This window comes from Python bivittatus, unplaced genomic scaffold, assembly GCF_059951505.1.
Source record: "Python bivittatus isolate LINGU-HERP-01145 unplaced genomic scaffold, Pbiv_v1 ctg000430_np1212, whole genome shotgun sequence".
Classification (NCBI taxonomy): Eukaryota; Metazoa; Chordata; class Lepidosauria; order Squamata; family Pythonidae; genus Python; species Python bivittatus.
This window is the reverse complement of record NW_028277071.1, coordinates 4275863-4420041: the sequence shown is the minus strand read 5'-3', so window position 1 is coordinate 4420041 and position 144179 is coordinate 4275863. Positions and strand designations below refer to the sequence as shown.

At 37.8% G+C, this 144179-nt stretch overlaps 9 protein-coding genes across 9 annotated transcripts; 1 reads left to right on the top strand and 8 right to left on the bottom strand.

Moving 5' to 3' along the window:
- The first annotated feature begins 1197 nt into the window (after positions 1-1197).
- Positions 1198-10698, top strand: LOC148215301 (vomeronasal type-2 receptor 26-like). The gene is made up of 5 exons (XM_088144095.1): positions 1198-1467; positions 3511-4365; positions 5727-5954; positions 8371-8497; positions 9803-10698. Exons 1-5 carry the CDS (start codon positions 1432-1434, stop codon positions 10696-10698), a joined length of 2142 nt encoding a protein of 713 aa, XP_088000221.1. The 5' UTR covers positions 1198-1431.
- A 2770-nt stretch (positions 10699-13468) lies between these two features.
- On the bottom strand, positions 13469-25820 carry LOC103066874 (vomeronasal type-2 receptor 26-like). The gene is made up of 3 exons (XM_088144055.1): positions 25533-25820; positions 21360-22208; positions 13469-13540 (listed from the first exon to the last, which is right to left on the bottom strand). The coding sequence occupies exons 1-3, from the start codon at positions 25818-25820 to the stop codon at positions 13469-13471; spliced, it is 1209 nt and encodes a 402-aa protein (XP_088000181.1).
- Positions 25821-33128: 7308 nt separating this feature from the next.
- Positions 33129-41340, bottom strand: LOC112543069 (vomeronasal type-2 receptor 26-like). Its single transcript, XM_088144054.1, has 5 exons — positions 41150-41340; positions 38482-38773; positions 36652-37500; positions 34766-34892; positions 33129-34024 (listed from the first exon to the last, which is right to left on the bottom strand). The coding sequence occupies exons 1-5, from the start codon at positions 41338-41340 to the stop codon at positions 33129-33131; spliced, it is 2355 nt and encodes a 784-aa protein (XP_088000180.1).
- A 1351-nt stretch (positions 41341-42691) lies between these two features.
- LOC112543068 (vomeronasal type-2 receptor 26-like) lies at positions 42692-50777 on the bottom strand. The gene is made up of 5 exons (XM_088144094.1): positions 50508-50777; positions 47004-47858; positions 45173-45400; positions 44524-44650; positions 42692-43587 (listed from the first exon to the last, which is right to left on the bottom strand). The coding sequence occupies exons 1-5, from the start codon at positions 50541-50543 to the stop codon at positions 42692-42694; spliced, it is 2142 nt and encodes a 713-aa protein (XP_088000220.1). The 5' UTR covers positions 50544-50777.
- Positions 50778-56029: 5252 nt separating this feature from the next.
- Positions 56030-71831, bottom strand: LOC148215300 (vomeronasal type-2 receptor 26-like). Its single transcript, XM_088144052.1, has 5 exons — positions 71614-71831; positions 70548-70839; positions 68544-69284; positions 67154-67381; positions 56030-56197 (listed from the first exon to the last, which is right to left on the bottom strand). The coding sequence occupies exons 1-5, from the start codon at positions 71829-71831 to the stop codon at positions 56030-56032; spliced, it is 1647 nt and encodes a 548-aa protein (XP_088000178.1).
- A 4668-nt stretch (positions 71832-76499) lies between these two features.
- LOC148215299 (vomeronasal type-2 receptor 26-like) lies at positions 76500-78606 on the bottom strand. The gene is made up of 2 exons (XM_088144051.1): positions 78516-78606; positions 76500-77410 (listed from the first exon to the last, which is right to left on the bottom strand). Exons 1-2 carry the CDS (start codon positions 78529-78531, stop codon positions 76500-76502), a joined length of 927 nt encoding a protein of 308 aa, XP_088000177.1. The 5' UTR covers positions 78532-78606.
- Positions 78607-81264: 2658 nt separating this feature from the next.
- LOC148215298 (vomeronasal type-2 receptor 26-like) lies at positions 81265-83594 on the bottom strand. The gene is made up of 2 exons (XM_088144050.1): positions 83307-83594; positions 81265-82137 (listed from the first exon to the last, which is right to left on the bottom strand). The coding sequence occupies exons 1-2, from the start codon at positions 83592-83594 to the stop codon at positions 81265-81267; spliced, it is 1161 nt and encodes a 386-aa protein (XP_088000176.1).
- Positions 83595-115705: 32111 nt separating this feature from the next.
- On the bottom strand, positions 115706-129901 carry LOC107326774 (vomeronasal type-2 receptor 26-like). The gene is made up of 10 exons (XM_088144049.1): positions 129690-129901; positions 127999-128290; positions 124349-125209; positions 123300-123527; positions 122640-122766; positions 120313-121231; positions 119164-119182; positions 118489-118601; positions 117417-117708; positions 115706-116263 (listed from the first exon to the last, which is right to left on the bottom strand). Exons 1-10 carry the CDS (start codon positions 129899-129901, stop codon positions 115706-115708), a joined length of 3621 nt encoding a protein of 1206 aa, XP_088000175.1.
- Positions 129902-132663: 2762 nt separating this feature from the next.
- On the bottom strand, positions 132664-140821 carry LOC148215297 (vomeronasal type-2 receptor 26-like). Its single transcript, XM_088144048.1, has 5 exons — positions 140477-140821; positions 136210-137076; positions 135260-135487; positions 134097-134223; positions 132664-133583 (listed from the first exon to the last, which is right to left on the bottom strand). The coding sequence occupies exons 1-5, from the start codon at positions 140819-140821 to the stop codon at positions 132664-132666; spliced, it is 2487 nt and encodes an 828-aa protein (XP_088000174.1).
- Between the last annotated feature and the right edge of the window lie 3358 nt (positions 140822-144179).

Here is a 144179-nt window from a genome sequence, read left to right as displayed (position 1 = left end):
CTGTTTAAAAGACTTATGTACATGTGTATCTATTACAACGTCTTAACTGGCTATGCTAAAGTTACAGGGTTTCACTAATCTAATGTGAATATTTCCATATTTTCTATACTAGGGCTTTCTAGTTAATCTCTAACAAAGTATTGGATTTCTATATCTTAACTCTTGATAGAATATCCTGGAGCAATTTAGGTTTTGCACAATGGAGTTTGGTTCTATTTTCTCCATCACTCATTTTTAAACCCCTTGATTACAGGGAGGTGAGAACTTCTGAAATTTTATCACTAAATTTATATCTAGATTATCACTAGCAGCAACCCCAGCAGCCAACTGTATTAGTAATAGGAACAGTAAAACACATTCATCTAGTGTCTGTTTGTATGCTGCCCATCTCCCCCAGAGAGATACTTCCTGGTCATTAAATAAATGTCATTTTATTTTTAAAAATCCTCTTATAGAAGTCTTTTAGAACAGTCTGCAAAAGAAGAATTTTGAGATAGTTGTCTACAAAATTACTGCATTATAAAGTATACTAAAATCACCCTCGTTTAAAGCTTTGTCTTTCCAGTGATTCTCCTCCAAATCCCCGTATGGACAATTTTTCCTCTTCCTGGAAAACTAGAATCCTAAGAGAACTTCCTAAGAGAAGTTCCACCTGTTCTGAAGATGATTTTATTTTCTGTGTATTATTGGAGTCGAACCTTAACATCTCCAGAAGACTTGCCAAATTTCTTATAGTAGCCACTTCTTTCTGCAAGAAATCATCATGCTTTTAGGTTTGTAACTTTGAAAAAAAAAAGGTCTTATGTTCCTTTGTCACATGTGACTGGTCACTGATCAAAATAGAGTTCTAGATACACTCTAGGTACACACTATACACTCTTCTTTAAGATTCATTCAAGACATTTGAAAATAAACATCAATACAGTTACAAATGTTTAAAATTGATTTGGATAAAAACTATGCCACTGTGTAGATGACCAAGAGTTCTTTCAAAAAGTGATAGCACTGAGAGTATATTCAAACATTTAGAAATTCATAGCAAGTTTTCTTCTCTCTTTCCCTTGCAGCATGGAAGTACAATCTAGCTAATTCATGTCTTTTATTCATTTCTGGAATTGAAATGTGGTTCCTGTGTTATATTTTGAAGAAGCATATACCTTTTATTCTTATTGCAGTGTATTAACTCAGAACTACCAACATATTCTGGCCTTGCAATTTGCAGTACAAACCATTAATGAAAATCCAAGGATCTTACCTAATGCCACACTGGGGTTCCATGTGTTGAACAGCAATTTCCGGGCAAGGTGGACTTATCGTGCCTCAGTGGAACTGCTCTCCACACGGGGCAAGTTTATCCCTAACTACAAGTGTGATGTCCAGGCTAACATAGCCACTGTTATTGGTGGTCCTAACACCAATGTGTGCCTTTTTATGGCAACCATTCTATGTATCTACAAAGTTCCACAAGTAAGTTCCCCTCATTCAAATAAGAGTTGAAAAGAGTGGTGTTTTTTTTTTTTTTTAATTTTATGTATGGTTTTTCCATCATTTAGAAAATAAGTTAAAAAAAAAAAAAAGCAGAAGAGAAAGGGATGTCTCCTGAAGGGAAAACATTTACAATTCTGTCTCCTCATTCAAAATAACCAATGGGTCTTCTATCTTTTGACTTGATGATTTATCTATATATTTGAGCTGGTCAGAAGCTACATGGCACATTTTCATGTGCTGAACCAAATCTCAGAATCTTAATACACATAGTTTAAAACCAAAGCAATCCAATTATCCTCAAAGGAAAAAAAAAAATGGCAGAGACTATCCTAATGCTCTTCTAAATGACAGGGACGACAATGATCAGTCTTTAAGCTGCTCCTTATCACCTATCCTAAGTAGTTTAAGGCTTTTCAGTCTCTGCCTACTGAGGAACGAAGTTACACTATGTCACTTATGACACCCCTTCTGATTGATTATGTACCATCAACTTGCTGTTGACTCATTAAGACCACAGAGAGAGACCTTTTCCAGGATGATGGGTCCCCAACCTGACTCTACATGTCTTCCAAAGGTGCATCCATCCATCCTTCATCATTTCCATCATTATAGGCTTTATAAGACAGCACAATGTATCCCAAATATGATGATTTAAAACCTGAGTGAGAAGTCTGGATTGATTTGTTCTGTGATCCATTTTTGGGTGGGGAGGGGGTGCTATCAATGATATTCTCAGAAATTCTCTGACACCAAAGTTCAAAACTGTCAATTACACTTTCTATCCGTCTTCTTTAATGTCCAACTGTAACTTCCATGAAGTGTTACAGGGAAGTCCATTGCCTGATTTTAATCAATAGAAAATAATATAAGTAGCTCAGAGTTGAACTGTGGAGTCCTTGCTGCTTGTTGAGCTTGGTTGTTTGCTTCCAGATGTTTCATTAACTGACTAAGTAACATCATCAGTGCTAGTGAATGTGGGGTTTGCTCCCTGTTTAAATAAAATAGCTTGCCCTGCCAGTGTTGGTGGGGGTGTGGTTTTCTCCGTAGTAGTTCCTTTATTAGGGTTTTTTTTTTTCCTGACTGTTCCTCTGGTTTTAATCCCTGCTTATCTGGGTGTAGGCTGCTGGAGAGGATGTGTTCTGGTCTTTTTGTTTCGTTCTTAGCCTTTTTTATCGCCTCTTTTGAATAGTGTGTAAATGTGGCTTATCTCTATGTGTTTATTGATGGCTGATTTGTCTATGTGCCAAGCTTCCAGGAATTCCCTAGCATTTTTGGATTTAACTTGGTCTAGGATGCTCACAGTTTCCCAGTGGAAACTATGGTTGAGTCTGCCCATGTGGGTTTGAGATTAAGCAGTTTTCATTCTGTCTTTTGACTGCTAGCAGTAGTTGGTGTTCATGAATGTACTCTGCTAGTCTTCTGCCTGTCTTTCCTACATAGTGGCTGTTACACTCTTTACACTTTATGCTGTGGATGACTCCTGTTTTTTTCTTCTTGGGCTACTGGGTCTTTTAGTTTACTTAAGATGTTTTGGAGGGCTTTAGTTGATTTGTGTCCTATCATGGTGCTACTGTACAGTATGTGGTTGTAATAGTCTATTGAGATGTTCTGAGATGTTTTTGATGTATGGTAGCCTTATCTTTTTCAGATAAAGACTCACTAGTAGAAGACAGGGATTATCACAGGGAGATTCCTTCTCCTGATCTCGCCTACCTGAATTCAGAATACTTGGGAATCACAAACATTTTTACCTGCTATGTTCAGACAGGATGGTTGATTCTAGTTGAAGAAAGTGGTCCTGATTAGATCTCAAGACCAGGCCATATAAGTTTATGCACAAGATATCACATTCTATACTTTAAAGTAATCCCATAATATGCATTATTATTGTTGGTCACACAGTCAGCCAGATATTTAGACTAGATTTGGCATTTTTATCCACCCATTGAGTTGCTGCTGCTGCTGCTGCTGCTGCTATTATTATTATTATTATTATTATTATTATTATTATTATTTCTTTAGTTTGCATATGGTTCAGCTCCGGTGATGAATGACAAATCCCAAGGAGTTTTCCTTCATCAGCTATTCCCAAATCTTGACCATCACTACAAGGGGATTCTCCAGCTATTGCTGTATTTCCAGTGGACATGGATAGGTGTTATATATGTAATTGATGACACTGGAGAGAGCTTTGTGGAAAATGTGCTGCCCATTTTTGCCCAGGAAAGTATCTGCTTTGATTTTGTGGAAACATTTCCACAAATAGGTTTTTCCTCAGAAATTAACCCAATAGCATTGGAAGGACTGAAGACAATAAGCATTGTTATGGGAAGGAAGGCCAATGTAGTGGTTGTGCATGGTGAAATTCAAAGTATTATGGTTTTAAGAATTATGCTTCAGTTCTCAGAATTTCATGAAATACCAATGAAGGCCAAAGTATGGATTTTCACAGCCCAAATGGATTTCACTTCACTTCCATTACTACGGAGCTGGGACATGGGCTTCATCCATGGCGCTCTCTCTCTTGCAGTTCACACCAAAGAAGTATTCAGCTTCCACCAATTCCTTCGATTCAGAAAGCTTCCATCAGAAAAAGAAGATGGTTTTTTCAGGGATTTCTGGGAAGAGGCATTTCAGTGCTCTTTCTCCAATTCCAATGTAGAAATGAAGTCAGGGGAAATCTGCACTGGAGAGGAGAAGTTAGAAACTCTTCCTGGGTCTGTGTTTGAAATGAGCATGACCAGCCACAGCTATAGCCTCTATAATGCAGTTCATGCAGTGGCAAATGGCTTGCATGCTGTGCGTTCCTTGACAGTGAACAAAAGAACAGTAAGGGATGAAGGAAGAAGGGAGCTTCTCAATCGGCAACCATGGAAGGTAACTTCTTATGAATATCAATACAAGAAACCCCAATTCTTCTCAAGCTACAGTAATATTCCCCGACTGAGACATACCACTCCAGGCTGTTACAGCAATGTAAAGCTGCTGACTATTATCAGGGTACTGATTATGTTGCACTCCAGACTGACAATCTCCTCTAGGAGCTTCATATAAATTTTAAAGACTAGAAATGAGAGAACAAAACCTTGGAGCACCCCACAAAGTATGGAAAATGGGGCCAAAGCTTCCTCCTTTTTATTACAAAAGGAACCAATCCTCCGTAAAACAGTTCCTCCAATCCCCAGCTTTCACAGTCAGGCCCAAAGGACAAATTATCAATATTAGCACAGGCTGTCAAGGTGTCCAACAGGACCAGGAGGAGCATCCTCCTCCATTCAGGTCTGCAAAAAATTTATAGACTACAGTGCCTAATGCCAGATATGTCCACCATCCAGACCATAACTCTGACTATAAAGTGGAATGACAGATTTGGGATTTCAACTGTGACTTGACTAGAGGCAACTTTCATTAGTAATACTGCTCTGAGCTGCTTCAAGTCTTGATGACTGAAGTGGCATAAAAATACTTGTAGTAAACAAATGAGATCCAGTTTGGTGTAGTGGTTAAGACACCAGGCTAGAAACAAGGAGACCATGAGTTGTAACCCTGCCTTAGGTATAAAGTCAGTCACTTGGACCAGTTTCTCTCAGACCTAGGTACTAGGCAATGGCAAACCATTTCCAAAATCATGCCAAGAAAACTGCAGGGATTTGTCCAGCCAGTTGCCAGAAGGCAACCTGACTTGCAGGCAGACACATGCAAACTAAACAGACAGACAGACATTTCCCCCAAGTGTATCTTCAATTGGGTTCAGGATCAGAGAGGAAAAGGGAAGTGGCAGAAACCACAATCCTACCAAAGACATAGGAGCATGCTGCAAATGATCCAAGTCATGGCAAATCCATGACTGGCATATTAATCTAATGTTAGATGCATCAATAAGTTATTGTTGCTTGAATTGATCTAATTCATCATTTTGTGAAGGGTCTTTCCATAGGATTGTGTTGTGTTCTCATCTCTTTCATTACATCTCTGTAGGTACAGTTTCCCCCAGGGATTTAACTGAGCTAATGAGATAAAAGATGTTATATGTCAGCCCCCTAAAAATCCTCAAGGCACATCAGAAGTTAAAGGGAAAGATCCCAGAAGGAACAGAGTAAACTCTTAACATGATATGTTAATAATACTTCAATTTTATATATGTAAAATGATATCACTCTTAAAAGTATGATTGGACTGTTATTCCTGGAGTTCTTGTCCTTCTTACTATTACTCCTTTTCTTCCTATTCCAATTTAGCTTCACCACTATCTGGAAAGCAACTCATTTAACAACAGTGTTGGAGAATCCTTCTCCTTTGGTTCAAATGGAGAATTAATAGCTGGATTTGATATTATCAATTGGGTCACATTTCCCAATCAGTCCTTCCAGAGAGTAAAGGTTGGAAGAGTAGCATCACCGAGTTCCCCTGGGAAAGTATTCACCATCTCTGAGGATGCCATTATATGGCCCAACTATTTCAACCAGGTGATGTTCATAGCAGGATAGATTATTTATTAATGAATAATAAATTCATTATTTATTAATAATGAAATAAATTTATTATTTATTCATAATAAATAATAAATTTATTATTTATGACTGAGCCTTCAAAATGTAGAGAGGAATAGAAGTATCAAAGATAGAGAATTTCCCTGCAAATGAAGGGGTGGGGAGGTAAAACCCACCATCCCTCCTAAACCAATATCTTTTTGAATGTTATATTCATTCATTCATTCATTCATTCATTCATTCATTCATTCATTCATTTATTTTTATGGCCACCTACCTCACAAGAAGTAACTCTGGGCAGCATGCAGCAAAAAATATAAAAACAAACATGTCAAAAGCAGTCAAATTAAAAAGGGTTTTTTTAAAAAAAAAAGAAGAAGAAGAAGAAGCATAGAACACACAAGAGATTAGATTAGCAAGGGAGCAACCTCAAGATTTCACCAGTCCCTTCAGATCCCCAGACCAAATGACAACCCTAACCCGGAAAATTAATAGAGATGGAGATGACCTCATGTTAGTGGGGGGATTGTTCCATAAGGCAGGCACCACAGCAGAGAAGGCCTGGCTCCTTGGGCCTGCCACATGTAGTATCCTGATTGACAGAACCTGTAGCATGTCTCTCTTGTGGGACCTGATGGGACAGGCAGAAGTAACTGGGGAAAGGCAGTCCCTGAAATAACCGAGCCCCATGCCATAAAGGGCTTTAAAGGTCAAAGCCAGCACCCTGAATTTGACCTGGAAGCAGACTGGCAACAAGACGCTTTGCGGAGCAGAAGTATAACATGAGCTGTTTTGGAAGCACACATAACTGCCCACACTGCTGCATTCTGCAACACTTGAAGCTTCTGGATACTCTTCAAGGGCAGCCCCATGTAGAGCATATTATAATAGTCTGATCAAGGGGTGGCTAGGGCAAGAGTGACTGTGAGCAGAGCCTCCCAATCCAGGAACAGGCGCAACTGGCACACGACATGAAGCTGTGCAAAGGTCCTTGTAGCCACGACTGCCACCTCCTCTTTGTTTGTGCATTGGGTCTGTCTAGGGCAGTACAACCCCATCTAGCACCAAAGAAGGCATAGTCCTGGAACCAGCAGGCCCCAAAACCCAAAGCCCCTCAGTCTTGCCAGGCTTCAGTTGAAGCCTGTTTTCCCCATCCAGACCCTCACAGCCTCTGTACACTTGGATAAGACATCCATGGCATCACTTAATTCACCAGGGGCAGAGATATATAATTGGCTATCATCAGTATACCGATGACACCTCACCCCATGGTGACAGATGATCTCACCCAGCTGCCTCATTTAGATGTCAAATAGGAGCAGAGAGAGCACTGAACCCAGTGGCACCCCATATAGTCGGGGCCAGGAAAGAGATTTCTCCTCCCCATTCACCACTGACTGGAACTGACCCTGGAGAAAGGAGATGAACCAGCACAATACAGTGTTGCCCACACCAAATCCCCTAAGCCAATCCATGGTCGATGGTATTGAAAGCTGCAGAGAAGTCATGTAGGTGTAATGGAAAGTAAGAATGACCTTGGAAGATGGGGAAGAGAAGCTGCTTAGGGAATGGTCAGATTAAAGGGGGAAAAGCCTGCAACTGAGTAATGGGCAGAGCAAGAAACTTAGAAAGAACCTGCCCTAACTGATCAGGCAGTCAATAGGGCCAATGGGAGATTTGTACTTTCAGACTTGCAAGATTCTGTTAGGGTAGCCTATCAATAAAGCAGAAATAGCTTGTCTAGTTGTGCTTCCTATCTGGTTAACCTGGGAGGGCTGACAGTAGGGCAAGAATGGATGGACGATCCCTATCCCACCCTTGCCCAAGATCATCCAAAAGTGCAACTAGTGCCATTTCCATCCCATACCCAGGTCTGAATCCTGACTGAAAGGGATCCAGATAATCCACTTCATCCACTGTTATTTTTTATTTTATTGGAATTGTTGCAGCCACACTTACACACTTGTGCCAAACCCTCATCAATTTATAACCTGTGGAGACCATGAGTTCTAGTCCTGTTTTGGGCATGAAGCCATCTGGGTGACTTTGGGAAGGAAGGAAGGAAGGAAGGAAGGAAGGAAGGAAGGAAGGAAGGAAGGAAGGAAGGAAGGAAGGAAGGAAGGAAGGAAGGAAGGAAGGAAGGAAGGAAGGAAGGAAGGAAGGAAGGAAGGGAAGGGAAGGGAAGGGAAGGGAAGGGAAGGGAAGGGAAAGGAAGGAAAGGAAAGGAAAGGAAAGGAAAGGAAAGGAAAGGAAAGGAAAGGAAAGGAAAGGAAAGGAAAGGAAAGGAAAGGAAAGGAAAGGAAAGGAAAGGAAAGGAAAAAGTAGACCACCCAAATTGCAAAGTGAATCTTCTAAATAATGATACATTCTCATCTGTCCCATTTCTGAACAGGTTTGCCCCATTTCTCTGTGTAATGACCATTGCCATTCTGGTTATAGTAAAACCAAGATTGAGGGGAAACCATTTTGTTGTTACGACTGCCACTCATGTCCAGAAGGGAAGATTTCAAACCGAAATGGTAAGAGTTTCTACATGGAAAATGTTGATGCATTCAAAGTACAGTACAAATATTGAGGTAGTGGTTAGAGGTTGTGGGGGAAATGGATGGGATGGGAAGAATGTGATGCTAATTTTAAAAAATAATTTGTTTACTTATGTTGTATTAGAAGATCCTTATGTTCTATTTTCTTTTGGTATCTTTATTCTTGTATGATTTTTGTTTCCATAACCTGTCTAGGTATATGCAATAAAAGAAAAGGATTAAACAAATATTTTATTAGTCTCTCAGGGCTGCTTTGGCCAATCTATAAATTGTGGCTAATCATTAGTTTTAATGCAGTTGAAGGAATGGTTGGATGATTTGACTCTGCAATTACAGATCAAACATTTATTATATTGTTGTTGCGTGTTATGATATTCCACTGGTTGACTTACTATTAGTCTTATACGCATCACTCTTTTTGATACTGAAGTGAATCACCAGTTGTATAAATAAATAAAAAGAAAATTTATGCAGTCAAATACCAGTATTAATAAAACCAACATAAGTAACAAGCATCATAACAAAGGGAATAAAAAGTGATTTAAATAATCTACAAAACAATTCTGAACATTGACTGTATTGGTAGAAATTCTTCTTCCATGTTCCTTGTTCAGAAAAAGCCTTATTGAAATGTCAAACAACAAATCAACATTTATTGCAAATAAGATGTAGATATTGCCTTCAAAATTCTAACCATTATAAGATGTGAGAGAAAGAGAGAGAGAGAGAGAGAATATTGTATACTGTAGTTAGATTTCCTTGCAAATCATAGGCATTAAAATTTATACAAGTATTTTGGCTTGGAGTTTCTGAAAATATATGTCCTGTCCAGCCAGATGGTTGGGGGAAGGCAATAGAATATAAGATTCAGCTTTGTGTGCATGGCATTTACTGTATGAATCTATTTTTCCTGTACCCACCATCATATTCAACCTAAACAATTGCAGCTAACAGGTAAAAGTACAAGCAAATATAAAGAAACCATTTTGGGGAAAAAAGACAATAAAATATATTCTGGTTTCCATATCCCCCCACATAGCAAAGAAAAGAAATGCAATTAGAAATAAAGATGCTATTTGCTGTCGCTATATGGAAGGAAGGAAGCAGAGGAAAGCATATTGTTGCTACAGAGAGGCCAGCTTCCCTTAAATGCTTCATCCAAACCATGGAAAAACTCCTGTTCATCTGGCAATCCCTCTCGCATTTTATGATTCCAACTCAGTTAAGAGAAGCTATTACTCAAAGAGTGACTTTGTTTCATAAAGCATGTTTCCTTCATAGATATGGATGACTGTTTTGAATGTCCAGAAGATCATTATCCCAACAAGGAGAAGAATCTGTGCCTTCCAAAAGATATTGCCTTCCTCTCATTTGAAGAACCTTTGGGAATCACACTAGTTGGTTTTGCGCTCCTCTTTTCTTTCCTCACAGCTTTGGTGCTTCACCTCTTCATTAAGCACAGGGAGACTCCCATTGTCAAAGCCAACAACCAGAACCTCAGCTATGTTCTCCTCATTTCCCTCTTGCTTTCTTTCCTTTGTACTTTGCTCTTCATCGGACAACCCACAGAGCTTATGTGTCTCCTTCGACAAATAGCTTTCGGCATCATCTTCTCAGTAGCCGTTTCTTCAGTTTTGGCCAAAACCATCATTGTGGTCCTTGCCTTCATGGTCACCACACCAGGAGCTGGGATGAGAAAATGGTCTGGGAAGCAACTGGCTAGCTCCATTGTCCTTTCCTGCTCCTTTACTCAAGCCTTGATTATTACTGTATGGTTGGTAACTGCTCCTCCCTTTCCAGATGTGGACATGCACACAATGTTGGAAAAAATTATCCTGGAGTGTAACGAAGGATCTGTTACCATGTTTTACTTTGTCCTGGGTTTTCTGGGCTTCCTGGCAACCATCAGCTTCACGGTGGCCTTCCTGGCCAGAAAGTTGCCTGACAGTTTCAATGAAGCCAAGTTTATCACCTTCAGCATGTTGGTGTTCTGCAGTGTCTGGGTGTCCTTTGTTCCCACTTATTTAAGCACAAGAGGCAAATACATGGTGGCTGTGGAGATCTTTTCCATCTTGACCTCCAGTGCTGGCTTACTGTTCTGCATCTTTTCCCCAAAATGCTATATTATTGTTGTTAGGCCTGTACTGAATAGTAAGGAACAACTGAGAAGAAAATAATATTAAAAATTGCAAAAGATAAAGCACTATGCAGGAAAACCAGGTCACTATTTCATAGAAAGGGAAGTGGTGAGAAATCCATCTGGAGTGTCATAATCCAGAGTTTATCTTTTGTCCATAATGATACATCCTCATTCTTTTCCATCTTAGCCTCCAATGCTCGCTCATTGGTTTGGCTCTGTTCCTCTAAATGCTATATGATTGCAATAAGGCCTGAACTGAATAACAGGGAACAGCTAAGAAGATGAAATCAATAACCAAAGGGCCACTTACTTTTTAATATCATGATGTATTTAACATGTTGTCCTGGTGAATATTGAAGTTTCTAAGCTATTTACAATGAAAAACAAATTTCAGATTGCTATTAAAACAATTGTATTAACAAATGAAATAAATGAAAAATAAAGTATGCAAATGTTATATTTCACAATTAAATTTAAGTATTAAAAGCCTTTTCAGAAAGACGTGTTGGGAGAGTCTTTTCACAACCTAAGGAAAATATGACTTCCAGGGAACTCTTTCAAAAGAACGTTCATTCTACTATTATGTTAGGATTTACCAAATACTTATACTGACTTTTAAGATATTAATAAGTTTGAGGGAGTATTTAGCAATGGGGATTCCTCTCACACTCATAAACAGCTTACAGTTTTATTTCCATCCAAGCGTCTCTATTTGGACAAGCTTACTATCTTTGGGGGTTTTCAAATTTCTTGCACTCAGAGCTTTTTGCAAAGGGCTTCATATATGACTATTTGCTTAAAAGACTTGTTACAGAAGAAAAAAAATTCAATCATTTTGCTAAAGAGACAATTAATGAAAGTCCAAGGATCTTATCTAATGCCACACTGGGGTTCCATGTGTTGAACAGCAACTTCCAGGCCAAGTGGACTTTTCGTGCCTCAGTGGAACTTATCTCCACAGAGGCAAATTTATCCCTAACTACAAGCGTGATGTGCAGGCTAATACAGTAGTGGTTATTGGGGGACCTAATGTTGATGTGTGCCACTTCATGGCAAATGTCTTGTGCATCTGCAAGATTCCATAGGTGAGTTGTCCTCATGCAATACAGTTAAGCAAGCAATACTTTTGAGATATGGTTTTGATACTGTTAGGAAGATAGGATGGAACTAAAAGGGACAGATCTTGTTTAAAAAGCAAAGCTCCATTCAAGGGACAGCTCTCTCTCTGTCTTTCTTCTGATGGTGCTGGCTTATGAGCCAAAATAATCAACCAATCATTCATATTTTTTTCATTAGCAATAGAAGTATGACCAAGAGCTGGGTAATTCATATTTCACGTGCCACTGAGCCCCCATTTTCCTGCTCACATAGCTAAAATTCAAAAGCAAATTGTGTGTTTGGTCTTTCAGAGACTTTTCACTCCCAAAGGTTAACACACATGCGTAAATATTAAGAAACCCTACACACTTCTGAATCAGAATGGAGCAGAACATTTTGGCCACACTCCCAGTCCTTGGTAGCACTCAGAAGTGGATGCAGGCTTTGTCCAAGAAGAGGTGATTTCTAATCCTCTAGGCAGTGAATCAAGATTCTGTTGGTTTTTATGTAGCTTCAGTAATCTGTTATATTACAAAGTGCCTAAACTGGACAGTATGGTCTTCAGAATGTATGGGAACATTAATATAGGTGGATATTGTGGGAGAGAATTTCAATGCTTCCATTCCTAGGGAAGCTTTATGCTTATGGATGGATGGATAGAGAAAGATGATATAGATAGATATAGATATAGACAATTACTTGGGGTTTGTGTTACTGATCACCTACTGAGAAAAGTTTCTTCTGTTTATTTCTGAGTAAGTAAATACATGGCCATTAGACTCATAAACACCAAATTAAATTAACAGTCTCAACAGCAAATTGCAAGGCCAGCATATGCTGATAGTTCTGAGTAATTACACTGAATGAGAAGATTGCCTTATTAATAATTAGATCTTGCAATCTAAACAAATCATTGGCTTTGCCCCTTCCATAGATGTAACCAAGCCATGAAGGGATACCGTCCACTCTGAGATCCATAATAAGCAGTTATCATTGTAATAAAATTTAATGCTTGGATCTGCTAATCCACCTTGCTCTTTCGAGTCTTTAAATTTAATCCTGCTCTTTTATTAGACCACACATAGTTCATTACCTCTTTTTACCAATCATTTAATACCTTGTTATCAAAATATATTGGAATCTTTTGAAAAAGAAAATTGAGCTTTTGGCATCATCTACTTTTTTTATTTTATTCAATAAACACATACACATACATACAAACATAACTTGTTTCCAAGTTCTATTACTTTTACATATAAATCTAGTTTTGGCCAAGACTATCATTTTGATCCTTGCTTTCATGGCCACCACACCTGGAGGTGGGGTGAGAATATGGTCTGGGAAGCAACTGGCCAGCTCTGTTGTTCTTTCCTGTTCCTTTACTCAAGCCTTGATCTACAGTGTGTGGTTGGTAACTACTCCCCCTTCTCCAGATATGGGCATGCACTCAGTGATGGAAGAAATTATCCTGGAGTGTACTGAAGGGGCTTTCACCATGCTTTACTGTATCGTGGGCTTCCTGGTTACCATCAGCTTCATGGTGGCCTTCCTGGAATTTGCCTGGCAGTTTCAATGAAGCCAGGTTTATCACCTTCAGAGTGTTGGTCTTCTGCAGTGTCTGGGTGTCCTTTGTTCCAATTTATTTAAGCATAAAGGGCAAATACATGGTGGCCATGGAGATCTTTTCCATCTTGACCTCCAGTGCTAGCTTATTGGTCTGCATCTTTCCCCCCAAAATGTATATTCTTGTACTGAGGCCTGAGCTGAACAGCAGGAAGCACCTAAGGAGAAAATAACATTAAAAACTATCTTAGTAAGTACTTTATCCCAATGGAGTTTACCATCCTGTTAGATGCTATCAGCAGAAGAAGTAGTGTCATGTACCAGGAGAAAGATCTTTGATGCCTTTGTGGCTTAGCATTGTGGGGGTGAGTATGGCATCCTTTTACTATAGAGGTTTTATTATTTTTGTTATGCATAGGTTATTGTAAGATTCCTTTTTAAAAAAATGTACACCAAGCAGGGTGGTGAGATGTATGAAAGTATAAATGTATATTTATAAAGTATAAATGTATGAAAGTATAAAGTATAAATGTGTGGCACCATTCACTCAATGGATTGAAGACCTGATTGCCCTTGGCACTTATGAGCAGATTGACTATAGATGGAGATTTTGTATGGAGAAGTATAATGAAATATGGGACTCATTTGTACAAATACACTGGGTTAAAAAAAAAATGACAGTTACATAAATGGAAATATATATGCATGGGAATAATATTTGCATTAGATAAATATATATAGATGTCTGTTTACTATATAATGGTATACTACAGGGTTTTTTTTGTTCTTGTATTTTTTTCACTATTTTGTAATGCCACCTTTTAATGGTTTCTTTCTCCTTATGTATTATTATTATTATTATTGTTGTTGTTGTTGTTGTTGTGTTTTTTCTTTTTTGTTATTAATTAAAAAGCAATAAAACAATAAAAAAACAGGATGGTGAAATAGAGTCAGTATGGAAATTATGTCAATAAATGAATAAATAAGTATTAAGAAAGTAACTGTCAATTAACTAAGCATCTACTGTTCAAATGAAACTTGCCATTGTAAGGGCACATGCTAGAAGATGTTATACCTGTATGTCAGTTCAACATCAAACCTTTTATTAGCATATAGGAAGAAGGAGAAGGAGAAGGAGAAGGAGAAGGAGAAGGAGAAGGAGAAGGAGAAGGAGAAGGAGAAGGAGAAGGAGAAGGAGAAGGAGAAGGAGAAGGAGAAGGAGAAGGAGAAGGAGAAGAGTTGCCTGCAATGCCAACACCTAGGTAAAGAAGGCATGTTGTACTACATTGATGGTGACCTAGTGTTTTTCTTCAGATGCAATTTCACAACTTGAAGGGGAATCTGGCTGTCCAGCACACTCTGATAGGAAGGATTCACTCTGGTTTCCTTCCCTGAAACAATGCCATCTTGTGAGCTTTCTCATTGGCAGCAACTGCCCTTTGGAATAATCTCCAAGATATGGTTGGTCCTGATGTTGCAGGCCTTTAGAAAGGCAGTAAAGACCTATCCTTTTCCTCAGAAGCTTGGGTCAGGATGAGCCATTTCATTGATTTGATTTGTTTTACTTGCAAGTGCAGATTTCTTTGGTACATTTTTTTATTAATGTCTGTACACTTTCCCGAGTCATACTGTTGACTTGGATGGCCTCAATAAATGTAATAAATAAGTTATTAATATTAAATAAAGTATCCCCAACCCTTTTTTTTTCAGTGGACTCCAAAGTGGCCACTTCATCTGACTTCAGTATTTCTATGCTCCTTCAATAGGTAGCATTTCACCTAGAAGAGCTAATAAGATGAGATTAGTATTTATATAATAGGCAGGTAGTTTAATGAGTTTGTAGACTCATTAAATGTACTTTACTGGCTTCAGTTCTTGCTTCATAAAATCAAAGAATCAGAGCTTCAGACAGGAATCATTTTTTGAACAGAAGCATCCTTCAAAGGTACCCAAAGGCCAACTTTACACAAAAGATATAACTTTGGGCAGCCAAAAGGAGCTTTGAAAGATATCACATATAAACTCTGCTAAATTAGCAAAACCTGATCTGGTCAATTCAAAGTGTGTGGGGAAAGGAATGAGAAATACTGCTGAACCATCTTAATCCATTTTCCAATCCAGTCCATTTCTTTGACTTATTTCCTCTTTTTTTGGCATGATTAGAAAGGGAAGAGATCTTACAGTATCACTTTAAGACATAGATTTACTACATGTTACCCTCTAAGTCAAAATTTCATCAGCCCATCAGGGACAGATGCTGGGAGATGCAGTTAAGCAATATCATAAATTATTCTGCTGCTTACAGGACATAGGAGAATTGAAGCAAGTAGAAAGATACCTAGTTCAGTTCTGACAGAAGATGCACAGTGAATTTAAGAACTGGTACAAACACAGATTTGGGACGTATCTCTCCATTTTCTATCTAGCAGCTTTGTTCAGTGTGACCAAGACCTTTAGGGGAAGGAGGAGAGCAATAAAGCAAGTTTTTGGTGGGTTCCTTCACATATAAAATCAGGCCTCTTTACTCTATTACAGATACCAATAGGGCGAAGAGGCACAGAAGGTGAGTAGGGTGATGTCTTGTAATATGAGCTGGAATTCTTTAGAGCAATGAGATCTGCCACCTCAAGGATGGATTCCTGCCCAACGTGGTGCTTATAAGCAATCAGGTGTGTCACTACATAGCTGGATCTGGAGATGGATAATATCTCTTGAGGAAAAATGAGATCCTATCTGCTTTGAAAGAGGCAAAGGTACACTTTCTTCTGAAGAAGCTCTCTCTTAGCCTGAACATCTTGAACAATTTTGCCAAGTCTTGGACCTGCACTTCTGGGGGAAGATTTTGAGAACGTAATGGGGTATAATTACAGAGCTTCCTGGGGGAGAAGCCAACATGGCAACAACACTGGCCATATCCCAACAGGATGGGAACTCTCCATCATTTTTCTCATACACAATAAAGGAGACAAGGAAGACCCTAAAAATTACAGAGCCATAAGCTTTATTGATATAACAGGTAAGACGTATGCAAAACATCTCTTGAGCAAAATAGAGGACTGGATAATTGAGAAGAACATATTAGTGGAAGAAGAGGCCAGGATCAGACCTGGGCATTCCACAAGAACATTCCTGCTTCATTCTACACCATCTTATTACTAAATATGTAACAGATGGTAAAAAAAGATCTATATTTTATAGAATTTAGTGTGGCATTCGATTCTTTGAACAGAGAAACCATTTTTGGAAGAAACTGGCCAACCTAAAGATGGAACCATTGACTACATGTAAAAGTGATGAATTTACTTAAATACATATTGTTTTGTATTTTAATATTTATTTTAGTTCTCTGCATTCCATTTCATCTAATGCTATTTTTTCTCACTCTTTTATCCTTACTTTATCTTACCTTACAATATTTTATTTTATTCATCTTGCCTTACTTATATGTTACCTAATTTTACTGTATCTTACCTTATTTCATTTTCTATTGAACAATAGCTCATGCCCATTGTTTTGATATGGTAAACTGATTAATCAATGAAGTTATACTACAACTATACTACAGAGCATCTAGACAATATAGTTCATCTAGATAGCTTTCTGTCTGGATTCAGGCCTTGATATAGGATGAAAACAACTAGGTGTTCTCTTATGATTGGGCAATGTTGGGACCTGGATGGGGGAATACATCCCTCCTGATCCTTTCAGACCATGTTTTTTTGATCAAATGCCTAAAAGTGTTTGTGGTTTGAGTTCCTCTTTTACAGTAATTCAACTCCAAACTGAGTTGACAGTTTCATTCTGTAGTCACGAAGCAGGAAGAAATGACTCTCTGTCTCTCCAATGTAATAACCATGAGTAGACAGATATTACCAATATGATGGTTAGTATGCATAACTTCTCCATTAAATTTTTAGCATATTTGCATGAAATAAATAATGGGGCAGCAACAGACCTAGTTTTCAGCCCCAGTTTTAAAAGAAAGTTAAACTAAACTAAAAAATGAAGCACTGTGAAAAAAATGTAATAGATTGTTTTGCATACAAACTAGGAAGTAACCTTGAAAAATTCAGGATAGTTTACTTCTCAGTAAGCAGCATGTGACTATAGATTTGAATACTAATGCTTTCTCATACTCAATGCAAAATAATATCAAAGAATAGGATTCATATTTTTCTGTTGTTTGGTCTTCTTAGCTGCTCTTTTTTGTTCAGATCAGGCCTCCACACAATGATGTAGCATTTGGGAGAAAAGATACAAATCAGTAATCCAGCACTGGAGGCTATAATGGAGAAGATCTCCACAGCAACTGTATATTTTCCCCTTGTGCTCAGGTATGTTGGGACAAAGGACAACCAAACACTACAGAAGACCAACATGCTGAATGTGATAAACTTGGCTTCGTTGAAAGCATCAGGCAATTTCCTTGCTAGGAAAGCCACTGTAAAGTTGACAGAGGCAATAAAGCCCATAAAGCTCAAGACAGAATAGAAGAGGAAGGCAGATCCTTCATTACACACCAGAACTATTTCTTCTGCCAATGAATTCATGTCAGCATCTGGGAATGGGGGAGAGGTTGTCAGCCATATAGTGCAAATAATGCCTTGAATTAAGGTGCAGCCCAACACAATGGACATGGCTAATCTTTTCCCCACCCATTTGGTCATTCTGAACCACGGCTTGGTGGCCATGAAAGCCAGAACCACAATGATGGTTTTAGCCAACACACAAGAAATAGCCACCACAAAAATGAGACCAAATGCAGTCTGACGAAGGATACACATCACCTTCTCAGGTTGCCCAAGGAATAGCAAAGCACAAAGAAAAGATAATAGGAGGGCAACCAGGAGAACATATGTGAGGCTCTGGTTGTTGGCTTTGACTATGGGAGTATCCTGATGCTTAATAAAGATCCAAAGGACTCCAATTGTGACCCAAGAAAAGAAAAGGGCTGAACTGGTTAAAATAGCCCCCAAGGTTTCTTCATACATTAAGAATGTTATAACTTTGGAGAGACAGGAATCCTTATTCTCATTTGGATATTGATCTTCTGGACACTGAAAACAGTCATCCATGTCTAGAAAATAAAATCACATTTTAGAAATTGCAATGAAAAAGATCAAAATACGATGTTTCAATATTCATGAACAGGATTACTATTTAACATCTGAAAATCAAACACAATTGGAGAGTTGTGATAAACTTGGATGTTCCAAAGGATGCTTGAAATATTTGCAATCAATACAATTAGTCCATGTTTCATTACAGCTGTTTGCCAAGTGAAACTGTCAAACTTGCACGCTCTTCAAAATGTTTCAGTGATATTGTTAACTTTTAAGTCTGTTTTAAGAGAAATGGTGGAAAACATCTTACCCTCCTGTGGAAGGACAGACTGTCTGAGCAGATCAAAGCCCCTCTGCTCCTTCCTCCCCCTCCCTTCTCGGCCCTCCCCCATTGTCTGGACAACCCAGCTGCCAATCAACAGAAGCTGCCAAACAAACGGCAGCATCAGGCAGGAGGCAGGGAGGAGGACGAAAGACAAGATGGTGGCTAGGGAGCTTTGCAGCCACAGCCCTCAGGTAGAAGAAGCTGAATAAACAGAGCCAAAGCCCAGGACTCAAAGCAAAGAGGCAAACTGAAAGACAGATGGCCCTGTTGAGGAGGGGCAACTGGAAAGTAGGCAGGAGATGAGAAAACGGGGGAGAGAGAGGCATTTATTTCCTCTCCTCAGACTGTTGTGAGGGAAAAGTTCTTGGAGCCATTTCCCTGAGATGGAGCCAAGATTTGGAAGAGGAGAAGAGTCAAGCCCAGCCAGGAACACACAAACAGAAAAGATGAAGAAAAAGAAAAAACTTTGATAGGACAGAAATAGAAAACAGAAACTAAGATATGAGAATAGAGTGAAAATTGACTTTAAAGAATATGGTATACATGGAGAGCTTATAGAAAATATTAAAATAAACAATAGTGTTATTATTAAAGTTATTTTTCAGAATTAGTTGAAGGCAATTACAATTTACAATTCCTTTTTATTTGTAAACTTCCCTTTAGTAAAATAAAAGTCTCTCCCCACCCCAGACCCCTAGCCACTGAAGGGAGATATAAAACACCCAACTGTCCATTTGTGTCTATGGAGTCTGGGTCAATCTGCTTATGGGAGGTAGAAAGAAAGAAAGAAAGAAAGAAAGAAAGAAAGAAAGAAAGAAAGAAAGAAAGAAAGAAAGAAAGAAAGAAAGAAAGAAAGAAGGAAGGAAGGAAGGAAGGAAGGAAGGAAGGAAGGAAGGAAGGAAGGAAGGAAGGAAGAAAGAAAGAAAGAAAGAAAGAAAGAAAGAAAGAAAGAAAGAAAGAAAGAAAGAAAGAAAGAAAGAAAGAAAGAAAGAGAATCTGCAACAGACAAATGTGGAAACGACTCTTACCCTCCTTGTTGGAGATCTTCCCCTGTGGACACCGAAGGCATTGATAACAGCAAAAGGGCTTTCCTTCTACTTTCCACTTACTAAAACCTGGACGGCACTTGCTATTGCATAGAGATAGAGGTTGGGTCTGTTCATAAATGAAAGAAGAGAATATTTTGTCTTTGACAAATTAGTATTCAGAGGTTACACAATCCTTAGGAGTGTTGTTCTGCTTTGTTTCCCTACCAATACTTGTGGGTTGTCTTCTCTTTTGCTTTAATGACAAGAAAGAAGACTACTTTCAGGTGAAAGGAAATGAGCCATACAATCATTGGTATCTGGATATATTTTAGTTTTGTTTCATTTTGCTATAAGATTTGTATTGCCTGCAGTATGCTTTTTCTTGATTTATACTGTGATCTAGTATAATGCTCCTTTTATAGATTTGGATCTTTCAGTTGATCAATTTATTTGTTTTTTGTTATTGCACCTTAGAGGATATGAAGATCTCTGTATCTGGAACTAATTGCTATGTGGCATTTTGGATTTAAGAGAACTCCAGGAATGGTGGAATGAGGCCTCTCCATAAGCCAAAATGTAACTTGGACCATACCTGGTTAAACCTCCTTGGCCATACAATACCATCCTTGTCAATGGTAAATATTTTCCCTTGGGAAGCCATTGGATCTATCCTGCCCACTCTGACTCTCCAAAAAGACAGATTTGGAAATGTGATCCAATTCATTATATCAAATCCAGTCTCTAATTCACCTTTTGGGTTGAAGGAAATCTTCTGCCCAGCAGTATTATTAAAGGAGACACTTCTCACAATGTGGCTGAGCTAAATTGGGGAGGGGGGAAGCAAAGTGAAGAGTTATTTATATGGATGTACTTGCCCACTTGGAAGTATATGGATAATAAACCTTTTAAATCTGTATGAATAACAGTAGGTTATGTAATAATAGTATTACTGAATACTGCTCACCACAAGTATCATTCTAGAGACTTCAGCAAATATAAAACAAAACAAAGCAAAAATCGTATAAATAAATTAAAAAAAAACTTTCTGAATAAGAGAAAGCTAAAACCGAAAATAAATATGTACATCCTGAAAAATGTAAAAGTGACAGAGGATAAACTATTATTCACACCAATATTGTGAGGGGAAGGATGTTGCACAAGAGTTTCTCAAAACAAAAGAAAACAATGCAAACGAAGATAGAAAGCTAGAGATTCCTCATTATATAACAAAGTTGCATACAGATGTACTTAGAACTTACATTGCTGAACTAACATCTGTCTTCATGAATGTTCACTCAAATTATTTGGAAATAGTGGTGACTGAGTAATCTCTGGGGATGTGGAAACACAATGAACACCTAAGAGAACAATGTAAGGTCCCAAGAATAACTGAGTAGTATCAAAGCAATACCATTACAGATCTCTCTATACATTTTCCCTAAAGATTTTAGAGAAAGCAATTTTTAAAGGAAGTTACAGTACCTGGACTACTGGACTAGAATGAGAGAAAATAAGGTTAGGAAAACCACACAACATGAAGTTTAGAACTTACTCAGCTTTTCAATTCCTTGGCAATCTAGTTATGTTGCTCCTTCTGTAATTCGTTTGCTCAGCACCTTACCTTCCACAGCTGTTGACTCAGAAGGTTCTCATTATCTCTGTGCTGTCCTGCTCTGTATTTCATTCGGGATGCATGGAAGTCATGCAAAGCATGTGCCACCACGTAGACTGCATTATAGATGCAGTAGCTGTGACTAGTCATGTCCATTTCAAACACAGTTGTAGGAAGAGTCTCCAGTTTCTCCTCTCCAGTACAGGGAATCCCATCTTCTTCATCAATCATGGAGTCTGAGAAAGAACACTGAAAGGCATTTCTCCAGAAGAGCCTCATCAAGCTATTTTCTTTTTCCAAAACAGGATTTCTCATATTAATATAGTTCCTGAATCCCAGCACCTCCTTTGTGTGAATGGCAAAAGACAGAGCACCGTGGATAAAGTCTATGTCTTCCATTCTCTGAAAGGGGAGTGATGTGAAATCTATCTGGGCTGCCATAATCCAGACCTTACTTTGTGTCCATAAGGAGTGCAGACTTTTGGATAAAAGTCTCAGAGTAATTATGTGATCAATTTCACCATGAACTACCACCGTATCAGCAGTACTCCTCATCATCCGTTTGTACATTTTAATCCCCATTTCCACCAAGTCAAAAATGTTATTGGTATAAGTCATTACTGGAAATCTTTCAATGAAGGATGAGCAGATACCTTTCTGGACAAACATGGAAACCATATTCTGTACAAATTTTTCACCATTGTCATTATTCACAGTCAATACCCCAATCCACATCCATCTGAAATATAGCAGTAATTGAAAAATACCATTGTATTGATGGCCACTATTTGGGAACATCTGTTGGTGTAAAGCAGCCTGGTTTTTTGAATTGATTTCTGGAGGAGACCCGTATATTAGCTATAAAAAAGGCAAATTAAGCATGAGAAATAAATTTATATTGTGTAAAAAAAAAGAAAAAATGAAATGTCGGTGTGTATTGATATTCCTTCATATTTTCTCTCCCAAACTAGACATTGACATCCAATCCATATGCCAAGTTCTGAATTATCCTATATTTCTTTCATATTCCGGGTCTGTTTCTAGACAGGAAAGGTTCAGAATTTTCCCAAGATGTTATAAATTACATGGAACTAAATAGGAAGAAATTGTATGAGTGGATCTCTGCTCCAGTTATAACTGATGACTATTATGCTTTTATTTCCAGTGCTGAGCTGTATCAGCATGACACATCATTACACCACGCTTCCAAACCAGTTGCACTTGTCTGTAGTTCATGAAAATGATAAACACAATGTTATAACATATTTCCTGACTTTCAGTTTTTCAATGCAAGGCACAGTATTAATTTTGGAGAGTACAAATTGAATCACTAATGCTTTTTAGCTCTAGATTAAATTTCTTTTTATATGCTGTCAAGCTTCCATCCATGTATTTCACAGCTATTTTTATGGCCATTTAATACACCCAAAAGTAAGGGAAGGACCCATTTGTTACCCATTCTACTCTAGGAGATGATATTCTTAGATTAATCAGGATACTGGAAATGCAGATGGTTGAGATGATTAGTTTTACAGAGCTTTCAAACTTCTGTCAGAATTTAACCGACGAGCATATTTCAAATTAAGATTGACTTGTAATATGTTATCCAATAGGTAAGAATGTTACTCTGTTAACTTTAGATATCATTGATGTAATACTCCCACAAAGGTTCATCTGGATAGTCTGCCCCTATTATTACTTTTAAAAGACTCAGATTTCCCCAAAAGTCTCTTGAGTCTCTCCCATTAGATTGCCTTATAATTTAATTTAAAATATTAGTTATTGTAATATTCATCCAAATGAATAATACAGCCTAATCAACTGGATGCTGACTCTAATGAAGGACCTAAAAATCATGGAAGTATCACTGAAAAATGTATGCTGTTCTAAATAGGATAGCCTTTTGTCAAGTCCGGTAAGTTTAAAAGTAAAGAAAAAGTTATAAACTTTTCTTTATAAAGAAAAAGTTATAAACTTTTCTTTATAAAGAAAAAGTTATAAACTTTTCTTTATAAAGAAAAAGTTATAAACAAGTGGCTTCCAGTCAGTAGTTGCAAGTACCTTTGTATTTTACCTTCTCTCTCTACGGTTACAACATAATTTCCTTCTTTTCATAGTCTACCCTTTCTAATCATCAACACTATAAATCACAAGTTTGTGGGTTTTTTCCTCTTTTTTCAGGAAAAAGTCCATAAGGGTTTCCAGTCACTAATAAATGTAGTTATTGTCCTTTCTCTAATCAGCCAAGCCAATTTTGCCATCTCTGCTAATTTTTGTAAATGTTGTACCATTGGCTGATGACTCCAGAAAAATTATCTAGAATGTATAAAGGTAGTTCAAATTTATGTTGGAAATGTGGAAAAGATGAAGGAACCTTTTATGATTTTGTAGGCCTGGCGGACCTACAAAAAAGCCAGAAACTGTTGGATTCAAATACATAGAATGACACAAAGAATCTTAAAGATCAACATTCTACTCAAACCAGAACTTTTCTTGCTGGAATTATTATATGAGCAAAAATGGAAAGACTCTGAGGTACCCACAACAGAGGAATGGTTGGTGAAGATGACAGAACTAGCAGAGATGGCAAAATTAACTTGTTGGATTAGAGAAAGACCAACAACTACATTTATTAGTGACAGGAAACCTCTTATAGAATTTTTGCTGAAAAAATAGAAAAAATTAACATATGATTTATGGGTTTGAAGATTAGAAAGAGTGATTTATGGACATAAATTATGATGTAACCTTAGAGTAAGATATAAATGCATTTATAACTGTTGTCAAGAAAATAATTAGCTGTTTCTTTATAATCATTCTTTTCCTTTTCTTTCTTTCTTTTTCTTTTCTATCTTCCTTCCTCATTCTTAGCTGTTTTTCTTTATCATTTTTTATTTTTCTTATGGTTTTTACTTTGTTAAAATTTCTTTAATAAAAATTATACATATAAAACAAAGGAATCTTCTAGGCTGAGTTGCTTGATTGAATTTACTAATCTGGCTACAGAAATACTTAGTAGAATCTGTACAATAATTTTTCTTTTGCTTTCTAGGAGAATGCATGTTCCTTCACAGGAAGGAGCAATTAAAGGTGAATTAATCATGACAGAAAAATCAACTGAATCATATTGAGTTGCTCATAAACTTTTTCATCTAGTAAAATAAAAGGCAATAAGCTCTTTTTTGAAAGATACAGAGGATTTTAAACATCAATATTCAGTCAAAACCAGAACTGTTCTTGTTGGAGTAATGGATAGACAATTAGAAAGGAGTTATGGAAGATTGTTTTTATATGATAACTGCTGTGAGATTATTATATACACAAAAATGAAAAGATTGTGAAATATCCACAATGGAGGAATGGCTGGTAAAGATGATCAATTACATTTTCTTTAGTTGCTTTTATCTATTACTATTAGTGTTGCTGATATTATTATTATTATTATTATTATTATTATTATTATTATTATATCTTCTCTATCAACTTCTTTCCCCATTTGTCTCTCAGTCTTTTTCATACACTGTTCCTTTCAAAAGAGGTGACAGGAATTGTAAACTGCTGTAGTCTCCCATGTAATTGTTTCTCTCCCATAAGGAGTGAAATGGGTGTGTTTGTGCTTGGCAGACATAGCACACCCATTCATCTTCTTACCCCTCAGTCACCAAATGAATTAAAGAAGACCCCCAGCCTTTTGATATAATAACGTCACTAGGAAACTGCAGGATCCAGAAGCCTACATTTTCTAAAGAATTGTCTTTTTATGTGAATCCAGATATTTCTCATTCCTATGCCATAAATAATCCCATAAAGAATGGGCAACACCAATGTTACCTGGATGTCAGGTTCAGCCCAAGAACCACAACAAAACAGTCCAAGAACAGCTCAGTTACTTTATTGGCTTACACCTACTAGACAGAATCCCGCCAGACTAACTCTAACCCCCAATGACAGCAACTATAACCCTGAATCCCTTAGGGAGGGGCCAGTCTCCTTCTCTTCACTTTCACATGCTCTGGTTGGGCCAGTTTCCTTCTCTTCACTTTCACATGCTCTGGCTGGGGGCTGAGGAGATGCTTGGAATGTCTCTCCCCCTCCCTGTAACCTTGAAGCTCCCTTTCAGGATCCTCCTCGTTCATGTCTTCCATCACATCGGTTGTCTTATGCTTCATGGAAATCCCCTACCTGTGGCATCTTGTAGAGGGACAGGATGGTAGTCATGTGTAGACATACTTCAGAGGTAGGTCCTCCAATAACTGCTATGGGTTTGTTCTGCATATCACAGTTATAGTTAGGGATGAATTGGGCTTTTGCAGAGAAGAGTTCCAATGAAGCCCGATAGGTCCAAGTTGGATTGAAGTAGCTATTATAGATATGGAAGCCCAGAGTATGATTGGGTAAAATTTGAGGATTGCTGTTGATTTGGTTGATTGCAAATTCTAAGGCCAGGACATGCTGATATGTTGGAGTCATGACCCTAAAATGAGCATTACATATTTTATCACTATCCAGTCCAAACTGTGACAGATGGCATTTCAGCATAACATAAAGATTTATACAAGTGAACAAGCATATGATAAAATATTTTTACTATTTATTTCTATCATCAGTATGTCCCCAAATTCACTAGAACTCATAGATTTTGAAAAATATTGCTTAGGATCATGATTTTTGTTCCAACAGCAGGGTAACCTTTCCTTTCCTATTCTGGAATCTGAAGTTATTTACTGGTGGCAGTAAATTACTGGTGCAGCTGGCGATGTGAGAATAGCATTTATCTATTATATTTCAAAATAATTGCTTCTACAGACTAACATGCATGCACAAAACCCCAAGATTCCCCACTCTTTCTTTCCTTCTTCTATTCTGCTCTTCTCCATCATCATAGGACAAGCATGAAAACTGTTTCACTGGTAAAGGAACCCATCTCTCTCTCTCTCTCTCTGGTCAGAGAACAGAAGTACATCTTCCCCCATAGGAAATCTAGACAGACAGATTCAGAGACATTTCTGTGGTCTTTAAGTAAACCAGATATTAATCCTAGGCATCTAGCTATCTCTTTGAGATGAGGTTACTTACAAATACATTACTATTCTACTTAATGATTTTTTTTTCATTTTCCTGCATGTATAATTTGTACCTATACTAATCTTCATGAGAAACAGAAATAATTGGGTAATTTCTATTTCTTGGATACCACTTTGCAAAATCCAGTTCACTCTTGCATATACCTGAAAAATCATAACACGTCCATTTCCAGAGAAAGCTTTTTGATGCAAAACAAGAAAGTGAATTTCTACACTGAGCACAGGGTCAAAATCAATGATGAGAATTCAACCCAGCCCCTCCAACTCCAACACTGTATAAATACTCACAAATCTAGTATTCCTCAGATAGGATTTCCAGTTTAGGCTAAGAACATTTTATTGTCCCATTTCTCAGTTCAGATTTCCTCTTACCTTTCCAAATTTCCCATGATGTATTTTTTTGGTTTTAAGACACCAAGATCCATTTGTGCTAATGTTCTGATCATTTCACAATTTCATGTGGGAAAAAAATCCACTTTGCTAAGTTTTTGTCTCACCCCAGCTAGGTGTAATCATCATGCAGGATGAAGATTATGAGGTAAGCAAGAGGAAAAGGTGACAAAGAAGGAACAGGAGGAGGAGATGATGTTGGAGGAGATAGAGAAGCAGGAGGAAAGTTTCCATTCACCAAAGAAGAGGGGATACCAATTACATGTCATTGAATCTATGGACCTAAAATAATGTGAATGTATAAACAGATGTGCCAGTTAAATCTATCTATCTATCTATCTATCTATCTATCTATCTATCTATCTATCTATCTATCTATCTATCTATCTCCCTCCCTCCCTCCCTCCCTCCCTCCCTCCCTCCCTCCCTCCCTCTTTACCAATCTTACACAATGTCCTCAAACAGATCCTTAGAGGGATGTTTCCTGAAGTTTATCATCATATAAAAGATGTAGATTTGGGATAGAATATCCACAACAATAAGGTTGCCTGACTGATACTGCTTGTGAAGAAAAGGCAGAGGGTCACTGATGCCACATTTAATTTTGGGAACTGTGCATACCATTTGAGGCAAAAACAATAAAAGCAACATTAAAGAAGCCATCATTTTGAACAAAATAATTCTTTCAGTAAGGAGTTTGCCTAATTCAACTTTATCCTTTTTTAAGTTGCCTGGGCTGAAAGTTGCTAATGTAGTTTTAATTAGATAGAAAAAATGATTGATCCAAGACCCAACTATCTATCCCTGCAGTAAATAATGAGTGTTATTGTTTATTAATATATCAGACCATATTTCTACTTGTTCTGGTGCCTATAGAAGCTCCCTCGGGACTTTCAGGTGAAGTTGAAATAATTGAATTAGAGCTGATACTTACTATCAAGAAATGATTAGCTTACTGTCAGTTGTCCTTGGAGACCTGGAAGAAGAAAACATGTTTTTCACATCACATAACACATCATTTGGGGCTTTTTTCCCATGGGATGGAAGAGATACAGAAGCCTTTAATTATTGAAGCAAAAAAAGCCTAACTCTAATCAGAACTTCAGGGAAAAAATAAGAGGATTTTTTTTATTTGTGATGTTACACCCCCAATTAAGGAGGAAAAAATTCTCCACTATATGTGTGAGTTTTAAGTTTTAAGATTAAAAATGTGGATATCAGATTATTGCTGAATGTAGACAAAACTGAGGTGGGATGAAAAACAACACACTACAAGACTATTGCTCAAGTTTTACTGGCATAAAAGTTACTAGTGAAATACCCTTTGGATAAATGAAATATAGCAGTAGAATACTACCCTATATTTTCTCTTGCAATTTCTCAAGGTTTTTTTTTCCTATGCAAAAGAGGGTTTTTATTTTCACAATAATATTTGTATTGTTCTTTCTCCTATCTTTCCTTTCTCTATTTTATTTATATAGCCATCCACTGGTCACATATCTCTGGGTGGCTAACAATCAGTTAGAAAGAACCAGAAATAGCCACCTATATAGTGTTCAGGATGACTGAAAATATACCACCACAGTGATGGTAGTGTGATGAAATGATAGCAAAGAACCCCTTACATTGCCTAAGCTAAGACATTATAAGCCTTTTCTCACTTGCAACTCATCTTGGCAAAAACTATTTTCTACTCTGTACCCTTGATATTGCCTTCATCTTAACCCCAACCCATACCTGGCTTAAAGTTTTCCAACGTTCTTCCAGTGATAAAGCAGGCAACAACTTATAGGACTTTTAAGAAGCCTTCAGCTTATGTGCTTTTGTGACCATTTTGTCAATGACAAAGTCTGATGGTGTGTGATCAACCCAGAACCTATCGGCCATCTTAGGGTGACATAGTCACAACCTCTCCTCTCCAGTTCTAGGCATTCTCCACTTTCCCACTATGGGTCCTTATCTGAGCAGGATCATTGAATGTGTGAAGCAAAGCTTGATGGACATTGCCTTCAGTTCCTTTCTGGCAGGTCCCTGCTTCATTTTGTAAACCTTCTTCAATGGATGATTCATAGAATCATAGAATCAGAGCTTCAGATCCAGAAGATTCTCCTTGCTGAATGGAAACATCCATCAAAGGTGTCCAACACCCAACTGTCCTGAAAAGGCAGGACTCTGGGCAGCCACAAAAAGCACTGAAGGATTCAGGAAAAAAATATCCTAGATTGAAACTCCACTTAGTCCACTTAGTCCTAGAAGTATGCCCAAGGTGGCAGATCGGGGCATACCAGGTGCTGAGAAGTGCTTTGCTTCCCCAGATGTGGTGCTGATAGGCCCCTCCTCTGGCTGAATGGAGAACTCCAACCAACACAAATATCAAGAAACAGGTCAAATTGCCTAAGCCATGGCATGATTCCTCAGCACTTACTTCAGAAGAGTGAAGCCTTTCCCAGGAAAACTGGAGCTGTTTCCAAGAAGCACAGAGCATGGAGGGCTTCCAGCACCTGAGATTTGAGTGAACAGTCATGCAAAAAACAGTTAGTTTCTATTTTATTTCTTTCTGTTTTCTTGTTTGCTTTTCTCTTTTGAGAAACTCTTGTGTATCATCCTTCTCACAGTTTTGTTGTTAGTATTCTTAATAATTGTCCTGTCATCTTTACATCTTTGAGGACATACAGTTTTATTTTCTGCTTTAACTTTTTGTTACTCAGGCCCATATGGACATTCAAAGTGTTTTCTTTTACCATTGCTGAAGGCCCTAAAATGGTAATTGTAGTGAGCAGTATTTAGCAATGCTATTATTACATCACCTACTATTATTCATACAGATTTAGGTTTATTATCCATATACTTCCAAGCAGATAAGTACATCCTCATAAATAACTCTTCATTTAGTTTTCCCACACCTCCTGAATTTGATGTGCAAAAGAAAAAGTGTGCGAAGGACATTCTGTCAAACCAATCCTTGTGCCAACTGACTGTTTCCTGGGTAACAGCACGAGGACATCTGTTTATATTTTTTATTCTGTTGAGCCAGAAAGCCCTAAGAAATGATCATCAACATTTCTGTTTAATCTTCTGTTTTCTCCCATTTATACACGTCATAATTTTGTCAGTTCTGATATAAATAAATGAATAAGATAACTGAAAGATCCACATCAACCCTCCATAAAGGGAGCATTATACTAGAACCCAGTACAAATGAAGAAAAAAAAATGGCCTGAAAAGAACTATAGCCACTGGAAACAAAGCGGTACTTCAATAGAATTCAATTTTTCAGTCCCCAAAAATGGAAGGTTAAGGCACTCTCAATCTGACATAATTTGCACTCTGCACATGTAGAGACCCTCAGTGAAATCTTGATTCAAGCTCAAAGGATTGAATATGATGTGTGTGAAAGTATTGGAAAAATACTGAAGGGAAAAAAAGAAGGGGGGGGGATGCAACTCCTACCAGTTTTTGGTGGAAGCATTGTACTGTATTCTCTGTCCTCCTTCTCCCTTTGACCTTCAGTTAATGTAACAAGCAGGCAAGAGGTGAGAGCAAATCCTGTAGGGGAGGAGGGGCGCTTTGAGCCTGGATGAGGCTAAGGCAGATGGTGGGGGGGGGGAAGAAACACTTATACTTCAAACGATGAAGAATAAATGGCAGCAATAAACAACAAAAACTTCTTACTTCTAATGTGCACTCAAATATACACAAATGACAATGCACAAATATACACAAAACTTACACCCCGGAATGAATGGGGAGTGGAGGCGTGGCCAGGCCTTGCATTCACCACAGAGAGACTCAGCTTTTAAAGGGTAGAGTGACATGTATTTTAAAGTTTCTCCTTGCAACTCAAAACAGTTTCTCAGCCTGATACAAACACACAAATCCACAAAGACAAACACACAAACACACAAATCCACAAAGCACAACAGCCCACAAACCGAAAACACCGGCTCCTTAACACTGACTATGCAACACACACACACCCCCGCCTGTTCCTACCTGCAATCCATCCCAGCTCACAGGAATGCAGGAATTCCTCCTCCCCACCTCTCAATTCCTCCTCCCCACTTCCTCCCCACCTCTTGCCTCTGGGAGACAGGCAAACTAAAACAACTTTACAGTTCTGTTACGCAAATATTGTTAAATGAAAACAAAGGCTAATTATACTGAGTGCAGTGGCATGTTAGTATATTTGCTGGGCAAATCCTTCTATTTGCTTTGATGGTTTCAAATTACAGCCTTGCAATTATCACTCTAAACCTTTCAATTGGTTTATTATTCTACCCTGAGCAATAAGGAAAAAATTAATTCACAAAAAGAAAATAGCTATAGCTTTAAGGTCTTTTTCATGTTTCTTTTTGTTAACGCTAAGTTGTGCACGCTTCAAAGTTCTTTCAGTGTTTGGTGTAAAAGGCATCATGAGTTTTGCCAGAGCTCTGAAAAATTGGTTTCCTGGAATTTCTTTGGAAACTCTTAAAAGGGTCAGTTTTGCTTCTCAGCCAAATTACAAGGAGAAGGTCTAGAGACAGTCACATGATCAGCTTCATTGTACATATTTCATTCACAGATCTCATCCAAAAGTTGTGCCCAGCAATAGCACTAGTCTTTTTTTTTTTTTTTAATTTCATCTTATTCTTGACAAGTAAAAGTTCTCCATCCTGGCCAATTCTTTACCATAATTTTCAAAAGTCTGCCAGTTTCTGACAGGAAAAAAACAACCAATCAAACTTTCTTTTCCTGATCCATTTAAGTTGAACCAGGAACTTTCCAGCATCCCAAGCCTGCAGGAATTTCTTAAATAAACTTCTTGTAGAATTCTGAAAGGGAACAGTCCAGCTGCTTCTGTGATGGTGTTGGCTGTTATCAGTTGTGCTAGCTTTTCATGTTGTTGGTTGATTACAATTGCTTCTGCAATGGGTGAAGGGTTTACAGGTGAAAGCACCTGCAAGATTACAGGTTCCACATCACCACTCTGCTCCCCCACAGCTCCTCCTCAGAGGACACGAGACTGGAGTCAGGTCACCCTTGCCCCTTTGGAAGTAGGATGAGAGTAGCAGATCAAGGGAAGGGGTGGAGGGCCTAGTCTTTGGAACCATCTTCTGGGCGACTTGTTGCTCAGCCTCATCAGCCCACAGGATCCAAAAGTCCATTTGGCAGGGATGGTTCTGCTCAATTTACACTCAGACTGCTCCCAGCAGTCTTGAGTCAAAAGGAGCCCACTGACCACCTCTCCTGCTGTGAAAGGTTTCCAGTGTATTTGTCCATTCCCCTGTGCACAGTATGACCACCCTCAGCATAACTTTCCTTTTGCATAACAATTCTCTGCCAGGCAATAGGGATCCAGGCATCTTCACAAACTGACTGACAAAGTCAGTCTTCTCTCCCAAAATGCAATCCATTGATGAAAGAGAAGTTCCAATTAGCCTTTTCCCCCCTTGTTCCAACAATGAGGGTGTTTTCAGTCTTCCCCCCTTGTTTCATTTTGACCAAGAACTCGGAGGGGGAAAAGGAATTGTGGATCCTCCAGCCTCCGTTAGGTCACTCTTCTTTGTCACTGTTAACTTCTTCCTTACTCATCATTTGGGCTTCTGACTTAATTTTTCACAAGTGTGTTTGCAGATCCTCATCCAAACCTGTGCTGCATGAACCCCCTGTGGGGCTTCCTTCAAAACTTGCTTTGCTTACAAATTACCCATTTCTCCCTCTCTTTTTTCCTTCTTTTCTCTTTTCTCTCCTTTTTCTTCCCATAGATTCTAAGTTCTCATTCAGATTTACTTATCTGATTTTGTGATCTCTGCTCATGTCCGACTTCTGGAGTTTATCCTTGCCAGATTCTCTCTCTCTCCTGCGTTGATTATTTAGGTCCTTAGATTCACATAATGGGCTGCTTATTCTGACCAGGGAGGATTAGCTGTTTGATGATCCCTCACATTTTCATTCACTCTCTCTTTCATAGTCCATGGGGGGGGGGGGCACAGATGTGGTCCTAAGACTGATGCCCAGCCCTGGGGAATGGCAGGGTAACTTAAAGGGGAAGCAAACAACCACCACTCAGAGTCAGTACCAGGGTTTTAAAGAAGAATGTATCCATCACCTATGACATAACAAAAACAATAAAAGTTCTATAAATTATAAAAAATATTCCATCCTCATCACCACAGTGCAAAGGCACAAAGGCTACAAAGGTCTTGCCACTTAAACATAACCCTACATCTAGTACTGACAGCACCCAGAATGGTACCTCTTTTGAGGACCTAACAGGATGGCAGACTCCTTTGGGGTTAGGGACTCACTAAAATAATTTTTCCTATCATTTTCTCCTTAGGTGCTTCCTGCTGTTCAACTCAGGCCTCAGTACAAGAATATAAATTTTGGGAGAAAAAATGCAGAACAATAAGCCAGCACTGGAGGCCAAGATGGAAAAGATCTCCACGGCCACCATGTATTTGCCCTTTGTGCTTAAATAAGTTGGAACAAAGGACACCCAGACACTGCAGAAGACCAACATGCTGAAGGTGATAAACTTGGCTTCATTGAAACTGTCAGGCAAGTTCCTGGCCAGGAAGGCCACCATGAAGCTGATGGTAGCCAGAAAGCCCAGAAAGCCCAGGGCACAGTAAAATATGGTGACAGATCCTTCATTACACTCCAGAATAATTTCTTCCATCATGGAGTGCATGTCAGCATCTGGAAAGGGGGGTGCAGTTACCAACCACACACTGTAAATCAAGGCTTGAATAAAGGAGCAGAAAAGAACAATGAAGCTGGCCAGTTGCTTGCCAGACCATTTTCTCATCCCAACTCCTGTTCTGATGTCCATGAAAGCGAGGACCACAATGATGGTCTTGGCCAAAACTGAAGAAATGGCTGTTGAGAAGATGATGCCGAAAGCTGTTTGTTGAAGGAGACACATAAGCTTTGTGGGTTGTCCAATGAACAGCAAAGTGCAAAGGAAAGAAAGCAAGAGGGAAATGAGGAGAACATAGCTGAGGTTCCGGTTGTTGGCTTTGATGATGGGAGTCTCCCTGTGCTTAACAAAGAGGTGAAGCACCAAAGCTGTGAGGAAAGAAAAGAAAAGGGCAAAAACAGTGAGTGTGATTCCCAAAGGTTCTTCAAATTTCAAGAAGCTAATAGCTTTTGGAAAGCAAAGATTCTGGTCCTTGTTGGGATGCTGAACATCCGGACACTGAAAACAGTCATCCAAGTCTGTTAAAAAAAAAAAAAAAAAGGAAGAAGAAGCTACTTAATAGACTACAGCTGTATGTATAACAACTGTATAATAAAATTTTGTACATAAGACTCATTCATGAAAAGAAAATGAGACAATAAAGAGCAATAACACTGATCACTGGATCACATTTCGAGGAACCTGAATGTATCATTATGTTTTGGTTGTCACCAAATATTGCTATTCTTTCTTTTTTTCATTTAGGTACCTAAAATACTGTAGCTTTGCTCATTGTTTTGTTTCTTTGTATGATTATAAAAAGGTACAATAAATACAGATTCCGCATTTCATTATCCTTTATCTAATATTTTTAATGCTTGTACTATAATGTTGCTGGTTTTAACTGCCAAGATTAAAATAAAATAAAGGTGTCCCACAGTCACCAAAATGATGAAAGACACATGAGTGAAGCTCCAACCTTTGTGTCCCAATCTCTGATGCAAGTATCTAAGTTGCCATTTTGTGTCATGACAACATGGTGTAGTTTTTGTCTTTTGCCCTCTCCCACAGAAACTTATAACTTCTTTCTAAATAATATGAGAGAAATGTGAATACGGCCAATGTGAAAAGAAAATAAGACCCATAAGTTGCTGTTCAAACTCCATGAGCTGCCAAACTTCAGTCTTCTATCAACACTTTTTAATGATTCCTCAAGATATTAGGAATGACATAAAGCTCCCAGGCTGTGCATGAATACATTTTTATACAGGAATTCTTACTCTTTAGATTAGAAATCTTCCCCTCTGGGCATCGATGGCAATTGTAGCAGCAAAATGGTTTCCCTTCAATCTTGGTCCGACTGTAACCAGAACTGCAATGGGCATTACACAGAGAAGGAGGGTGTCCCTGTCCGGAAACATGAGAGGAGAATCTTTTGTCCTTCCTTAAACAGACATTGCAGGTATCTGCCTACAGATTCTACCAAGAGATCTTTTACAAAAAGATTAATTGATGGTGGCCTTGAAAAGAGTTGTGCAATGAAAGAAATTCAAAGGGCCGATAAAGTGATGAGCACAGGTGAGTGTAAACATCACATTTGTCAACAACCACTTAAGGATGCTGGACATTCCCCCTCAAGACAATAATTTGATTTAAGGAGTTGTCCAGAGATGTGACCCTTTTTTTCCCCTTCAGATCAGTACCTTAGCAGAATCCAAGGTTGGATAAAAAAATAGACTGCTTTTGGCTTTAATTTCATGGAATTGTATAAAATTATACATGTAAGGTGACTTTGACAGATTTGGAGGGAAGTTGCATCTGGTCATTAATTCTGTTCTTTCAATACAGAAATACCCCAAATATTTGTTGCTCCTCACTCTATACCCTTGCACTGCAACAAGTCTTCAATAAAGCAGAGAAACCTGGGGAAACATCAACATGCTGTAGGCAGATTGTGTAATTCAGAAATTCAATTAAGAAGATGAAATGTAATTTTAAAATGGTGGAATGGGAAGAAATGAGACAAATACATTATGGGAAAATGACTGACACATCTTAGTAGGAGCTCTACCTGATTAAAAGCCTTGGGCCATTTGATCGCATCTTCAGAAATGGTGAAAAGTTTGCCAGGGGCATTCTCTGGTGCCGTTCTTCCAACTTTGACTCTTACGAAGGACTGATTTGGAAATGTGATCCAATTGATAATATCAAATCCTGCCATTAGTTCCCCTTTTGAACTAAAGGAAAGCATTTCTCCAACACTGTTGTTAAATGAAACACTTCTCAGGTATTGGTGAAGCTACATGAAAATGAGGGCAACAAATCAGCATCAGCATCATATTAAATAAATACAGTTACAATCAAATTGAATCTTAAAGACATTCTTTTGGTAAAAAGAAATAGTCTGGCACACAGATTTATCCCAGATATTGAAAATAGCCAATTTCAATTAATTCTTTCCAGTTTTCCTTCCCAGTGTTCTATTGCTGTTGAACTAGGGAATCTTAATTTTCTTTGCAGCAATTGTACTGGATTGTATGGGATAACTTCTAGACTGGGTCACTTACTTTAAGCAAATGGAATTTCCTACTCTGGCTACAGAGATACTAAGAGAATCTTTAGAATAACTATTTCCATTGCTCTCTAGAAGAATGCATGTTCCTTCACTGGCAGGAACAATTAAGGATTCATATCAAGTTCATCATAACCTTTTCCATCCAGTTAGTTCACAATAAATATTTCATAAGAAAAATAAAGGACAAAAAAGCTCTAATACTCATTCCTCCATCCAAATGTTAGGACAGAGTTAACTATATATTCTGAAGAAGGAAACATGTCAATATTCAGTAGTTTGCTAGCAACTTTATGCAAGGTTTCCCTGTTCATCCATCTAGCCAGACCATGCAATGAAGCAAAAAGAAAAGAAAAACCTTAAAAGGAAAAACATAAAAGAAATTAAGCTGATCATTATCTTAGTTCCTGTTATCAAGAATGGCTAATCAGCTTCAATGCTGCGTTAAGGCAGTCCTATGAACTGGGTGTGAAATGGCAGCCATGATACAGCTGTTGTCTGAATGTCCAAAATTCTCCACTGGGTACCAGTGCCTGGAGGTCCCAGAACCATGTTTACATGACTTCTGCTGCATTATTCATCTCAGGAAACTACCTGCCAGGGATGTTGCTTCAGAAGCTGCTGTCTCTGTTTCTCTTGTTTTGCTCCTTGTTTCACTGAGTGCACAGCGTGCAAAGCTTCTGCCACCACATGGACAGCATTGTAGACACTGTAGCTGTGGCTGGTCATGCTCATTTCAAAAATCAACCCAGGAAGATGCTCCAGGTTCTCCTCTCCAGTGCAGAGTTCTTCTGCCATTGTTTCTCCAGCGGCATTGGAGAAAGAACACTGAAATGCCTCTTTCCAGAAATCCCTGGAAAAACCATCATCCTGTTTAGATGTGAGCTTCCAGTGCTGAAGGAACTGATGGAATCCCAGCACTTCCTCACTGTGAACTGCAAAGGAGAGTGCACCATGCATGAAGTCCAAGGGCCAGCTTCGTTGAAAGGACATTGAAGTGAAATCCATCTGGGCTACAAAAATCCATACTATGGGTTTTATTAGGTTCTCCTCAAAGTCAGCCATATAAATCATTATCCTTAAAACCACCATAGTTTGAATTTCACCATGTACAACTACTATATTAGCAGTTGCTCCCATAATAATTCTTGTAGTTGTCTCTCCTTGTGCAACCATTTCAAAGATTTCGGTTGAAAAATTTACTTGTGGAAATGTTTCTATAAAGTCAAAGCAGATACCTCTCTGAGCAAACATGGGCAGTTCATTTTCTACAAATCTCTCCCCACTCTCATCATGAATGAAAATCACTCCAATCCACATCCACTGGAAATGGAGCAGTAGTTGGAGAATGCCCTTATATTGTTGGCTGATTTCTGGAAATATCTGGTGAAGGAAACCTCTCTGGTTTATGTCATTCACCACAGGGGAGGACCCGTATGCCAACTAAAGAATACAGCAAACAGTCAAGAAGTGTGTCTCAGATACTTTCTGAATACGATTAATTTGAGTACTTTCAACATTTCTGAATTGCTAGGCATGTCCCCAAGTGTTAACTGTTTTTCAGTGCAGACTTCATTCAAACTCAGTGATGATTTGGGGTTTGTGAATGTAATGGCAATGGATTTACCTTCTCCAAAATAAACAGAAGAAACTTTCCTCAGTACATGATCAGTAACATAAACCCCAGGTAATCTCATATTCATCCACAACATTTCCCCAGGAATGGAAGGACTTAAATTCTCTCCCCCTGATGTTTGTGGGGTGTGTAGAACTTTATGCTAATTGAAAGCTTGAACGGACTTTTCTTATGATATCTGTAGAATCATCTTTATTAATGTTCCCATGCATTCTGAAGATCATACTATCTAGTTTAGGTCCTTTGTAATGTAACACATAGCTGAAGAAAAACAGCATAAGAAAACAGCAACAAACCAAGAGAATCTAGATTCACTGCCTCGAGGAGTAGCAGTCACCTATCTTTGGTTAGTGCCTGCCTCCACTTCTGAGTACTACAGGGGATAGGGAATATGGCCAAAATGTTCTGTTCTTACTCAGAAACGTCCCGGTTTCCTTAACTGTTGCACATGTGTGTTTCTCTTTGGGAATGCAAAGTCTCTGAAATGACACCCAGTTTGCTTTTGAACTTAAGCTATATGAGCGGGATAATGGGAACTCAGTTGCATGTCAAATATGCATCACTCAACTCTTGGTCATATTTCTATTGCTAAGAAGAGGCATGAATGGTTGGTTTATTATTTTGGCTCATAAGCCAGGATCAGCAGCAAAAAGAGAGAGCTGCCCTGGAATAGGGTTGCTCTTCAAATAGGATCTGCCCCTTTTAATTCCATCCTAACTCCCTAATAGTATCAAAGTCATTTCTCAAAAATATTGGGTGCTTAACAGTATTGCAAGAAGACAGCTCACCTGTGGAATCTTGTAGATGGACAAAATGGGTGCCATGAAGAGACACGCATCAGCATTAGGTCCCCCAATAACTGCTGCTATATTACTCTGCACATCACACTTGTAGTTAGGGATAAACTTGCCCCATGTGGAGAGAAGTTCCAGTGAGGCAAGGTAAGTCCACTTGGCCTGGAAATTGCTGTTCAACACATGGAAGCCCAGCGTGGCATTAGGTAAGATCCTTGGACTGTCATTAATGGTCTCTATGGCAAATTGCAAGGCTAGCAGATGCTGGTAGTTCTGAGTTATTACTCTGCAATGAGAAGATTGCCTTTTTAATCATTAGATCTTACAACCTAAACAGATCACTGGCTCTCCATGGAACAAATTTCTTGGAACTTTCCTCTTCCTGGAAATAAACATTTAATAATAATACAAGAGGGGAGAGACTTTGATCAATTATTTTTTTTCTGTATTTATCCCAGATATTCAGTACATTACTTATTATTATTAATTGATCTCATAAATTATTTGTTTCTGCTTTAGTTGACCTAGAGATATTTATTCAAACCATCTGGAAGCTTTGCCCCTTCCATAGCTGTAACCAAGCTGCGAAAGAGTGAAATCACCCCCTGGAGTGAGCAGCCAATTTTCCCCTCCTGGGATCCAGACTTTTGGTGCTACCTGGAATGGAAGGTTCAAGCAGCCCCACGCTTTCCTTCATTGGAGCGTTTCTTTTATGAAAAGGGGACTGAAAGCCAGCATGTGCGTGGGTGTGTCAAGAAAGGGGTTAAGCCAGGGAGACAGCAGAGACTCAAGAATGAGAAAACCTCTAATGCAAAGGGAAGCAACTCAGCAGTAGTCTTCAGATAGGAAGAGAACATTTCAGTTCTTGGAGATGGGGGAGGAAAGAGCCTGCCGAGAATCTGCAAGCCTGCAAACCGAGCCAGGCCCCCTCCGTGCAGCAGCCCAGGGCGGAGCTCTACAAACCAGAACCAGGGGACTATGAGTGCTGGGTGGGAGGGGGGGACATCAACGCCCATTTGCAAGTCTATAAAGAGAGAGAAGGGTTTTCACATGCAAAATGGACTGAGATTGGCTAAAGAGATGAAGACCTGGGGAAAAGGAAAGATTTAACTGTCTAAGAAATAGTTAAGATAGGGAAACATTGTATCACAAACATAGGAATAGGTACATAGAAATAGAACATACTGTAGATATAAAAATTTATAGGTTAAGTAAGAATAAAAATAGATAGTAGAATAAGACAGGAGTTTAATTTTGCACAATAAAAGAGTCTTTGTGTCTATGTTCTACACCATATTTAGAAAAACCCTAACACACAAAGGGATATCACCCACTCTGAGTTCCATAATAAGCAGCAAGCATTGGAATACAACTTAGTGCTTGGAAGGGTTAATCCACCTCGCTCATTTGAACCCTGTACAATCTTGAATTTAATCCTGCTCTTTTATTAGACCATATGTAGCCCATTACCTCTTTAGACCTAATACCTTGTTATCAAAATGTATTCAAATCATTGAAAAAAGAAAATTGAGTTTTGGTAAAATGTTCATTTCAGTGTCAGCAATTCTACCTAGCTGAGCAATTCAGGTTTATTTTTTTTTCCCATCCAGAGAAATCTGTGGTTATTTTTCTCAGTAAGAAGTTGCCTTAAGTTCTAATTATTCCCTTTATTAGCTGTCCTTTGTGGGTAACTCTTCTGATCATGACCATCTGTTCCTGATTCTTCTAATGTTCATGCCCCCTTAGTTAACACTTCAATGAAGATTCCATGTTTTGTAACAGACTGAACATTTGAATATTAAACCTACTAATTTTTACTTCCACAATGCTAGAAGAGAGAAGACTATCAAATAATTGAAGTTGCCCTTCTGTAACAAGTCCTTTAAGCAAAGATTCATACATGAACCCCTTTGCAAAAAGCTCTGAGTGCAAAACAGCCAAGAAATTTGAAAACCCCAGAGGATAGCAAGCTGGTTTAAACAGGGATGCTTGGAGGCAAAAGAAAATTGCAAGCTGTTTATCAGCATGAGAGGAATGCTTACTGCTAAACACTCCCTCAAAGTTATTAATATCTTAAAAGTCAGTATCAATCTTTGCTGAACCATAACATAACAGCAGAATGAATTAGAATGCAGATTAGAAGAGTGATTTAATTGTTTTAAGAGCTAAAAATAAAAAAGATATGCAAATTTCAATGAATAGATACATAAATATTTACTCCTGGAAATTAAAAAGAAGATGAAATCTCTTTCTCAGAGAATCAGACTGCTCTCAGGATTGAGTGTGAGCTTCTCAAAATGTTTTGAATCAATGCTGTTCACTCCAATCACTTGGGAAGCCTGGATTTAATGGGAGTTTGTTGCAGGAGGAAGTAGTTGCTCCTTTGTTTCCATTAAACTTTCCTTTACTTACCTGGCATAAAAAAAAAAGTGGATTTTGACATGGAATTGCTCTCCATGCTCTATGTTTCAGTAAAACTCCTGAGTCTTATTATGGTTTAAGTAGAATTGTTATTATCTTTCCAGTAGGCATAGAATGACAGACAATGATGCAATGATGGCCCCCATTAATTCAGAGAGAACAACATCACTTGAGCATTAGACAGGACTTGCCAGGAGATGTAACGTGCTTACAAATCAAGGGAAAAGATCAAAGGCCTTACATGATATTGTCAAAGATCTCAAAAGAGGGATTCCTTTCAAAGGTTGCTGGAGTGGAAAATAGATAGATCTGAGAGAGAATGCCACCAATGATAAAGTCACCAGGATGGTGATGCTTGTGAAGAATAGAAAGAGGGAGACTTGTAGGGCATTTCACAGGAGGACTGTTACCAGCTTCTTCAAACATCAGCATCACTAGTATTGATGCCACAAACCTCACCATCTAGAATGATGATCTTTCTTCAAGATTTCTTGTCACATATACCTATCTTGTCAAGTTGGATATGTTGGAATGAAAAAACACTTATTTGATGTCTGGCCTTAATAAGAAATATAATCAAACAGATAAAATATTTTCTGTCCCTGTCTTAGGTCAGAATGGATATTAATAGCAAGTATTAGTCTTGGTTCAGTGTTTTGCTATCAATTATTTGGATTCTCCAGGGAGTTGTACAAGTAATTGTGCTTGGGTGGAAAATTATAGAGAAGAGAATAACGAGCATAATGTTGTTGCTCTATGAAGCTCACCCTGAAGAAAGAAAGAAAGAAAGAAAGAAAGAAAGAAAGAAAGAAAGAAAGAAAGAGGGAGGGAGGGAGGGAGGGAGGGAGGAGAAAAAAGAGAAGAGAAGAGAAGAGAAGAGAAGAGAAGAGAAGAGAAGAGAAGAGAAGAGAAGAGAAGAGAAGAGAAGATTTATCTGATCTCTACAGTTGACTCTCACAGATTTCCACCACAAGTTTTAATGCTTAAGAAGTAATCTAACTTCTCTTCACCACTGCAGTTTTCCCCAACCTCATGTTTTTAATTGTTGAGATTGTTATATGGTTTATGGTTAGTCATGTAGCTGTATTTTAGTCTTCTTATTGTATCTGTCAATTATAAGTCACTCAGATGGTTACAAGGTGTACTAAAAGAAATAAATGGAAAGAGGACATATAGCATTTGAGCTGAAGCATTATGCTGGCTGAATATTCATTTCCAGATGAAATTCCAAGAGTTGGTAGTTATCTTCAAAGCCCACACAGTTGAAGTACAGGGAAGTTGGTAGAATGTCCCTTTGTATATGCACCTCAACACTTCTTGAGATAATCTTCCAACACAACTTTCTGAACAGTCTTTTAATTCTTAAATTTGTTAATTATAACAATTACCTATTTATTTTTCATTATTTCATTTGCTAATATAATAGTTCTAATAGCAATCTGAAATTTGTGGTTCATTGTAAACAGCTGAGAAACTTCAATAATCAGTAGGAGAACATGTTAAATGGATGAGGATTATAATAAATAAGCTGCCCTTTGATTGTAACTTTCGCCTTCTTAGCTGTTCCCTATTATTCACTTCAGGCCTCACTACAATAATATAGCATTTAGAAGAAAGGATGCAAACTAATAATCTAAGATGAAAAACAATGAGGATTTATCACTATGGACTTAAGGTAAAGTCTGGATTATGACATGCCAGACAGATTCCTCATCACTTCCCTTTCGATGAAATAGTGACCTAGTTTTCCTGCATAGTGCTTTATCTTTTGCAATTTTTAAAGTTACCTTCTTCTTAGCTGATTCCTACTATTCAGTTCAGGCCTAACAACAATAATATAGCATTTTGGGGAAAAAATGCAGAACAATAAGCCAGCACTGGAGGCCAAGATGGAAAAGATCTCCACGGTCACCATGTATTTCCCCTTTGTGCTTAAATAAGTGGGAACAAAGGACACCCAGACACTGCAGAACACCAACATGCTGAAGGTGATAAACTTGGCTTCATTGAAACTGTCAGGCAACTTTCTGGCCAGGAAGGCCACCGTGAAGCTGATGGTTGCCAGAAAGCCCAGAAAGCCCAAGACACAGTAAAACATGGGGACAGATCCTTCGTTACACTCCAGGATAATTTTTTCCATCATTGTATGCATGTCTGCATTTGGAAAGGGAGGGGCAGTTACCAACCATACAGTAATAATCAAGGCTTGAGTAAAGGAGCAGGAAAGGACAATGGAGCTGGCCCGTTGCTTCCTAGACCATTTTCTCATCCCAGCTCCTGGTGTGGTGACCATGAAGGCAAGGACCACAATGATGGTCTTGGCCAAAACGGATGAAACGGCTATTGAAAAGATGATGCCGAAAGCTGTTTGTCGAAGGAAACACATAAGTTTTGTGGGTTGTCCAATGAAGAGCAAAGTACAAAGGAAAGAAAGCAAGAGGGAAATGAGGAGAACATAGCTGAGGTTCCGGTTGTTGGCTTTGACGATGGGAGTCTCCCTGTGCTTAATGAAGAGGCGAAGCACCAAAGCTGTGAGGAAAGAAAAGAGGAGCGCAAAACCAACTAGTATGATTCCTAAAGGTTCTTCAAATGAGAGGAAGGTAATATCTTTTGGAAGGCACAGATTCTTCTCCTTGTTGGGATAATGATCTTCTGGACATTCAAAACAGTCATCCATATCTGTGAAGGAAACATGCTTTATGAAACACAGTCACTCTTTGAATAACTTCTTTTAACTGAGTTGGAATCATGACATCTGAGAGGAATTGCCAGATGAACAGGAGTTATTCCATGGTTTGGATGACAGCATTTAAGGAAAGCTAGCCTTTCTGCACCAATCACATGCTTTGCTCTGCTTTCTTCCCTCAATATAATGAGAGCAACTGGCATCTTTATTTCTAATTGCATTTCTTTTCTTTTCTGTGTGGGGACATATGGAAACCAGAATATATCTTATTGTCTTTCTTTTTTCACCTCAAATACAAATGCCATACACACAAAGCTGAATCTTATATTCTGCTGTCTCTCCCTGGCCACTTGGCCGGGCAGGCCATACATTCTTAGAATAGTTGGGAGCTACAAGCAAAAATATTTGTATAAATATTAATGCCCATGTTTTGCAAGGAAATTTATCTATGGTATCTATTGATCTCTCTCTCTCTCTCTCTCTCTCTTCATCCATCCATCCATCCATCCATCCATCCATCCATCCATCCATCTATCTAGTGTAACATTCTTCCCATCAATTTTTTCCTCAGTCTCTAACTACAATCTCAATATTTGTACTATACTTTGAAAGATAAACATTGGAGGTTATTGTTAGTCATTTCATCTATTTATTTGTTTTTGAGTCTCTAAAGTCTTTTTGGCTTGCTGTGTAATGTGTTTCTACTAAATAATTTCTGACCTTTAAATCTTTGTTTAGAATCTTCTTTTCAATCTTTGCAGTTGTAAATAATACTGCATAAGCATTATTTACAACTTATTTTAATTTGTTTAAAAAAAGCCCAGTAAGAGGTAAGTAAGAGGCCAGATGCCATTGGGGGACTGGTGGATCTTTGAAGTTAGATATCTTATTCTCAGGCAAATCAACAATCTCCATATAACATAGGTTACCATTCTCGTTTGAAATCTTCCCTTCTGGACATGAATGGCAATCATAACAACAAAATGGTTTCCCCTCAATCTTGGTTTTACTATAACCAGAATGGCAGTTGTCGTTACACAGGGAAATGGGGCGAACCTGTGCAGAAATGGGAGAGATGAGAATGTATCATTATTTAGAAGATTCGCTTTGCAATTTGGGGGGTCTACCGTGGTGTTTTGTTTTTTTGTTTTTTGGTTCCTTTGAGTCAGTTCTGTTGGCAAGATTTCAGAAGTGGTTTGCCCTTGCCTTTGTCTTCCTAGGGCTGAGGGAGGGGGATTGGTGCACAGTCACCCAGCTGGCTTCATGCCCAAAGCAGGACTAGAACTCATGGTCTTCCGTTTGTAGCCTGATGTCTTAACCACTACACCAAACAGGTTCTCTTCTACCATGTGTTATAGGTTATAAATTGATGATGGCTTGGCACAGGTGTGTAAGTGTGACTCCAACAATTACAATAAAATGAAAATAACATTTAGAAAGGTCTTGGTTTCAGAAGCATTGGCGATTTCACCTGCCCACCTGTTCATTTGGAGGGAAATTCTCTCTTTGATACTACTGTTCCTCTCTAAATTTTGAGGCCTCAGAAAATAGTCTAATGAATCCTGCTATGAACATCACCTGGTTGAAATAGTTGGGCCATATAATGGTATCCTCAGAGATGGTGAATAGTTTCCCTGGGGAACTCGGTGATGCTACTCTTCCAACCTTTACTCTCTGGAAGGACTGATTAGGAAATGTGACCCAATTGATAATATCAAATCCAGCTATTAATTCTCCATTTGAACCAAAGGAGAAGGATTCTCCAACACTGTTGTTAAACGAGTTGCTTTCCAGATAGTGGTGAAGCTAAATTGGAACAGGAAGAAAAGTAGTAATTGTAAGAAGGACAAGAACTCCAGGAATAACAATCCAATCATACTTTTAAGAGTTGTATCATTTTACATAAATAAAATGTGTTATTAACATATCATGTTAGGAGTTTATTCTGTTCCTTCTTGGATGTCTCCATTTAAGTTCTCATGTGCCTGGAGGATTTTTAGGGGGGTGACATATAACATCTTATATTTCAGTAGCTCAATTAAATGGCTCTGGAAAACTACCTAAAAACAGAGATGTAATGAAAGAGATGAGAACACAACACAATCTGATGGAAAGACCCTTCACAAAATGATGAATTACATCAGTTCAAGGGACAATAACTTATTGATGCATCTAAAATTAGATTTATATGCCAGTCATGGATTTTGCCATGACTTGGATCATTTGCAGCATGCTCCTATGTCTTTTGTAGGATTGTGGTTTCTGCCACTTCCCTTTTCCTCTCTGATCCTGAACCCATTTGAAGATACACTTGGGGGAAAGTTAATTTGGCCAGGGAATTATTTGTTTTTTGTTTTTTAGAAGAACCCTGCAAGGTGCGGGTTCCAATGGAAAGCTGTGAAATATATGCTGCTACATAATCAAAAGAAGAATAAGAAATGTCTGTTTGTTTAATTTGTGTGTGTGTTTATGGGTGTGTGATTGTGCCTTCAAGTCAGGTTGACTCCTGGTGACTGCTTGGACAGGTCCCTGCAGTTGTCTTGGCACGATTTTGGAATTGGTTTGCCATTGCCTGGTACCTAGGGTTGAGAGAGAGTGACCAGTACCTAACACAGGGCTGGAATTCGTGGTCTCGCTGTTTATAGCCTGGTGCATCAACCACTACACCAAACTGGATCTCATTTGTTTACTTGTTGTTGTTGTTTAGTCGTTAAGTCGTGTCCGACTCTTCGTGACCCCATGAACCATATTGCGCTAGGCCTTCCTGTCCTTTACTGCCTCCCTGAGTTTGCTCAGTTTCATGCTCAATTTGTTTACTACAAGTGTTTTTATGCCACTTCAGTCATCAAGACTTGAAGCTGCTCAGAGCAGTATTACTCATGAAAGTTGCCTCCAGTCAAGTCGCAGTTGAAATCCCAAATCTGTCATTCCACTTTATAGTCAGAGTTACGGTCTGGATGGTGGACAGATTTGGTATTAGTCACTGTAGTCTATACGTTTTTTGCAGAACTGAATGGAGGAGGATGCTCCTCCTGGTCCTGTTGGACACCTTGACAGCCTGTGCTAATATTGATAATTTGTCCTTTGGGCCTGACTGTGAAAGCTGGGGATTGGAGGAACTGTTTTATGGAGGATTGGTTCCTTTTGTAATAAAAAGGAGGAAGGTTTGGTCCCATTTTCCATATGTTGTAGGTGCTACAAGGTTTTGTCCTCTCATCTCTAGTCTTTAAAATTTATATGAAGCTCCTAGAGGAGATTGTCAGTCTGGAGTGCAACATAATCAGTACCCTGATAATAGTCAGCAGCTTTACATTGCTGTAACAGCCTGGAGTGTGTGTCTCAGTCGGGGAATATTGCTGTAGCTTGAGAAGAATTGGGGTTTCTTGTATTGATATTCATAAGAAGTTACCTTCCATGGTTGCCGATTGAGAAGCTCCCTTCTTCCTTCATCCCTTCCTGTTCTTTTGTTCACTGTCAAGGAACGCACAGCATGCAAGCCATTTGCCACTGCATGAACTGCATTATAGAGGCTATAGCTGTGGCTGGTCATGCTCATTTCAAACACAGACCCAGGAAGAGTTTCTAACTTCTCCTCTCCAGTGCAGATTTCCCCTGACTTCATTTCTACATTGGAATTGGAGAAAGAGCACTGAAATGCTTCTTCCCAGAAATCCCTGAAAAAACCATCTTCTTTTTCTGATGGAAGCTTTCTGAATCGAAGGAATTGGTGGAAGCTAAATACTTCTTTGGTGTGAACTGCAAGAGAGAGAGCGCCATGGATGAAGCCCATGTCCCAGCTCCGTAGTAATGGAAGTGAAGTGAAATCCATTTGGGCTGTGAAAATCCATACTTTGGCCTTCATTGGTATTTCATGAAATTCTGAGAACTGAAGCATCATTCTTAAAACCATAATACTTTGAATTTCACCATGTACAACCACTACATTGGCTGTCTTTCCCATAACAATGCCGATTGTCTTCAGTCCTTCCAATGCTATTGGGTTAATTTCTGAGGAAAAACCTATTTGTGGAAATGTTTCCACAAAATCAAAGCAGATACTTTCCTGGGCAAAAATGGGCAGCACATTTTTCACAAAGCTCTCTCCACTGTCATCATTTACATATATAACACCTATCCATGTCCACTGGAAATATAGCAATAGCTGGAGAATCCCCTTGTAGTGATGGTCAAGATTTGGGAATAGCTGATGAAGGAAAACGCCCTGGGATTTGTCATTCATCACCGGAGCTGAACCATATGCAAACTAAAGAAATAGTAATAGTAATAGTAATAATAATTTAATATTAATAATTCATTATTAATAATATGATTATAATTATAATAATAGCTGCTGCAAGAAGATCACACAGACTGACTACAAACAATGGCATGACATAATAGCATGGTGCATTGAAACATCTGCAAGAAATACCATTTGCCTGAAAGCAAGAACTGGTGGGACCACAAAAAACAAGAAGTAATAGAAAATGAAGAAGTTAAGGTGCTCTGGGACTTCGGAATTCAAACAGAAAAGCACCTCCCACAAAATACCCCAGACTTAACTGTTGATAAGAAAGATAAAAAAAGTCTGGAGAGTGACGTTGTAATACCTGGAGACAGCAGTATAGAAGAGAAAGAACTGGAGAAAAACACAGTATACAAAGATCTGCAAATACAAATAAAATGAGTATGGGAAAAGAAAGCAAAGATAGTACCAATAGTAATAGGCACCTTGGGTGCAATCCCCGAACATCTAGAGCACCACTTGAACACCATCGGCATTGACAAAATCACCACCAGTCAATTGCAAAGATAGCTTTACTTGGAACTGCCTACATCCTGCAATGATACCTTTAACACCATCAAACATCTGGCTATCCCAAGTCCTCAGGAAATACTCGACAGGTGGATAAAAATGCCAAATCCAGTCTAAACATCTGGCTGACTGTGCAACCAACAATAATAATTGATAATATGGAGATACTTTCTAGTATAGAATGTGTTGAAGTAGAACTGATATCTTGGGCATAAACCTGCATGGCTTGGTCTTGAGGCTACTTCAGGACCTCCTTCTTCAACTAGAATCAACCATTCTCTCTGAACATGCTAGGAAAAAATGATCATGATCTCCACCTATTCTGAATTCAGGCAGGTGAGACCAGGAGAAGGAATCTCCCTGTGATAATCCCTGTCCTATCAAACTGTATTCCTGTACTAGTGAGTCTTTCCCCAACCTTTTTGACCTTCTGGGAACAAGTTAAGATGGAGCTTTAAGTAACTGAGAAAATGCTATCATTTATTAGGTATAATTGCTCTACTTTTAAATGGAATATTATTTTTCTGATTTTACTTTTATCCATATGGTTTGCTCTATACAGTGGAAGTTTTATGGGCTTTTTACACCTCTAAGAAACTTATGATTACAGTGGTATGAAATTCTAAATATGTAAATGAATAAATAAATAAAGCTTGAACTGATTTCCAATCAGAAGTTGAAAGAGCTGAAATTGTATTCTTGATTTCTACTACATACTCAATAGATAGCCAGTAGATAGAAGAAGAATCTTAACCTCATGTTGTACTATGTGGGTGGTTTTGGTGTGTTCCTGGGAGAGATTAGCAAATACTTGGAGTGTGTGCTAAGAGGATATCCTCATAGCTGGGTCACAGAAGGTGTAAAGATCATCTCAGATGCCCAGCTAAAGCCTTAGATCTGCCAGTGAAGATACTGAAGTGGTAGATAACGTCTCCCTTTTATGATTATCAGTAGGAAAAGAACCAGCAGTCAAGAAATATGCTGCAGACTGGCACATGGTATGTTAGCAATTAAGATGTTAGAAAAGATATTCAGATGCTATGATGTGTCTACAGTTACAAAGATCAGGCAATGTTCTTCCCTGTAACACTGTAGAGTTACAAGTTACTGTAGAGTTGGACTTTAAAAAAGGATAGACAGAATAATTGACACTTTTGACCTTTGGTGTCAGAGAACTTCCAAGAATATCATTGATAGCACCCCCTCCGCACCCAAAAATGAATTGCAGAACAAATCAATCTAGGCTTCTCACTCAAGGCTTAAATCATCGTATTTGGGACACACTGTGCTGTCTTATAAAGTCTGTAATGATGGAAATGGTGAAGGAAAGAGAAGAAAAAACATCAGTAGCAAGGTGGGTAGACTGCATTACAGCAGCAATGGATTCACCTTTGGAAGATATGTAGGGCCAGGTTGGGAATGGATCATCCTGGAAAAGGTCTCTCTCTGTGGTCTCAATGAGTCAACAGCAACTTGATGGTACATAATCAATCAATCAATCAATCAATCAATCAATCAATCAGAATGGGTGTCATAAGTGACATAGTGTAACTTTGTTCCTTAATACACAGAGATTGGAAAGCCTTAAATGACTTAAGATAGGTTGATAAGGAGCAGCTTAAAGACTGATCAGTGTTGTCACTGTCATTTAGAAGAACATTAGGGCAGTCTCTGAATGCCACAAAAGGCAGAAAGCAGGGGCAGAAATTCCCCTTTCTCTGCTGCCTTTTTTTTCTAATTAAGGATAACTGGATTGCTTTGGTTTTAAAATATGTCAATGAAGATTCTGAGATTTGGTTCAGCACATGAAAATGTGCTATGTGGCATCTGACCAGCTCAAGTATATAGATAAATCATCAAATCAAAAGATAGAAGACCCATTAGTTATTTTGACTGATGAGTCAGAATTCTAAGAAGGGTTAAATGTTTTCCCTTCAGGAGACATCCCTTTCTCTTCTTTTTCAGAAACAAAAACGAACAAACAAGCCAAAAAACCCCAAAACCTTATTTTCTAAATGAAGGAAAAACCATATATAAAATGCAAAACGAAAAACACACACACGCTTTTCAACTGTTATTTGAATGAAGGCAACTCACCTGTGGAACTTTGTAGTTGCACAGAATGGTTGCCATAAACAGGCACACATTAGCATTAGGGCCACCAATAACAGTGGCTACATTAGCCTGGACATCACACTTATAATTAGGGATGAATTTGCCCCGTGTAGAGATCAGTTCCACTGAGGCACGATAAGTCCACCTTGCCCGGAAATTGCTGTTCAAAATATGGAACCCCAAGGTGACATTAGGTAAGATCCTTGGATTTTCATTAATCGTTTCTACTGCAAATTGCAAGGCCAGAATATGTTGGTAGTTCTGAGTTAATACACTGCAAGGAACACAGGGACGATGTTTCAATTCAACAAATGAATAAAATACATGAATTGCTATTAGCTAGATTGCACTTCCATGCCACAAAGGAGAGAGAGAAGAAAACTCGCTATGAATTTCTAAATGTTGGAATATACTCTCAATTCTATCACATTTTGAAACAACTCTTGGTCATCTGCACAGTGGCATAGCTAGTATCCAAATCAATTTTAAACATTTCTAATTGTGTTGATGTTGCCTTTCAAATGTCTTGGATGGATCTTAAAGAAGAATGTATAATGTGTGCATAACTTTTTCTAGAACTTTATTGTGATCAGTGACCAGTCACATGTGACAAAAGGACATAAGACCAAACTATTTTTTTTCATAGTTACAAACCTAAAAGCATGATGCTTTTTTGCAGAAAGAAATGGCTACTATAATAAATTTGGCAAGTCTTCTGGAGAGGTTAAGGTTCTACTCCAATAATATATAGAAAATAAAATCATCCTCAGAACAGGTGGAACTTCTGTTAGGAAGTGGAGTTATTAAGGTTGCTATAGAAAGGACATCAAAGGAACGTGTGGGCAAGAGCCTCAGGTTCCATCAAATCAAAAGGGCCAGTTTGCTCTGCAAAAGCTGTTTTGTTATACTTTCCTTCCAACATTACAAATGGGAAGACATTAAAGTGGGCCAAAGAGAGACCTCCGCAGTGTGTTGGACATGTAATATTGGATAGGTAACATTCTGGTATAAAGGGCTCTTTTTATTCTTCTGCCAATATCTAGGGTGGAATGAAATACTTGAGATTTGTATCAAACACTGTTCTAAAGGACCTTTGTAAGAGAATTTTTAAAAACCAAATGACATTTTTTTAATGACGAGGAAGTGAACTCCAGCATGTTATATAAGGAAAATTACACCTAGTATATAATGTTTCTTCCCCATCCAAACTAAATTTAGATAATGTCTGCATAATTAGAGCAAGAAATAGTTATCTATGCTTGGTCTACACTAGATGAATGTTATTTCCTGTTCCTATTATCAATACAGCTGGCTGCTGGGGTTGCTGCTAGTATTAATCTAGATATAAACTTAGTGATAAAATTTCAGAAGATCTCACCTCCCTGCAATCAAGGGGTTTAAAAATGAGTGAGGGAGAAAACAGAACCAAACTCCACTGTGCAAAGCCTAAACTGTTCCAGGACATCCAATCCAGAATTAAGATATGGAAATCCATTGTTAGGGATTAACTAGAAAGCTGAAGTATAGAAAATATGGAAATATCCACATTAGATTAGTGAAACTCTGTAACTTTAACCTAGCCAGTTAAGATCTTGTAATAGGTACATATATAAACGGGGGGGGGGGGGGGATCATATATAAACTGCATGTCTTTAAGATCATTCAGCTTCCTGTGGATTTCCTAGCCAAATAATAGGCTCTCTCTACTGTATTCAGAGGAAGCTGTTCCCAGCAATATGTGAAGCCTAAGAAGGACACGTGCCCCATTGTTTCTATTCAATGTAGCATTTTTATATGACATAACAGCTATATAAAATAGGAGATGGCTTACATGTCATCACCACCAATATCATGTGTGTAAGTCTTGATGAGAATCCTCATCTTCATATGATAAACCTAACAACTGTCAAAAGGAAAAGCAAGGAGTTTCTTAGAAAGACAGTATTGCAATTAAGTCTCCTAAGAATTCAGACAGATGAATATCGGTGTCAGTTAGGCTGGCTCGCTAAGGATATAATGTGATACCAAAACAAAGGAAAACATAGTCTAGCTTACTTGGTGAAATCATGTACTTCAGAAGAAGGATCTTCTTCAAAGGTTAATAGATTGGAAAATACATAAATCTGAGAAAGAATGCCTCCAATGATAAAGTCGCCAGGATAATAGTACTTGTGAAGAATAGAAAGAGGCTGACTCATGGGACATTTCACAGAAGGACTGTTCTGAACAATCTGAAGTGTCAACATCCCAACAACTAATGCCACAAACACCACCATCTTGCCTTCAAATCTTGCATCTAGATTCCAAATCACATATATCTACTTTGGTATTTAAATCAGGCACACTGACTACAGTACACTTAATTTTGAAGCCTTGTCTGGACAATTACGATTAGTGGAAAGATGAAATATTTCTAGGCACCTATTAACCTTGTTATTCCTGTATGGTGTGTGTGTGTGTATGTTTAATGTAGAAATAATCACGGTTGATTTTATAATTACAGAGGAAATAATCACCTATGGAAACAGACTTGTTTGGAACATCACTGAGGAAAATATTGTCCACTATGCTTTTGCAACGAAATAGTCATCCAAAAGATGGTACTAGAAAAGTAAACACACGAAGTAGGTTTTGTTGAATGCATTATGTCTGGGCAAAGAAAGCCACAGGGAGGCTGGCAATGACCAATAAGCCCATAAAATTCAGGACAAAGCACTAATCAGTAAGAACAATAAGCCTGTTCTTGAGGTCAAGAAAAGAGTCTTTTCTGTTCCCTTAGGATGAAGACATGTTTGATGCTAACAAGACAGAGGACCTTTTTGGAAGTTATACCATTCTGACTCCTGTGTCCCTTATACCTGAGTTGACATAGTCTCTGGAGGTCCCCCCTTATTAATAAATGCTTTATTTTAGGTCATTACTGCTTTGATATGCTAAAGTTTGCTTAAATGCAAAGTTTGAGTTATGGAGCTATCTCTGTGTTGTACAATATTGTATATTGTAATGGATGGGCAGGTAATCCTCATCAAACTTTCTCAGACTAGGGAGGGAGGGAGGGAGGGAGGGAGGGAAGGAAGGAAGGAAGGAAGGAAGGAAGGAAGGAAGGAAGGAAGGAAGGAAGGAAGGAAGGAAGGAAGGAAGGAAGGAAGGAAACAAGAGGGCTAAAGCATCTTAATACAGTTTCCAAGATTCTAGCTCTTTCCCCTAATTCTTCCTGATAGAAGCTTGTATGAGACTTTCTTCCTTGATCATATCCTGAAATTCAGCACTTGACAATGTCTGACCTGTTTTAAAACAGTTCTCAACCATGGTCTACATATGCTTGGCCCAGAAAACGCCATGACTAAAGTAAAATAGGAAAGGCTTGACTTAAATTTGCACAAGGAGAGGTCCAAATCTTCACATCACACCTACAGAGACTTTAGTGGTACCTCATATGCCATTCCTAAACATCTTGACAACACAATCTCCAGTTTCACACTGGAGAGATTTGATGTCATGTTTTTCAAAGGTGATGGAGGGGAGATTCAATAAAAGACATAAGTATTCATGAGCTAGAATTCACTTCATCAGAGACATAAAATGGTTACTTTGATGTAGGATTTAAAGTGGGATGAGATGAGGTGGGAGAATGAAAAAGGAAGAGAAAGAGAAGTTGGTTCTGAAGATGCAGGTTATGTGTGAGTCTGATTACAAGTACTGTTGAAGGCCTGTGAAAGTGCTGTTGACTTTTTCCTTGCTTCTTCTCTGTATCCTGCTCTTAAGTTATGCTAAAGTTTACGTTATGCTCTTCTTCAAGCATTACTTCTGCTTCCTTCTATTTTTTTTTCTTTTTGATCATTTATCAGGTGTAATTGACAACTGATCTCTGGTCATAAATATGTACAGGAACTGCAAGTATCATAGGAAGATCAGAAAGAGTTTGGTACACATGATTAGATTCACAATCGCCCTCAGAGTCAAGATGTTTGTTTTATGAAGGAATGTTTACCGGGTATGTTTGGTTATGGCCTAATACTTATCCATTAGAGGATCTTTAGCCAATAGACAAGCATGCAACTTGGTGAAATAAACCCAGTTCCCACAGAAACAACAGTCTTTTCCACTTTTTTTTTTTTTAACAGAGATACACAAAGCACACCAAATCAAAGCTATTTAAGTATTTTTATTTGGGAATTGCAAGGAAGGGGGGGAGGAAAGGAGGGAGAAGAGAAAGGAGGAGAGAGAGATCCAGCAAAACTTAATTATTTTAGCTAAGGCTATTAGTAATCTAAGGCAAAAGGCAAAATAAAGATTAAAGAAACAAATTAAACTAGGTGCCAAAATAGATGTGAGCTATGCAGAGCACAAAAAAGAAAAGAGATTGGTTTAGTATTGATGCTTTGTTTCCTTGGGAATTTGGCAAGCAAATTTGAATAATGGTTGATGTTTCATGTTTTTGATTACTTTATTCTCCCAAATGCAAATTAAAATATTAAATGAGAGAAAATGCCATCAAGGCATTTTGCTGCTGTGATTTCCTTTGATGTCCAGAAAAAAAAAAAAAAATCACCAAATAGGAGGTACGCTTGTGTGTGGGTGTGTATTTCCCCAGAAAATGTGAGCCAGAACAACAGCAACTATGTTAATGCTCAAGGTTACCTGTTATACTTCCCAAGTGTAATTTCTTGGGAAATTAACCAAATAAAACACAATTTCAGTTCCCTGAATTAATTCCAGCATGCATACCAGGTGGCTCATCTGAGAGCAAAGATGAGTCATGTTTTTTTCTGAGTGTCTCAAAGGAACAATCTGATCACTCTAATTCTAGGCCCACCCTTGAGTTTTATCCTTTTTCTAGACAGAAATTGGAACCATCTTCCTCTAATGAAAATAAACAAACAAACAAACAAACAGACAGACAAATAACTCTTAATTGATGAGAGGAACACTTATTTTAACCAGGAAGTTACAGTGTATGACCACCTAATTCTAAACTCAAATAAGTACTTTCCTGGGACCTCTTAAGGAAGGCAAAAAGAAAGGTTCAACAGGCATTTCTCATGCCTCCTACAAATAACGTTTTTCCACTTCAGATTGCAATAGTTCAACATCCATAGTCGTCATCTTTCTCTGAGCCAGGAATTCTGCAAATAAGATCTATCACTGCATTTCTTTTCTAAAATAGCAGGCCTGATTTTGAGCATCATCATCTTCAGTTTCAATATATTTATTTCCATGAATATATTGTATTTTCTAACTGGATATTTTCTTTCCAAACCTGGTTAATACTTTTCAATGTTCAGAAGATCAGTACCCAAATGAGAACCAAGATTTCTATCTCCTAGAAGTCTTAACATGCTTGATGTATCAAGAAACTTTGGGGATCTTTTTGGCCAGTCCAGCTCTTTTTGGGTTACAGTTGGACTCTTTTGGATCTTCATTAAGCATCAGAAACCTCCCATAGTCAAAGCCAACATCTGGAATCTCACATAAGGTCTCCTGGTTGCCCTCCTATTTTCTTTTCACCCTGTTTTGCCATTCCTTGGCCAACCTTCCATGACGACACCTTCATCAACCTCTACTGGTACCATCTTCTCAGTGGCTATTTCTTGTGTGTTGGCCAAAATCATCATTGTGGTTCTGGCTTTCATGGCCACCAAGCCCATAAAACTTCCACTGTCTAAAGCAAACTGTATGAATACAAGTAAAATCAGAAAAACTAACATTCCATCTAAAAGCAGAGTGATCATAGGAAATGAATGCTAGTATTTTCTCAGTTAATTAAAGCTCCATCTTAACTTGTTCACAGAAGGTCAAAAAGGTTGGGGAAAGGCTCACTAGTAGAGGAAGACTGTTCAATAGGACAGGGATTATCACAGGGAGATTACATCTCCTGGTCTGACCTGCCTGAATTCAGAATAGTTGGGGAACACCAACATTTGACAGAATGGGAGATTCTAGTTGAAGAAAGTGGTCATGAAGTGGTCTCAAGACCAAGCCAAATAGGTTTATGCACAAGCTATCAGTGCTACTTAAACATATTCTATCCCAGAAAGTATCTCCAGAATATCAAATATTATTGTTGGTCACACAGTCAGCCAGATGTTTAGACTGGAATTGGCATTTTAATCCACCTATTGAGTCTTTCCCAAGGATCTGGATAGGCATATCTTGTTGTTTGATGGTGTTAAAGGTATCATCGCAGGATGTAAGATGCTCCAAGTAAAGCTGCCTTTTGCAATTGACTGATGGTGATTTTGTCAATGCCAATGGTGTTCAAGTGGTCCTCCAGATGTTTTGGGATTGCACCCAAGGCACCTATTACTATTGATTGTACCTTTGGTTTCTTTTGCCACAGTATAAACTGGCTAGATAAATTAATGGCCAGACAATAAAGGGTTGAAAAGTTGTATTAGAAAAGAGACCTGAAAAATATACATTTGCAAGACTGGATTAAGATGCGAGATGTTCCAAGTCAGGTTAGGAAGGGGTATACATTCTTGAACACATTATCTGATAAGATTTTTGTGCTACCTATGGCCCTTGAATAGTGAAGGGGAAAAATCCAGATCAATGGACAGCTACCAGATTTTTTGTGAATGATCATGACATGGTCTCTGACACTGATGTAACCTAGAAATGGCCTTACAGTTTTAGACAACTCTTGCCAATTTGTCAACCTCCCCTTTCTTGGAAGGATTGTTGAGAACATGATGTGATTAATCAGAGATTGCTTCCAGGGGATGTGGAGGATGAGACAGCCAGAGTTTACTTGAGATTTTGAGTCTTAAATTTTTATTATATTTTCCCTCTTTTGGAGCATAATCTCTAGAGCAAATCATTTATGAAACTTTATCTTGGGTTGCTCAGAGGGAGGACAGAGTAAAAGAAATAGAAAGCCTTGTAAATTATCTGAAACCCCTGGAAATAAACCTACTTAAGGTACTGTATCGGCATCCTGAAGGTGTGGGCTTTAACATTCCATTTGAAGATTACAACTGAACATAAAGGAATTGCAAGTTTGCGAAGTTTGCTATCTAAACTAGACAGTGTTTGAGGAATATTATAAAGAGACCATTTGCAATTTCAAATTATGCTCTTAAAGTAACAGCCCCCTCTTTCTAGAGCTTCTGTAAGCGCTTGCTGAAAGCTATTTACATACTGAGCTGAGGAAGGAAAGGCTTAGGTCTTCACTAGAGATGGCTATAAACAAAAGGAGTTATACCCAGTAACTGAAGATGTTGATGTGTACATCAACATCTCAATCTCAAAATGTTATGATTTTTATATCTCAAAAACAATCAAGAATTATGGACATTTTTCTCCAGGGGTGTATACCCGATAAAAACTGACAACCAGGACAGTGACCCAATAGAAAATGGAAAGGAAAATAACATGCTGTGTGAATGGTCTTTTGGTTCTTATTGATCTTGGACACATATTACCATAGAAATGAAGCTGAAGTAATCCAGCATGGCTTATAAAACAGAACTGGAGGGAAGAGTAGTTTGAAGTCCCATCTAACAGCCCACCAAAATGGCACTTCTCCTGTCCTTTGGTCACTTGGTCAGTGACAAAAAAGGTCTTTGGTATGCATGGCAAACATGAGATGCTTATGCTGCTAAATAAAGGATTTGAGATCTACCAATCATTTCCTGGAAATATTGGGGGTGTTCAATGGTTGGTTCTGGTGTTACATGAAACATTTCTAATCCTATAGCAGAGGACATGCCTCTTTGTAACAACTAAGGTCATAAAACTTTTTGTCCTCCTTTTTGTAAGGGAATTTATATGCTTCCCAACATCACTCTTGCAAATATCCAATTGTGCACATTCAGCTAGGCAACTGTGAGTTTTCTCCAACCCTTCTTATGGCCGAATGAAAAAATTAGGGATTATATTGCTTTTGCTACATTTTAATTATACATTGTGCATGCAGTTCTACTTAAATAGCATAATTCCAAAATACAGTACAGGTTCCAAAGTAATAAAAGAGACCAACAGAAATAAAGACAAGGAACATAGATGTTTCAGTGCCAAGTATATTACTAAAGTGACAAGGAAGGCAATCCATTTCCTTCTATTTTTGTTAACTTGATGATTTAGACTAATTTCTTTTTCAGGTATATTGAGGAATAAGTCCCACACAACTTAATTCTATCAAATCCCTTCTATTAAACAATGTCATCTTCTTGGTCCCTGGAGTCGTGTCTTTTCAGTGGCAGCACCTGACCTATGGAACAGCATTGCCCAGGAGATTTGGATGGCCCAACCCTGTTAGCCATTAGCAAGACATTGAAGACCTGGCTGTTCCCCCAGGCATTTTGGTCAGAGATTGGATGAGCTCTGCTGTTGTTGTGGGTGAGTTGAATCAATGTTTTCTTAGGTATCAGGGGTTGTCTGGTGAGGTTGTTTTAATTTTGTAAGCCACTGAGAATCACATTTATTTATTTATTTATTTATTTATTTATCAGTAAACAAACAAACAAAATCAATACATGGCTAAAGTACTATTAACTAATTCAGAAGGATTAAAGGTCATCCAGGTTTATATTATTGTACTGTTTTTTATTCTTAGTTTTTCTTTTTTGTTCAGATCAGGCCTCAACGCAATGATGTAGCATTTGGGAGAAAAGATGCAAATCAGTAACCCAGCACTAGAGGCTATAATGGAGAAGATCTCCACAGCAACTATATATTTTCCCTTCGTGCTCAGATACGCTGGAACAAAGGACAACCAAACACTACAGAAGACCAACATGCTGAAAGTGATAAACTTGGCTTCATTGAAAGCATCAGGCAATTTCCTTGCTAAGAAAGCCACCATGAAGCTAACAAAGGCAAGGAAGCCCAAATAGCCCAAGACACAGTAGAACATATAGTTGGATCCTTCATTACACACCAGAACTATTTCTTCTGCCATTGAACTCATGTCAGCATCTGGGAATGGGGGAGAAGTTGTCAGCCATGTAGTACAAACCATAACTTGAATAAAAGAGCAGCCAAATACTACAGACATGGCAAGTTTATTCCCCACCCATTTGGTGATCTTGGTCTCAGGCTTGGTGGCCATAAAAGCGAGAACCACAATGACAGTTTTGGCTAAAACACAAGAAATGGCCACTGAGAAGATAACCCCAAAAGCAGTTTGACGAAGGACACATGCCACCTTGGATGGCTGGCCAATGAATAGCAAGGCACAAAGAAAAGACAACAAGATAGCAATGAGGAGAATGTAAGTCAGGTTCCGGTTATTGGCTTTAACTAGAGGAGTATCCTGATGTTTAATAAAAATCCTGAGGACTACAGCCGTAATGAAAGAACAGAAAAGAGCAGAGCTGGCTAAAATAGTTCCCCAAAATTCTTCGTACATCAGGAATGTTAAAACTTTTGGGAGACACAAATCTTGGCTATTGTTTGGGTACTGATCTTCTGAACAATGAAAACAGTCATCCATATCTAGAAAAGAAATGATGAGTTAGAAATAGGGTAGTTCCAAAATTCCATTCAGTAATCAAATGATAACATAACAGTCATCAAGTGATGATTGTTGACTTAGAATCTGAAAACCAAACAAATTTCTACAATTTGCATAAATGTCTGTCACCAGCAGTGGCTAATAAGCTAGGACATATGTTGCATTTCAAGTAAAAGGAATTCCCAAGTAACTCTGAAAATGTTTCTTCATAACCAAAATCAACATTATCATATTTGCTTCTTGTATATTAAAAAGTAGTAATGATAGATAGGTTTGTGAACTTGTGGTATTTATAACTGGAATTTGTAACTGGAATTTGAATTTGTAATTTGTAAATATTATTTTATTTGTATTCATTTATAGCCCTAATTTAACTCAATTCTGTTTCTGCATGGCTTTCTAGCCTAAAATCTCACTTGAACTGCTAAAAATCACACATACAAAATTCACTAACTGACAACTGGGGTTCATGGGGACAGAATCTAGAATTATTCCTATTGCAAAAAAATACGGAATATTTTACAGCAGTTAATTTTAATCTTCCAAAAAAAATTTTTTTTTAATTTCTTTATGGCACCTGACACTATTTGCATACAGACCCTTTCTGATGATGCTACCAGATGCAGGTAAGCTGGACAGTAAATTAACTCCAAAAGTCATCTGGATCAAGACTGAAATTCAGTGATGGATTTTAACTGATATTGTTAGAATCACAACATTAAGAGTGATTTTCCCATTTTGGAGTTCAGAAAGATCAAATATTGCACACAAAGCAAGAAGTCCAATGTGATCTCTGCTCTTATTTTAATTTACATAACCAGTTTGATATTTCTTTTTCTAAAACAGTTGAGAAAACCAAATTGTCATACCTAGTTATACCATTGTAAAAGCAACCATGCACAGTCAGCCAGATGTTTAGACTGGATTTGGCATTTTTATCCAGCTATCGAGTCCTTCCCAAGATGTTGTTGTTTGTTGGTGTTAATGGTATCATCGCAGGATGTAAGCTGTTCCATGTAAAGCAGCCTTTTTCAATTGACTGATGGTGACCCTGTCAATGCCGATAGTCCCCTAGTGGCACTCCAGATGCCCTGGGACTGCATCCAAGGCACCTATTACTATTGGGTGCAATCCCAAAACATCTGGAGCACCACCTGAAGGCCATTGGCCCCAACAAAATCACAATCAGTCAATTGCAAAAGGCAGCTTTATTATTATTATGGTTGGTTGACAGTCAGCCAGATGTTTAGACTGGTTTTGGCATTATTATTATTATTATTATTATTATTATTATTATTATTATTATTATTATTACTGTTATTGACATCTGTGAAAACATAATTTCTGAGTTTTGCAAATGTGGTGTAATCACAAAATTAAAGAAGTTGGAAATGATATTGTTAAAATTGTATGGGATTTTTGTATGCAAATTGATCTCAGTCTAGAACACAATACACCAGATGTAACAATAATTGAAATGAGTAAATTTTGTTGTGGCAATGCTTGTGGACAACAGAATCAAGAAAACAGAATTGTAAAAAAATGACAAAAGATAGAGATTTAACGTTTGAAATGGGTAGAATATGGTCAGGATCTTGCACAATAATCCATATAGTTATTGGTGAATTAGGCGGAATAGCAAACAGAGTAAGTGATTTGTAGAGAACTAAATGTTTCAGTTACATCAACTGGGGTGTTACCTACCCCCCCCCCCCCCATCCACCTTGTTGTGCACATGTTATATTGGATAATGTTTCTTGGATAATTCCTAGTTTCCTGGCTGGAACTCATGTTTCTGAAGAACACGAGGCAAAGATGTGATTTATTTTGCCATAGTGGAGAATACTGTCCATGTAGCTCAAGGTTGAGTGATTGGGTTCTTGGGGTTGTCTGAGCTTGCTTCTCTTCCTGCAGACATTTCATTGCCAGGCTAGGTAGCGTCATCACTTCATGGGAGATTGGAGCTTGCTGCCTGTCTATATGAAGTTCATAACTCACCATGCATTGATGATGTCACCTAGCCTGATAATGAAAAATCTGCAGAAAGAAAAGCAATGTTTTTATTGTAAACCACCCAGACTCACTTCCTTGTGAGATGGGTGGTGTCTAAATTTGAAACATAAATAAATAAATAAATACATACATACATACATACATACATACATACATAAAATAAACTCAGACAACCCAACAGTGAATCTTTTTGTTCCCTTTTTTATACTGTGACATTCCTTGATGAATTAAAACATCACCATCATCATCTATTTTTGGATAATAAAAGAAGAAATGCCTTTGAGTACTGATGTCAGTAGATCTTTCAGCTTTCTGCACAAGATCTCTTACCTTCCTGGTTAGCAATCTTCCCATCAGGACATCGAAGACAATCATAGCAGCAAAATGGCTTTGATTCTATCCTTTTCTTACTGTATCCTGGATGGCACTTGCTATTACACAGAGAAATTGGTTGAGCCTGTCCATTATGAAAGAAGAGAATGTTTTTGATTGGATAATATTGTACCTTCATTATTTATTTGTATATTTATTTAGTTATTACACTTTGTTGTGGCAAACTAGAAATGAAGGATCCCTCCCAGGCTCTCAGAAACAAGATCAGGTCCATGCCCAGCTACCCTCCTCCTTAACATAACCCCATCAGACCTGAAAAGACTCTTCCTGCCCCAAAACAAAGCACCCTTAATCTGGTCAGGCCAGAAGAAAAGAAGCATCACTCACCAGGACAAAACCTGCCCTATTTTTCCCTTCTTTGGAACACAACTTTCTGTAAATGTGGCAGAATCATCTTGGGATTGTTGACTATGATATTCCAGTTCAGTAAGTTATTTCAGTAGGTCAGAGTTGTCATATATAAAAGGAGAGTAACAGAGGCACAACTGAATATTGATGCACTCCTAGTGAGACTTTTAGGCTCAAGAGACAGCTTTGGGACAAGACTTGATTGGATCAGGATTTCCTTCATCCAACCTTTCCTTGATCCATCCATTCCTTGTGCCATTACTTCCATTTATGGATGTGTCATGAGGAATTCCAAGCATCACTAAAACTCTTTCATTGCCAAAGTAAGAGATAATGTGGGTAGAGCTGTTTCATTAACTGCTTCTGCACACATGCTTAATTGTTGTTCATGGGGTAGGAACTATTTCATAGAATTATATTGTTGGTCATGCAGTCAGCCAGATGTTTAGGCTGGATTTGACATTTTTATCCACCTATTGAGTCCTTCCCAAGGACCTGGGATAGGTAGATTTTTTTTTTTTTTTTGATGGTATTAAAAGTATGGTTGCAGAATGTAAGCTGTTCCAAGTAAAGCTGCCTTTTGCAAGTGACTGATGCTGATTTTGTTAATGCTGATGGTCTTCACGTGGGGCTCCAGATGTTTTGGGATTGTGCCCAGGGCACCTATAACTATTGGTACTATCTTTGCTTTATTTTGCTATCGTCATTTTACTTCTATTTGCAGGTCTTTATATTTTGTGATTTTCTCCAGTTCTTTCTTTTCTATTATGCTGTCTCCAGGTATTGCAATGTCTACTATTCAGACTTTTTTGCCCTTCTTATGAACAGTTGTTAAGTCTGGGGTGTTGTATGGCAGGTGCTGGTCTGTTTCAATTCTAAAGTCCCAGAGCACTTTAACATCTTAATTTTCTATTACTTTGTCTGTTTTGTGGTCCTACCGGTTCTTGCTTGCAGACAAATGGCATTTCTTGCAGACATTCTTGTTTTCAGGTAGATGCTCTTGGACTGCATCAGCTAGCACACCAGTTAGCAATCTGAAAGTTGTTGGCCAGCAGATCGTTGGCCTGTAGTTGCCTGGTGCTGTCCTTTTTGCTTGACCTTTATCAGCTTCTTTTTTATTCTTATCTACCTCCCTTATCCAACCTGCATTCTTGCTGAATTTCTTTTGGTTGTCCCATAGCTGCACCCAGAACTGCACTGCTTCTTTGTCAGGTGTTAATTGGTTCACTGCAGTCTCTCCATTGGTGGATTTGTGCAAACATTTCTGATCTGACTGAAATAGGAGATTCTGCCTGTAGTGTGCTATTCAAGCTTTGTATCTTTTGATCTTCTTGTCTATGGCTGTTATTTGCTGCTTTATTATTTCTAGTGCTTCTTTGATCTTCCTTTTTTCTAGCTGATATTTCTTGATCAGGTATTCTTTGGTCTTTTTGTTCTTCAGTTTCTTTTCTTTTATTTGTTCTAGCTTGCTTGCATCTGATCTCAGCATGCTGATCTTATTTTCCAACCTGAGTTTCATGCTGGTGGTGCATTGTTTGGCTTTTTTTCTTGTTTGTTGATTTTGCATCCGAGGTATTCAGTTAAAACTATAACTGTGCTGTACATCAGTTGGCTTATTTCTTGCAATGAGCTGGTGCTTATATTTGGTATTACAGTACTGACATCGTTTAATACTTGTGCTAGTTTTTTTCTTTGTAACAAGCTTCAATGCAGGCAACCTTATTCTGTTGTTTTTGTGCTGTTCTAGATACTCAGTTATTCTTTGTTTCAATTCCTCTTGTTTTTTAGGTAGAGGAGTCTGTTCTTTCTGAGGAGAAGACTCTACTGTCTGAGCTACTGCTGGCAAGGCTTTGACTTCTTTGCTCTGGGTAGACCTTTGTAGTTCTTTCAATTCTACTTTTGTGAATATTTTATTTTGTGTTATAAATCAGTGTTGATCTGCTAGCTTCCGTTCTTTTATTTCTAATTCTGGCTGTTGTTCTTTCCAGAACTGGTGCATTCTTTTCAGATATCCTGTTCTCATTGGACTTGATTTGTAAGAGCAGATCATTATTCCTTTGTCTTCAGTCTTCTTATATTTGCAATGGATAAACAACTTTTCTTCCAGTAGTTCTGCAACTGCTGGCCCTGGTTGCTCAATGAACAGCCCTGACTCTTGTAGCCCACTAGATGTCCAGGAACTAGAACACCTAGTGCAGTCCTTGTTAACCCGGGTGACAACCGGTCCAGTATGGGTTTCTTTGAATTACATCTCACCATATTGTTTGTGGGAGAGACACTCTTTTTCTGGTTCATCTGATGAGACCTGCCCAGTATGGTTGAACCTCTGTCATAGCTCTCGTTCTCTTGGAGCACACAAGCCCTACAATCTCAAGGTAGTGCCTCACTGGGGGATTGTTGTTGTTGTTGCTGATTATCTGGAAAATGTATTTGAATATTTAACTGAAGCACATCAGATCTGGGAAGAGATATTTCTGAATATGTTAAAATTTTACTCTTAGAAATTCCAAAATTAAGGTTGTGACATCCAGATTTTTAGCAATGGTTATAAAACAAATAGACCCTATAAAACCCTATGAAAGAAATAGACTTCTTCTAATATTTAAGGGTAGTTTTTACAGATACAGGGTCTTGGGCTAACCGCTTCAAAGAAAGTTCTATAAAGGCAATAAGCAGCTCCAAAAAGGTGACTAAATTACTTAGATACACCCACCCAAGTTCTCTGCTCCCCATTCTAAAGGTCCACAAGGCGAAAATTGTACCAATGCTAACATATGGTGCAGATTTGTGGGGGCTATCAAAGGCCTCCTTACTGGAACAAAATCAAGCACACTTTCTAAGAGCTATTTTAGGGACCAGCAGGAATACACCTGCAGCAGCAGTAAGAGCTGAAACTGGCATCCTTTCCATGTATAGTCTAACAGTAATCAAAGTCTTTAATTACTGCTGGAGGATCGTTTCAATGGAACCTGACAGACTACCAAAAATGCGCCTTGAAAAACTGACGGGCACACTTCAATCCACCACATGGATCAATCAATTTCTCCAAATCATCTCCCATCTTGGCTTCTCAACACAATATCTATTCTTAGCCAATCAGGCCAAAGCAATATTTAAACAAAGAGTTCTGGATGCTAATGCTCAAACTGATCTTGAGTCACTTGCAAACAGCAGATTGTTGAAATGGCTGGCCAAAAATATAATGTCCTTCCAAACAGAAAAATACCTGACAATGGGTTTGACTCAATACCATAGGACAGCTCTTACCTGAACAAGATTTGAGCACTTAGATTCTATGGTCAAATATGGACAATTCCACCAAGTGCCATATCCTGAGAGAATATGTATTTGTGGAGTATCAGGAGTAGAAGACATTGCACATGTCCTGTTCGACTGTCAATTATATGCCTCAATAAGGGCTCACTACTTACAGACATTACAGACTATATATTGGGACTTTAACAAAAGATTGTCTTATTTCCTTTAGGGCACAAACAAATACGTAGCCACTAGAACTGCCAAATTTATAGTTAGGGCTGTCCAACAGAGAACACGTTTTATAGAACACATCAGGGTTGCATGCAAAAGTGATGAATTCACCTGAACACATACTGTCTTCTAATTTTAATATTCATTTTATTATATAGCTGTGCACTCTATTTTATCTTATACTATTTTATCCTACTTTTTATCCTTACTCTACCTTACCTTACTACCTTTATCTATTTTATCTCACTGTAGTCTGTTTTATCCTATTTTACTGTACCTCACTTCACTCCATTTTATTGTATCTTATTCTGGCCGATGCCTATGTTTTGATATGGTCAAATGACTAATCAATCAATAAAGTATACTATACTATACTATACTATACTATACTATACTATACTATACTATACTATACTATACTATACTATAAAACAAGACCTTCATTGATAGATTAGTAATTTTGAGTTTTTAAATGATTTATTATTTTATTATTGTTTTTTACTTAAATTTATTGGCAACCCAACTCCAAATGCCTCCATCAATTCCATTTTGTGTAATATTTGTGAATTTATTTTATCTGTTAAACTAGTTTATCTTATTCTAAACATTTTAATTATATTTATACTTTGTTAGTTGAGTCTTTGGACCATAAGTACAAATTATTATTATTGTAAATGATCCATGGCACTTATGGAACCCTAAACCAGCATTTCTTTTTACCAAGTTCACATACGGCCCCACACTTTTTCATATAACCCTCTATTCACATCCCTCTATTCACATAATGACACATGGCCTGGAAACTTAATGGGAGAGAAAAAAAATGCATGGAGGGTTTTGTTTCTGAATGTAACTGGTGGGAGGGATGTTGAATCTGCCAGTGGAATAATTATGGGAAATAATTTAAAATGTAATTGAACCATACCTGGTTAAATCTCCTAGGCCACACAATAGATTCTTCAGAAGAAGAGAACGTTAATTCTTGAGAATCCATGCTATCTATCCCTCCAATTCTGACTCTCAGAAAAGACTGATTTGGAAATACAATCCAGTTCATAATATCAAATCCAACCTCTAACTCTCCATGTTCATTGAAGGAAACTTGTTCCCCTGCACTGTTATTGAAAGACACCCTTCTTACAAAGTGGTTGAGCTAAATTTAAAAAAAGAAAAAGCAAAAAGTACAGTAGACATTCCAGTACATTAAAAATAATGTTATTTCCTCTTTGGAGGATGCAGGGAATAAACTCTTTAAGCTTTAGGAAATCTAGAAGGCAAGATAATGCAAGCTGATTACACCTTGCAATTTTAGCATATAGTCTTGAGAATAATCATCACTTCCAAAACAGAGTAAAACTTACAAGCAGCACAAATTAATAAAAGAACTACATTCATGAAAAACTATCAGAGAAAAACTGAGAATAAAAAACTCCTGATTTCCATTTTATTTCAGGAGAACATTAAAATGATTAGAGGATAAGAGTTTCAGGCATATTGTGGTAAGGAGAATAATTTGTAATTACATTCAACACTGAAATATCTCAACTTTCTACAGATAAAATATGCATTTCCTTGAAGGGAGGTCAACTCCTTATAAATTCATGGAAACAACAGTGTAGTTTTTTTCTGGAGGGTAATATAGAAATTATTACACATTACATGGCACTTTAGGTCCCTCGAGAAGGTTTTAATGCTGAGAAAGGTGGAAGGAAAGAGAAGAGGAAGACCAGAAGCAAGGTAGATGGACTCAGTTATAGGTGCAATAAGTGCACCAGTAGAAGGCCTGAAAGACCAGGTTAAGGATAGATTATCCAGGAGAGAATCTGTCTATGTGGTCACTAATCATCAACAACGACTTGAGGGCACATAATCAATCAAATCAATCAATATAGAAGCTGTTTTTCAAGTCCCCAGACCAGTATACAATATTTGTTTTTCCAGCGGGTTTCCTATCCAATAAATGACTAGGCCCTGCTTATGTTTTTGGGATCAGCTAAGGACAATAGATATATCAGTTTCATTCTAGCACTAATGTGACATGTTTCACATTGTAGAGGTTCAGTGTGCTTATCTAATGTTTTCATTTAAGGTAGAATGGAATCATTAGATCATCAGAAACTTATCATATTGCTTGCTCACATTAAAATACATAATTTTAAGGCTACAGTTAGACAGAATCTTATGTCTCTTTAAATGTTCATATTTAGGCTCTAAAAAATCTCAGGAGAATAGCACCCTCCCCAGTCTAGGTTCTCTTACTTTACTGAAAATATGGTCAGCTCTCTGCAATTTAGTTTATTTGCTTAGAACTTTACCATCCATAGCTGTTGTTTCAGAAGATTTCGTTTGGCTTCATGATCTCCTGCTCGGTATCTGAGTATGGATACCTGGATGTCATGCAAAGCGTGTGCCACCACAAAGACCGCATTGTAGACACTGTAGCTGGGGCTAGTCATATCCATTTCCAATACGGATGAAGGAAGATTGTCCAGTTTTTCTTCACCAGAGCAGACAACTGCATCTTTCTCCTCTGTCATGGAGCTGGAGAATGAACACTCAAATACATTTTTCCAGAAGAGCTTGATAATAACATCTTCTTTTTTCATGTTTGGCTTTGTCATCTGAAGAAACTCCCGGAATCCCAGCACCTCCTTGGATTGAATTGCGAAGGATAGAGCACCATGGAGGAAGTCTATGTTTTCATGCCTTTGAAAGGGAAGTGATGTGAACTGCATCTGAGCTGTCAGCACCCACACTTTAGCTTTTGCCAATAGTGGTATGTCTTCCACCTGGGATATGGTGGGAATTATCCTCAAAACAATCATAGTCTCAGCTTCGCCATGAATTAACACTACATCAGCAGAGCTTTTTATAATAACATTGACTGTTTCAATCCCAGCTTCCACAGAAGTCAAAATATTATTAGAATAAGTAATTGCTGGCCACGTTTCAGTGAAAGCAAAACAGACACCTCTCAGGGAAAACATGGGAACCACATCTTGTACAAACCTTTCACCATTCTCACTATTCAAATACACCATCCCAATCCAAGTCCACTGGAAGTGGAGAATCAATTGGAGAATTCCATGGTATTGATGATTTGCATTTGGGAACATCTGTTGGTATGAAACAGCCTGTGCTTTTTCATTTGTCTCTGGAGTTGAGCCATAGATGAACTGCAGAAACACCAGATGGAAAAGTGGGATGGGGAAGAATCACTTTCACTTTCATGGGGAAAAGAAAAAGTTGCATGTAGCATTTGCCCACAAATTAGAAATTAAGAGTTAATTGTGATTTCAAACTTCCATTCTAGCCATACTTTACATGTGAATTCAGGAAATGTTATGGGAAGTTGCTGAGATGTTATGAATTATCTAGTTTTTAATGCAAATAAATGAGCAGAAGATATCTAGATATGACATTTGAACAACTGGCCAGTTACTTCATAGGTAGGGCTGCTTCAGTGCAGTTGATCCAGTGGTAGTGTTTCCATCAGATCACCCATGCAGTTGCTCCTGATTACATTTCATTGAACAGCTACTGTATATCTGTATTTTATCAATAAAGCAGAATTTACATTGCATCCTCTAGTATCAAGTGTCATATATGTCAAAGTTGTTTTATCTTGTGAGATGGGCGGCCATATAAATTTGATAAATAAATAAATACATACATACATAAATACTCAACAGGCTCTGCCGTTTATTAGCTCACAGCTTGTTCTGGTATAGTGTATTCACCTCTAAGTATATTTTTATAGTCTAAGAAGATATTATTATCCAGTGGGTATTATGAAACCAAAATACCCTGTGAGTTTTCTTTCTCTACAATTCAGTTTGTACAACCTATTTTTCTTCTCCTTCTCCTTCCCCTTTCACATTTTTTCTTTTTCTTTTCCTTTTTAAAGCGCAAGAGAAGAGATTGTCTTACAGATTAAGAATAACAACAACAACAATAAAACCAACAACAGCAAAAATAATAACCATTGAAATTTAAGCAGAGATGAAAATAAAGGCATATCATTTAAGGTAGAATATTACAAAGCTAAGCAACTCTAACCGTATAGGAAGGGTTGCATATGAAACAGGTAAACACTTTACGATAAAAAGAATACATGAAGTAGACTCAAACAAAACATACATACATACATACATACATACATAAGCAAAAAAAAAAAAGGCTTAAGACTTTGCAAGATCCAGTGGGCCCATTTATTCCCTAATTCTCTCCCCTCACCCTCATGCCATGACAAACCCGCACCACTGGAAGGAAGGTGTGACAGACTTCAAAAGTTCCTGTTTTCCATGTGGGCATTGTACCTGTGGCATCTTGTAGAGGGACAGGATGGTGGTCATGTGGGCTCCAATGGCAGAAGTTGGTCCCCCAATGGCAGCTATTGGTCTTTTCTGCTTGTCACACCTGTAGTTAGGGATGAATCTCTCCTTGGTAGAGAACAGGTCTAAAGAAGCACGATAGGTCCATGTCGCAGTAAAATAACTGTTATAGATATGGAAGCCCAGAGTGTGATTGGGTAAAATCTGGGGATTTTCATTGATCTCTTTGACTGAAAATTCCAAAGCTAGGAATTGCTGATAGATTGGTGTGATCACTCTGAAAGGAAAATTATATAATTCTTTCACACAGCATTTAGTTCAAGGTTTGACACTTAGCAGAATTCACTGCAGCATATTTGAAAGATTTGGTGTTTATATGAATGTGGGGAAATGTTGCCACCTTCTGCTGGATATTTCTCACCAGTTTTTACAAGCCCAGTACTCAAAACATTTGAAATATACTGGTTAAAATAATTATTTCTGTCCCTCCCCAATAAATTCTTTTCTAATGCAATTTCCCACAGAGAAATGATTTTGGAGCCTCAAGTATTTGAAATACATGGTGCTGAAGCAGATACCAGGACAATGTTTATGCAATTTCTGCCTTTTCTTGTTCATTTTTCTGCACACTACCATGAAAACACAATTTACCCAAACTTTATTCATTCCATCTCTTTAGTTTTCAATTTTATCCTTACTAGCATTATAATAAAAATATGGAAACATATAAACAAAATATTTGATAAAGGCCCCAGTGTTTTTGAAAGCCTTTGCAGATTAGCCCAAGTGAATTCAACATTAGTTTGTATTGAATTAAATATGATTGAGAATCTATACATTATGAAAGGGATGCAGAAGTGTTCCCTTCTTTAAAAGTCTGAGTTCTTGGACCCAGAAAGTGGTAATATGATGGAAAGTCACAGCTCAATATTTATGGATTATACACAGTATTTTCCCCTCATTATATGGAATGTTATTCACTGCCTTTGAGGAAACCATTTCAGGTAAGATTAGAAATGAATATGTGTCTTTATGTTTCAAATAAAATTACAGGATTTCATCAAAGAGATTACTAGACGGTGCTTCTCTGAAGTCCATCACGGTATAGAATATGTAGATCTTAGACAGGATGCCTACAACGATGAAGTCTCCAGGCTGATACTGCTGGTGAAGAACAGGCAGAGGCTCACTGATGCTGCATTTAGCACTGGGGATCAGGCACACCACTCGGGGCAAAAGCACTACAATTAATGCTTCAAATACCACCATCCTGAATGAAGCTGTTTTTTTCTTTAAGCCAATTCATCCCTCCCAGGACTGTCTTTCATTAATTCAGATAGTGTAATGGAAGTTCCCATATAAGTAACAATTGTCAAAGTTCAGAATTCTAACTATCTTTAATCCCAGGTTGGAATATTGTATTGTGTTTTCTCCTATCCTTTTATTTTGTTGTATTGCATTTCTGGCTTAGTGGTTCTTGCAACACACTTGAGATCTATGGGGAACTCAGAAGTTATCATGTTTAAAGGGATAATTGTAGAGGAAGAATCACCAGCTGAGAATTATAGATAAAATGAAATCATAAATAGGAAAGCCTGTTGGATACTTCCCAACAAAAATCTGTTTTTTCTTTCAGGGTACTACATGATAATTGTAGCTCTTGTAATTAAGAGATGAAGTTGAAATAAAACTAATTAAATTAGTAATTACAGTGGCGATATTACCAATTTATAATCAAAAGTTCTAGAAAAGAAAAAAGAACATAAGTAAGAAATGTAACACACTAGTATTTCTTGGGTATCAGTTTCTCTGAGTTACAAAGTAGAGTTCTCTGTGTATTATGGGAAGAATAAGATTAAAAATTGGACTTTTATATGTTGGCGTGCATATTTTAACATTTCCGATAAATCTGGAGACTCTCAATATTACAATTTTAATATTAAAAAGTTTATCAAATACTTTAATACAATTTTAATGTTGTAATATTAAGGATCCCCAGGGTAATATGTATAATGATTTTGAATATAAATCAGGAATTTTAATTTTTTTTTTCTAAAAACACAGTTCAACATGTCACACAGGTATTTTTTGATCCCTGGAAAAGATGCAGCTTCTTTAAGAAGGTGCTAGAAAATGCAGCATGCTTCTGTACAGTTTTAGATTCCAAGTCTTGATTCTATAATACTGAGTCAAATGTAATCATGGGAGAACATAATCAGTTTTCATCTAATATAGCTCTATGTAAGATTGCACATGACCTTTATGTGTTTCTTTGCTTCTTTGATACATGTTTATCTTTATAAAGTTCAATGTGATTATCTGGATCCTTCCCAGTTAGGATTCAGGCCCAGATATGGGACCGATACAGCATTGATTGCATTCTTGGATGATCTCTGGTAGGAGCAGGATGGGGTTTGTGTGTCTATCCTTGCTCTGCTTGACCTCTCAGTGGCATTCAATTGATCATGGTATCCTTCTGGACTGGCTTCAGGGGTTGGGGGTGGGTGACACCATGTTGTTTTGGTTCTCCTTTGAGGCTGGTTCCAGTTGGTGTTGATAGGGGAGGAGAAGTCCTGCCTGCAGTCTTTGGTATGTGGGGTGCTACAGAGCTTGGTGCTCTCTCTTCTCCTGTTTAACATTTATGTGAAGCTACTGGGGGAGGTCATCCATCAGTTTGGGGTGAGGCATCATCAGTTGGCAGATGATACATCCCATACCCTGGGCTGTCCAAGTCATGCTGTGGAGGTCCTGTTTTGGTGTCTGGAGGCTGTGGGTGCCTGGATGGGGAACAACAGGTGCTAGCTCAACCCTAGTAAGACCAGGTGGCTTTGGGTTTTAGGACCTGTGTTCTGGGAGCCTTCTATCTCTTGTTCTGGATGGGATTGCACTGCCCCAGACACATCCTGTACATAATCTGGGAGTCCTCCTGGACTTGTGGCTTCTGCTCAATGAGCAGGTGGCAGTCATTGACAGGGGGCTCTTTGCATAGCTTCATGTTGTGCATCAGGTGTGCCCATTCCTGGACCAGGGATGCCCTACACATGGTCACTCATGGCTTAATCACCTCCTGAATGCATTATTGCAATGAGCTCTACATTGGGCTACCCTTGAAGAATATTTGGAAGCTTCAGCTGGTGCAAAATGTGGTGGCATGGGCAGTTATGGGTGCTGGTCATTCAGCACATGGGGCACCTCTGCTCCACAACTGCATTGAATACTAGTATGCTTCCAGGTACAATTCAAGGTGCTATTGGTTACCTTTAAAGGCCTTCATGGCTTGGGGCCAGGTTTCTTATGGGGCCACCTCTTCCCAGTGGTGTCGACCTATCCTGTGAGATTTGGCAGGAGAGGCATGCTCCAGGTCCCATCTGCAAGAGAGTGTCATCTGTCGGGACCCAGGAGGAGAGGCTTTTCTGCTGTGGCGCCTGCTTCTGGAACATCAGAGATTAGACTTGCTCCAACCCTGCTGGCCTTTTTCAAGTCCCTAAAAACCTGAATTTCCCATGGAACCAGGGCCCTGACAGCATGGCTGAACCCATGACATGGCCTATTAAGTGTCCGTGAGTCTTCTCAGCTTTTATTTTTATGTTATTTTTCTTGTTTTTAATTCTGATTGTATTTTACTGTTTTTTTTCTGTTTTAATTGTGAACTGCCCAGAGACATGTATATGATAGAGGTGGCCCATAAAATTACTAAATAAATAAATAAATAAATAAATAAATAAATACATACATACATACATACATACATACATGCATACATACATACATAGTAGTCTACACTCTTTAATGGGGTTACTGCAAATGAAATGTATCTTCCTCTAGCAAAATGTCTCATGGAACTCATCAACTCCTCTAACTTTTAGTTTGATATTGGAAACATTGGCCCATTTTATTAGACAAATGGAGAATATTTGGAGTATAACCATCACCGGAGTTGTATATGTTATTTTATTATTTGCCCATCATATGTTAAGACATTGATCATTTTGTATTTCTACATCAAAACATACTGATATTGTGCAACAGTTTAATATTTTATCAGGTTATTCAATTAATTCATGTGAATTTCATATGCATTCCAGAAAGTCCAAAGGTTCTATGGAAATTTGGCATAATTGTGATTGTAGTTGTTGCCAACTGTTTTAAATATCTTGGAATAGTGAATTCAAGAAAACTCTATTTGTAGATTCAATTTTAACTAACAATCTAACTTTTATTGATCTATCTATCTCTACCTCAGATTAAAATTAATATCACTATAGCAATACGATTTATTAATTGCTTCTTACCTTAGTTACTTACTTGAGTTCATATGCCATGGAGATTCAGAGCAGTTTAGATCATGAAAGATCCTACTGCATTTATGGGGAGAAATTAATATTGTAAAAATGAATATTACTCCAAGATCGAAATATTTATTTAGAAGTAATTTTGAGCAGATTCATAAAATATTTAAGGAAAAAATATATGAATGACACTTTTCTAGATTAATTTAACTATGTTATGGCTATCATATGATGACGGTGGCCTCAACTTTCCCAATTTCCAGTTTTATCACGTGGGCTAAATTTCAATTTCTTATGGAATATAAATGGTCAACTCGACAAACTTATATGGCCACAACTGAGAAGTTATTATCTGATCCCTTTAAAGTCATGGCTGGGCTTGGTTCCTCTTTTAGTTATAGTGGTATTGTATTTTCTTTATTAAAGACATGCTAGGAAGATGTTGAGACAGAAGTATAATTTCAAGCCTATTCAAATGATATACTCTGGGATAATTGCAGCTGCAGAGATGTCAAGTAAGGCAAGGATGGATGCACAACCCCCATCCCACCCTCACCAGAGATCATCCAAAAGTGTGACTAATGCTGTTTCTGTCCCGTACCCAGGCCTGAATCCTGACTGAAAAGGATCCGGATAATCCACTTCATCCAAGGTCCTCTGGAGCTGTCGCACAACCACCTTCTCAATCACCCTCCCCAAAAAGGGGAGGTTAGATACTGGATAAATATTGTCCAGTATAGTGGGGCCTAGCAATGGCCTCTTGAGGAGGGGGTGAACCAAGGCCTCCTTAAGAGGTGAGGGAACAATCGCCTCACTCAAAGATACATTAACCATTGCTAGAACCTCTCACACTACATCTCCTGGGCCAATTCCACAAGCCAGGAGGGGCATGTATCTAAAGAGCAGGTGGCTAAGCTCACAGCCCCTGTCCATTTCCTCAGGTCCAACACGTTCAAACTGTTCCCAGATAATAAGGCAAGACTACTCCCTGGGCATCTCCACTGGAATTGCAGTAAAGTCAACATCCAGCTGAGAATGAATCAGAATGATTTTATCCAACAGAAGCTGGGAAAATTCCTCTGCATGTCCCTGCAGGAGGTTCTCTAAGCCATCCTTAACCAGGAAGGCTCATGTCTCCTGAAACAGGGCTGTGGGGCAGCTATCTGCAGACGCAATAAAAGCGGAGGAGTAATGATGCTTCGCCACCTTTATCGCCACTAAGTAGGCATGAATATCAGCTCTAACCCATGTTCAGTTGAGTTCGTCCTTCGTCAAGCACTGGTGATGCTCTAGACATCTCTTCTCTCACTTCCTCTCCCTTAGCTCTTCCATAAACCATGGAAAGTGCCGGGATCCCCAAAAGGAGAAATGTTGCATGGGTGCGATCTGATGCAAAGCTCCCTCACTGATGAGGGGGGCCTTATTATAGACTGACCTGGCATTTAGAAGCAGCAGCTGGATTGGCATAGATCCCAGTCTAATTTAATAGCAAACTGAATGTCAATTAGAAATTTGAATGTATATGATTTGAAGTAAATTCTTATTCATATATACTGAGGAATATGCTCCAAAAAGCTCAATAGGACTTATAGCAATACATGGATATAGGATTGTAGATTTCTTTAAGAAAACAAAAGGCTATCCAGTTTTATATTCTTGTGTTATTTTTTATTCTTAGCTGTTCTTTCTTGTTCAGATCAGGCCTCAACACAAGGATGTAGCATTTAGGGAAAAATATACAAATCAGTAATCCAGCACTGGAAGCTATAATGGAGAAGATCTCCACAGCAACCATATATTTTCCTTTGGTGCTCAAGTATGTTGGAATAAAGGACAGCCAGACACTACAGAAGACCAACATGCTGAAGGTGATAAACTTGGCTTCATTGAAAGCATCAGGCAATTTCCTTGCTAGGAAAGCCAATGTGAAGCTGACAATAGCAAGGAAGCCCATATAGCTCAAGACAGAGTAGAACATGAAGACTGATCCTTCATTACATTCCAAGATGATTTCTTCTGTTATTGAATTCATGTCATGATCTGGGAATGGGGGAGAGATTGTCAGCCATGTGGTACAGATCATAACTTGAATTAAAGAGCAGCAAAATACTATGGACATTCCTAGTCTTTTCCCCACCCACTTGGTCATCTTGGAGCCCGGCTTGGTGGCCATGAAAGCTACAACCACAATGATGGTCTTGGCCAGAACACAAGAGATGGCCACTGAGAAGATGATGCCAAATGCAGTTTGACAAAGGACACATGTCACCTTGGAAGGCTGGCCAATGAATAGCAAAGCACAAAGAAAACACAAAAGGAGAGCAATGAGGAGAGCATAGGTGAGACCCTGGTTGTTGGCTTTAACTAGAGGAGTGTCCTTATTCTTGACAAAGATCCAAAGAACTACTACTGTGATGAAAGAACAGAAAACAGTGGAAGTAGCCAAACTGGTCCCCAGTTTTTCTTCATACATCAGAAATGTTATAACTTTGGGGATACAGGAATCCTGATTCTTGTTTGGGTACTTATCTTCTGGACATTGAACACAGTCATCCATGTCTAGAAAAGAAAGTATCAAGTAGGTTTTTATACTCCTGAAGTTGCATTGAAATCATCAGAAGAATTCAAAGTGTTTGCCATTTACATTTTGTCCAAAGTTCTCTCTCCAACATTGCAGGACTAGAAATGGCCAATTGGCTAAGAAGACTTTTGCCATTTAAGTAAGTGGAATGCTCTGTAAATAAGATACCTAGTGTTTTAGTTCACATAAACTGTAATATATATATATCTATATATATATATATATAGATAGATAGATATAGATATAGATATAGATATAGATATAGATATAGATATAGATATATATAGATATAGATATATAAATTTTTCCCTGGGAAAAATCTCTGAAGTTTAAATAGAAGAACAGAAAAAATGGAATTTGGGTGTTCAGACATGAAACCTAAAAACATGAAAATCAAAAGGAGCACCTCTTCATTATTATGGATCACATGGATTATCGGAAATTAGACAAGAACTTTCTTTCTTTCTTTCTTTCTTTCTTTCTTTCTTTCTTTCTTTCTTTCTTTCTTTCTTTCTTTCTTTCTTTCTTTCCCCAGAGGATTAGGGTTTATGATGGTAGATAAACCATTATGAATGAATGGTGATGTTCTTTGTTTAAACCCCAAGTGGAATATTAACTGGAATATTTTAATTTTAAAAATCAATTTCATAATTATTATAAAGTATTCAAGCTTTCCAAGTTCCCCATGGCCCTTTTCTGTCCCTTACACTGAAATCCATGCTGAAGATTTGCTACTAGATTCAAATCAATGGAGATGAAGTGGATTCCAAAACTACTCTGAAGATTGTCTGAAACTGATGGGTCTTAACTCATATTGGAGAATCATATCTTTAGAGGGAGATGGGATGCACTAAGGAATACAGAAAGATCAGTTAGTCACCAAATCCAATAATTTAAACACAATTACTTTTTATATCTGAATTTGCCTGACTGGTTTCTACTTCTTTGACCTGGAGATGGAGAGAATTAGGAACAACTAATGTTCCCACTTTTTAAAAAATGTGATATGTTCTTTTGGATTGGAAAAGAAGGAATATCAATGTGTTGACTATACCTACAGGCTTTGCAGGTGAGATTTCTTACCCTCCTGGTTAGCCATTTTTCCATCTGGACATCGAAGGCAATCGTAGCAGCAAAATGGCTTCCCTTCTATCTTGCTCTTACTATAGCCTGAAGGGCACTTGTTGCTACACTGAGAAAGTGGCTGGGCCTGTGTGTAATGAAAGGAGAGACTGCATTTCTCTAAACAGTGACAACATAAATACTACATACAGCTTCCAATATGCAGAAACATGCCATCTTTAATAATATACTATGCAGAGGTTGTGTCCCATTTATTCACTGAGGGATTCATTAGATAGTAATGTTGCATCGACTATGATTGTCCACATACTGTACGTAATTCTTATTCTTGGGGGATCAGAATACAACTGTTACCCAAAAACACATTGTAAAATCTATGTGAATATTTGGGGGTATTTGGCATTTGTGCATTCACACCACTTTTTCTTCAAATCTTATATAAACAAAACAAATCATGTTTCACATATCCCCATCTCTGCATTCAAACAAAAATACCCTCAGATATTCCCAACAGATGAGCAAGAGGAAATATGTCCTAATGCTAACCACATCACTTGGACAATCTTTGAAAGAGAGTGGGAGACAGAGAGAGAGAGAGAGAGAGAGAGAGGAGAGGAGAGGAGAGGAGAGGAGAGGAGAGGAGAGGAGAGGAGAGGAGAGGAGAGGAGAGGAGAGGAGAGGAGAGGAGAGGAGAGGAGAGGAGAGGAGAGGAGAGGAGAGGAGAGGAGAGATTCCAGCAGGATTTCTCTTTCTGAATGTACTTATTGAATCGGATATTTGCTTTTTGAGTATTTTCACTAATGGAATCCTAAAAGGATATAATTGGGAGATAGTTAGACCATACCTGGTTAAATCTCCATGGCCATATGATGTCATCCTTATCAAGGGTAAGCTTTTCTTCTTGGGAATCTATCAGGTCTATCCTTCCAACTCTGACTCTCAGGAAAGACTGGTTTGGAAAAGTGATCCAATTTATAATATCAAATCCAACTTCTAGCTCTCCATTCTGGTTGAAGGAAATTTTTTCTCCTGCGCTGTTGTTGAATGAGACTCTTCTCATAAAGTAGTTGAGCTTAATTGCAAAGTAAAAGAAAAGGAGTACAGTAGTCATTCATCAGAATATAGAAAAATATGATTTTTTTCTGCTTTGAATACAGTTTATTAATTTATTGATTTAAATTATTTATAGAGCTGCCCATCTCACAGGAGTGACTCTGAGTGGTTTACAAAGATTAAACTCACCACTGATTGATTGGATATGTGCCATCAAATCATTGTTGAATCTTAGCAAGCTTATTGATGGATTTAATCCTTGAACCTTGAAAAAGGCTAATAAGCACTCTAATCCTAGTCAGTAACTCACTGCAAATTAAAGGTAGTCCTCACTTAATGACCCTAACTGGGACTGGAATTTCCATTGCTAAGTAAAGTAGTCATTAGGTGAAATATCATATGACTGCATTGATTAGCGATGAGAGTTCTGGTACTCCAAGTAGTGGTTGTTAGGCCAGGATCATGGCATCATTAGACAAGGATCTCATGCTTCACCTACCCTGTTGCAGTTACTTCAACTCCTCTCACCCGCATATCTCCTCACCACCTCTGCCCTTTTGCCATCCTGCATTTCATTGCCACTGCTTACCCTTGGCGCTCCCTGCCACCCCCATCTGACCTTTGCTGTCTTCTTCCTGACAAGGCACACCCAACTGACGCACTGCTGGCACTTTGCAAAGCTTTTGTGTGGCCTCCCCGAACCCTCACATGGCCCTGTGCAGCCTTGTGCAGCCTCCCCAAATCCTTGTGTGGCCTCTGTGCAACCTTCCCAAAACTTTGCAAGGCATTCATTTGGCCTCGCGAGGCTTCATGGAGGCTGTGCAAGGCCATGCAGAGGCTTCTGGGAGGCCATACAAGAGCATCACAAAGGGCCAGCAGTTGTCTCAGCTGGGCATGCCTTCTCAGCAGTGGGATGCAAAAGAAGGTCAGCTGGGGGTGGCATGGGGTTGCAGGAGTAGGCAGCGGAGTGCAGGGCAGCCAAAGGTGCAGAGATAGGGGGGTGGTGGCAGTTGAAATGCCTATTGTGGTCGTAGATGCAAGTGGGCTGCCGAGCACCTAAATTTTAATCACATGACCATGGGGGCACTGCAATGGCCTTAACCTCAAGGAGCAGTCATAACTTTGAATGGTCACTGAACAAATGCTCATTAAGTGAGGACTATCTGTACACTGCCAAACCATGCACTTTCTTTGGGACACACCTTCAAAACCCAGTGAAATACACAACAGAAATTTTCAAATAATGAAAGAGCTACATGACTGAGATTAAAACAGAGAACAACAAATTAAAAAAAAAAAACCATGATGTCCAGTGTGTTTGGAGATAATAGCATGATTATTAAATAAGAATATTAAGCCCAGCGAATCAGGGAAACAAATTTGCTATTATGCATATGATTAATAAGTTTTCTACAGAGAAGAAAGTTAATCCCCTTTGAAGACAATGATAACTGCTTAAAAATTGATAGACACATGAATAGAAATATTCTTGGAAACAGAAGAAATGTGGATTTTTGACATCTCAGTCTAACTTACAGCTCTAAGATTTCCAACTGAAAAGAACTATTACTGTAGTTCTTTCTGCTGATCTTTTCGGGATCAGCCAGATATTCTAATTATTGTGCAGTACTTTTCAAGTACTTGTAATTCTATTACAATGCATGCAGGTATGGTGAGCCCTCTGCTCTTTGTTTGTTCAGGACATTACTTTCCATAGTGGTTGTTTTAGAAGATTTTGTCTGGCTTCCTGCTGTTCTTTTCTGTATTTGGAAAGGGATGACTGGAAGTCTTGCAATGTATGCGCCACTATGTAGACTGCATTGTAGATGCTGTAGCTGTGGCCAGTCATGTCCATTTCAAACACAGATGTAGGGAGACTGTCCAGCTTTTCTTCTCCAGTGCAGATGGTCCTATCTTCTTCATCTATTATGGACCTGATGAATGAACATTCAAATGCATTTTCCCAGAAAAGCGTCATAAAGTTATCTTCTTTTTCCGAGGCAGGGTTTCTCATATGAAGAAACTTCTGGAATCTCACTACTTCCTTTGAGTGAATTGAAAAGGACAGAGCACCATGGAGGAAATCTATCTCCTCATTTCTTTGAAAGGGAAGTGATGTGAAATCTATCAGAGTTGTGATAACCCAAACCTTAACTCTTCTCCATAGCAGTTTTCCTTCATATTTTGATAAAGTGGGAAATAATCCCAGAAGAATCATGTGTTCAATTTCACAAAAAACTATCACTATATTAGCAGTGCTTCCCATAACAACATTGTACATTTCAAACCCGGCTTCCACAGCAGACAAAATGTTATTGGAATAAGTGATTGCTGGAAATCTTTCACTGAAAGCAAAGCAGATGCCATTCCGAGAAAACATGGAAGCTATATCCTGTATAAATCTTTCACCATAATCATTATTTGAATATAACACCCCAATCCAAGTCCATCTGAAGTGGAGCAGTAACTGGAGAATCCCCTTGTACTGATGATTTATATTTGGGAACATCTGTTGGTATATAGTAGCCTGTGTTTTTGTATTCATCTCTGGAGTTGAGCCATAGATGACCTGAAGAAAACACATGGAAATGTGGGGCAGGGGGAAAAATAGGGGTTGCATGTGGTGACATTTACTTATTGCTGAATGGATTGAAACTAGAATTTAAGAACCAATGACTATTTGAAATGTAGAGTCCACACTTCATATATGAATTTAGAAAATGTTAAAGAAATCTCAACATTGCTCCCAGATTGTATAAATCACTTATAATTCAGCTGGAATAAGAGAACCAAGAACACCTGGAATTCAATTATCTGAAGAAATGCATTACTAATAAATCCTTGAAGTTGCCTTTCATGGATGTGATCTATTGCAAATCATATTACTAAAGAACAACTTAATTCACACCGTGTGGTACCCACTGAGCTATTTGCTGAAAATCTGCTACCTTCTGAGACAACATGTTATATATGTTTTGAAGCTCTGAATCCTCATCTTTCACATTTGGTATTCTCTTCCTGTCTGTCAATCAATTCATTCATGTATCCAGGGCTTGGTTTTCTTCCTGAGACCACAACTGAGCTGCTCCTGAAATAAAGTTTTACTTCTCTCAGGGACTAAATTCCATGTTATGAAAATATGTTGTGTTTTTATTAATTTTTTCAAGGAAATTTTGCCCATCTAGATGAAATTTATTTTTTGTTCTGCTCATGATACATATGAAAAAAAAAACACAATCTCACAGCTGCTTCTTTTCAGTTAGGTAATAATAACTCTAACACTAGCAATAATCACAATAACATCAACAGGAAGAAGAGTTGAAGGAAGAGGAGGAGGAGGTGTTAAGCTGCTTCCTTAAAGGCTACAGACTGTAAACTATCCATGTTGCTCAATTGTGGGTTTCTAGCTAGATGTTTTTCAGCTTCCCAGTCTAACAGTGAGTGAGAATGACTGGTTCAGAGTCACCCAGCTGGGTCAAAGTCACCCAGTCCCTCAGGGAGGACTGTAACCTGCAGCTCCCCTCTCCTAGTCCAGCACCTTAACCACTGCACAACAATGACCTACTGTCTACTTCTCTATCTATAAGACATGTAGACATCATAGATTCATGCATACATGCTATTTGTTCTGGTCATAAGACTATTCATTTCTGTACCAAAAATACACGCATTAAAAAAAGGATTCCACATTTGAATTAAACCCTGGTAAAATACCGATATTCCATGCAAGCATTGTACCTGTGGTACTTTGTAGAGAGACAGGATGGTGGTCATATGGGCCTGAACTGCAGACGTTGGTCCTCCAATGACAGCTATTGGTCTGTTCTGCTGGTCACAGTTGTAGTTAGGAGTTAATCTGTCCTGACCAGAAAATACTTCCAATGAGGCACGATAGGTCCAAACTGTGGTAAAATAACTATTATAGATCTGGAAGCCCAGAGTGTAATTGGATAAAATGTGAGGATCCTCATTGATCTCCCGGATTGTAAATTGCAAAGCCAGGAACTGCTGGTAGAGGGGCGTCATAACTCTGAAAGGAGAAGTAAATACACTTTCTCATAGCTCCACACTTGGGATATTTCATTTCAGCAAACGGCAAAGGATTTTTATTGATATACATGAACAATTATTTTCATATTTAGTCAGACGTTTCTTGCCTTTCTTTTCACAATATTTGAAATGTCTGATTAAGGGATTGATTTCTCTCATTACCCAAGAAGTTCTTCTGGTCTTAATTTCCTCAGAAAAATCAGCTGTTAAGTGAAAAGAGACTGTTAAAGATCAAGTGACAGAGGAAAGCAAAAAGGATGTCAGAACAGACAGTAGAAATTGCTAAGAACAAAAAAGCCAAAGCCAAAAAAGATAAGGGTCTCAGGAAGGAACTTAACAAAAGGTTTCAGTCAGCAGTTAGAAGAGGCAAGAAGCAATATTACAATGAAATCTGTAAAGACATGAAAGATGGAAACCAAAAGTCTTTGCAAAGATCTCCAAATGCAAAAGGAGATTCCAACCTCAGACTACTATGCTAAATGACACAAATGGACAGATAGTAAATGGACTCAAGGAAGATCTGGAAAAAAAAAAAGATAGATGAAAGGAATATATTGAAATTCTGTGCTGTAGAGATGTCAGCCTGCACGATCCCTTAGAAGAAATTCCCTACTTACAAATCCTCTAGTAATAGAAGACGAAGTTATAGCAGTACACTGATCATTACAAATTCAGGAAGGAACAGGAATTGATAGAATAGCTAGGCAAATACGGCAAGCAACATAGGAAGAATCTGAAAAGTTTGTAACCAAATTATGCCAGGAAATCTGGAGAACAACACAATGGGCAACAGATTGGGAAAGGTAAGGCTACATACCAATACCAAAGAAATAGACTTAACAGAGTATATAATTAATTTCACTTGCTAGCAAAATAATGCCTAGGATTAGCCAATGCAGATTAGTGTCTAACATATAAAGGCTGATGCCAGGTGTTCAAGCTGTTTTTGAAAAAGGCTGAGGAAACAATGGTAGCTGATGCAGACTAGATAATTGAGAAACTCAAAGAATAGCCCCCCCCCAAAAAAAGTTAGTATGTGCTTCATTGATTTTCCAAAGACCTTTAATTGTGTTGATCATATCAAGGTATGGAATGGGTTTACAACAATGGTAATTTCAGAACATTTTGTCCTCATGCAAAACCTATAGGCAGGTTAGAATGTTATAGTCTGGAAAGGACGTCATGAAACAGACTGACTTCAGGTTAGCAAAAGAGTGAGACAAGGTTTGATATTCTTCCATTATCTTTTTTCAAATTATAGGATGAAGGTAAGATGAATTGGAAGAAAATAAGTGAAGTTTAAAATGAGAGGAATAAACAGCAACAAGCTGGACTATGTTGATATCACTATTCCAATAGCTTAAAATACAAATGACCTGCAAGCTCCAGGAATTAAAGTTGAAGAGCATGCTGAGAAAAATGGGAGTAAGATTTAATATAAAGAAGACAAACCTAATGAGGACAGATCTACAACCAGAATTCAAATTGAAAATGAAGATAAGAAACTGGTAGATACTTTCTGCCTAAAGGAACCACAGATTGAGAAATACGTCTCAGAAAAGAAACTTGGTGAAATAGCTACAAAAACCATCAAAAAGATATTCAGATGCCATGACATGTCTATACCTACAAAGAATGGCTTTCCTTCTAAGACATTAGGGAAGGGAAAGTTGAAATTTGAAGAAGCAAGCAAGAAAGAGCATTAATGCTTTTGGAATTTAGTGTTTTAGAAGACTCCTGAGAATCCCATGGAGAGTTAAGAAAACAAACAAATGGATAATAAAACATTTCAATCCAAAATTCTCACTCAAGGCACAAATGATCAGGCTCAGATTATCATGGTTTGGAGAAATTATGTGAAGACTTACCACTCTTGAGAAGTGTATAATGCTTGAAAAGGTGGAAGGAAAGATAAAAAGATGTCCAGCAGCAAGGTGATAGACTCTATTACAGTAGTGATGGGTACATTGTTGGAAGAGCTGAATGAACATGTTGGGGACAGATCATCCTGGAAAAAGTCTATCTCTAGGTCACTATCTTTATGGTCCGTAAGAGTTGACATTGACTTGTTGAAACATAACCAGATCAATTCAATACAAGATTATTCTTTGAATGCCTACGGATTCAGACCCACAGAACTATGCTGCATATGGATGGAAACTCATCTGCATTTAGTCTAATTTCTTTTTTATTAGATACATTTATTTATCTTATATCTTTCCTTCCTTATATAACTTGATAGGATGCTATTCCCTATTCAGTGAGGGAACTATATCAATATTAGATATCATTCTCTCTTCCTCTGTACCTGTGAGTGCTAAAATAAACTTACAGAATTTCATCAAAAAGATTACTGGAGGGTGGTTCATTGAAATCCATCATGTTATAAAATATGTAGATCTTAGAAAGAATGCCTACAACGTTGAGGTCTCCTGGTTTGTATTCCTTGTGAAGAAAAGGCAGAGGGTCACTGATGCTGCATTCAGGATTAGGAATCATACATACTACCTGAGCCAAAATAATCAAAAACATGCCTTCCAGTACCATCATCTGTTCCTTCTTAAAACTCACCTCTCACTGCTTTGGCCAGTGTTGTACTAGTTGTCAGTGACAATTATTCAAGTTCAGAAACCTAACTATAAGTATCCCCAAGTTGAAATAGTCAAGGGAATGTTGCTTTTAACTTTCTGAGGTTCTTTGGTTTTGCTGTGTTGCATTTCTGAGATAGTGTTTTTGCACAGATATTTGATAATTGCAGAGAAGGAATAACTAGCTCAGAATTACAGATGAAATTAATCATGAATGAGAATATTCCATGGTTATATTTCAGTAGAAATATTATTTATGCTTTTCCAGTGAAATAACAACAAAATACAGGAGAAATGGCAGATGTCATGGTGGGTAGAAGAACTCCTTTGGGATAAAAACATGTAGTTGAGAAATATCTTAGTAATTATTGTGGAGAAATATCTAATTCACAATAAAAAGTCCTAGGGAACAATAGAGAAGACCACATATTATTCACATCTCATCAGCCCTGGTCTTTTCCACCATAATAACAATAGTATTAGAAAGGTATAATTATTGAGAGCAGTAGCATGGTCATCAGTCCATTAAAATACCACGAAAAGAAGAGAAGAGAAAAGAGAAAAGGCATCTCTATTAAGTCCTGAGTTTTTGAATAGTGTTATCTTCATATCAGAGAATGTTTAAGAGAAAATACATCCCAATCTATGTTTTTCTGTGTGTTTGTGTGTGTGTGTGTGTCTGTGTGTGTACAAAATATAAAGAAGACCAAACTTATAACAGGGACAAGGACCAGCCTTCAGATTGATAATGAAGATTTGAATTGGTGAATAGCTTCTACCTTTTAAGATTAACTATTTACAATAAAGGACCCTGCAGTCAAGAAATATGCCCCAGACTAACACTAGGTAGAGTAACTATAAAAGCCTTGAAAAACATTCAGATGTCTCAATATGTGGCATACAATATCAAAATCATTCCAGCAACGGTTTTCCTTGTTACGTTCAAAGGAAGTTGGATTTTGGAGTAGCAGGATAAAGAGCATTGAACTTTTGAACTTTTGAGTTGGAGAAAATGCCTGAGAATGCCATGGATAATGAAGAAAACAAATAAATAGAGCAGACTAATCCAGAGTCCTCACTTCAGGTACAAATGAAGAGGATGAAATTATCATTTTTAAAAAAAAAAATGCAAAGACCTAGCTATTTAGAGAAGTCTATAATGCTGGGAAAAGTGGAAGGAAAGAAAGGAAGAAGACAATTAGTGCCAAGGAAGGTGGACTCAATTGCAGCAGCAATGAGTGCACCATTGGAAGACCTGAAGGACCATCCTGGGAACAGATATTCCTAAAGACAATCTGTCCACATGGTTGCTAAGAGTTGACACCACCTTGATGGTACATAATCAATCAATCTATCTAATAAAAATGATATAGGTACTATTGCTGAATCTGATCTACACCGGTAATATTAACAATTACATATGCTACATGAGAAAGAAAAATTGGCAAGTTAAGAAATTCTTGATCCCATACAGAAAATGACCTACACTAGGATCATATGGAGCCTTTTTTGAGTGTTTAACTCAATAAAACAACATTTTAAAAATTCTTCATAATATAATACTGAATGAAATGTAACTGAGGAACAAATTCTTCAATTTAGTAAGAGCATGCCCATTCACAGTCCTAAACCTTGAAGAAATTATAAACACTGAATCTATGAAAACCATAGTTTCTGCTCCAGATAGTTATCCCATTGACTGGTGTAAGATACACACTGAGTTCCTATCCCCAGTATTATTGAAGATCTTTATGCCTTTTTAATTAAGGTTTTCCAACCTCCTTCATTGAGTGTTTATGTAACTCCAGTTGATGGCTGGTAAAATTCCCTGTGTCTCTTCATGTTATCATCCAGTTTCCTAGTTAAATATTGATGCAGAAATATTGACAGCAATCACGGAACACAGATTAAAGACAAGGTGCTTTATAATGTCATGGTGAAGTCCTGGCTAATTTATAGCAGAAAATGCTAGAAGGGACTTTGGAAGACTACAACAGCAGGAACCCAATTCCTATTATATTCTCAAAGTGAAAGAGCATGATAGCTTCTGTGGATGTGTGGGAACCAACATGGTCAAGGAAGTGAGATGGCTGGTTTGAATAGTCAAGCTGTTCAATGGCCCAACAGACAAGATGTTCAATGGCCCAGCTACTTGAACAGTTCTATGTCCAAGTCTTCCTAATAGGACCCAAGACCATGGAGGCAGTGGGAAAGATGTCCCAATAGATTTATCTTTATGGGGCTATAGAAATGTACCAGCATGATCCCTCCCAGGTGTTTGTAAGGAGGTTTTGTGTGCCAGCTCATCTGGCTGTAAGAATGTAAATTAGCAGGTTTTAAATCTGCCATAACCACAGATAGAGTTTAAGCTGTTTTACAGTTAGGAGAAAAGTCATTTTGCAATGCCTTGAAGCTACACTGTGTTTATAGTCAAACAGGTCAGGCATAGGTTGAGACCAGTAAACAAACAGGCAAAAAATCCAGAGGAAAGACAAGTTGAGGATGAGATACAGCTGAGATACAAGACACAAGATGAGTCCAAGATTCAGCAGAGTAACATACATACAGACCAATGCTGAGTTTTTAAGAATTATTCCCAGTAGACTTCCAGGAAGAATATTTATCTATTTTAATTAATGTTCATTCTGTTTTTGCTGTAAACTGCCCAGAGTCACTCTGCAGTGAGATGGGCGGTGACCAATTTGTAATATAATATAATATAATATAATATAATATAATATAATATAATATAATATAATATAATATAAATAAAAATAAAGGGAAGGTAAAAACCAGGCCATGTTAGGCCTCCACCTAGTGAACAGTGGAGGTGCATATCAGACATCAGCTACAGAGTTTGTTCTTCGGTTAGAATGCCTAGTCTTGCAGATCTGCAAAATTCAGTTCTCTGCTCCTGCATACGTATTAAGCACCTCTGGCTAGGATTGAGGGTCTGAACTTCTGAGTTTAAGGCACTGTCAGTGGGAGTGGGCATGGGCAAAGGGTCCTGGGAACTTGCTAGCTCTGTACAACCAGAGTGGGGTCACTGGTTCCAATACTGTCAGAATCTCCAGCAACTGCTCCTAGATGCTTCTGATTCTACTTCCTTGTCTTCCTCCTCATCTGTGGACAGGTCTTTCAGCAGGTCCTTAACAGGAGTAGAGAAACCCATCCATACAAGGTTTGTCAAGTTAAGGACTAACAATACACCTCTTCTCAATGCCCCCCTCTGAGAAATTCCTAAGCACCAGGGTATTCTGTGGAGAAGTCAAACTGTGGGACCTGATGTGCTTTGGTTTCTATTTGCTTCGGTGTATGAAATAGTTAATATCCCTACAGAGAAAAAGTCATGAGACAAAGTTCATGAATTTTACTTCTTTTTTTTAGTAAGAACTTGATAAAAAGCATCATAAGTACTCCATAGAAGTAAAGAAAGGAAATATATATATTTTTTTTATCTGCGCTCAGTGACTGCTTGCACGAGTCCTTGCAGTTTTCAAGGCAAGTGTTTCGGAAGTGGTTTGCCAGAGCCTCCTTCCTAGAGCAGAGCCCAGCTGGCACGCGCAGGAGGCGGGGTTTCCATTGCTTCGCGCCCTTTTTCAGGCGAGCGCGGTTTCGCGTTTTACTGGCAACTGCTCCCGACTCCTTTTTTCCAAGGCGCCGCCAGCATTTTTCCTCCCAACGGAGTGAGAGTACCCATTTATCTACTCACGTGAGTTTTCAACCTGTTGAGTTGACAGGAACTGGGGAGGAAACAGGAGCTCACCCTGTTTAACGCGAAGGCTGGACTCGAACCGCGTCCCCCTAGGAAATAATGTACAATATAGCAATTGTACCATTGACCGACTTATATGTTCTCAGCCTTAAATTTTGGTATAATTCCACACCAATACATGCATAGTCCTACCCACATTAGAGCTCAGCTGAGCTGAGGAGGAGGAGAGAGAGAGGTTGAAGAAGATGTCACATTCTATCTATGATCACCTCTTCCCATTTTGGGTTAGTCCTTTTCATGTGTGAACTCATAGCATGTATGTACATAAGGAAGTCTACTTAAAAAATGCTTGCTATGTCTGCATGCAGAGAACAATAACTGTGAAAAACATCTTCAAGGTGATACAATAAGGGAACCACTCAAGGTGTTTTTCATCTTTTGAACTTTTAGTTTGAGTCAGGGTGATTTTTCCAGGGCTTCTACTTGATGGTGCTGTGTTTTGTGGTAAGTTGTGGCCATGCCCATTAACACTTTGTTTATCATCAGCTCTCACATCTCCACTGTAAATACTTTGTTCATGGAAGTCCAACATTGGGTCACACATGAGTGCAAAATATTGTTCACCAACAGTCAGTCAGAAACAGACCTTGTTACTAGTTTGTTATGAAATGCCAATAGAATTCAAGAATGTACATTGCTGTGCTTGATTGTCTCTCTTTCCTTCCATTGTAAAGTAGATGATCAGCTTGTTAGAATCTTGATACTTTTCATTTATTTAAGCTGCTGTATTGCATTCCAAAGAATGTGTGTATGATATTTTTGCACCATTAATAATATCAGGGTCTCCCTTAGAGTTATCTTGTGTCCTTATCCACTGTAAAGCAAACTTCTCTCTAATGGGGTCTCCTATTACTGCATATTCATGTTCAGATTGTCCCTGACTGACATTCTGTATAAGAGCAATGCAATTTGGAGGCTCTTGTTCTTGGTCTGTTAGGGTGCAAAAGAGCATTGTCTCAGTGTAATCTGTTAGCTTCAGATTTAATAACGTAATTGTTAGATATTCTACAATTGTTGATGTTTCTTTAGGTAGGTTTTTCACTACATTATGCCATACTATTTGGGGCAGATTTAGCACAGCCCATTTGGGAGACAGAAGGTTCAGGAGTCAATTGAAATGGACTTCTACATTATGATTACAAGGGATCACCCAGATCCTCCTGAGAAACTTGGAATAGCTGCAAGAAACTCAGCCAGAGTAGAGGAACTAGTTCACATCCAGGTTCTGAGGGAAGCCATGACATGGAACTGCATGTATCCCAGGAAGTAGAGGATGAATCCACTATTGCTCTGTTTTGGCTTAACATCCACACATTTCTTAATTTTTTTCTAATATTTATTTTTCAGGCTTTATAAACTGCTAAATTATAAAAACCATAAGTGTTCAAGTGTATTCATAGAATATAATACAAGCTTCATTGAAAACACAATACAATCAATTAAAAAAAAATACAGCCTAAAACCAGGTAAAGTGGAGAGGCAGCATTAGATGTTACATTCAGAAAGTATGTCAAAGAAACCAAATGCTCTCCTCTCCTGAAAATGACCAGCGTGAGGCCGGAAATAGAGGATCTTCTTTCAGGAATACTGGTTCCATTTCTTGCCCCTTGTTCTTCTGGGTTAAGGGGACCTTCAGCATTCCCTCTGGCAGAGAACAGACGAGCTCTCCCAAATCCCCAAGAAGGAGGCAGTGCAAAAGATACCTTGGATACAAGCCATGTAGAACTTTATATGTTAATATCAGCACTTTGTGTTGTACTTGGGAACTACTGGATGGGAACTACTGCAGTACCTATAGTAAGGATGCAATACCAACTGAAGCAGAGAGCTCAGAGTTCAGTAGGGCTTCCTTCAGATGCATGGGTATAGGATTGTTAACAAATAAAAATGATTAAACAGCCATCTATATTTTTCTATTGTTTTTTCCTTGTTGGCTGCATTTTCCTGTTCAGATCAGGTCTCCAAAGAATGATAAAGCATTTAGGGGAAAAGATACAAATCAGCAATGCAGCACTGGAAGCTATAATGGAGAAGATCTCCACAACAACAATGTATTTCCCTTTTGTGCTCAGATATGTTGGAACAAAGGACACCCAGACACAGCAAAAGATCAACATGCTGAAGGTAATATGCTTGGCCTCATTGAAAGTGTTAGGCAATTTCCTTGCTAGGAAAGCCACTATGAAACTGACAATGGCAAGGAAGCCCATAAAGCCCAAGACACAGTAGAACATGAACACTGATCCTTCATTACAGTCCAAGATGATTTCTTCTGTTATTGAATTCATGTCATGATCTGGGAATGGAGGAGATGTTGTCAGCCATGTAGTACAAATCATAACCTGAATAAAAGAGCAGCAAAATACTATGGACATGGCTAGTCTTTTCCCCACCCACTTGGTCATCTTGGAGCCTGGCTTGGTGGCCATGAAAGCTACAACTACAATAATGGTTTTAGCTAAAACAGAAGAGATGGTCACTGAGAAGATGATGCCAAATGCAGTTTGACGAAGGACACATGTCACCTTGGAAGGCTGGCCAATGAATAGCAAAGCACATAGGAAAGACAACATGAGAGCAATGAGGAGAATATAAGTGAGGTTCCGGTTGTTGGCTTTAACTAGTGGAGTGTCTAGATGCTTAATAAAGATCCCCAGCACTACAGCTGTTATGAAAGAACAGAAAAGAGCAGAACTGGCCAAAACATTCCCCCAAAATTCTTCATACATCAAGAATGTTATCATTTTGCGGAGACACAAATCCTGATTCTTGTTTGGGTACTTATCTTCTGGACACTGAACACAGTCATCCATGTCTAGAAAAGAAAGTATCAAGTAGGATTTTATACTCCTGAAGTTGCATTGAAATCATCAGAAGAATTCAAAGTGTTTGCCATTTACATTTTGCCCAAAGTTCTCTCTCCAACATTGCAGGACAAGAAATGGCCAATTGACTAAGGAGACTTTTGCCATTCAAGTAAGTGGACTACTCCGTAAATAAGGTATCTAATGTCTAGTTCACATAAACTAAAACTATGCACATAAAAGTTTTCCCTGGGGAAAAATTTAAAACATTGGAGTTTAAATATAGTTATTAAAAGAACAGAAAAAAAGGAACATGGGAAGTTTAGAGCTTCTCTTCATTATTATGGGTGACATGGATTTTTGGATCTTAGACAAGAGTTTTCTTTCCCCAGGACATTAAAAATGTTGGTGATGGATAAGGTTATGAATTAATGGTGGTCTTTATTTTCTTTTTGTTTCTCCAGTTTTCTACCCTGTAGAGCCCCTTGTGAGGCTGAAAATAAAAAGTACAGACATTCTGGAAATATCAGCTTTCTTCATGCATGCACAGCACAGAATCATACTATCTGTCTGGCTGATTGAATACCACAATTGATGAAATGCCATCTGTTGGGACTGCTCTGGGTTCCTTTGATGAAATGCTATCTAGTGGGACTGTGGAAGTGCACCTTGCCTATAGCGACACCTGGCTTCTTGAATGAGGTGCCCCTGAGATCCAGATGGCTTCCAACCTGCAGGTGCTTCAAAGGGCCTTGAAGACTTGGCTCTTCACCCATGCTTTGGTGAGTATGACTGAAGACTCCTTTGGATTGTGTTGGTTTGTTTCTTTTTTGTTCCCCGTGGCCTGTTTTCCCTTACATGAAATCCATTCTGATAATTAGCTACTACATTAAAATCAGCAGGAGAGGAAGAAGATTCCAGGACTCCTGTGAAGATTGTCTGGAACCCAATAATGGGTCTTAACTCTTATTGGAGAGTCACATCATTAGAGAGAGATGGGGTCAAATTACTGCACTAAAGAATTCAGAAAGGTCAGTCACCAAATTCAAAAATTTAACCACAATCACTTTTATTATTTGAATTTTTCTGAGTGGTTTCCATTTCTGTGACCCATAACAGATGGGGAGAATTAGGAACAACTGAAAACAATGTGATATATTCTTTTGGATTTGAAAAAAAAGGATATCAATGTGTTTTGATTTTATTATACCTATAAGCTTTACAAATGAGATTTCTTACCCTGCTGATGTGCTATTTTTCCCTCTGGACATTGAAGGCAATCATAGCAGCAAAATGGCTTTCCTTCTATCTTGCTTTTACTATAGCCTGAAGGGCACTTGTTGTTACACCGAGAAAGTGGCTGGGCCTGTGTGTAATGAAAGGAGAGACTGCATTTCTTCAAACAGTGACAACATAAATACTACATATAGCTTCCAATATGCAGAAACATGCCATGTTTAATAATATACCATGCAGGGTTGTGTCCCATTTATTCACTGAGGGATTCATTGGATAATAATGTTGCATCGACTATGATTGTCCACATACTGTACGTAATTCTTATTCTTGGGGGATCAGAATACAACTGTTACCCAAAAACACATTGCAAAATCTATGTGAATATTTGGGGTTATCTGGCACTTGTGCATCTTGTAGGCACCCCCAACATTTTTTATTCAAATCACATCTAAAAAACCCAAACCATCTGTTTCCTTTCTCATAGATTCCCTACTTTCACACAGAGATAAACTAGAGCATACCCAACAGATGAACAAGAGAAAATATGTCCTAGTGTTAGCCACATTACTTGGACACACAAACACACTCAGAGAGATAGACAGAGAGGTTGCAGCAGGATTTCTCTTTCTGAATGTCCTTGTTGGATAGGATATATATCTTATTTTCATTACTGGAATCCTAACAGGATATAGTTGGGAGATAGTAGACCATACCTGGTTAAATCTCCATGGCCATATGATGTCATCCTTATCAAGGGTAAGCTTTTCTTCTTGGGAATCTATCAAGTCTATCCTTCCAACTCTGACTCTCAGGAAAGACTGGTTTGGAAAAGTGATCCAATTTATAATATCAAATCCAACTTCTAGCTCTCCATTCTGGTTGAAGGAAATTTTTTCTCCTGCACTGTTGTTGAATGAGATTCTTCTCATAAAGTAGTTGAGCTTAATTGCAAAGTAAAAGAAAAGGAGTACAGTAGTCATTCCTCAGAATATAGAAAAAGTATGATTTTTTTTCTGTTTTGAATACAGTTTATTAATTTATTGATTGAAATTATTTATAGAACTGCCCATCACACAGGAGTGACTCTGAGTGGTGTAGAAATATTAAACCCACTATTGATTGATTAATTGATTGATTATGTGCCATCAAATCATTGTTGACTCTTAGTAACCACATTTATAGATTTGATCCATGAACCTTGAAGGAGACTAGTGAGCACTCTAATCCTAGTCAATAAGACTCACTGGAAATTCATAGACTGCCAAATCATGCACATAATTTGGGACAATAATGTTTTCAAAACACATTGAAATATAGAACAACAAGTTTGAAATAGTAAAGAGGTACATGGGTGAGATTAAAACAGAGAGTTTTTTAAAAAATCATGATTTCCTGGGTGCTTGGAGATCATGTTATTAGTAGCTAAGATTGTTGAGCCCGGTTAATCAAGGACACAAATTTGAAATTACGTGTATGGTTAAAATGTTTCCTACAGACAAGAAAGTTAAGTTCCTTTGAAAACAATGTGATTTCCTTAGGAACTGATAGACCCACAATAGAAGTATTCTTGGAAATGGTAGAAATATGATTTTCAACTGATTTGCCATCCACCAAGTTACCAGATCCAATATTTCCTGCTTATCTTTCTGGGATCAGCAAAATCAGCTAGATAATGTTGCTCCAAATATTCCAAAATATCCAACACATTTCTAATATTATCCCTTAACTGTCGCTTAGATAAAAACCCACATTGATCTTCATGAATAAATTCTTACAAAATTATTTTCAACCTTTCAGCCCAAATCATGGTAAACAACTTGCAGTCATTGTTCAGTAATTATATCAGATGATAGATTCTTGTTAAGGTCAAATCTTGTCCCTGTTTAGGTATTGATGCTATAGTAGCCACTTTCCAGCTGTCCAACATCTTTCCCCTCTGTAAAATTGAATTCATCATATTTTGTAAAGTTTGTAAAAGTTCATTCTCAAAACATTTGTAATAAGAATCCAGTAAACCATCTGGTCCAGGCACCTTTCCTCTTTTAGACCTTTTTATATCTTCACAAATTTCCCTTATTGTTATAAATCCATTCATAATCTGTTTCTGTTTCTCTGTAATCTTCAGTAAATTTTGTTTCTTTAACTAATCATCCATTTTCTCCAAGGAAATTTCTTATCCTTTACATACATTAGAATAACATTGATGAAATACTTTTTGCATATTCACATTATCTGTTATTACCATATATCTCTCTTGTAATTTTAGTATCATTTTCTTTTCTTTTTCTTTTTGTAAGAAATTTGTATGTCAGCCATTTCCCTGGTTTGTTTGCAAACTCGAAGTTTTTTGTTTTGTTTTGCATAATTCATGTTTATTTCCATTCCTCTTACTGTTAAAATAGATAATTGTTGCTGTAGAAGCTTAATTTGTTGTGAAATACGTATCTTCTCTGGAAACTTCTTTAATTCTTCTTCTTTTCTTTTTATCTCATCCAAAATAGCTTGTGTTTTCTCTTGCCTCTTCTTTTTGAGTTCACTATTATGTTGTATAAAATATCCTCTCATGAAAGCTTTACTTGCATCCCAAACCATGCTTACATCTGTGCCTTACATTACAGATTACATTTCTTTTCACAGTCCTCTACTATTATTCCTGTTTGTAACAGCATTTCATTTCATCTCCATCTAAAAGAACGAAGTTTTCTTTTAAAAACCAAGCTCACTGGGTTATGGTCTGAAAAAGTCTTTGGTAGTATCTTTACTTTATGAAGATTAGTAGCCAGATTCTTTGAAATCCAAATCATATCTGTTCTTGAAAAAAGATCTGGATCTTTCAGAGAAATAAGTATACTCTTTTGAATTGCCATTTTTGTGCTCCATGAATCAACAAGTCCATTAGTCCATCCATAAGTCCTTTATAAAATGTTACTTTGTCCTCATTTCAGCCATAAATTCCCAATATCTGAATCTTAACCTCATGCAAATTAACTTCCACTCCAACATATTTACCATGCTCATTAGTCAATATAAATTCTGGTTGTAGTTGGGGGTTTATATACAAAACAACTCTATTTCCCTCCCCCTCTCTCCTCCCTTCCTTTCCTGCTGAAATAAATTTTTCACCACGTTTTTGTAAATCAAATATTTAGTATCTTTTTTTCTAATGTGTGTTTCTTGTAAGCAAATTATATCTTGTTTTAATGTTTCCAAATAATCATTTTTTCCTCTTTTGAGGAGTATTTGCTCCATTTATGTTCCACATTGAGTATTTGTAATACAAAATCAGAAAATTTAGAAAAGTCAAAACTTGTAGTACCTAATTTAGTAACATTCTTTTCACTTTCCTGTTGTACCTGTTGAGGCTTTTGTGTAGTCTCATCTGTCACTGTTACATCCATTTGTATGTCTTCCATTTCTTCTTTGAATTTTTCCAAAAATTCTCTTGCTTTCTGCACAGAATTCAGTCAAAACCTCTGCTGTTTAAAAGTAAAAATTACCCCTTCCAATTTGTTCCATCAAAATGGAATATTTTTCTGATTAAGTCTATCTGTCAGAAAGAAATACTCTTTTCTCTTGCACAGTATTTTAACTGGAATTTCTTTAAGGACAATTACATCTGTATTATCAATCTTCAATTGTGTATTAAAATGCTGCTGCAGAACTTGCTCACTTGTCTTCTGACAAAGTATATAAGAATATCCCTTGGAACATTTCCTAATTTTGCAAATCTCATATTTATCCTGTAAACTTGGTCAATTTCTGCCTCTGTATCCTCTTCATCCCATTCCCAAAAGTTTGGTAAGGCTTTAATAACCTCTTCTCTAATATCTTCACCCAAACCCTCTGGAATTGCTCTGAATCTCATGCAGAATTCTTTCTCTCTCATAGTGCCAAATTAAAGTGCCAAATTATCTAGAACTTTTTCCATCCCTCTATATATAACTTCTGTCTTGCTTTCCAAAATTTCCACTTTATCATTAATTTGTTTTACATCTCCGGTTACTAGTCCTACAGATTATTCTATTTTCTTTACTTCTTTCATTTCCTCTTTCACCTTTGCAAATCTTTCTTCCACCCTCTCTTCAAAAGCTGCCAAGTTACCATTAGCTGATTCAGATGCCTTCTTACCCAATTGCTGAAACATTTTCTGCAACATTTCTGGGATGATTCCCCTTTCTGTAGGTTGCTCTTCTCCTCCCTTCTTTCATTTTTGCTGCTTTTCTGGTAGTTGCCATTCTAATATTGTAATCCAAATGTGAAAGTGTCTCTGTTACAAGATAAAAAGTAAAAGGCAGCCACCCCCTTGTCTGTTTTGCCTTTGTGCATCCTTAATACTTTAGTCTCATCTGACACTCCATAGCTGCAGTCATCCAGTCTGCATTCTCATGAAAATCCAATGTGTTTAATTACATTTTTTTCAAATTTTTCAAAAGCTCTTTCACTGTCATTTGCAGAATATGGAGGTATTTTCTAAAATTCCCATCCCTTTATCACTTGTGCAGTAGCCAAATTGTGTGTTGCCGCTATGAAATAAGGCATAACTGGTCACAGAAATAACCATTTCTGTTCTATTTATCATTTTAGGTTTAATACATGCTAGCTATCCAGTTTTAGGTGATATATATTTTTACTTCATAGATCGTAATGTTTTAGATCTACACTTGCACAAGTAATTAACACACCATTATAGCAGTGTATGTAACATTATTATTTGTTATTTTATCTTTGTTATGGCAGTATTTTATTTCGTCTATTTGATTTTACTTTGGTGTTGTATTTTTTTTTTTCCACCAAATTTGGTCATTGACTGATTAAACAGTATTTTGACCATTTTGGCCCATCCAGAGCTACTGGGATTCTCCTTCCATCATTATGTGTATTAGATGACCCAGGATTTTCCATCAATCTCTTCCGACCTTCTGCTAAAAATCCCTTGCACATGGTCTTCTCTGTGCAAAATACTTTCCCTTCAGCTTTAAAATTAGTGGGATTTCTATGCATAAGATTTCAGCCTTAAGATATGGGATTTCTATCCTGCATGATCATTTGAAAAATCATTAACTGCATGCTATCTTTCAATTTTTTTTCTTTTATTCTCTAGCTCACAAGAATTTAATGTGAGCAAGTGCTAATGAAGCTGCACTTTGTAATTTTAACATAAAGAAACTTTATTACAGGAAACACGTGAGGGACGCACAGGCAAAGCTATCAGCTACTTAACTACATTCTTTCAACCAACTGTGTTTGAAAGAACAATGGAAAAAAGGAATCACTTTGAGATAAATGATCTGTTAGGAATTCACCTTCTAAAAAGTCTTCTTGCAGAAAATGTCCTCCACAGTCTAGATGCTATTACAATGCATGCAGGTAGGGCGAGCCCTCTGCTCTTTGTTTGTTCAGGACATTACCTTCCAGAGTGGTTGTTTTAAAAGGTTCTGTTTGGCTTCCTGCTCTTCTGTTCTGTATTTGGAAAGGGATGACTGCAAGTCATGCAATGCATATGCCACTACGTAGACTGCATTGTAGATGCTGTAGCTGTGGCCAGTCATGTCCATTTCAAACACAGATGTAGGGAGACTGTCCAGCTTTTCTTCTCCAGTGCAGATGGCTGTATCTTCTTCATCCATTATGGACCTGGTGAATGAACATTCAAATGCATTTTCCCAGAAAAGCCTCATAAAGCTATCTTCTTTTTCCAAGGCAGGGTTTCTCATCTGAAGAAACCCCTGGAATCTCACTACTTCCTTTGAATGAATTGAAAAGGACAGAGCACCATGGAGGAAATCTATCTCCTCATTTCTTTGAAAGGGAAGTGAGGTGAAATCCATCTGGGTTGTCATAATCCATACTTTAACTCTTCTCCGTAATGGTTTTCCTTCATATTTTGATAAGCTGGGAAATATTCTCAGAAGAATCATGTCTTCAATTTCACCACGAACTACCACTACATTAGCAGTGCTTCCCATAACGACATTGAACATTTCAAACCCGGCTTCCACAGCAGACAAAATGTTATTGGAATAAGTGATTGCTGGAAATCTTTCACTGAAAGCAAAGCAAATGCCATTCTGAGAAAACATGGGAGCCATATCCTGTATAAATCTTTCACTATAATCATTATTTGAGAATAACACCCCAATCCAAGTCCATCTGAAATGGAGCAGTAACTGGAGAATCCCCTTGTACTGATGATCTACATTTGGGAACATCTGTTGGTATATAGTAGCCTGTGTTTTTGTATTCATCTCTGGAGTTGAGCCATAGATGAGCTGAAGAAAATACATGGAAATGTGAGACGGGGAAAAATAAGGATTGAATATGATGACATTTACTTATTGCTGAATGGAATGAAACTAGAATTTAAGAACCAATGATTGTTTGAAATTTAAAGTCCACACTTCATATATAAATTTAGGAAATGGTAAAAAAAACTCAACGTTGCTCCCAGATTGTATGAATCATCTAAAGTTCAGTAGGAATAAGAGGGCAAGAAAACCTGGAATTTAATCATATTTTGGAAGAAACTATCTACAGAAATACATTAGCAACAAATGCAGTTGCATGCATTTTATATTTCATGGAGATGATCTATCTCATATATTGGTAAAAAAGGAATTCATATCCTGTGATGCCCACTGACCTATATGCTGAAAATTATACTCCATATGTTTTGAAACTCTGAATCTTTTTATTTCATTTCTGGTACATTTCTGGAGTGGAGCCATAGATGAGCTGAAGAAAACAAATGGAAATGTGGGGCAGGGGGAAAAATAGGGGTTGCATCTGGTGACATTTACTTATTGCTGAATGGATTGAAACTAGACTTTAAGAACCAATGGCTGTATCTTTCACTCCTGATATTTTCTGCCTGTCTGCCAATACATTCATTGATCCATCCCAGAGTTTGGTTTTGTACCTGAGACTGCAATTGAGCTGCTCCTAAAAGAAAGTGTAAGTTCTCTCTGGGACTAAATTCCATGTTATGAAAATATGTTGTGTTTGTATTAGTTTTTCTCAAGGAAAAAAATATTTTTCATTCTGCTTATCGCATGTATGAAAAAAAACCCCTCACTATCTCACAGCTTCTTTTCTTCAGCTGAATAATAATAACTGTAACAGTGACAACAATAACAATAACAATAACAACAACAAGATGAGGAGTTGGAGATAGAGGAGGAGGAGAAGGAGGAGGAGGAGGAGGCGGAGGAAAACTATTCCTTAATGGCCATGGCCTGTAAACTTCCATTTTGCTCCATTGTGGGTGTGTAAGTAGATTTTTTTCAACTTCCCAGTCTAAGGATGAGGCTGAGTGACTGGTGAAAGTTACCTACCAGCCTTCTGTCCCTCAAGGAGGACTGCAACCTGCAGCTCCCCTCTCCTAGTCTAGCACCTTAACCACTGCACAACAATGACTCACTGTCTACTTCTCTATCTATAAGACATGTGGACATCATAGATTCATGCATACATGCTATTTGTTCTGGTCATAAGACTATTAATTTCTGTACCAAAAATACACGCATTAAAAAAAGGATTCCACATTTGAATTAAACCCTGGTAAAATACCAATATTCCATGCAAGCATTGTACCTGTGGTACTTTGTAGAGAGACAGGATGGTGGTCATATGGGCCTGAACTGCAGACGTTGGTCCTCCAATGACAGCTATTGGTCTGCTCTGCTGGTCACAGTTGTAGTTAGGAGTGAACCTGTCCTGACCAGAAAATACTTCCAGTGAGGCACGATAGGTCCAGATTGTAGTAAAATAACTATTATAGATTTGGAAGCCCAGGGTGTAATTGGGTAAAATGTGAGGATCCTCATTGATCTCCTGGATTGTAAATTGCAAAGCCAGGAACTGCTGGTAGAGGGGCGTCATAACTCTGAAAGGAGAAGTAAATGCACTTTCTCATAGCTCCACACTTGGGATATTTCATTTCAGCAAACGGCAAAGGATTTTTATTGATATACATGGACAATTATTTTCATATCTAGTCAGACGTTTCTTGCCTTTCTTTTCACAATATTTGAAATGTCTGATTAAGGGATTGATTTCTCTCACTACCCAAGAAATTCTTCTGGTCTTAATTTCCTCAGAAAAATCAGCTGTTAAGTGAAAAGAGACTGCTAAAGATCAAGTGACAGAGGAAAGCAAAAAGGATGTCAGAACAGACAGTAGAAATTGCTAAGAACAAAAAAGCCAAAGCCAAAAAAGATAAGGAAGGAACTTAACAGAAGGTTTCAGTCAGCTGTTAGAAGAGGCAAGAAGAAATATTACAGTGACATCTGTAAAGACATCAAAGATGGAAATGGAAAGTCTTTGCAAAGATCTCCAAATGCAAATGGAGGTTTCAACCTCAAATTGCTATGCTAAAATGACACAAATGGACCGATAGTAAATGGACTCAAGGAAGATCTGAAAAAAATATATAGATGAAAGGAATATTGTCTAGTAATAAAAGAGAAAGTCAGATCACTTGTCTGGTCATTACAAATTCAGGAAGGTACAGGAATTGATGGAATATCTAGAGAGATATGGCAAGCAACAAAAATAGAATTTGTAAAGACTGTAACTAAAGTTTGCCAGGAAATCTGGAGAATGACACAATGGGCAACAGATTGGAAGAGGTCAGGATTATCCAATGCAGATTGGCATCCAACATGTTAAGGGAGATGCCAGATATTCAAGGTGGTTTTGAAAAAGATTTAGGAAACAATGATAGCTGATGCATCCTAGATAATTGAGAAACACAAAGAATACCCCTCCCCCCCGAAAAAGTCAGTATGCGCTTCATTGATTATCCAGAATCCTTTAATTGCATTGACCATATCAGGGTATGGAATGAGTTTAGGACAATGGGAATCCCAGAACATTTTGTCCTCATGTGAAACCTATAGACAGGCCAGGATGTTATAGGACAGGACATCAAGAAACAGACTGACTCCAGGTTAACAAAAGGAGTGAGACGAGGCATTATATTCTCCCCTACTATATGCTAAATAAAGATTCAGGGAAGATGAATTGGAATAATTCAATTCAGTTTATTATTATGGACATAGACCAGTCCAAGCAGAGTGCTCTGTGAATATCTCTCTCTCTATATAAAATCCATCTAAATAGATATTAAATGAAATAAAATTTAAGACAAAATAGAAATACATTTACAAAACAACCTAACTAGCATCTATGAGTGAGGTCCAGGAGAAATTGCTAAGAACAGAAAAGAAGCCAGACCCAAAAAAAATAAGGATCTCAGGAAGGAACTTAACAAAAGGTTTCAGTCAGCTGTTAGAAGAGGCAAGAAGCAATATTACAATGACATCTGTAAAGACATATTTAAATTATAAAATAGACACTAAAATTTGATAAGGTACAATAACATCTAAAATTACAAAAAAGTGATAATATCTAAAATGTAAATGAATTTCAGTCACATAGGATGCATTTAGCTAGCAGAAAATTGGCCCATCAGGGTCCAGAGGATCTACAGAACATGTTCTTCTTCATTGCTCCTTCGTCCTACCTCTGATTAGTAGATATCCTGGTCGCCCAGACTCAGCCTATGCCAAGATGCTATTCCTAGATGAAGTGCTTCTGTTACAGTGCAAGTGACTAGGTTTTGTGAATTGGAAGAAAATAAATGAGGTTTAAAATTAGAGGAAGTAACACCAACATCCTTCTCTGTCCCTCTTTACCTGTAACCTAAAATAAACTTACAGAATTTCATCAAAAAGATTACTAGAGGGTGGTTCATTGAAGTCCATCATGTTATAAAATAGGTAGATCTTAGAAAGAATGCCTACAACGTTGAGGTCTCCTGGTTTGTGTTCCTTGTGAAGAAAAGGCAGAGGGTCACTGATGCTGCATTCAGGATTGGGAATCATACATACTACCTGAGCTAAAATCATCAAAAACATGGCTTCCAGTACAATCATCTTGAATGAAGCAGTTCCTGCTTGAAATTTACTTCCTGCAGCCTTGGCCAGTGTTGTACTAGTTGTCAGTGACAATTATTCAAGTTAGAAACTAACTATAAATATCCCCAAGTTGAAATAATCAAGAGAATGTTGCTTTCAACCTCCTCAGGTTCTTTTGCTTTGTTGTGCTGTGTTTCTGAGACACTGATTTTTGCACAGATATTTGATAATTGCAGAGAAGAAATAACTAGCTCAGAATTGCAGATCAAATTAAACATGCATGAGAATAATCCATGGTTATATTTCAGTGGAAATATTGTTTATACTTTTCCAGTGAAATAACAAGAAATATAGGAGAAACATATAGGTGAGTTGAAGAATTCCTTTGGGATTAGAACATGTAATTGAGAATTATCTTGATAATTATTGTGGAGAAATATCTAATTCACAATCAAAAGTCCTACTGAACCAGAGAGAAGACTATATATTATTTACAGCTCCTCAGCCCTGGTCTTCTCCATCATAAAAGCAATAGTGTAAGAAGGGTATAATTATTGAGAGCAATATCATGGTTGGCAGTCCATTAATAATGTCAGAACAAATGCGAAGAAAAGAAAACAAAAGAAGGGAAGGGAAGGGAAGGGAAGGGAAGGGAAGGGAAGGGAAGGGAAGGGAAGGGAAGGGAAGGGAAGGGTAGGGTAGGGTAGGGTAGGAGAGGAGAAGAGAAGAGAAGAGAAGAGAAGAGAAGAGAAGAGAAGAGAAGAGAAGAGAAGAGAAGAGAAGAGAAGAGAAGAGAAGAGAAGAGAAGAGAAAGCATCTCTATTAAATCCTGAGTTTTTCAATAGTGTTAACTGAATATTAGAGAATGAAGGAATCTTTCAAGGAGATTCACTATCACCACTATTTGTCACTCTATTGATTCCTCTCTCAACAATACTGAACAAGTCAGGCCATGGCTGTCAAACTTCCAAAAACAGATTTCCCAATACATGCATTAAAGTCATCGATTATTATAATTATATAGTCTGGATATTGATGTAATAGCAAATTTATGTAAGTATCAAATTGATCCCACAAATTATTTATTTTCCTATGTCCACGAACTGGGGGAAAATATAGATTAGCAAGTAAGAGTAGAGTTTAAATCTGAATAGGAGGGGAACAGCCTCATTTAAGAGTAGAGTTTAAATCTGAATAGGAGGGGAACAGCCTCATTTGAGCAAGACTCCAGGATAAATACTGGGACATTAAGTTTGTTTCTTTATTTATTTGTTAAATTTATATGCCATCCATCTCCATCTTCCCCAGAGGGTGACTCTGGGCAGCTCGCAATTAAAATCCAAAACAGTAAAAAAAATAAAAGTATAAATATCCATATTAAAATTAGCTAAAAATAACTCTATATAAAAAGACTATATACAATTCAAGATGATGGGGGGAGCAATATCGATTATCCCACCAGCCATTTCCAACAATGTGAGCCCCCATCAGGTCCCCAGGCCATCTGGCATAGCCATGTTTTCATACTTTTCCAGAAAGCCATGAGAGTGGGGGTGGATCATACCTCAGGTGGTAAGCTGTTCTGCAGGGTGGGGGCCACAGCAGAAAAGGGCCTCTTCCTAAACCCTGCCAGCTGAAGTTCTTTGACTTCTGCCCCTTCTGCCGGACCAAGTGGGGCAGGCGGATATAACAGGGGCAAGACAGCTCCTCAGATAACCTGGTCCTGTGCCATGTAGGGCTTTGAATTGGACTCAGAAGCAAACAGGCAACCTATGCAGCTTGTGTAACAGAGATGTTATATGTGCTCCCCTAGGGGCATTCAAAACTGTCTGCACTGCTGCATTTTGTGCCAGCTGTAGTTTCTGGATACTTTTCAAGGTTAGCCCCATGTAGAGTTCATTGCATTAACCCAACTGGGAGGTGACCAGGACATGAGTGACAGCACAGAGGGCCTCCTTATCCAGGAAAGGGTATAACTGATGCACAACATGAAGTTACACAAAAGACCTCCTAGCCACGACTGCCACCTGCTCTTTGAACAGGAGTCATGAGTCTAGGGGGATCCCCACATTATGCACCAGGTCTGTCTGGGGTAGTGCAACCCCGTCAAGAACCAAAGATTGTAAACTCCTAGATCTTGAGGCTCCCTGTACCCACAGCTACTCCATCTTACCAGGGTTCAGTTGAAGCCTGTTGTCCCCCATCCAAGCCCCTACAGCCTCCAAGCACCATGAAAGGGTAGCCTCAGCATCACTTAGGTCACCTGGGATGGAGTGATATAGTTGAGTATCTTCAGCATACTGAGGATACCTTATCCCATGGTGCCAGATGATCTCACCCAACAGTTTCATGTAGATGTTAAATGGGAGTGTTGAGGCCTCTGAACCTTGAGACACCCCACAAAGTAGGGGCCGTAGGGTGGACCTCTCACTCTTTATCAAAACTAATTGGGATCAGCCTTGGAGAAAGGAGCTGAACCAACACAGAACTGTGCCTCCCAGCCCCAACTCTCACAGCTGATCCAAAAGGATACCATGGTTGATGGTATTGAAAGCTGATGAGAGGTCAAGAAGAGCAAGGATGGATGCATTATCCCCATCTCAGTCCCACCAGAGATCATCTAAAAGTGCGACCAAGACTGTTTCTAAGTTTAATAGAAGCCATAGAATTCAGTCCACCTGGTGGTCTGCCTTTCTAGCAGACTTTGATAAGGAGAGAGAGCCTGGACCAATGCCATGTTGTTTCTTCTTTTTCCCATGTTGTTCAAATCCACTCAGACTCTTTAGCTTGCACTTTTTGCTTCCACGATCGTCTCGCCATAAAAAATTGTGAGTATATTTAAAATAGTCTAAGATGTCCAGTAAAAAAATAATAAAATCTATACTTAACGTAATATACTTATTTTAACTAAAACTAACTTTAAAAAACCAAAAATAGCTAAAATATATTATTTAAAAATTATATAAAATTAAAGATGCAGGAGCATAGAAAAACATGTGTTGTTGGGCTGCTATCTTGGCTCCACCAACCCCCTTCCCCCCAAAAAAATAAATGTAGCAGCAAACTACAGTGGAGAACCAGCATTAGATGTTACATTCAAAAGGTTTGTCAAAACCACCAAACACTGGCTCCACTCCTGAAAATGACCAGTGTGGGGGCCAGGCCTTAGAGGATCTTGTTTGAGGAACACAACTTCCACTTCTTCCCTCTTCTTCTTCTGGGTGAAGGGGGCCTTTAATATTCCGTCTGGCAAAGAACAGACAAGCGGTCCCAAATCCCCAAGAAGGAGGCAGTGCAAAAGATACCCTGGATACAAGCCATTGTAGGACCTTATAGGTTAGTATCAGCACTTTGTGTTGTACTTGGCAACTACTGGAGGGGAATGCAGTACCTGTTATAAGGATGCAATACTGACTGAAGCAGAGAGTCCAGAGTTTAGTAGGGCTTTCTTCAGGTGCATGGGTATAGGATTATAAATGATTAAAATAATTAAAGGACCATCCATACTCTTCTATTGCTTTCTCCTTAGCTGCTTTTTCTTGTTCAGATCAGGTCTCAAAAGAATGATAAAGCATTTAGGGGAAAAGATACAAATCAGCAATGAAGCACTGGAGGCTATAATGGAGAAGATCTCCACAGCAACCATGTATTTCCCTTTTGTGCTCAGATATGTTGGAACAAAGGACACCCAGACACAGCAAAAGATCAACACACTGAAGGTAATATGCTTGGCCTCACTGAAAGTGTTAGGCAATTTCCTTGCTAGGAAAGCCACTATGAAACTGACAATGGCAAGGAAGCCCATAAAGCCCAAGACACAGTAGAACATGAACACTGATCCTTCATTACATTCCAAGATGACTTCTTCTGTTATTGAATTCATGTCATTATCTGGGAATGGGGGAGATGTTGTCAGCCATGTAATGCAAACCATAACTTGAATAAAAGAGCAGCAAAATACTATGGACATGTCTAGTCTTTTCCCCACCCACTTGGTCATCTTGGAGCGCAGCTTGGTGGCCATGAAAGCTATAACCACAATGATGGTCTTGGCCAGAACACAAGACATAGCCACTGAGAAGATGATGCCAAATGCAGTTTGACGAAGGACACATGTCACCTTGGAAGGCTGGCCAATGAATAACAAAGCACAAAGAAAGCACAAAAGGAGAGCAATGAGGAGAGCATAGGTGAGACCCTGGTTGTTGGCTTTAACTAGAGGAGTGTCCTTATTCTTGACAAAGATCCAAAGAACTACTACTGTGATGAAAGAACAGCAAACAGTGGAACTAGCCAAAATGGTCCCTAGTTTTTCTTCATACATCAGAAATGTTATAATTTTGGGGATACAGGAATCCTGATGCTTGTTTGGGTACTTATCTCCCAGACATTGAATACAATCATCCATGTCTAGAAAAGAAAATATCAGGTTAGATATAAGTCCTGAACCTATGCTGAAATAATCAATAGAGGACATTTAGGGTCTTCTGGCTTAAAATATGCAAAGCAAACTGACTTGTATAGCTTGCCTAAAGCTTTATTCCCATATGCAGGATCAAATAAATAGAATTTTGTTCTCATGAATTAATAGAACAACTAAAATCTTTATCTTTATCATTTTTTCTGTAATTTTAATGCAGTTCTTAATTAAAATAATGCATCCCAATATAATTTACTGAAACACACACACACACACACAATCAGATACTAATCACCAATCAACTGTACAACCAGACAGAAAGTAGAACACCAACGTGACTGATAAAAAAAGGTACAACTGGTGAAACCTCAGACTATGCAAATAGCAACAAACCACCCAGAGCACACGCAAATACTGTAGAAGAAACCTTAAAATTAGAAGATGTAACAATGGTGACTACAGTCATTGAAAATACATTACAAAAAGAAGCCAAAAAATCTAGAAGGATCATTAAGCATAGACCACCTGTGAAATTGTATGAGCCACTACTAGTACCATTGAAAAGTTATGATACTTTTTTTCCCCCAGTAACATCAGTACATGTGCATAAGCTTTGCACAGAACATCTCTTACCTTCCTGGTTAGCAATCTTCCCATCAGGACATTGAGGACAATCATAGCAGCAAAATGGCTTTGATTCTATCTTTTTCTTACTGTATCCTGGATGGCACTTGCTATTACACAGAGAAATTGGTTGGGCCTGTCCAATATAAAGAAGAGAATGGTTTTGATTGGATAATATTCTTTGATTTTTTTTCTTTTGATATTTTATTAGATAATATCCTTCATTATTTATTTGTATATTTATTTAGTTATTACACTTTGTTGTGGCAAACCAGAAATGAAGGATCCCTCCCAGGCCCTCAGAAACAAGATCAGGTCCATGCCCAGCTTCCCTCCCTCCTTAACATCACCCCACCAGAACTGAAGAGACTCTTCCTGCCCCAAAACAAAGCCCCCTTAATCCAGTCAGGCCAGAAGAAAAGAAACATCACTCACCAGGACAAAACCAACAGAAGACAACCAGGACTCAGCCTTCGCAAGTGCCCAGCAGCAGACCCACTAAGGAAATTGTAACAGTGTAGCCATGTGGAAAATCACAGACTTTCCAGCTCTAGATTAAGGGCACATGCCTCATCTCCCACCAGTCATTACCATGAGCAACAAAGAGCATTTCCAAACGTTGCTCTCTCGTTAGCAAAGGTCTGAGCTTCCCTCATCTCATGAAATAAAAATAATTTGACCCACCCTCTGTGGCCCTAGAAACCCACCAGCAAATCAGAGCCTAAGAATTTCCTGCTCCCCTAGTCTTAACTCCTATCAAAATCCTTCCCCTTCATTTGTTCTTGGTCCTGTTTCTCTTATGAACTTGGACCCAGTGATCATGGCTTGTAATAAAGTGTGATATTTCTTCTCAGTGTTGAGTTCTATCTTTTGAATCTACAACACTTTATACTGCTACAATCAAGACTGGGTCCTGGTGGTTTACAATGAAATAAACCCACTAAGCAGAAAATTGTGCTGTACCAGAGGAATAACAAACCAAGGATAATAAACTAAAAATCAGTAAAACAAGAATAACATAACTCTACGGGAAGAAAACATAGTATAATAACACTGTGAAAGTGTCTCATTCTAAGAGCCCCAAAACATTCTGTGGACAGGATGTTCTACACATTGGGCACCACTATAGAAAACACTCTCTGTGTATCACCCTGACATCTCAGAACTGATTTGGATGATTGTGTATGTGTGTGTGTGTGTATGTATGTGTGTTATAATTTTTCTGCCCTATTTTTTCCTGCTTTGGAATACAACTTTCTGTAGATGTGGCAGAATCATCTTTAGGTGGCTGACTATGATATTTCATTTCTTAAGTTATTTCAGTAGGTCAGAGTTGTCATATATAAAAGGAGAGTAACACAGGCATAAATGAATATTGATGCACTCCTAGTGAGACTTCTAGGCTCTGAGACAGCTTTGGGACAGGACTTGATTGGATCAGGATTTCCTTGATCCAACCTTTCCTTGATCCATCCATTCCTTGTGCCATTACTTCCATCTATGGATGTGTCATAAGGAAATCCAAGCATCACTAAAACTCTTTCATTACCAAAATAGACATCATGTGGGTACAGCTGTTTCATTAACTCTTTCTGCACACATGCTTAATTGTTGTTCATGGGATAGGAACCATTTCATAGAATTTTTATTATTATTATTGTTGTTGTTGTTGTTGTCGTTTGCACAGTTAGCTAGATGTTTAGGCTGGATTTGACATTTTTATCCACATGTCAAGTCTTTCCCAAGGACCTGGGATAGGCAGATGTTTTTTGATGGTGTTAAAGGTATTATCGCAGGATGTAAGCTGTTCCAAGTAAAGCTGCCTTTTGCAATTGACTGAAGGTGATTTTGGCAATGCTGATGGTCTTCAAGTAGTACTCCAAATGTTTCCATTGGGCATCTTGATTCCTTCAGTTTTCGCTACATTTCCCCTGTTGGTGGTCAGGGTGGAAGGTCTCCAGTCCAAACTCCATTGCAATATCTTGGCTGTATATTTGGACAGTGTTAAGCAGTGATTCTATTTCAGAGGGTGTTTTTCCATAAAGCTTCAGATCGTTCTTGTAAAGGAGGTGGGATAACCTGGCAGATGTTTTTGATGTTTGATAGCCATGGCCTGACTTGTTCAGCTTTGTTGACAGAGGAATCATTGCAATGACAAACAGTAGTGGTGATAGTGAGTCTCCTTGAAAGATTCCTCTCTTGATGTTAACCTCTCCCAGTCTATCACCACTGACCAGCAATTGTGTCTTCCATTGTGCCATTGATCTTAGCACAAAGTTTCTGGTATTTCTGCTGACTCCTGTTATTTCTGTGTACTTGATTATCCAATCATGTGGCAGGGAGTTGAATGCCTTCTTGTAATCAATCCAAGCTACATTCAAGCTGGCCTTTGTTCTCTTACAGTTTTCTGTAATCGTCTTGTCAATTAGAAGCTGATCTTTTGTCCCTCTGCTGTTTGGGTGGTTTCTTTTCTGCTCAGATGGAAAGAGCTTCTTTTCGATGAGATGCTGTTGGCCTACGTTAGGTACCACACCAGTTAGCAATTTGAAAGTTGTTGGCAAGCAAGTAATTGGCCTGTAGTTGCCTGGTGCTGCCCCTTTTGCTGGATCATTCAATCTTCAATTTCACCTCCATGCAGTATGTTGTTAAACTGCTTGGCAATGAGTAGGTTTCAGCCAAAAACAATGCAGTTCATCTTCACTTTGACCAGTTCTTCATCTTCCTTGCCCTTTTCTCCATTTCTGCTCTTAATACAAGTTCTTTTATTTCAGTTTCTTTTTTTATTCTTATCTACCTCCTTTATCCAAGCTGCATTCTTGTATTTCTTTCGGTTGTCCCATAGCTGTGCCCAGAACTGCACTGCTTCTTCTTTGTCAGGTATTGATTGGTTCATTGCAGTCTCTCCATTGATGGAATGGTAGAAACGTTTCTGATTTGACTGAAATTGGAGATTCTGCCTGTAGCGTGCAATTTGATCTTCCTATCTGCTGATCTTTTTGACTATGGAGGTTATTTGCTGCTTTATCGTTTCCAGTGCTTCTTTGATTTTCCTTGTTTCTAGGTGATATGTCTTGATCAGGTTGGTCTTCTTCTTCTTCAGCTTTTCTCTCATCTGTTCTAGCTTGCTTGCATCTGATCTCATATGTTGTTATTTGATGGTTTGACGGTGTTAAAGGTATCATTGCAAGATATAAGCTATTCCAAGTAAAGCTGCTTTTTGCAATTGACTGATGGTGATTTTGTCAACGCCGATGGTCTTCAAGTGGTGCTCCAGATATTTTGAGATTGCGTCTAAGGTGCCTATAACTATTGGTACTATTGGTACTATTGGTACTATCTTTGCTTTCTTTTGCCATAGTCATTCTACTTCTATTTGCAGGTCTATATATTTTGTGATTTTCTCCAGTTCTTTCTCTTATATTCTGCTGTCTCCAGGTATTGCCATGTCCACTATCCAGTCTGGGGTGTTGTAAGGCAAGTGCTTGTGTATTTGAATTCTAAAGTCCCAGAGCACTTTAGTTTCTTCTTTTTCTATTACTTTGTCTATTTTGTGGTCCCTCCAGTTCTTGCTTGCAGGCAAGTGGTATTTGTTGCAAATATTCCAGTGGACCATTATAACTAACAATGGCATTGTCATGCCGTCTGTGTGATCTTCTTGCAGCAGCTAACTAGGTGGTCCACTGATTCTTCAGCTTCTTTGAAGAGGCGGCATTTGCTGTCTGTTGCTGCCTTCTCAGTTCTGGCTTTGTATGCGTTTGTTCTTAAGGGTTGGTCTTGTGCAGCCAGAATTAGCCCCTCTTTCTCTTTCTTCAACTTTCCTGCTCTTAGCCATTGCCAGGTCTTGTTGATATCTGCTTTGCCTTCTAGGTTTTTTGTTTTGTTCTGGGAGGGGGTTACTGCCCATGTAATACTTTGTCTTGCCATGTCTCTTTTCTATTCTTCATTTGGTCTTTCTTACAGGCTATTATGATTATGATTATTATTACTACTACTACTACTATGTTGGAAAATCTGTTTTAATATTTAACTGAAGCACATTGAAGCTGGGAAGAGATATTTCAGAAGACATTAAAAATTTACTGTCAGATATTCCAAAATTAGAGCTGTGACAGCCACATTTTTAACAATGGTTATAAAACAATGTCTTTGCTAATCAATTAGTAAGTTTGAGTTTTAAAATGATTTATTATTTTATTATTCTTATTTATTTATTTATTGTTCATCCAGCTCCAGGAGCCTCCAACAGCTCCATTTTGTGTAATATCTGTAAAATCATTTTATCTGTTAAACTATTTTATCTTATTCCAAACTTTTGAATTATATTTATACTTTGGTGTTCAGGTCTTTGGACAATAAATGCAAATTATAATCTTTAAAACTGATGCATGCCACATATGGAACTCCAAACCATCATTTATTTTTACCAAGTTCACATTTCCCACCCCCCACCCCACTTTTTGATATACCCACATCCTACTATTCACACAATGACACATAGCCTGGACAATTGATGGGAGAGAAAAAATCCATGGTGTTTGTTTGTTTGTTTCAATAGCACTGGTGGGTTTATTGGATCTGTAAACATTTTTACCAGTGGAATAATTATGGAAAATAATCTAAAATGTAATTGGACCATACCTGGTTAAATCTCCTAGGCCACACAATAGATTCTTCAGAAGAAGAGAACGTTAATTCTTGAGAATCCATGCTATCTATCCCTCCAATTCTGACTCTCAGAAAAGACTGATTTGGAAATACAATCCAGTTCATAATATCAAATCCAACCTCTAACTCTCCATGTTCATTGAAGGAAACTTGTTCCCCTGCAGTGTTATTGAAAGACATGCTTCTTACAAAGTGGTTGAGCTAAATTTTTAAAAAAGAAGAAAGAGCAGAAAGAACACAGTACATTAAGAATAATGTTCTTTCCTCTTTGGAGAATGCAGAGAATAAACACTTTGAAAGCTTTAAGAAGTCTAGAAGGCAAGGTAATGCTAGTTGATTACCCCTAGCAATTTTAGTGTTTAGTCTTGAGAATAATCACCACTTCCAAACAGAATGAAACTTCCAACAAGCAGCACAAATTAATAAAAGAACTACATCTGTGAAAAAAGATCAGATAAAAATTGAGAATAAAAAACTCCTGATTTCCAGATTATTTCAAGAGAATGTTAAAATGGTTCGTGGGTAAGAGTTTCAGGCATATTTTGGTAAGGAGAATAATTTGTAATTGCATTCAACACTGAAATATAAGAAGCTCTAAATATCTCAACTTTCTACAGAAAAAACAAAATATGCACTTCCTTGAAGGTAAGCTGAACAACTTATGAATTCATGGAACTACCACTGTAGTTTTTTGTGGGGGTTAATATAGAAATTATTATACATTATGTGATGACTTAGCTCCCTTGAGAAGTTTCTAATGACGGGAAAGGTGGAAGGAAAGAGAAGAAGAGGAAGACCAGCAGCAAAGTGGATGGACTCAGTTACAGGTGTGATGGGTGCACCAATAGAAGTCCTGAAAGACCAGATTAAGGACAGATCATCCTGGAGAAAATCTGTCTACATGGTCACTAGGAGTCAACACTGACTCGATGGCACATTACATCAGGCCCAGCCCACTACTGTAAACTGTCCACCCAATGCAACTCTTTTATTCCTTACATGATATAGACAGAATCTTGCCAGACTAAATCTGTACTACTCTAACATAGTGGATATGCCCTGGGAGATTCTAGGGAGTGGCTATCCTAATTCTCTTCCTCCTCCGATGCTCCTGCTCTGGACTGTGCTGCCTCTTGTCTCTCCACTCCTGGGAAATTGGTGCTCTATTCCATTCCATCACATCACCTCCTGCTTTGTAGATACATTCTATCTCATATAATCAATCAAATCAATCAATATAGAAGCTGTCTTTCAAGTTCCCAGATCAGTATATAATACTTCCCCCCCCCCCCATGGGAGTTTCCTATTCAATAAATGACTGCTTACTTTTCTGGGATCAGCTAAGGACAAATAGATATTTCAGTTTTATTCTAGCACTAAGTGGTATTGACCTTTTTGTAAATGGATTTCCTTTTAAAGAATTGGCAGCTGGGTAACTGTTGGGAACTGTGATATCATAGTAATGGGAACTATGACACATTTCACATTATGGAAGTGTGGTGTGCTTATCTACTGTTATCATATAAGATGGAATGAAATCATTAAATCATCAGAAACCTATTGCCTAGCTCACTCACATTAACATGTATATTTTTAAAGCTACAGTTAGAGAGAACCTTACATCTATATAATTTTTCATATTTAGGCTCTAAAAAAACTCGGGAGAATAGCACCCTCCCCAGTCTAGGTTCTCTTACTTTAGTGAAAATATGGTCAGCTCTCTGCAATTTAGTTTATTTGCTTAGGACTTTACCATCCATAGCTGTTGTTTCAGAAGATTTTGTTTGGCTTCATGATCTCCTGCTCGGTATCTGAGTATGGATGCCTGGATGTCATGCAAAGCATGTGCCACTGCGAAGACCGCATTGTAGACACTGTAGCTGGGGCTAGTCATGTCCATTTCCAATATGGATGAAGGAAGGTTGTCCAGTTTTTCTTCACCAGAGCAGACAACTGCATCTTTCTCCTCTGTCATGGAGCTGGAGAATGAACATTCAAATGCATTTTTCCAGAAGAGCTTGACAATAACATCTTCTTTTTTCATGTTCGGCTTTGTCATCTGAAGAAATCCCGGAATCCCAGCACCTCCTTGGAGTGAATTGTGAAGGATAGAGCACCATGGAGGAAGTCTATGTTTTCATGCCTTTGAAAGGGAAGTGAAGTGAACTGCATCTGAGCTGTCAGCACCCACACTTTAGCTTTTGCCAATAGTGGTATATCTTCCACTTGGGATATGGTGGGAATTATCCTCAAAATAATCATGTCTTCAGCTTCACCATGAATTAACACTACATTGGCAGAGCTTTTTATAATAACATTGAATGTTTCAATCCCAGCTTCCACAGAAGCCAAAATATTATTAGAATAAGTAATTGCTGGCCAAGTTTCAGTGAAAGCAAAACAGATGCCTCTCAGGGAAAACATGGGAACCATATCTTGTACAAACCTTTCACCATTCTCACTGTTCGAATACACCATTCCAATCCAAGTCCACTGGAAGTGGAGGATCAGTTGGAGAATTCCATGGTATTGATGGCTTGCATTTGGGAACATCTGTTGGTATGAAACAGCCTGTGCTTTTTCATTTGCCTCTGGAGTTGAGCCATAGATGAACTGCAGAAACAGATGGAAAAGTGGGATGGGGAAGAATCACTTTTAATTTTATGGTGAAAAGAAAAAGTTGCATGTAGCAATAGCCCACAAATTAGAAATTAAGAATTAATTGTGATTTCAAATTTCCAGTCTAGCCATAACTTACATATGAGTTCAGGAAAAGTTAAGGGAAGTTGTTGAGGTGCTATGAATTATCTAGTTTTCAGTGCAAATAAATGAGCAGAAGATATTTAGATATGGCATTGGAACAATTGGCCAGTTACTGCATAGGTAGGGCTGCTTCAGTGCAGTTGATCCAGTGGTAGTGTTTCCATCAATCATCCATGCAGTTGCTCCTGATTATATTTCATCGAACAGCTACTGTATATCTATGTTTTATTAATAAAGCAGAACTTACATTGGATCTTCTAGCATCAAATGTGATATATGTCGAAATCATTTTACCTTGTGAGATGGGCAGCCATATAAATTTGATAAATGAATAAATACATAAATAAATACTCAACAGGCTCTGCTGTTTATTAGCTCGCAGCTTGTTCTGGTCTAGTGTATTCTCTACTAAGTACCTTTTTATTGTCTAAGAAGATATTATCCAGTGGGTATTATGAAACCAAAATACTGTACCCTGTGAGTTTTCTTTCTCTACAATTCAGTTTACAAAACCTATTTTTCCTCTCCTCCTTTCACATTTTTCTTTTTTTCTTCCTTTTTAAAGAGCAAGTAAGAGAAGGGATTGTCTTAAAAATTAACAAGAACAACAACAATAAAAGCTACAACAGCAATAATAATAACCATTGAAATTTAAGCACAGGTGAAAATAAAGGAATGTCAATTAAGGTAGAATATTACAAGGCTAAGCAACTCTAACCCTATAAGAATGGTTGCATATGAAACAGGTGAACACTTTACAATATAAAGAATAGGTGAAGTAGACCCAGACAAACCTACTACTAATATGTATATTAACTTGGTTATATATATTAGCCAAGCAAAGATAGATAGATGATAGATAGATCTTAAGACTTTGCAAGATCCAGTGGGCCCATTTATTCTCTAACACTCTCCCTCACCCCCACCCCATGACAAACCCCCACCACTGAAAGGAAGACATGAAAGACTTCAAAACCTCCTGTTTTCCATGCAGACATTGTACCTGTGGCATCTTGTAGAGGGACAGGATGGTGGTCATGTGGACTCCAACAGCAGAAGTTGGTCCCCCAATGGCAGCTATTGGTCTTTTCTGCATGTCACACCTGTAGTTAGGGATGAATCTCTCCTTGGTAGAGAACAGGTCTAAAGAGGCACAATAGGTCCATGTTGGAGTAAAATAACTGTTGTAGATATGGAAGCCCAGGGTGTGATTAGGTAAAATCTGGGGATTTTCATTGATCACCTTGACTGAAAATTGCAAAGCTAGGAATTGCTGATAGATTGGTGTGATCACTCTGAAAGGAGAATTATATATTATAATTCACACAGCATTCAATTCAAGATACCTGTATGACACTTGGCAGAATTCACTGCAACATATTTGAAAGGTTTGACGTTCATATATATTACTGTGGGGAAATATTATCACCTTCTGCTGGATATTTCTCAGCAGTTTTCACAAGCCATTTAAAATATATTGGTTAAAATAATTATTTCTGTCCCTCCCCAATAAATACTTTTCTAATACAATTTCCCACAGAGAAATGATTTTGGAGCCTCAAAGTATTTGAAATACATGATGCTGAATCAGATGCCAGCACTGCATCTATGCAATTTCTTAAAATAATTTACTTGTTAATTTTTCTGCACACTATCATGAAAACACAATTTACCCAAACTTTATTCATTCCATCTCTTTAGCTTTCAATTTTATCCTTACCATCATTATAGTAAAAACATGGAAACATGTAAATAAAATATTTGACAAAGGCCCCACTCTTTTTAAAAAGCTTATGCAGATTATCCCAAGTGAATTGAATACTAGTTTGTTATTGAATGAAATATAATTGAGTATCTATACTTTATGAAACGAATACAGAAGTGTTCCCTTCTTTGAGAGTCTGAGTTCTTGGACCCAGAAAATGGTAATGTGATGGAAAGTCACAGCTCAATATTTATAGATTATACACAATTATTTTCCCTCATTATTTGGAATGTTATTCACTGCCTATGAGGAAACCATCTCAGATAAGATTAGAAATAAATATATGCCTCTATGTTTCCAATAAAATTACAGGATTTCATCAAAGAGATTACTAGACGGTGCTTCTCTGAAGTCCATCACTGTATAGAATATGTAGATCTTAGACAGGATGCCCACAACGATGAAGTCTCCAAGTTCATACTCCTGGTGAAGAACAGGCAGAGGCTCACTGATGCTGCATTTAGCACTGGGAATCATGCACACCACTCAGGGCAAAAGCACTACAATTAATGCTTCAAATACCACCATCCTGAATGAAGCCGTTTTTTTCTTTAAGCCAATTCATCCCTCCCAGGACTGTCTTTCATTAATTCAGATAGTGTAATGGAAGTTCCCATATAAGTAACAATTGCCAAATTTCAGAATTCTAACTATCTTTAATCCCAGGTTGGAATATTGTATTGTGTTTTCTCCTATCCTTTTATTTTGTTGTATTGCATTTCTGGCTTAGTGGTTCTTGCAACACACTTGAGATCTATGGGGAACTCAGAAGTTATCATGTTTAAAGGGATAATTGTAGAGGAAGGATCACCAGCTGAGAATTATAGATAAAATGAAATCATAAATAAGAAAGCCTGTTGGATACTTCCCAACAAAAATCTTTTTTTTTTTTTCCAGGGTACTACATGATAATTGTAGCTCTTGTAATTAAGAGATGAAGTTGAAATAAAACTAATTAAATTAGTAATTACAGTGGCGATATTACCAATTTATAATCAAAAGTTCTAGAAAAGAAAAAAGAACATAAGTAAGAAATGTAACACACTAGTATTTCTTGGGTATCAGTTTCTCTGAGTTACAAAGTAGAGTTCTCTGTGTATTATGGGAAGAATAAGATTAAAAATTGGACTTTTATATGTTGGCGTGCATATTTTAACATATCAGACAAATCTGGAGATGAGACTCTTAATATTATAATTTTAATATTAAAAGCCTCTATTTTTTTTATTTTTTTTTTTTTTTTTACTTTTGGTGAGTTGTAGTAAGAATTAGATCCAAACATTTTGATGCTGGAGAGGAAATTTCAGTGCTGGAATATCAAGTTGTATCGTCTTGACTTGTCCTACTATGGCCATATTCTAGAATATAATTCATAATATAATTAAATTAGCTTTAAATCAACAATTCTAATAAGGAGATAAGGAGTTTTAGCATTGCTAGACACTTAGTCAAGAAAAGTAATTATTTCAAGCACAGGAGTCAGCTAAAAAACCCATCACCTGACATCATCTGTACTTAAAGTAATGTGTTACTGATATGCCAAATGTATGAACATTAAATTGGGAGATTTTCATCTGAACCTATGTCCCTACCTCCTAATTACTTACTAATTTGACAAAGGATCAATGATTTCAGTGTTTTGGCAATTTTTTTTGGAATCTTTATTCAGGAGACTAATTCCAAGGACACTTATTTTTGCTTCTTTACTATTTAACAAAATTTATGTTTTTTTTTTTTTCTGAACATGAAGTAAAAGAAGAATAAATAAACCCTTTCAATCAGTGACACTGAACTGAAATGTTGCTTTAATTCAAAGAGTTGTTTTGGTTCAGACTATTAAAGTAATAGTGCTAAACATGCCAGTCAAATTCACAAACAAAACACCAAACATTTCAACTGCTGATAGAACAGTTATCATCTTTTTAGAGATACCTGGCTGTAGGTCAGCAGAGGTTGCAAGAAATGAATCAAAATCACACTGAGATAGTCTTTCATTGTCTTCCATGAAATTCAGAATTTTATTCCATTTCAGTTTTAGAGGAGGGAAATTACACAATAAGAACATGAAAACCAATCAGTTCAAAATACAAAGTTATTAGTTATAAATGAAAATGTTTTAGTACAACATATTTACTTATGGCTATCTTTAACTTCTTCAATTATTCTTCTTAGCTGTCCCTTGTTGTTTAAATCAGGCCTCACCACAATAATGTAACATTTTGGGAAGAAGATAAAAGCCAGTAACCCAGCACTGGAGCACAAAATGGAGAAGATCTCCACGGCCACCATATATTTCCCCTTTGTGCTCAGGTATGTTGGAACAAAGGACAGCCAGACGCTGCAAAAGACCAACATGCTGAAGGTAATAAATTTGGCTTCATTGAACGTGTCAGGTAACCTCCTGGCTAGGAAAGCCACCATGAAGCTGAACATTGCCAGGAAGCCCATAAAACCAAGGACACAATAGAACATGATAGCTGACCCTTCATTACATATCAATACAATTTCCTTTGGCATAGAATACATGTCAACATCTAAGAATGGGGGAGAGGTCAATAGCCATACAATACAAATAGTGGTTTGAATAAAAGAGCAAGAAAAAACAATAGGAATGGCCAGTCTCTTCCCCACCCATTTTCTAATTCCAGACCCTGGCTTGGTAGCCATGAAAGCTAGAACTACAATGATAGTCTTTGCCAAGATGCTCGAAACTGCCACAGAGAAGATGATGCCAAATGTTGTCTGTCGAAGAAGGCATATAATTTGATGAGGCTGACCAATAAATAGCAAAGCACAAAGGAAAGAGAGTAGGAGAGAGATGAGAAGAAAGTAGGTGAGGCTTTTATTGTTAGCTTTCACAATGGGAGTATCACTATGTTTAATGAAAATCGATAACACCAGAATGGTAATGGTGGAAAAACAAACCACAAAGCTGGCCAAAGTGTTCCCCAGGGTTTCTTTATAAGACAAGAAGTTTGTATTTTTCAGAAGGCAGGAATCTTGGTCCTCATTTGGATAGTGATCTTGTGCACACTGAAAGCACTCATCCAAATCTAAAAATGAAAATTTGAGCTTTTGTATATGACAGTACCAAAGAATTGTACAGAAATAACACAAGATTATATTACAAAACCCTGAATGACAAGAACAAACAAACAAAGCTAGTATTTGTATTGTCGAAGGCTTTCACAGCCGGCATACGATGGCTGGTGTGGGTCTTCCGGGCTGTGTGGCCGTGTTCTTGAAGTTTTGTTTCCTAACGTTTCGCCAGCACCTGTGACTGGCATCTTCAGAGTGCAGGAGCACAGACAGGAGCTCCTGCACTCTGAAGATGCCGGTCACAGGTGCTGGCGAAATGTTAGGAAACAAAACTTCAAGAACATGGCCACACAGCCCGGAAGACCCACACCAGCCAAAGCTAGTATTTCCTTGTGAAATTATATGCACTGCATAGTCCAGAAATAACCTAGATTTTTGGACTCATGTCAGCAATACAGGATCGTTTCTGTCCTTGTACATTAAGAAACTAGAAACCGATTTCCCTTGGAAAACTTTTTTCCCCTGATATCATTATATTATTTTCTTTTTCTTTGTCTTTATTATTTTTCTTTTAAATCTTCTCAGCAACATATATGAATAGAAATTCTGATATGTTTCAGCTGGTGAGATCGTAATATTTTGGGATATCAAGGGGAATGGAGAACTTAATCAGATGGAGAGTGTAGTCGAAGCAGTTTCAGTATAATTACTTTGATATGAGAATTTGAAATGATCAAGTTCCTTCAGTCCACATACAAGACATAAAATATTACTACATAATGCGTTTAAGCTGTAACTACCATAATTAATTTTTATCTGCATTCTAGTATTTTTATTAATCTTTTGGAAATGATTTTAAATAGTTTTGAATATTATTTTTATTATTCATAATATTCTGATTTTTAATATTGCCTACTAGCTATGCAATTCTGGGTCAAAACTTTAGAATACAAAATAATATATCCGAAAATCACAGCACATGAGGAACAAAGGCCTCTTAAAACACACACTTAGAAATGTTCACTCAACCTCCTGGCTTAGAGCCAGGACAGTTGGAAATCTCTAGATCTGAGGGTGGGATTGGGTGGGTGGAAGGCTGAATAAGATATAAGCATTGATGCAGAACTTCTCAAAAAGAAGAAAAAATAATAAGTGTACCCTTTCATTTCATGAAAATTGGTACATTTCATCATGACACAAACTTTTCCTTCCTGACAATATAAAAATATTTATATTGTCACTATATAAAGTTCCACAGAGACATCTCAAATCAGCAGTGCAGCATCTGTGGTCACATGTCCCTTCCCAATTTTTTGTAGTTTGCATTCTTGACATTATGGAGCTTCATTTTGGCATATGCCTAAGGAACCACCACCCATGATACACAGGTTGGCAACCATTATTTCACAAGCTGTCACTCACCCTTCTGGTTGGAAATCTTCCCTTCTGGACATGGGATACAATCATAGCAGCAAAATGGCTGCCCTTCCTTCGCAGCCTTTCTATAACCTGAATTGCATTTGGCATTACAAAGAGAAAGGGGCTGTGTCTATTCATAAAAGAAAGAAATGATGTTTTTGGTTTTTCAAGCATCCACTTCAGTGATTTCTTTACATAGCTTAAGAAGTCTAAGTGGCTTAGATCTAAGGAGCCTAAATGAACCAGGCTCTATTAAGAAACAAATGTTTCCCAGTTACATCTGAAAAATTGGAGTTCAAGCTTTTTAAAGAAAACTATTGTTTGAGCTCTTATCCTCGAACCAATATAACCCATAAAACCCTTTCATATGTGTCTCAATGAGTACATTAAACATTTAAGTGTTCAACAGTCCAATGTTAGGTTTGTTTCAATATATCTCAATTTTATTTATTAGTTGTATATATGAAAAAAAAATTAACGTACATAATTGATTTTTTTTATCCTGCGGGTTAGCCTAGGAAGTTCTGATCCAAATCTTGCTTTCCATTATTCTTTGTATTGAAAAAAGCATGTCTGAGATAGCTAAAGTGATTTTAGTGAATCACTGTTTCAATATTGATAAATTAATTCCTGAATATAGTTCAGACCATGACAGGATCATACCCAGTTGAAACTGTGGGGCCAAGTGATGCCTTCCTTCCAAAGGGTGAACATTTCTTCTGGGCTATTGCGTGGTCGCATTTCTCCAACTTTGATTCTAAGAAAAGATTGATTTGGGAATATTACCCAGTTGTTAACATCAAACCCGGTATTCAGTTCTCCATTTTGATTGAATGAAATTGTTTCCCCAACAGTATTATTAAAAGAGATGCTTCTCAGAAACTTGTTAAACTAAATGGGAGGATGGGGGAGAGAGGAGGTAAGGAATTGAAGGGAAAAAGAAATAATGATTTGTCAGGATATACAGAAGGATACTTATCTTTTCCCACTTAATTGATCTGAGCACAGAAATATTCTAATGTTTAAATTCCATGATAGATTCTGATCTGTTCTAAGAATAATGGAAGTTGAGGGCAAGGCAACAGGAGAAGCAAAAGATTGGCACAGAAAGAGGAAGAGTCAAAATAGAAAGATAAAGCACCTATAAGAATCCAGTTGATTCAATACACATTATATCTCAATGTGTCTTCAAATAAAATCTGCAATTTTGGAGTTGAAAAGCTCTATGAATTATACCCTTCGCTTCAAATGTTGCCATTCCTCTTTACTGAGGTATGGTGCATTCAGCTGCTATATGTGAGCAACATCCTTGGAGTGGGGAGGTTTACAATTATTACAAATAAATTAATAAGTAGCTAACCAACTCCTCTTGCAAGCAAAGCAGCACGCTTCGATGTTAATGATACAGAACACAATTCCAGAAACAATTTGTGGGGAAGGGAGTCACTTTTTCCTTGAATAAAAGCACCATTGATGACTACATAGTACTTTTGCCCCTAAAGAAGGAACCTCACAGCAGTGTGAGGAAAATGCTACCCTGAAGCAAGTCTGGCTACAGTTCTTGATCTTGCTTTAGCAGTTCTTAAGATTTCTATGCAATGCCTTTTGAATACTGCCCATTCTCTGAAGAAAGATCACTCTTTACACCATCTAGAATCTTCAGTTTCTTCTACCAATCTGGTGAACCCTCATTAATAGATGGAGCACAATACCTGCCATAGGTCTTGATCTAGTAGCTTCACTCCTGCTTCAGGTATTCTTGCCATGTGCTTCAATTCAGATGAAAGCATGTTATGCAAAGCATGTGCTATAATATGGACTGTGTTGTAGATACTATAGCTGTTGGCAGTCATGTCCATCTCAAAAACAGATGAAGGAAGTGTCTCTAGCTCTTCCAGTCCATTGCAGATGGCTTCATCTTGCTTGTGAATCTTGGAGCTGGGAAGGAAACATTCAAAGGCCTCCTCCCAGAAAACCTGAATAAAACCATCTTGTTGGTCAGAGAATGCTCTTCTCTTCTGGAGAAATTTCTGGAATCCCAAAACTTCCTTTGAGTGAACTGCAAAAGATAGGGCACCATGTAGGAAGTCTAGATCTTCATTCCTTTGAAAGGGTAGTGATGTGAAATCCATCTGGGCTGTCATAATCCACACTTTACTATTTTTTATTGTTGATATATTTTCATATTTTGATATAGTTGAGAGCATTCTCAAATATATCATGGTCTCAATTTCACCATAAACAAGAAATACAGTAGCAGTGCTTCCAGTTATAATGCTATATGTTTTCATCCCTTCTGCAACCATTTTATCAATATCACTGACAAAGGTCAGTACTGGAAAGCTTTCAATGAAATCAAAGCAAACACCTCTCTGGGAAAATATGGAAAACACACTGTCTACAAACTTCCTTCCATCATCAACGTTATCATATAGAACCCCAATCCAAGTCCATCCAAAATGCAGCAGTAACCGGACAATCCCTTTGTACTGCATGTCAACATCTGGAAACATCTGGTGGTTGAAAACACCCTGAGCCTTCCTATTTATCTCAGAGGAAGAGCCATAAGTGAACTAAAACAAAGAAATAAAAATTAAAGGAAGGTAGACAGTGTATATATTATTCCAGCTGGATCCAGAAGACTCTGCAGAGTGGATTGGTGGGTGAAAGGACAGAATTTGCATAAGAACTGACCAGGAGTTAGCATGGAGAAGTGTGACTAAGATACTGAGCTTTGAACAAGGAAAAATGTTATTTTTCCCTCTTCCTCTCTTCCTCTCTAGACTAAGAGCAGGAAGAAAATGAAAGTGTTGTGAAGCTGCTTAAAGGAGTTAACAAAAGAAAGCAGTGGTGCACATATCTTTATTCTGTGAATAAAGAATAGAGCAAGGGAAGCCAAGAACTCAGCTTATGAGGGCATAATAATTTGTTGAGATAAGGCTACTGTATAGTAGGAGTAAACCCAGATTAGTTACCTTAATTGCATTGTAGCAAAATACAATCAATGTAACTGTGCACATCTTTGAAAGTGGCCATCAGCATGTAGACAGAGGCTGTGAGCTATACTGGCAGAAACAGATGTGGAATTCTGATGTTGTATGGAAACCCATAGAACAAAAGTGCTTTCTTCTTCCCTTGTGAGATAAATAAAGCAGTTCTGGAGGTCTCTCTGCTTTGCTACCAATTTCCAAAGGAAGGAAGCAGTGGTGCATATTTGCTTCCCTTCTTTTCAGCTTTTATATCAATTCTATCATTCAGGTTTTGTAGAAAAGTCAGTTTCACTCACTGAAGAAAGCTAATCAACCCATATCTGCCCTCCTGTTTTCTTACATTTATATATACAGTCATCTCATCTCTCACACAGATGGCCTTGAAGAACAGTTTGCAAGCCTTAAGAGCATTTTCCAGTGAAATAAAATGGGATACCAGCTTTTCCCAAACAGAGGGTTTATATATATACCCTTATATATATTTACTAAGAAGTGTGCTGACTGCACTCATGGTTGGTTCACAAAGGCTATCCATGCCGAACACGTCAAGGATATGAAATGTCCTAGAGCTTTCAACCAATCTTCTTTCATTTGAAAGGAAGGAACAAGCAAAAGCTACAATAGAGCCAACCCTTTTTATGAAGTCAGCGCCATACCTCCTGGTAGCAAATTCTAAAGTTTAACTATGCATTGTGTAAAAAACAAAAACAAAAATCCTTTGCCTATCCTGATTCTTCCAAGATTCAATTTCATCGAGTGACCCCAACTCATAACTCATGTTGCTAGCGTCAGAGGCAACAATGTTCTCCTGACTTCAGTACTGTTATTCAGGGCTAAAGTGCTGAGCCTTGTGCTCTATGGAGCACAGTCCACCATGTTCAATGACAGTGATACAAGAGCCCGAGAGAGAACTCTAGGGCAATGCTTAAGAGTTATGCTCTTTATCTGCTAATACGTATCAAATGTTCTGTATATGGAAGCCTATCCATGCTGAATCCTAACCCTCCCTATCTCACTTAATAGGGATTCTCATGGTTATAGTGTTAGCGTTATAGCAATTGGCCTTAGTGTAATAGCAAGTGGAAAGAAATGGTTAAAATGTCAACTCTGCTGGAAGAGAAATGTATCAATTATTGCTGTGCATCAATGAAAGAATACATTGATATTGCACCTGAATAAACAAGAAGCACCTTCTTCAGCCATAGTATATTTCATATTGCACATAGGAAATTGACATTCTCACTAGGTAGACCAGATCAGGAAATCAATTCCACCGGAAGGCTGAAACTACTTTTAATGAAATTGGCTATAATAACAGAATCTTCTAAGTCAGATTATGTTGTACCTCCTCCTCCTTCTTGTACTGCAGTGAATCAGGGAGATATCTCCCCAAGCTATGTGTCAATGTAATCTTGTTGCTCTGGCCTTAAAAAATGTTTCAGTCCCTTTTGATTAGGGTTAGGTTTAGGGTTCATGCATATCTCCATCAAGGTCATCATCCTTACTCTCTAAAGAAATTAACTTTCCCCCATACCCTATAGCCATCTAAACCAAATTAATTCAAACATAGCAATGCAGTGATATAAAATTATTTATTGGGGTTCATTAAACACAGCCACTTCAAGCCTTTCTCAGAGTAGTGTTAAAAGTTCTCCATAAAGGGAATTAATTCATCTTCATCTTCTATTAAAATTTGGCAGGGTTAATAGCTATATTAGGGACAGTTAAGAATAATTCTGTCCAAAACCAAACAAATAATTGGTGCTTTTCTCAATTTGAAAATAAAATAAAAATCAGAAGATCCAAAATTCTCAGGGCTTGGACAATCTTCATGTCTTCAAATGATTCCTAAAAATCTCAAATCTCTCTGTGCCTGTTTTGGTGGGGAGGGGGGATTTCTGTTTTTGATGCTGTTTAGTGAGAGGAGGTAAGAATTTAGCAATAGGTTAGACCACAATTTAAGCCTGAAAAACTCAGCATCTTTCCAAGTTCAGGTAGGCTCTTCTTAAATGGAAGTTAATTGGTCCCTGAGCTAAAGTTATGTCCAGTGGTTCTCCTGTATGTAAACTGACCTTCAAATTCAAGTCAGGTTTTATGATTGGGCATCCTGATAATATTAGAATTAAACACTTTTCATAACTGCAGTTGCACACATAAGGAGCATAACTCATTTTATTTAAAAACATGAAATACTGTCTTGTAATTCATATTTCTTTGTCTTGATAAACATTTCCACATTTCCATAGCTAGATACATCTCTTCATTTTATTCACAGCATTTATTTCAAACACAATCTTTCCCAAATCCAGAGAAGGCAAAGGGGATGTCAGATTGTCCTTTTAAATCTTTCAGGTTCTACTTGGAGGTATTACCTGTGGAACTTTGTAAATGGACAGGATAGCTGCCATGTGGATGCAGACTTCAGAATTAGGTCCTCCAATGACTGACACCGGATTGTTCTCGGTGTCACACTTGTAGTTAGCGATGAACTTGCCTTGTGTTGAGAAGAGTTCCATCGAGGCATGATATGTCCAGCTTGCTATAAAATGACTGTTATAGATATGGAAGCCCAGAGTGAGATTGGGCAAAATCTGGGGATTTTCATTGATCTCCTTTACAGCAAATACCAAAGACAGGATGTGCTGGTAGAGCTGAGTCACCACCCTGAAATGAAAATTACATGCTGATTTGAACACATTGGTTTCAGAAAAAGAGCTGCAAGACACTTTAGTTCAACTCACAGCTTTAAACATATTGTACTCATTTCTACCATCAGATGATTACTAATGAATATTGCTGGATACATCTATATCAGTAATGATACTACTTTAAAGGCCACTATTTAACATCAGAAATTGCCAAGAATGCAAGTGTTCAACTAAGTACCATACACAATTCAATATCAATCATATTATTGTCTTTGTGCTTCCTGCTGCAGTTGCATCTACATTCTATAGCATCATTCTGCAAGTGTGAAAAACATGCATTTTATATCAGTGATAAATTCAGGGGTCACCTCCACCAGTTTGTTCTCTTCCCCCTCTCCTTAATTAAGCTCATCAATTAAAATTAGCATCATCATCATAAACAAGGTTTCTCCTGGCCACAAAAGTCTTGCAAGACTGAAATAACTAAGCAGTATATTATTATGAATAATTGAAGTTCCAGGAAATTATTGGTAATAAATTCAATCTGTTGATGTTCATTCTAGTAACAGTGAAAATCAGAACAACTTTAAGTCTCAGCATCAATGACTAGATGAAAGATTTAAAAAAAAATTGGGAAAAATTGTTATCTTCACAAGCGTACTGAGGCATTTCATTACTCAGTAATAAATTTATTTAGCCATGCAACTGAATTACCCCAATTATTTTTAAGGAACAGGGGAACCCTGAAATAAAAGGGATGCTTCATTAGTGAAAAAAAAAAATTCTGTAAGAAAGATTTCAATCCAAAAAAACTAGGAAATGGATTTATGACTATCCCTGGTGGAACTTTATTAACAATAATTATTATTTCATTAACATCTCATCCTCATGCAATAGGCTAGGAATACAGTAGAAAACAGTATTTTATTATATGTGATTCCTAAAGTATCCTCCAAAGTAAAGTACAAATAACTTAATTAGTAAACTGCAGAAAAATATATACATGTAACATATTTAAACCTGTTCCACGGAATTAACTAAGAAATTGACCTGTCAAATTATACTAAATATCAGAATTATGAACTCATCCATATGAATGAGATTGAATAGAATGGTTTATTCCCAATGCATTACTGAATTGAAGTTTACACGCAAAACATTCTTAAACAATTCCCGTCTTTATGGAAAAAGGGATAGTATAATATATCTCTGGAGAAGGAAGGAAGGAAGGAAGGAAGGAAGGAAGGAAGGAAGGAAGGAAGGAAGGAAGGAAGGAAGGAAGGAAGGAAGGAAGGAAGGAAGGGCTAGTATGACACAAGACAAAATATTCTCTGTCCATCCATAGATGAAACCAACACCAATCCACAGAACTCAACTTCTGAATAATTAAAGTTTTAGATACATGAGCATCTTACTCAGCATCATAGAAAAGGTCAGTAGAAGGCTTTTCATGAAAGTTTATTGTGTTTGAAAATATATAGATCTGAGACAAAATACCAGCAACAATGACATCTCCTGATTGATAGTATTTATGAAGAATTGGAACAGGATCACCAACAATGCAGTTCATGTCAGGAATCTCACAGAGTACCCAGGACAACAGCATTAAGACCAATACAGAAAGCATCGTTAATTTGCATGATATAATTCCTTCTTTGCAGTCTTTCATCTGTCCTCTTTTTTCCTTTAATAAATTCTTGGCTGAATAGCACAGCCTGACTTGAATGACCACTTGGTTGGTTTATGACACCCTTGTAGTGCATTAAAGAGCAACACCAACAAATATATATATATACACCTTTTCTACATTATAGAGCAAATAATGACATTGTTCTTCTGTGCTAGGTTTCAGTTTTGCCAATGGTTACTGAAGCTCCCTTGAGACTTAGAGATGAAGCAAAAGTAATTGGGGTTAATTTGATAATTGCCAGAAAAATAACCACCTGAACAGGATTACAGGTCCTATGAGATGTCACAGGAATATATTCATTATCTTTCATCAAAAGTCATCTCCATCCACACTCCCTGGATTAGCAAAAGGCCCAAAGGTCTTTAGAAATGAATGAATCAATGAATCAATTAATCAATTAATGGACAATTTATTCCTTAATATTCCAAATGGAAATTTGGGAGTTTTCATTTTGTTTTCATTGGGATTGGGGTGAAATTGAAATCTCTCATCATCTAAAGTGTGACAGAAATGACACATTAAGCAGTAACTCAGTTGGCTATACACACTAGTGACTCAAGCATGTAGTCTACAAGAAATTGGAGAATATGGCCAGGACTTCACATTTAATCTTTTGAAATCCACCAGGACATTTCTCATGAAGCGGAACTTATTTGCTCTTGTTAGTTTGTTTCAGATGCACCATCTAAACAGACTGCAGATAGTTTATTGGTAATCTGATCCTCAGTTTATATTATAGCTTTTTTTATATACTGCTTTTAGTTAAAGGGAAGGAAATGCTTTGTGGGGAATATGTGTATCTCAGGATTGAACTGTTGGATTCTTGGCATTCTCTGAGATAAGTGTCTTCCTCTTCCTGCAGACATTCCATTACCAGGCCAAGTAACATCATCACTGCACAGGAAGGAAATACATTTGGTTTTCAGATGAAGATTTAAAATTAATTATTCTGTGTCTAAGACTTCTTGACAGATCTGAATAAGGAAAAAAGATGTACTACTTGTGACCTAAAACTTGGAAACTAATAATGTGGCTTAAAAAGAGCCTCCTTACGAGATGTTTGTGGAACGACAGCTATAGCTTACATTTATTTAACACAGTTCTCAGACTAACAAGCAGGCTAGTAAAATTTCTCACTGCTAGGCCATCATTATATACAGTATGTACACTTGATTTACATTAATAAAATTGCTGATGGGATCATCTCAAAAGCATCTTGTGTTGAAGATTGTTTGCCATTGGAATCCTGGAGTACCTCAACATCTAAAATGAGAGATAGACATACTGATGATGGGCATGTGGTTGCTAGGAAGATTATTTCAATATATGATTACTGCGGTGAGATTACTATATGCACAGAGATGGAAAGATGTGATGCTACCCACTATGGAGGAATGGTTGGTGAAGTTGATAGATTTTGCTGAAATGGATAAATTGACTCCTTTGATTAGAGAAATCACTGTCTACATTTATTGTTGATTGGAAGCCTCTTATGGATTTTTGTGTAAAAATGAAAAAAATGAACTTGTAGCTATGGTTAGACAGGATAGATTATACAAAGAAGAGTAATATAAGGTAACGTTAGAGAGACAGCTTAAAATATACTGTAAATTAGGTATTGGTTTCTCTTTCAGTGAGCCTTAGTAATTTGAATAACCATTCCAATTCAAAGTGTTTTCAGCAAGAGAACGGGAGTGTTTCAGTCTAAATCAATTACAGAATCTCTTTCATTGCATCATTGCATAATAGCTGATTAAATAACAAATGAGTAGGGAAAGCAGTTTAATTTCAATTTAACAAAGAAAATATCTCCTAAAGATGGAGAGAAACTGGTCACTTATATAAAAAAGATTTTCAAAAGATTTTTGCACATGCACCAAAGAAAATCAAACTGACTCCACTGATTTTCCTATTGCTTCAGTCTCATAGATTGAATTTCAACAGTGAACATTTTTTGTCCTATAGATGTGGTTGAACACAGAGGTGAGAAGCTGTCAGGCCCAGCCCAAGTACAACGATGAGACAGTCCAGTCCAATATAGTTCCTTTATTACCTTGCACCTAATAGAATCTCGCCAGACTAAACCTCTGCTAAAGCAATTAGTGGATATACCCTGTGAGACTCTAGGGAGGGGCTAGACTCATCCTCTTTGTCTTCCTACATTCCTGCTGTGGATTGAGATAGTGCTTGCTCTGGAATGTTTCCCCTCCCTCCTGATAACCTTGATCCTCCATTCCAATATTTTCCTTGCTCATGCCATCCATTACAGAAGCACTGAACAAAAATCACCTTGCCAAGTTAGAATTTCTGGATGAATTTCACAATATTTATCCAATCTACATAAACTATTTTTATTTCTAACTTTAAAAGAGGGTGAAAAGTTATTATATTAGCTTAGGCTCGGTGTGATGAAGGTTGTAAGCAAATTCTTTATTATTGTCTTTGCTGCTTTTTTCTTAACTCTTCTTTTTTCTTTTCCTTTTGTTTTTCTTTTTTCGGCACCTTCTGAACTTTTTTTTTCTTTTTTTCTTCTAGGTTAGTTTGTATTAGTTTTGACTGTGTGTACTAAAAACTTCTATAACATAATAATAATAATTTTAAAAAAGAACCTACACAAACAATGACAAAGTTATCTTTGTAAAGAATCCCTTTATTACAAACTGCTTATTCATGTTAAGAATATCATGTTAGGAATACAATCAGAGAATTTTAAGTTGCTCCATTGTTCTTCTTCTTAGCTGTTCCTTATTGTTCAGTTCAGGTCTCATTATAATAATATAACATTTGGGGAAGAAGATAAAAGCCAGTAGCCCACCACTGGAGCACAAAATAGAAAAGATTTCTACAGCCACCATATATTTTCCCTTTGTGCTCAAGTATGTTGGAACAAAAGACAGCCAGACGCTGCAAAAGACCAACATGCTGAAGGTGATAAACTTGGCTTCATTAAATGTGTCAGGTAACCTCCTGGCTAAGAAAGCCACCATGAAGCTGAAAATTGCCAGGAAGCCCATAAAACCAAGGACACAGTAGAACATGATGGTTGACCCTTCATTACATATCAATACAATTTCCTTTGGCATGGAATACATGTCAACATCTAGGAATGGGGGAGAGGTTGACAGCCATACAATACAGATAATGGTTTGAATAAAGGAACAAGAAAGGACAATAGAAATGGCCAGTCTCTTCCCCATCCATTTTCTAATTCTGGAGCCTGGCTTGGTAGCCATGAAAGCTAGAATTACAATGATAGTCTTTGCCAAAATGCTAGAAACTGCCACCGAGAAAATGATGCCAAAGGTAACTTGCCGAAGAAGGCATGTCCACTGATGAGGCCGGCCAATAAATAGCAAAGCACAAAGAAAGGAGAGCAGGAGGGAGATGAGAAGGATGTAGGTGAGGGTCTCATTGTTGGCTTTCACAATAGGGGTGTCATTGTGTTTAATGAAGAGCCAGAACAGCAAAATAGTAGTGAGGGAAAAAGAAAGAATAAAACTGATGAAGATGATCCCCAAAGATTCTTCATAGGACAAAAATGTTACAGATTTTGGAATGCAGAAATCTCGCTCTTCATTTGGATAATGATCTTGTGGACAATGTAAGCACTCATCCATGTCTGAAAAACAAGACACAGGCTTTAGAGCATTGTACTAGAATAAACAAACCCATTTTTACAAAACTTTGAACAATACCTCTTAGTTTGAAAGCGAGGCCAGATCAAGAAACCAATCCTCCATCTTCTCTTCTAGGGAATTTATTTGTACATTTATTTGTTTATTTCTTTGTTTGCTTCATGGTATTTATATACTCCCCCAGTCAGACCAAATCAATGCCCAGTTTAAATGAGTAATAGAAGACCAGGCTTCCGTACTTGGATAGGGAATCTATCTAATGTAAATCTCATCTTCTTCTCCTTTCCTTTTCCATTTCCATTTTAGTCACTAGTTTTTAAAACCTTCTTCTCATGAGATATTTGAATATCAGTTCAGGTCCTTTTAAATCTCTAAGAGTTGTGTGAGTGTCAAATATTGGCTAAGCGTAGATCCACACCTTAGTCTACAAAACACAGTCAATTTATTTTTGCCTGGAGCACAGACTTTGAATCATTTCTGTCCATGGTATTACTTACCCTTGTGGCTAGAAATCTTCCCTTCTGGACAAAGGAGGCAATGATAACAGCAAAATGGCTGTCCTTCTTCCTTGGCCTTTCTATAGCCTGAATGGCACTTGGCATTGCAAAGAGAAAGGGGCTGTGCCTATTCTTAAAAGAAAGAAAAATGTTTTTCCTCTTTTGCAAGTGTGTGTATCAGTAGTATCTTTAGTTCTCATTGTCTGACAGTTTCTTGGAAGGGAATTCCTTAGGATTTCTAGGTCCAGATATCAAATTTACAGCCTTTGAGAATAAATTGCATGAATAAATATAATGTTAGATTATTCTGATATAAATAATATTTAATGTAAATATAATTCCCATTGGTACACACAATTAAAGTCTCTTTCAAGAGTCTCTGGAGACTTTAATGAATTGATGTGAAGTCAGACATACAGGATCCTATCATTTATATTACTATCTATTCCTAATAAGAAAAATTCTGACCGCCCTGGAAGGAATGTAATTGTAATATATGAATTGGCTATAAATGTAATCAGAAACAGTTTTGCTGGAACTCTACTCTGGCTGATTTTTAAAGTGTTTCTTTCATTGGTGATTTTTCTTTGAGGATAGAAGCCATGTAATTTTTTTTTAAAAAGTTCTTTTCCTAGGAATATTGAAGGGCTGATATTCTTATGACTAGAACTTCTTAGAAAAATGATACATGATTTCCAGCCCCCAGAAGAAGAGAAAACATTACTGCAGCAGGATTCTAAGTTGGATTCATGCAGCTGTAAAGGTTCTTTCCTATGGTTTTGTGCTGTCTGAGTTTTGTCCTTCCAGTGGAAGATCAATCATTGCAATAACCTCAGATTAGCAAAACTCTTATTTTGACTGCAGTATTGACTTCTCTGCCCTCCCATCCCTGTTTAGCAGCGCAATTGAAAACTAGTTTTCCCATGGATATATGATGATGGGAGATAGAAAGAAGGCATTCTATCTATGTTTGCCCTGATACTACCTACATTACAGTGCATGTGGGCAGCAACACTTATCTTTTTCAAATGGCTTAGTAAATATAGAATGTGGGAACACCACTTTTTATATTAATATACATTCCTCCCAACTCAAGGACAGGAGGAAGACACATTACCATGGACATCTACCATGGAAGAGGCCAACATGTGGCAGAACCCTACCTGGTTAAACCTGTTTGGCCAGATTATGGCTTCCTTTGAAATAGTGAACATTTCTTCCGTGGAAGACAGGGGTTGTAGCTCTCCAACTTTGACTCTAAGGAAGGATTGGTTGGGGAATATAATCCAATTGATAATATCAAATCCAGTTTCCAGTTCTCCATTTGGATTGAAGAAAACTGTTTCCCCAGCACTGTTATTAAATGAGATATTTCTCACAAAATAGTTGAGCTGGAAAGAAGGGAAGGGAAGGGAAGGGAAGGGAAGGGAAGGGAAGGGAAGGGAAGGGAAGGGAAGGGAAGGGAAGGGAAGGGAAGGGAAGGGAAGGGAAGGGAACATTTCATCAGGATATATTAAAGGATATTAACCTTTCCCCATCTGAATTTGATCTCCTGGGCAAAAGAAGATCTACTCCATGTTGAATAGCAGAAGAAGGCAAACAACATGAATCGAAATGGTATTGTAATGAAAGAGAAAATAATCAGGAAGCATGAATTCAAACATTTTTGCAGGAATTCTCAGCCTGATCCCTTGAAGACAAATTGCATATTAGGGGCTTCTAGGAAGATGTATCATTGACTGATGAACATGTCCTTGTAATGGGCAGTAGGAATATCCTTGAGGAATAGGAGGAAGAGCCACAACCAAGTCAGTGGTCAGATAAAAGAAATTTGAGTTCAAGGTTAGAATGTAATATGGGAAAGTGTCTCAGACATGACCCTCCCTAGTTCTCACAAAGACAAAGGGAGGGAAGGAGAAAGTATATTCAGACTTGTGCAATTCTGTTACTGTAATCTTATAATAAAAGTAGTATTATCATTCATAACTTTGGTGCCCTAGTCTGATGTACCTCAAAGGGCTAACAATCCTGCAACCTCGTAATGATCTGGCAAGGGGAAAAGAGTACTTCTCTCAAGATGAGTTCCCTCATATCATCTTGCACAAAATATTACCTCCCAGAGATGTTGATCCAGAATGATCTCTCTTGCTTCATGGACACGTGCTGTCCTCTTCACTTTCAAGGAAAGCATGGCATATAAAGCATGTGCCACAGCATAGACTGAATTATAGATGCTGTAGCTATGGGCAGTCATGCTTGTTTCAAAAATGGATGAAAGAAGAGTTTCCAGCTTCTCCACACCAGTGCAGGTGACTCTTGCGTGCCTGTCCAACATGGATCCAGGGAACAAACATTCAAATGCCTCCTTCCAGAAGACCCAAATAAAACCATCTCTGTCTTCTTTTTCCAAGATAGGTTTTTTCATATGAAGAAATTCCTGGAACCCCAATATCTCCTTTGAATGGACTGCAAAGTTCAGAACACCATGGAGGAAGTCTATATTCTCGTGCTTTTGAAAGGGAAGTGATGTGAACTCCATCTGAGCTGTCAGAACCCAGACTTTACCTACCGCTATTTGTGCAACATTCTCATATTTTAATATGGTGGGAAACATTCTTATAAATATCATGGTCTTAATATCACCATAAATAACAGATACATTAGCAGTGCTTTCAATTACAATACTGTATGTTTTAAATCCTTCTGTCACCATCTTATCTATGTTATCAACAAAAGTGATTGTTGGGAATCTTTCAATGAAATCAAAGCAGATACCTTTCTGGGAAAACAAAGGAACTACATTCTGGACAAACCTCTCTCCGTTGTCATCATTGTCATACAATACCCCAATCCATGTCCACTGGAAATGCAAGAGTAACTGGAGAATTCCTTTGTATTGTCTGTTGACATTTGGGAACATCTGGTGGTACAAAATGGTTTGAGTTTTCTTACTTATCTCAGAAGCAGAGCCATAGGTGAGCTAAAGAAAAGAAAGAAGAAAGAAAGCATGGGAAAGATATTTGAAAAGTGGATATATGCTCCTTTTAAAATTATTTTCTGTGAGTGTGGATGAATCAGGGCTACTCTGCTATACCATCTGGTATATTAATATTATTATTTCATGTGGAGTCTCTATAAAACATTGGCATATTCTAGAGGTTAGATAACCAGTCTGATGTAGTGGTTAAGACACCAAGCTAAAAATCAGGAGACCATGAGTTCTAGTCCTGCCTTAGGCAGAAAGCAGCTGGTTGACCTTGGGCCAGTTGTTCTCTCTGAACCCTAGGAAGAAGGCAATGGTAAATTACTTCCAAAAGCCTTACCAAGAAAGCTGTATGGACTTGTTCAGGCAGTTGCCAGGGATCAAGAATGACTCAAAGACACACAATAAATAAATAAATAAATAATCCAGAGGTTAGAACAATTCCAAACTGCAGACACTTAGCTCAAAATACTCTGTTATGGGTGGCCATAGTTTGAAATCTGTTATAGATAAAAATCAGATGCTGTAGATAAATATCAGATAAAGATCTGGATGCTGCATCTCAGCCCTACATTGAGAAGTTAAAAAACAGGCTGAGCATGAATTATGTTTCAGGAGATACATCTTTCTGTTAATGTTGTTGCATCAATGAATGCACACTGACTTTGTGCCTGAATAAACAAAGACAACCTTGTTTGGCCATATTATATTGGGTGCTGCATGTTGGTTGCATATTGGCTGTAAGAAATCTTTTTGGCTGCTGTATATTGGCTGTAAGGAATCTTACAGCAGATTCCTCAGAATCCAGTCTTGGATGCTCTAGACTTGCCTCCATCTATTGATGAAATCAGGAAAACAATCTCACAGATGAACTCAAATAAAGCAACAGGGCAGGATAACATTCCTGCTGAGATCTACAAAACACTAGACCCAAACACCTTACGGATGTTCCAAAACATCTTGGAAGACATTTGGTTCCAAAGGAGATGCCTGATGATGTCCACAATGCCCTCACCAAGGCTCTCTATAAAAATAAGGGAAACAAATCAGACTGTGGAAATTACAGGGGTATCTCACTGCTGTCTGTTGCAGGCAAGATTTTTGCCTGCGTTTTCCTGAACGGACCTGTTACTGTCTCAGACAGAAAACTCCCAGAGGTGCAGTGTGGCTTTTGGCCAGAATGGAGTACAGTAGACATAATATTTGCCATGAGGCAAGTCCAGGAGAAGTGCATCGACCAGAACAAGCCTCTTTACTCTGTCTTCATTGACCTGACAAAGGTATTTGATGCTGTAAACAGGGAGGCTCTCTGGATCATCCTGAGATGTTATGGATGCCCAAGGAAATTTGTGAAGTTGATTCAGCTGCTCCATGATGGAATGACAGAACAGGCTCTTTACAAAAGTGATACAAATGGCTGCATTTGCCATTTCCAATGGGGTGAAGCAGGGTTGTGTACTAGCCCCAGTCCTGTTCAATATGTTCTTCACTTGCATGTTGACACACGCTGTCCAAGGTCTGAAGGAGGGAGTGTACATCAGGTACCAGTTGGATGACTCTCTTTTTGGCCTTCGCTCTTTGAAGGCATGGACCAAATGCCTCCATATAATCATTTAAGAAATCCTCTTTGCTGATGACTGGGTGCTCCTGGCACACAGAGACAATAATGTACAGTTGATGCTGAACAAATTCTCAGATACTACTATGCTCTTTGGCCTATCAGCCTGAACAAGACTGGAGTTCTTTACAAGACCGTGACACATACCAACCCCTTAGAATCAAAAATCACTGTTGACAACAGCCAGTTGACAAATGTAAACAGCTTCAAATATTTGGGAAGCATCAACTCAAGCGATGAGTGTTTGGACAAAAAAAAAAAAAAAGTGACTCCAAGATCAGCAAGGCCAGCCAGACTTTGGGGCAGCTGCGTATAACAATGCTTAATCAACACAATGTCCATATCTCCAAAGAGCTGAAAGTCTACAAAGCTGTGGTTATCTCTTCTCTCCCACAAGGACATGGGTCCTGGACTATATACCAATGACACATCAGACAACTGAAGAATTTTCACATGCACACCCTCTGCTCCATCCTTGGCAATCGTTGGCAAGACTGTGTCTCCAACTTGGAGGTCTTGGGTAGCAATGCACCAGCATTGAATTCCTGATTATCAGAACCCAGATGCGGTGGGTGGGACACATCATCAGAATGGATGACCACCATATGCCTCACCAATTGTTCTATGGTGAACAGGAGACTGGAAAGAGACCTCAAGGTCATCCATGCAAATACTATAAATACATTGCGAAGGAATTCCTACACTGCTGTGACGTCCAGCCAAGGGAACTAGAAGCTACTCACAAAACCTGCTGGCGAGCCTTGTGCTATGAAGCCTACACCAGCTTTGAAGACAGGCACCACCAAAAACTGATGGAAAACTGAGCAGTGTCACAGAATAACACCCACACTTATTGTAACAATGGACTTCCAATGCCCCCAAAGTTCTAGACTCTGTGCTTCCAGACTGGGACTGCAGAGAGACCTCCATGTTCACAGATGACCTGCACAAAAGAGAACCTTCTTCAAATCTGAACCACTACCAATATAGCTCACAAGCAAATATTAGCCTTTTTATGCTTTTGGAAAACATGCTCCAATAGCAAAAAATCTTTAAAAAGTATTGTTTCATCCTGAATATAAATAACATTCCTCTTCTGATTGTTTTTATAAATTGGCTGGTTTCATCAAGCAAAGGTTCCATCTACCCTTAGGCAACATTTCACAGGAGAAGAGGAATATCTACATTCTTTCCTAACCTGTTTGTCTAAAATTAGACTAATTTATATATAATGGTGTAACAATTGTGTCTGTGTGTATCATGCAGTTCTGTCCCAAAATAATCAAATTGTATTTTTCCTACAAAAGGAAATAGAAGAGTACACACATTTTTATGGAATTTGGCCATTTTTATCTACCTTGGGTTACTCTTAGAAGTCAAGTAAGAGTCATTTCTGATTTTACCATATTAGCCAATATGAGGCACTAATAATGAAGGACTCTTAGACACCACATTTCATCCTGAACCCAATGCTATTTTGTTCACCAAGTTTATACACGGACCCTAAAATCCAAATAATTATTTATGAAAGAACGGACAAATCCTATTCGGTCTTGTATCAAAAGCTATGCACCAAGGACTCCTTCTGAACTATTTTTAATATGAAAATATTTTGATAAATAAATGCTTTTTGCTTAAAAAAAAAAGGTGTCCTTATTTTGATTGGAGTGCTTATTTGGATGACAATGTATCTTCACACCAAAAAAAAAAAAAGTATTTGTGAGTTTAATAAAGATGATGCATGAAAATAAACTTTAAAAAGAGAAGAAAAGATCATACTTGTGGAACTTTGTAAATGGACAGGATAGCTGCCATGTGGATGCAGACTTCAGAATTAGGTCCTCCAATGACTGACACTGGATTGTTCTCTGTATCACACTTGTAGTTAGCGATGAACTTGCCTTGTGTGGAGAAGAGTTCCATCGAGGCATGATATGTCCAGCTTGCTATAAAATGACTGTTATAGATATGGAAGCCCAGAGTGAGATTGGGCAGAATCTGGGGATTTTCATTGATCTCCTTTACAGCAAATACCAAAGATAAGATGTGCTGGTAGAGCTGAGTCACCACCCTGAAATGAAGTTCACAAGCTGACTTGCAGTGAGTTTGTTCAAAAGGTGCCATCTACTACAGACCAAGAAATTTCCTGGCTACTAAATATAATGCACTCTTTTTATCCAATCTAAAGAATTATGAAGAAGTATTGTTTCATATATCTGTCATCAGTGTTCACCAGCTTGATAGTGATGTTACTCTGAAAGGCACTTGTTAACGTGTCTATATTGCCAGAAATCTCTACATTCTGCACCTGCATACTGTTTAATATGGATCCCCTTTTTGGCTTTATGACTCTTGCTGCAATTCTCTGTCTTTTCCCTTTCCATAGCACCATCCTGAATGTATGAAAAGTCTATATTATACATAGATAGGGGTATTTTAATAGATTCATCTAGGTACCTGTTCTTTTTTACCAGATTATAAGATCAATAAACTTCAGGAAACTGCATACATCTAAAGCACTTTAAACCACACCATAGAGTGAACTGAGAAATTTGCCAGCCAAATCATAAATATCAGAAGTATGACGTTAAGCATACTGTATATGTGGGATGAGATTGTGCACAACTTTAGATTCAAATGTTTGATTTGATCTCATATCCCAAGCATTCTTAAACAATTGCAATGTTTATGAAAGGGAACTTGGATAGTCAATCTGTGCCTGTATGAGGGAGGGAGGGTAGAAGGAAAGGTCAGCAAAAGAAGGTTTAGGTACAATAGAACAAGCCTTTCTCAAATAAATTTGATACGCATCTTACTGAGTTTCGTAAAAAAGGTCAGTCGAAGGTCGTTCCTGAAAGGTTATTGTGTTTGAAAATATGTAGATCTGAGACATAATTCCACCAATGATGATGTCTCCTAACTGATAGTATTTATGAAGAATGGGAACAGGATCACTGATGATGCAATTCATGTGAGGAATCTTGCAGAGCACCTCAGGCAAAAACATTAAGATCAGGATAGAAAACCTTATAAACTTGCATGACATAATTCCTTCTTTATATCACTTTCTTTGACTTCATTTTATCCCTTACTGAATTCTTTGCTAACTCAGTATAGCCTGACCTGAATGGCCACTCTGTTGGTTTAGCTGGCCTTTATACTGAAATAAAAGTTTTAGCCAACACAGGTTCTTCAAGTCCAGCTTGGAATGGTACACTTTTGTCTTTGATTATAATTTTGTTAGAGGTACCTCACTTGTCTTGGGACTTGTAGAAGAAGCAAAAGTAATTGGGATTAATTTGATAATTACCTCAAAGGTAATTCATCTATTTAGAATTACAAGTTCTCTGAGATCTCACAGAAATATTTATTATACCTCTGTCTTCAAGTCTAGCTGGGAATTGCACACAGTTCAGTCTTGATTTGCAGTTTTGATGGTTATGGTCGCTCTCTTGAGACATAGTGAGAAGTAGGCTTTATATTAATTTGATAATCATAAGAAACATAACTCCCTGTTTAAAATTAGAGTTCTGCAATGAGATATCAAAACAAGCATGTTTATTATACCTTAGCAAGGATCATTTCTATGCTGAAAAATAAGAGATAAGGAGCTGCAGTGATCCCCAGAGAAAGTTAACAAAACAACATATGCTAAGTGAGAAACCTGCTTTCATGTTACATATTTTAAAAAGGTATTAAAGTTGTATTTGGAACTCTGTGTTATTTTTGGGGGTGGGGCCAGAATCCTTCAAACTCTGAAATGTGACAAACATGACAGAGGAAGCACGACCAAATATGGCCATAAACAATGGTGAATTAGTTTTCTGTAGAATCCTACCTTATGAGAAGGTTTTCACATTCTTTCTTTTGAAATCCATCAACTAAGCCAGAACATGTTTTTCTTTTGGACAGCGACCTTCCTCTTCCTTGTTTGTTTGAAATAAATCTGCTATGGAGCCAGCACAGTGATACATTAGCAACCATATGCTCAGGGGCTTTTCCACTATCAAGTTAAAGTGCTACCCATCCCTCCTTGAGTTGGCAGAAAATTATGCCAGCATAACATTTGTTGTCCCCATTTCTGATCTTGTCCTGAATCTAGTCCCTCTTTTTTGGTTTGCCAATAAATGATAGTATCATTATTCAGGTGTGCAGACTGTATGGAGCACAGTGATTGATTAAGTCCTCTGGATTTGCTGCCTTCCCATTCAGAATGTCTCCAGGATTCAGTAGGGATGGGACTGGTGGCTAATCTTGACAGATGGTTGGTACCAAGACTGTCAAAGCAGGAGAAGGTGGGTCTCCTCACCAGCACTGCAAACACTGTGCAGTTCTGAATGTGCACTAAACTGTCACTCATGAAGCAGGAGTGTGATTTCTTTCAAAACTGGGCATTTCTGCAAGTGTGCTCATGGAAGTTGTGGCTTTTAAAGAGCCATGGTTTCTTGCATGGGTCTTTCCAAACCTGGCATCTCCTTTCTTCTTCCTGCAGGAAGTAAGCAAAGAGTGGAGAAGAGTCCTGGGAAACAAAAGGGTTGAGGGACGGGGTGGGGAACCCCAGTCCAGCTGGAAGAACTTAATAAGCACCAGCTGATCCTGCCTTATGGGTCAACTGATTAGACCACCAATAGCATGGGAGGAAAAGCTTGTCAGGTTTGTCACTCATGGAAATTGTTGCTAGTTGCTGTTGGGCTAAAAGGAAAATGAGACTCTAATATTGGTGCAATTAAAGGTGACTTAAGGTTGTCTCACTCATAGGCTGGGAAATAGATGCCAGCAACATCATGAGAGCACAGCAGTATGAAGATGCTCCCAGATGACTAGATGCAAGTAGCCACATGAAAAAGGGGAAAAGTCTTACATGTCTGCTCTGTTATGCTAGCATATTAATGTAGCCCTTAGAAAGGGCTAACGTGTTTTAAGTTTTATTTTAGGAACAGGAAAGGCAAATTCATTTGGATTTCAGAGAATGACATTTGAAAATAATTTGATTGATTATCTGCCATGAAATTGTTTTTGACTCCTAACAACCACATAGATTTCTGTGAATTATCTTGCAAATAATTACTCTACATTTAAGATTCCAAGTGTCAGAAAAATTTGATGAGGTATGAAATACATCTTAAAACAGACAAATTAATTATCATTATTATAACAAACAATTCATTATACTTCCACATGAATTTTAATAAACATTATAAGAACATGTGAATGTCTTTTATATTCTGCATTCTGTGACTTTACTAAGTGTGAAAACATAGCTGAGAATAACCAAAAGGAAATTCAGAACAGTACAACCAGAAACCCCAAACCGGTTATGAAAAATTTAGGAGGTAGCAGATTAAGCATATAAAACTTGTCTCCATTTAAAGTACTAAAATAAGCTGTATACTAAAAAAAAAAAAAAGAAAACAATAAACTAGAATTTAAGAAAATGATAAAATCCAGGATAAGATATTAACATAAACATATATCATTCTTA

Coding starts and splice junctions, on each gene's coding strand:
- LOC148215301 (XM_088144095.1), top strand. CDS start 1,432: ATGGCAACCATTCTATGTATCTACAAAGTTCCACAA. Junction 4,366..5,726: donor TCAATCGGCAACCATGGAAG/GTAACTTCTTAT, acceptor ATTCCAATTTAG/CTTCACCACTATCTGGAAAG. Junction 8,498..9,802: donor GAAGATTTCAAACCGAAATG/GTAAGAGTTTCT, acceptor TTTCCTTCATAG/ATATGGATGACTGTTTTGAA.
- LOC103066874 (XM_088144055.1), bottom strand. CDS start 25,820: ATGACTCCAACATATCAGCATGTCCTGGCCTTAGAATTTGCAATCAAC. Junction 22,209..25,532: donor CCCTCTACAAGATGCCACAG/GTAGGGGATTTC, acceptor CCTTTTTTATAG/CTAATATACGGGTCTCCTCC. Junction 13,541..21,359: donor TGAGTCAACAGCTGTGGAAG/GTAAGGTGCTGA, acceptor TTTTCTCCTTAG/GTGCTTCCTGCTGTTCAGCT.
- LOC112543069 (XM_088144054.1), bottom strand. CDS start 41,340: ATGCTGATGTTTGAAGAAGCTGGTAACAGTCCTCCTGTGAAATGCCCT. Junction 38,774..41,149: donor GAGATCTTTGACAATATCAT/GTAAGGCCTTTG, acceptor TTCTCATTGCAG/AGTAATAACTCAGAACTACC. Junction 34,025..34,765: donor GAAGATTTCTAATCTAAAGA/GTAAGAATTCCT, acceptor TTTTTTTAACAG/ACTTGGATGACTGTTTTCAG.
- LOC112543068 (XM_088144094.1), bottom strand. CDS start 50,543: ATGGCAACCATTCTGTGCAACTACAAAGTTCCACAG. Junction 45,401..47,003: donor TCAATCGGCAACCATGGAAG/GTAACTTCTTAT, acceptor GTTCCAATTTAG/CTTCACCACTATCTGGAAAG. Junction 43,588..44,523: donor GAAGATTTCAAACGAGAATG/GTAACCTATGTT, acceptor TTTCCTTCACAG/ATATGGATGACTGTTTTGAA.
- LOC148215300 (XM_088144052.1), bottom strand. CDS start 71,831: ATGGTGGTATTTGAAGCATTAATTGTAGTGCTTTTGCCCCGAGTGGTG. Junction 69,285..70,547: donor CCCTCTACAAGATGCCACAG/GTACAATGCCCA, acceptor CTCCACTTCCAG/TGGACTTGGATTGGGATGGT. Junction 67,382..68,543: donor TGAAACAACAGCTATGGATG/GTAAAGTTCTAA, acceptor TTTTAAATTTAG/CTCAACCACTTTGTAAGAAG.
- LOC148215298 (XM_088144050.1), bottom strand. CDS start 83,594: ATGACGCCCCTCTACCAGCAGTTCCTGGCTTTGCAATTTACAATCCGG. Junction 82,138..83,306: donor CTCTCTACAAAGTACCACAG/GTACAATGCTTG, acceptor TGTTTTCTTCAG/GTCATCTATGGCTCAACTCC.
- LOC107326774 (XM_088144049.1), bottom strand. CDS start 129,901: ATGCTTTCTGTATTGGTCTTAATGCTGTTGTCCTGGGTACTCTGTGAG. Junction 128,291..129,689: donor GACCTTTTCTATGATGCTGA/GTAAGATGCTCA, acceptor TTTTCATTTCAG/GGTGGTGACTCAGCTCTACC. Junction 116,264..117,416: donor CCCTCTACAAGATGCCACAG/GTACAATGTCTG, acceptor CTGTTTCTGCAG/TTCATCTATGGCTCAACTCC.
- LOC148215297 (XM_088144048.1), bottom strand. CDS start 140,821: ATGGCACCTTTTGAACAAACTCACTGCAAGTCAGCTTGTGAACTTCAT. Junction 137,077..140,476: donor CCATTTACAAAGTTCCACAA/GTATGATCTTTT, acceptor TCTTTTCTTTAG/CTCACCTATGGCTCTGCTTC. Junction 133,584..134,096: donor GAAGATTTCTAGCCACAAGG/GTAAGTAATACC, acceptor CTTGTTTTTCAG/ACATGGATGAGTGCTTACAT.